At 37.4% G+C, this 144,179-nt stretch overlaps 1 pseudogene; it reads right to left on the reverse strand.

The window, feature by feature from the left end:
* Positions 1 to 105,416: 105,416 nt before the first annotated feature.
* LOC142454547 (zinc finger CCCH domain-containing protein 15 pseudogene) lies at positions 105,417 to 106,736 on the reverse strand (annotated as a pseudogene).
* Positions 106,737 to 144,179: the final 37,443 nt, after the last annotated feature.

Consider the following 144,179-nt stretch of genomic DNA (forward strand, 5'->3'; position numbering starts at 1 on the left):
TCCAGTTCCAGGGCTCTGGCTCCATCAGTATAGTTCTATGTGTATTGTCAGCAGGAAGACAAAGCAGAGAGTGTGTCTGGCCTCCAGGGAGCTATTTATGTGCCTCCACATGAGGTCATCATGCTGAGGCCTGATTGACAGGCTAGACTCCACCCCTTCCTCAAGTTGACAGGAGATTATGTAACTTCCACAGTGTCATTAATTGCAATCCCCACAATGTCAAACCACTCATCTCAGTTTCTCCCTGCCTTTTCTGCTTCCATTCCTTCTCCTCCTACTTTCTGAACTTTGTCCTTGGGCAAATGATGCCCTTTTGATCTTAAATGGTTGCTTATTCTAAGGTGTTTGTACCTTCCATGCATATATTTCCCCTCATCGACTTTTCTATTGTTTAGTTAGAAATTAAGCCACGGGAGTGAATTTAGTACCAGGCATAAAGGAACACCAAGGACCATAGTCTCTGATGCTCCAATCATTTCTATCTGGCCATTAAGCCAGATAATATTTTATGATTTTGAGTTGTGTTCCACCTTTTTCTCATACTTAATTGAGAACCTATTAATGTGATCCCATTCAGAGAAGCTCTTAGAGAAAGCTGGGCACCATCTATTTTGTCTGATTTCAATTTGGTAGAGCTTGAGACTCCCATGATCTATTAATTCAGATCATTTCTAAGCATTGTCTTCACTTTTCTTTACCCCAAATGCCAAGGGGCCAATAGTAGTACCACAGATGACTCATTTTAGACTCCAAATACTGTTTACACAAGTTGTGCATCACAGTCTTTGTGGGCTGTCATGCTGACTGAACTTATAGTCCCCTGAGACTATGGTGCTAATTCTTTAGACCAGGGACCTCATTACATCAAAGTGTTTAGTTACAAAGTTAGTTAAAAATTTTTATGAATTATACTATACCCATGGAGGTATTTGAATTATAGATAAATACTTATATATAAAAATATCCTGTCAAATTTATGGGGGTAGCCCCAGTTTTATGCTGATACCTTTTCAGCTTTCCTATGCATACTTCAATTCATAGATTATCATTGCAGAATGGTATATGAAATAGAATTCAATTTTTTCTTTTGCTGACTTCCCTCTTGATATACAAACTGGCTTCCAAAAGTTCATGGAAATAGAATTGACAGGTAATGATATATTTCCATGAACTTTCAAAGCCCCCTTTGTTATGTCCTCTTTCTCCCTTGAATGTTTCTTTTTCCGTGAGACTCTTTTCTTGATGTTTTATATAATATTTGCCAATTGGAGATTGATGCAATGTTCTTGAAATTCATTCATGCTCTGAGGTGTTTTACTTTGTATTATAACTATGTTCTGAGCACTGGGTTAGCAGAAGTCTGGTTTATGTTAAGGACACTAAATTCATTTAAATCTGGATATAAATTCAGTATCCATTGAGTTCTTTAAGATCACAAAACATAAATTCAAAAAGCTTTATCTTAAGGCAGAATGTGTTTGAAAGTGGATTGTTAGCATTCCCATAGCCAGCCCAGCAAAGGTCAGTCTCACCCTCAGAGACATGACTGGGCTTTGAATCAATGTCAATTTGGGTACCAGGATCAAATGGCCCTGAGTCATACATTAACAAAGGTAGTCAGAGGGTCCCAGAGAAATCATGTAATATTTTCTGACCTACAATAGAGTACATGTTATAATCATGTAGTCTGCCTGCTTCCATAGCCTGGCCTTTGGTCAGTCATAAATTCATGAACATTTTCTTTGTTTCACATGTCCCATATCAGTCATGCTCTATATAATTAGATTGTAAATCCTTTAGAGACTAGGTTTATCATCTTCTTTTTTCAGACATTTCATTTTTATCTTTGTCTCGTCTTTGTCCTGTTTAACAAAAAGAAACCTCAATAAAATACATTTGAACTTATGTTTTTTGTTCCATAGAACAACATATTCAACATTATTCTTTAACATTACATAGGACACCATTGTGTGTGTACCATAGTTTCAATAACTCTTTAGCTGGAACTTAGATTGTTTCTATCTTTTTTGCTATTATGAATAATGTTGCTATAATTTGAATGTGTTTGTATCTATTCATATTGTAATTTTTAGTCTCAAGTATATATGCCTCATAGAGGTATTACTGGGTCATATGGTACTTCTATTTCTTTCTCTTCAAGGAAGCTCCATGCCATTTCCACATTGGTCGCAGGTTGACAGCTCCACGTACTATCTATGGGAGTTTCAGTCCCCATGCTCTCACCGCTAGTACGTTATCATTAATGCTGGGGAGGGTTGTGTCTGTTTAATGGCTAATTATAACAAGCATTCTTACATATGTTTATTGACTACATGAAAGTCCTAGAAGTTCAGTGTCTGTTCATATCCTCCTGCCCAATTTTCATTCATGTTATTCATATTTTAATTGTTGAGGTTAAAATGAAAGTTTTAGAGATTAAAAACCTATTATTTCTAAGTGACAAGCCCCATACAATACCAATGGATTCATTGAAATGAGAGTAAAGCAAACAAAAATAAAATCTTGATGAATTTTCTATTTGTCATATTTTCTCCCATTTAATGATATCATACTTTCTTACTTCCCATAGTTTGAGAAGATTAAGAGAAACATTTTTTTGCAAGTATAACCATTTTCCTTTCTTAATAGTTATGTTGACTTTTTCAGTTTTATCCTTTGATGCTGGCGGAGTGAGCACCTTCTGGGTTTTGCTCTTGTTCTAAGATCTGAGGACACATCAGTGAATGAAATTAACAAAACTCTTCCAACATATTGGGTTCACACTTAATTGTAGTCCTAATCTGAGAACAATTCTTTCTGATGACATGGCCCTGCTCAATCCCTGGCTCCATGAAGTGGTCACTGAAGATCTGGGTGCCATGGCAAAGTGTGGTGAAGAAAGCAGTCTCATAGGAAAAATAGTATCTGGGATATTAAGGCTTATCTTAAAAAAAGAAAAAAAAATTAGAAAGTCTTCACAGAAGAAGCACACCAGCCTATGTGAACCAAGAATAGCAAATAAGAAAACACCAAAGTGGAAAATGGAATAATATTAGAGCTTAAATTCTGAATACCCAGCTTGCAGAAGACTCCAGATGAAAGTGAAAGCCCAAACCCAGGGTCCCAGGAGGATGAGCCACAGGTGAATCTCCTCTATGAACCAGAGATGCGAAAGGCCTTTCTATCAGAGAGAGCACATGGTGCAATGGGCCAAATGTAGCTCCTTGGCATTGGCTGTAGTTAGGCCAAAGTGTGGCCCTCATTATTGATCTCACTATTGACTCAATTGTTCCAGATTTAATTTTTTCTGCTTGGTTTTCTAATGATGTTTTTTTCCCTGTTTCATTCTTTCACTGTTGTTTTTTATCTCTTTGTATTTAGTTTTAATTCTGTATGCTGTTCTGTATGTGGAATCAAGGATAGGTAAGATGATAGGGACAATAACTAGATGAATAGATTCATAAGGCATGGCAGGAGAGGCTGGCAGAAAGTGGAGAGCTGGCAAACACAATTACATGGAAGTAGCATGTTCTGGAATTGAGTGTGATGGTTGCACAACTTATGTGACTGTGATTAAACTCTCGCAATGTATGATATGTGAAACTGTTAAAAATAAAGCAACCAATTAAAAAATGCTTCCTACATGTAGTCCACTGCATGGTTAAAAAAAGGAAAAATGTGTGCATCATAATCGTATGCTGTCACCATACACATTCAGTCAGTATGCTAACGAATCATCAGAGAAGATGGATTATATCAAGAATGTGGCATCAGGAATGGAGGAAGGCTTATTGACAACTTCATTATGCAGATGACGCAACCTTGCTTGCTGAATTTGAAGAGAATTTGGAGAATGTACTGATGAAGGTTAAGGACTACAGCCTTCAGTGCAGATTTGAACTCCATGTAAAGAAGATCAAAGCCTTCCCAACAGGACCAACAGCTAAAAACATGATAAATGAAGAAAAAAATGAAGAATTCAAGCAAGACAGTATTTTTGGCATATCCGCTGCACAAGATCACTTTAAAGTTTTGAAAAACAGAGGGCCTCTTTGAAGGAGTAAGGTGCACCAGACCATGGAATTTTCAGTTGTCTCATATGCATGTGAGAGCTGGGATTGCATAAGGATGACTGAAGGAGAATCTATGAATTTGAAATGTAGTGCTAGCAAAAATACTGAAAGTAACAAGATGGCAAAAGGAAAAACAAATTTGGGTTGGAAGAAATACTACCAGAGTGCTCCTTCGAGGCAAGGATGAGAAGACTTCATTTTTACATACTTTGAACAAGTGGGGCATCATGCTTGGTGAAGCAGAGAGACAGCGAAAAAGAGAAAGACCTATATGGAGATGGACAGACACAGTGGCTACAACAATGGGCTTAAGCAGAGGAACAAGCGAGAGGATGGTGCAGACAAGGCAGGGTTTCCGATGTGCATAGGGTCACTATGGGTCATGACCAATCCAAGGGCACTTAACAACATGTCCTTAAAATCTCGATGTAGGCATCTTCCCATCGTCTTAGTATGTTTCTCATGCCTCTTTACCAGATCATACTAGAGATCCTCAATTAACCACCTTTACTAATGAAAAGTAGAGCCTGGGTGACACAGTGGTTAAGCACTCAGCTTCTAACTGAGAGTTCAAGAGATTCAATTCACCAGCTGCTCCACAGGAAAAAATGATGTGTCAGCCTGCTCAGGTTTCACACCCTTAGAAAGCCTATGAATTAGGTTGTGCTGTGCTGTATAAGATGACTCTTCAAAGCACCTAACAACATTATAGATAAGAATAATGGAAATTCTTATAATTGAGATATGTAATTGTTTATCCATAGGTGAGTGTTAGCAAACCAAAATATTAGAATAAATGGTTTGTAATAGGCTCTTTTTTAGGCCAGGATAAGGGAGGCATTTTTAAACTTTGATAATAACGTCAGACATGATATCACTTATTAAGCATTAACTGAAGCCAGGTTAACACTAAAGAGATTGCATTATTTCTGCATTAGCTTCATAGATGAATATTCCTCAGATAATTGTCTCTCACTCTAATCCTTGATTTGAAGTATAGCCAGATTCCTTCTCTCTTGAGTAGTTGACCCTCAAGCTAATGAAATAAAGAATTGATCAATTAATCATGTAGATTGCTCTCTGGTAGGTAAGGTTACCGATAGACAATAAAATATGTAATTTTAAGTATAATATTTAAAAAATCACTGAGTCACTGCTATGAGGTCATTACAAACTCATAATGACTATATAGGATAGGGCAGAATTGCCCCAGTGAGTTTCCAAAATAAACTCATTACTAGAATAAAAAGCTCCACCTTTCATAAAATACAAAGGGAAATTGAAACTAAGCTACTTATTTAAAGATATTTTATGGATTTTTTATATTCCACCTTCTTTTAATCATAATCATTTTTTACAAGAATTTATTCTGTAGTTGATTTCATAAGGTGAGATTTGCTGATTGTGAAATGTGAACTGGGTGATAAAGAAGATATGAAAGAATGGTTTCTGGATAGGATTAAAGAAATCCATGGATTAAAACAGTGATATATTGCAATTAATTACTTAATACAGAAACATTATTTTGATCCAAAACATTTCAAAATTGTTTGTATTATGAAAATTATTTTATGACCTTCGAACCATTACTGTTTTAACTAATAATATAGCAAATATTGCTATCATCATTGTCACCTAATATTTTGAGGTTTATATAACCATGTAAGCCTGTTATATTCATTGCATAAATTAATTTTCACTTAACATTTTGCAGGTAAGGAGACAGAATCAGAAAGAGGATGAATAGCAAGCCTTATTCACATAGCTAGCCATTGGCCTGCTTCTCCCTTTCTTCTACCACTTTTATCTATTACTATTATTAAGACAAGAACTGTGTCTTACACATTTCATTCACCCCTTAATAAATTATTCTTTCAGTTAATGTTCTTAATGTTCATGATGAACACTTGCACTGAGCTTTAAGAAAACCTGAAAAGCATGTTATATTTAAAGTAACATGTAACTTCTAGAAACTTTAAAGAATAGCTATATCTGTCCTTCTGATTTAGGCAACTAGGAATTGAATCTCAGATTAATTTTTTTAAGCTGCTGAGATACCTTACGGTGGTGACAATTTGAACCTAGGTACTTGTCATTTTCACCTTCACTTTCCTTTCACTGTAACTTTTCAACATTCATTGAACCTACTGAGAAATCTAGCCAAAGCGTTCCACTTGTCCATCTTCATCTACACCTCCTGATGTGAACAATTATTACAGTTTTAAGTTTATTTTTCAAAAATTATTAAATGCAGGAAACTGGCTAAACTATGAAGAAATTTATGATGGAAGTGGTCACATTCGTGAGAAGCTTACATTGTAGACCACATTTGTTTTTTTTTTGTGTTGCTTTCAGTTGACAATCTAGAATGCATTGATCCATCTTCTACAAAAGTAAACCTAATAGTATCAAGGCAAATATTTATTTAGACACAATATTCCAGTTGCTAATCCAATGATTTGACCCAGTATAATGTATTGTGTAAAATATATGTTCTCAAAGTGATATCAAGAAATGTTACCACTTTGGATTTAGCTAATTGAAGGTGACTACCACACTAACTATAGCAAAATACAAATTTAAATACAATGTTATTGTTATTTATAAGTGTTGTTGAGTGGTTTCTCCTGACAGCAACACTGTGAAAAACAGAAGAAAACGTTGCCTGGTCCTGCGCAACGTGACGTTTGCTATTTTCCGCCCACCAGGGCAGGGGCTGTGTCAGTCCATCTCCTTGATGGTCTTCCTCCTGCTCACTGCCCTTCAAGTTCACCAAGTGTGACGCATTATTCAAGGATGGATCGCCTCTGAGTATATGTCCAATGTGACTGAGACAAAGAGGCAACACCTTGCTATTCTTGTTTCTAAAGAGAATTATGGCTCTTTTGCCCTTTAAAATTAAACAATACATGTAATTTTGAATTTGGTGAAGAGTCCCAGAGCATGCTATCAGTTTTACATTCAAGATTTCAGAGTTAGTGTCGTTCATCTCATTCAGTGCAAAACTTCCCATGCTTTCCCCCATTTCTTTGACTTTCAATGTTATTGTCTAAAGGACTGATGTAACTGAAAATATTCTTTAAAATATTTTGTAGTTGATTAAAGGGGGGGTGTTAGACTGGAGTCTGTAGAAAAGCAAAAAGAAAGTGATATAGATGAAAAATGTGGCAGATTTACACATCTCTTTAAATCATATATAATCTCCAAACACAGAAAAGAATAAAGTTATAGTGGTACCTAATAAGACATAATTTAAACACAAGTGAAGAAACAAATCCCATTCCTCATGATGTATTTTATAAGTGAATAATCTAAAAATATTTGTTGCATACAAATAAAGAGAGCATATTCATAACAATCACCATCTTACTTTGTGCTGAGGTATAAACATAAGTGTGCACATATGTAATTACATTAATTCTGAAAAACAGAGGCATTGGCCTATGTAAATCTATTTATATGGCAACGCAGTGAGGTAGTGAATGGACTTTGGCCTCTACTCAAGCCGTGCCTCAATGCAAGAACACTTTGTTCTAACAGCCTGGAGTTCCGTGATGCTCACCCTCTGGGCATGATCATTGAAGACAAAATGGCTACACAAGCAAATGTTGTGAAGAAAGAAGATTGTGACTGGCTATCAAAAGATACAGCGCCTGGGGTCTTAAAGGCTTGAAGTTAAGCAAGTGGCCATCAAGTGGAGAAGCAAAAAGCCCAAAACAGCCTGTGTGATACAGGCACCAGAAGACCTCGAACAAATAAACATTGTTGAGAACAAGTGGGGTTGGAGCAGAGACTGAACACCCATTGGTAGACAAGGGGACATTCCCTCTAAGAAGGGGCACAAGTAAGGGATGAGTCAACGAGGGCACAGTAAAGCACCAATGAAACACACAATAATCCTCTGATTCCTTTAAGTTTCCCACTCCTCACTATCATGACCACAGGCCTTCCTTTCACTGTGGGCTGGAACAAATCACGTGCACAGCTACAGATAAGAATTATGAGCTCATGACCCATATAATCCAGGAACAGACATGGGAGTAGTGATATGAGGAAGGTAGGGGGAAGGTGGGGAAAGGAAGGGAGGAACAGGGAACTGATTTCAATGACCAACACATAACCATCATCACCACTTTCCCCAGGGAGATGACCAACATAAACCATGGGAGAAGGGAGACAATGGTTGGTGTAAGATATGAAAATAATTATAATTTATAATTTATCAAGGGGACAGAGGGTGGGAGGGGGGAGGGATTGAAAAAAGAAGAGAGGATATGAAGGGCTCAATTAAAAATTTCATAGTTACATAATCTGGTGTCAATTTGAGGATTAAGAGTGTAGGGGTGGAGTCTAGCTTGTCAATCAGGATATAGCCAATGAGGCCTCTGTGTGGGCATGGCCTTCTCCTGAACTCCAGTATTCCTTTCTGGAGGCAGGAGACACACACACTCTTTCTTTCTCTCTGCTCAGTCCCTGGGAGACATTTCTGTTGAGAAGCCACTTGGAGACAGGATGATGGAAGTCAGAACCTCAGAGCTGAAGGAACCAGGTGGAGACCATTGCCAGTGCTGAGATGTCTCTGCCACCACTGGATCCACAAGACTTTCTACTGACTGTCCTGTGATCTTCCTGCATTTGGCATCATTGCATGTGTTATGTGCATCTGAAGAAGAATTTATAGACTGGTGATGGACATATGGGCTAATAAAAATTTATGGACTTGATCTGGACTTGGCTGGATGTTTTCTCAATATTCAATTGCTCTTGTATATAAACCTCTTATATACATATGGGTCTTGCTGGATTTGTTTCTTTAATCTACCCGGACTAAAACAGAAAATAAATGTTTAGAAAATAATGCTTATAAGATATATACAAATATGTTTCATACAATTGATGTGTGGATTGTTATAAGAACTGTAAGAGTCCCCTCAAACACGAAATTTTAAGTAAAAAAAAAAAGAAAGAAAGCCACCAGAAGAATGTGTGAGAGATACTTCCCTATAGTTACAGAGGCAGCAGAGGTATCAGAGATTGAAACACTGAGACCATAAAATGGAGCAGAAAAGAAACGCTGAGAACCTGAGACAGAGAGAGAAGAAGCATGGAGTCTGTGATCTGCTTGAGGATGCGGGTGTTGGGGGGTGGGATAGGTAGCAGTTGAGCTTACTGAACCATGGAGGCAGGGACCAAAGGACCATGGGACTGAAAGATCAAGGACTAGTGTTCCATGCCTACCAGATTGGCTAAAAAGATATACTTTGCACCAAAGAACTGTATCTTTTCCATTTCATAACCTGTTAGCTAACCTAATAAATCCCATTGATCCCGAGTATTGCCTGTGATTTCTGTGAGGCCATTATGATGGATTATCAGACCCAGCAGAGAAGCAGAGCACCTTCAAGTCAACAGGTTGTGTCAAAATCAGGCAAAGATGGATGGAGGATGAAGGCAGATCCCACCCTGCTCCACTTGGCTTTGCGGTAGTGTTGAGGTGAATTCCCCTTCTCCCTATTGAAGCTGGTGGTCAGATGAAGACTCTATGTATTCCCTCACTTCATCAACCCCATAAATCAAATGCACCAATTCTGTTCTGCTGTTACTGTTTCTATTCATAAATAATTATGACTCTGGAACAATGATCCTATAGGGGAACAAGAGCTATTATTAACATGAGTCATGTTCTTTCACATTGCCAATAGCTTGGTTTCTCCTTGTACTTATAGAATCAGAAAGTCTTGACAGCACACCATGTAAGATTGCCAACGTGTTCGTGAATATAAATAGGGATCCCCAAATTCTTTGATCAAGATATCTGAAGTTGTTCTGTCCAAGGTCCTCCCTCTAATCAGCTGCAGTGCGTGGCATCCCCAATTCAATGCTCACTCATCACTGCACCAGACACAAGCAAGGTCATGAGAGCCCAAGGCTATTTCCTGGCCCCATTTTGTCTCTCCACAGCCACAGGGTAGGTCACTGTATCAATCAATTCTTCAAATAAAAAGGTAATTATTTCTTGATTTCTTCTGGGTTGATGCAATGAGAGCAAAATTGCTTTCATGTGGAGTCTACTTTGTGGCTGGATGGCAGCAGTGATCTCAAAAGACAAGAGAAATTACTGACAAGATATTCATATCCTTCGAAGGAGGGCTGAGTGGTAGGCATTAAGATTCACCAGGTATAATTCAGGATATTCTCATGTATATGAAATTATTTCACGGCATTAGAATTTGATACATAGGTGCATGGGCATAGATATGCCATGAACTATTACCACTCTGAAGGAAACATCATCTTGAAATTACAGTGAAGAACAGGTTCTGTAAATAAAGGACACGCTCATCACAGAATTCATCTCTGGCACAAGAGTATTTCAAACTTCTACTTCCATTCCATGACGTCTCCACTACACATTGGGTAGTGGTAGCTGGCAAAGCTTATTTCTAAGGCATGTCGCACATATTTATCCATGCACGATGACACTTCATATTTCCATTGGAAATACTTATAATGGCAGTTTAAACCTTCTCTTTGTCTTAAGATGAATCATTGTTTGAAGGTGGGAGAGAAACTCTAGATTTCAGCCTAAAGAAAGCTCGAAAGAATGTTAAGAATGGTGAAATTGCCTATATTCTCCTTTCAAATTTAATTTAACTCTCAGTTTCCCATGCTGAAAAGTTATAGAACAGTAAGGGAAATCTAGAGACTCATCAAATCTACAATTCTTTTACTTGATATCATTTTGGGGGAAAAATACATTATATACAACATTTAAGCATTAGATTAGTGATGGGGATATTCTACCAAAATATTTAAATAAATAACTACTTAAATAAACTATGCATAATCTTGTAAAAAAGGACCAAGAAAAAATGAAGGCCTGTACAAATACAGTTATTTTCTGAGTTAATATAAACCATTTTGTTCAGAAATATTGTATATCTTCTGCTTAAAGAGAAATGGTCTTAGAAGACTCCTTTTGCAATTAACAACTTAATAAGGAAGATACAATGCACATCCACAAGTTTGTACCAGGGATTCTAAACCTTGTAATTCCTTTTATATAGCATAATTCTTTGTATTTGGTGGTGTATTATGCATTATAAACTCTTAACAGCATCCTTACATTCCACACAACTGGTGTCATTATCACCCCAATCCTCAAGCTGGGAAGAGAAATATGCTTCTAGGGAAGAATGTCTTTGAATGGCACACACTTTCTGAACTCAGTTGGCTCTAAATGGGTGTCTCTTAGGCCCAGAAACAGACATTGGCAACTAGAATGTGAAATTACTCAGTGCTTTATTTGCACGTATAGGAATAGTGTTAATAAGGTTAAGAAGTGTGTTGCAATAGTAGATGTTATAATAAGGTGTACTGGTATTCAGGACTGAGGGATTTTTGTTTCCTTGCCAGGTACAGGACATATTGCTAGCAGAGTGCTGGCTCACCTCTCAGCCATCTTGAGGATTCTTCCTCTAGAGGAAGTCAGCCTGCCCAACGTTACTTTCTCTTGGAAATGTCATCATGTGTCCATTGGCTGGTGGGTACATGGTAATAAATGTGCAGATCTTTGCTCCAATCCTGGATGCAGCTGAATCCCCAGAATCTGGATGAAATGTTCCTAGAGATGAAAGAAGGGGTGAAGTACAGTGAATATTCTGTGCAAGACTGGGAAAATGAGTATGTCATTGGCATGAGAATGTAGGGATCATTTACCAGAATAATTAGGGACCTGCTACTAGGATGGGTTTCAGAGTCAAGAGGAAATCCAGTGGTAGCACACTTTTGAAGGTAAGAGCTGAGATTATACTCTTCTTTTGTTGAACCGGGATGACTAGTGCATACTGTGACCTCAAGAGCACAAAGGCAACATGTAGTCACAGAAGCTCGGGGGCTGCATTTATCTTCATGGGAACCAAGGATGGCCTCGCAGTCAAAGAGTTAACTGGCTAAGAGCTGTTGGAGAGGGTTCATGGAACATGACCTTTTTAGGTGTAAATTAATAGGCAACCAGCAAGAATATTGGTCAATCTTTACAACCAAAAATAGCAATAATGAATGACTAGGTTCTGTGAATAATAATCCCAATACCGGTCACAATTTGTTCTAAGGTTTTAAACCTAAGATGATTATGCATTCTGAACCCAATGATTGAAGAAGAAGCTGGGTTAAGGAGAAATGATTCTAGGTAATACTGAAAATAATTATACCAACAAGCACTCCCTTTTAGGAACTAATTATATCTTGGTTTACATTTTGGTCGATATCACTTGTTTTCATTATTGGGAGGTACACAGAATCAAGCACCTTTTCTGATATTTTAAAATGAAATATGATTTTTTACATATATTATGTGGGACATATCTGTTCCTCCAGACATGATGGATAGGAGTAATGGATACATGTGTTCATTTGTACCTTTGCTCAGTTATACATGCCCCATCCTGAGAACTGCATGAAGTGACTATGGAAAGGTAGACAGGTGTTCTATACCCCACCAGTCATGAAACAGTTAAGGAACAGATTAAAGAGGAATGAATATCCAATATTTCAACATCTGTTATGCATGGGATCTGAGATGGCAATGATACCCAACAGCTCCAAGCATCGTGCGAAGAGTCTTAGAACCAGTTGGTAAACAGAGTCAAGGGACTCCAGTCATAGGTCAACCCACTGATGGCCCACTTTTCCAAGGACATCTTCAACCACATTCACATGTTCACGTCTCTGATTCTTGAAGGTTATACTTGGTAGCTGGAACAAATTCTACATTAGTTGTTACAACTGCTAAATAAGAGCTGTAATGGTGGATATGTCCAAATGAAGCCGCTGAGCCTTCCCTTTACTCTGGCTTAGAGAAACCGCGGGCAATAGCGCACTTCAATAGCTGATGATCTCCATTGGAACTATGTTTAATTCAGCAGACAGGTTCCTCCAGCTTTCCGACTGGAAATGAAGTATGGAAAATGTAAACAAGTAGCTGTCCCAATGGTCCCTTCAGTGCCACATACAGTGTGTTTTGGAGCAGCATAAATTGGATGACAGTGTCAAACACACAGTGTCAAGTACACGTGAGGTGGCCTTGTGCTGATGAATAAATTATTCACTCTTCTTATCAGAAGAGAATATTATAAACACTTGTCAATCAGAGGGAACTGAGGAGAGAATCTATTTTGTGTTCAGCTCCATGCATATGTTATCTTTCTTTCACTCTATCTTAAAATAGCGTGACAAATATTAGGTTATAATCTTGTACCGAGGCACTATGTCAGTGAAATAAACAATAGGAGAATAGATGAGCCAGAAGTCACACACATGTTGTGGGTTATTATTGGGTGTATATTGTCAAGTAGGAAGAAGATACATTTTATGGAGAGTCTGAGTTGGGTTACAGTACTAAATTTGTTTGGAATCCAGACCAGAAATTCACTCCAATGTTAAATTCTAAAAATTATTTCCGTCTCGTCTTTTCATTAAGAAGGAATCACATGTTTTTTAAGATGTTTTAGATTTTGAAGCTACTGCTCTATCTTTTACTGTGTGTCAAAATGCTGTCAGCTTGAGTAAGACTCAGAATATGAAATGATTGTAGAACAGAATTTGGTTGAAGTATACATGCCTTTCCACTTTTGAAATATTTATGATATTAAGGTTATACATGGAAGGATATGATACTGTTTAGAGTTTGTTCATTTGTTTTGGCAAGATATAATGGAAATTTTGCAGTAATTAATTATATGTCTTTTGAAAAATACCTCCTGATGTGTGAGGAGCTGTGATCAAGTGTGTATGTGAATCAAACTTCTCATCCAAATCTGGGTTTTGTTGTATCCATTCTGTAATGTCGGGTGGACCAAGCAACAATATATCATATGTTGGCAAAGCTAAGATTGAGTGAAAACAGTGCTGGTGAGTACAGGCAAGCAGCAGGAACAGGTGGCCTAGATTCACAGATAACATTGATTAATGAGTGCTGAGCTATCAGCGCACAATTATTCTTACATAAAGCCCTAGCTTTGCTTATAAATTGATGTCTTTAGTATTTGGAACATAGCTGCCTTCCAACACAGATGCACCCGGGAAGGAGAACAATGAGGTAACATCCACCCAATAAGAACTTGGCGGAATGAGCCTGACCATTCACTTTAGGTAGACAGGAGCCAAGGCTGGAGGATATCTTGACTTGTGACAATTGGTAATGTGGTTCAGTGAACTCATAAAGTTCCCGAGAGAAGAAAAATTGGAAGCTCAAGGACAAGGAAATATGGTGTGGAATTATGTGGATAGATATACAGTATGTATTACATAGTGCAATATGTGTAGTATAGATTAACTCACAAAAGAGCCTCCATAACCAATGACATATTAAATAAACATGTAGATATCACAGGTTGGACAGAATGGCACATGAATGAAGTCATTACAGTGGCACATGAATACTGTGCATAGATCCCAAAATGTGTGTCTCAACTGGTAAGAAGCATATAGCTATTGTAATTATTGAATATTGTGATAGGGAAAATAAGGATCCACTATAGCCCATGTCTTTTCAAATCCTGCAAATATGTTATTTTGTAAAAGAGCAAAGTAAATTCTGCAAACATGACAAATGACTTAAGTCATTATTTTGTTTACTGGTTAGCTCAATAAAATTGTACAAGAGTTCTTAAAAGAATCAGAAGAAATACTCTTAGAGAGAGAGAGAGAGAGGAGGAGGATATTAAATAGCTAGTTTTGAATATGGTGGAAGAAGTCTTGCATCAAGAAACGCAGTTACCTCTAGATGCTGAAAAAGTCCAGAAAATTTCCCATAGAGAGTACAAAAGGAATACAGGATCTTGATATCTTCATTTAGCTCAGTGAAATTTATTCAGGAGTCCCACATTAATATATATTGTTAGCCACTTAGTTGGTGGTGCTTTGTTATCCCAGCAATACATCAACACAATGTCCAAAGAGCTGGCAGCAAAGACCAATGCTTAGTATCTAATATGGGAATATTTCTCAGATAAACCAATTTGTCACTTTATTCTGGAGTGATGTGAGGTTTATTTCCATAGGGATTCATGTCCCTTCAAGGGTGGCAGTTGCTTCTTTTCCCCCCGCAAGTTTACCATAAGCAGCATCAACCAAGGATTTCATATTTTATCAACAATTTGAGATCTCCTGTAACATCATGTTCAACAAAATAACACTCTACAGAATGAAAGAGTGCAATGCTGAAACTTGAACTTATGAAATCATGAAACTTGCTGATGAGTATCAAGGATTGTAGCATTCAGTATAGATTAGAACTCAATGTAAACATTTCCCAGATCCTCACAACTTGACCAATAGATAACATCATGATAAATGAAGTGAGAATTGAAGTTGTCAAGAATTTGGTCTTGCTTGAATCTACCATCAAGGCTCAAGAAAGTTTCATAATTTGCCTACAAATTTAAAAATCTAGCATTTTTATATTGTCCCTCCAAGAGAATACACACATAATAGAGTGTCTGAAGAGGCTGCTCACCTAACAGCTGAAGCCCAGGCTCAGCAGCATGCTTAATACCATGTAAACCATCCTCCAACGGCATGATGCTCCTTGAATCAAAGACCCTTTCAACAACAAATGTTGATTTATGGGAAAGATTAGAAGCAGGATTGGACCAATTTACAACAATTCTCAGAAACCCAGTTGGGGAAAAAAAATACCAGCAACTGTATTAGTTCTCTGTAAGTTTAGATACCAGCTTTCCAAAAAGAATATGCATCTACTAGGAAACCTAGCAACTACTGCTCCTCATATAAAGGAAACTATAGACAAGACAATGCAATGCATCAAGTACTATTTTGGCAGGTTTAAATAGTTCAGAACATCAGAAGAGAGGTCTGCTGTTAAACAATATTGTTGTTAGGTACCAGGGAATTGGTTCCAACCCATAGCGAACTAATGCACAACAGAAAGAGACACTGTCTTGTCCGCACCATCTCCCCAGTGGTTCTTCAGTCGGAGCCCCTTGTTGCAGCCACTGTGTCAATTCCTCTAGGTGAGGGCTTTCCACTTGTCACTGCCTCTACTTTACCAAGTGTGTTGTCCTCCCACAAGGACTGGTCTCTCCTGAGAACATATACAAAGTATGTCAGACGGAACTTAGCCATCATTACCTTTGAGGATGACGCTGTCCTTTTCCCAGATCGGATTTGTTGGCCAGTCTATGGACTTTAACTATTCTTCTCCAATGCCACAATTCACGTACTGATTATCCTGCAGTCTTCGGTTGTCAATTTCCACCTTTCACATGCACATGAGCCAATCGAAAACAGCATGGCTTGGTCTGGCACATTTTAGTCCTCAAAGAAACGTTTCTTCTTTTGACATTCCACAGAGGGCCTGTGCAGTGAATTTGCCCAAGGCAACACTTCTTTTGTTCTCTTGACTGCTGCTTCCATGAGCCATGATGATGTATTCAAGCAAGATAAAATTTCCTTGATAACTTCAATCCTCACTTTATTTATCGTGATGTCATCTATTAGTAAAGTTGTGAGGATTTTGGCAATCATTACATTGAGTTCAATACTATGCTGAAGGCTGCAATCCTTGGTTCTCATCAGCAAATGCTTCAAGTCCTAACTTTCAACAAGCAAAGTTGTGTCATCTGCATATTTTGATTTTTAGTAAGTTCTCCTTTAATCACGAAGTCACATTTTTTAAATAATATTATCCACCTTTTCTGATGATTTTCTCAGCGTATAAATTCAATAAGGATGGTGAGAAGATATAACCCTGATGCATACCTTTCCTGATTCTAAACCATGAGTATTCCCTTGTTCTGTTGACAACACTGAATCTTGATCTATGTACAAGTTCCACATAAACACAATGAATTATTGTGGGATTTCCATTCTTATCAATGCTATGTATAGTTTGTTTTGATCTACATTTTTTAATTCCTTGGCACAGTTATTAAAACACAAGTTAATAGTTTTCTGATATCCTCTGCTTTCACGCAAGGCCAATAATATGCAACACTAAATATTAAACAATGTTAAATCATAAACAATTAAAAATATTGTAAATATTTTTGAAACATTCATCGATAGGAGCAGGGAATGACAATTTTGCACCCAAGTGGTTCACTTATGCAAACCTCGTGTTCTATAGTATAATCTTGGTGGGAAATGGACAAGTGTTGGGGTTATGGCCCAAGAACCGCATGCTGAGTATTGGCTCTGGTTTCTCCAAAGTGAAGGTTTTGCTCATTTCAGTGGGTCTAACTGAAAGTCTAGATGTTGAGAAATCTAGAATGAATGATCATATTGCGGCCTCAAATGTAAAGGTGGTAGTTTGGAAGCTTCCCTCATAAGAAACCCAGACAATCTTCTCCAGTAACATGTATTTACAGAAGTAGATCTTCATGGTGGAAGACAAGGACAGAACATTAGTTGATGTCATAATCAAACACGTGGACCCTTCTTCAGAACTGAAATGCTTATCTCATAGCTTTTGTCAGTGTTGTGGTCAGAGGACTCATATATCAGCAGTCATTGGATATGATCACTTAATTCAAAGTAAATTCCATATGCTGGGCAGTTTCCAAGCAATGATTATAGTAATTTTCATGTATAAGGTACCCACATAAATATCAGACAAACACATATAATGGGCATAACTACATGGCAATCTAATAAACTACATAACAATCTAATATGTAGAAAGATTGTGAGGTATATATCTATATTTTTATATAATATTTACATTGTAAAAGTGTATGAGTCAACACCCAGATTAAGACACAGCCATTTTCTTAAACATGAGACAACTCTCACGGGCCATCAGAGATTAAGAACTCACCTGCCCTGGGAAAGCAAATGTTTTCTGGGAGACTTCACGGTACCCCGGCATTTCTATGCTTATTTTGTTCCCAGGTAATGTTCACAAACTGCATGCTGCATTACATGTTTTGGATGAAAATCTTTTCCTCAATAGTGTTTCCTATGGAGTTTAATCTATTTAAATATCATATTTCAAATCTCTCTACTCTAAAAATTAACCCAGAACCCATCGTTTAGTCTTAACATGTATAGCATATTATACATGATGAATATATATCGAAAAAAATGTTTGCAACATATTTTTACTTCACAAATTAAATTTAATGTTTATTCAGTTCAAAGAGATTTGTTGAGATCTACCTGTCTATAGGACGTCTTTCTCACTATGTCACTTTGCACTACTGCCAAATAGTAACACATGCATTATTCTTTGGGACAATAATACATTGTACTATTTGTTAAGTCATTCAAGAAATTCCACTGGACACTAAGCTTGAGTCCAGAAATAAGGGAAACTGAGGTGTCGTCACTATGCATGTACTAGTGGTGGTAAATTGTACGTCAACTTGTACCTGGGTGAGAGTGGAGGGGTGGAATCCAACAGATCAGTGTGGTCTTAGCCTGAGGATGCCTTCCTGCGTATGTGGCCATTTTATTGGACAAACCTTGGGGGCCTCTCTTGCTCTGGCTGTCACATTCCTGCTTGCTTCTGTGTCTGCTCACATGGCGCTGCTAACAGTGGGAGATTTTAGCACCCTTCCACTGACCTTGAATCCCTCAGGCTCTGCTCCCACTGGCGTGTGAGCTCCCTACATCCTACTTCACCTTCATGCTTCATCAGCCGGCACTACTGGCCTCTGAAGAGGAACCCGGCTATCATAACACACACGGACTTGAGACGCCCTCATGATATGATACTGATTCTTGACATTTGGTGCTTTCTTATACATATTTGATGTCACCATTTGTGTTTCTCATTGTATATGATGCGGTCTAACACAATGTGGGTTCAGTAGACAGACCATAATATGGATTGTTAAACAAACCCATGCCCATTGAGAAAACTCTAATTTATGGTGATCCAAGGATCACAGTGTATAACTGAGGTCCTTATGGATTTTCAGGCTAATTGCTTCCACCTGGCAACATTTAATTAAGCTAACAGTTAGTCACAAACTGGGTGTGTCGCCTAGAGACTGAAAATATCAATGGGAAACTGTAGGTGAATGCACAATTGCTGAGTCGATGTCAACTCATAGCAACCCTAAGGGACCGGGTGGAAATGTCTCACAGGGTCTGTAAAGCTAGACGTAATCTTCATCTTTCTGGCCCGGCACCTCTCATCCCAGACCTTTTGGTTAACAGCACAAAACTTAACCCTGTGTCCTACCAGGACTCCTTGAAATATGAGTAACACAAGAAACCGAGATGAGTGCTACAGTACAGAGCTGGACAATGTACTAAGAGGAAGCAGAAGAGACTATTAAATGCACCTTCGATAGTGCTTCTTAAGAGCTGGACACAGACAGAGTTATAGCTAAATTGAATGTAGAAGGATGTATGAGGGTAGGGCCAAAAGCACTGTTGCAACGTTAGAAATATTTCCTAAAAAAAAATTTCAAAATGTGAAGTTGTTGTTTTTCAACATATTCTCCATGTAGGTCTGTACATTTCTTAAGATCGCGTTTCCATTTCGCTCACTCTTCCCTGGATGCATCTTTACTCGTCCACTGACATCATGTCAAGGGAGCAGTTTTAGCATCCTCGGAATCACTCGGGTTCTGTTCCTCTGACGTGTTCCTTCAGTTTGGAAATCTGAAGAGACCAGATCGGCGCTGTAGGTTATCTGATGTTTCCCAAGGGAATTCTTGCAGACCAATGCTTTCTACTTATGTTGGAAAGCAAATCTTCAAGGCAACTTTCCCATCTTTATTTTTTTCCGTTCTGAAAACTTCTTTAAAAGTCCTCATGATTACCTTTAAGAAACCTCCCAAAATAGTCTCCATAAGTTTCAGAGCTGACCTTTCTGCTTGGAAAGTAACTGGCTCTGTAAATTCCTGTTCACAGCCGCTGTTAGATTAGACCTTATATTTTATTATTTTTAAGTTCCCCAATGAGACTAAGTCAAGTATATTACCGAGAGACTTGTCTCCAGGCATCCACTGTTCATAGAAGTGCATTTAAACATGCTTAATTTGGAATAAACCCTTGTATGTATGAACCAAGACCTTGGTAGGAATACTTCACTATTTACCCTGCTATAAATGTCAGATACAAAAGAAGAAGAATGAAAATTAGCTAAGTAATCAATAAATCTAGACTAGAAGTCAGTGTATACCAACATCTAGGGAGTAGCCAGTGAGAAAGCAGGGGGTGGGATGTGGCTTAAGAAGAAATATTCAAAGAGGTGGAAGGAAAACAAGAGCACAGTGATGTGGATTGGAATTCTAGAGGAACATTTGGAGAAGAAAGGACAAAGAAAAACATGTCAGCAACTTTCAACAGATAAGCCTAGATTGAAACAGAAAGGTGTCACTTAAGTATCAATCATGTTGAGAGTATTTTCAGTACCAATGGAAAAAAAGAGGGATGTGAAATTAAGATGCGTCTTTTTTTTTTTAATCAGGTACAGTGTGGTGGCTTGCCTGCTACTGTGATACAAGAATAGTGGGATTGTTGGTTTGCTTCTGCTGAAGGAAACATTTGAAAACCCTGTGAATGGAAGTAGAACATTGTCAGATCTATTGTACTACAATGAGCCTCTCAGGTAGGAAGGTATTGAGCAAACAGCCTAGGAAAGCACTATCTCCTCAAAGTGCAATTGACTCTGATGAGGAAAAGTAGTAATGTTGGAATTGACTTGATGACAGTGGATTTTGAATAGCTAACTGTGGTAGTTAGATAAGCTGGTGTCAAATTGAGAGGATTATGAGTGAAGGGGTGGAGTCTGACCTGTCAATCAAGGTATAACCAATGAGGCCTCTGTGTGGGCATGGCCTTCTCCTGAGAATTCTGGGAACTCTGGTATTTCCTCAGTGGAGGTGGGAGACACTGCTCTCTCTCTGCTCACTCCCTTGGAGACGATCTCTCTGTTAACTCCCTGTGAGACATCCCTGGGGAGTCACATGGACCTACCCTGATGCAGCCAGAACCCTGGGCCTGGAGCAGCCACTTGGAGACCCCAGTCAGTGCTGAGATGCTTACAATGCCACTGAATATACAAGACTTCCCACCCACGGGCCTGTGGTCTTCCTGCATTCGGCGTCATTGCATGTGCTTTGTGAGTCTGAAGAGGACTTTATAGTGTGGTGTCAGACATAGGGGCTAATATCGGGCTTATGGACTTGATCTGCCCTGTGCTGGGATATATTCTTTTCTTTTTTTTTGGCGGGGGGGGGGGGTGTTTTCTTAATGAACAATTACTCTTCATATAAAACTCTTCCATACACGTATGAGTTTCTATAGAGTTGTTTCTCTAGTCTACCTAGAATAAAACACTAACAATCATGCATATTTTTCATGTGTTTGTTGGATATCTATGTGCCTTCATTGGTGAGGTGTCTGTGACCTCTGCCCACTAATCATTTCCTAATTGCATTATCTGTCTTTTGCTGATGAGCTCATGATGTTTTCTATACATTTTAGAGTTTCTTCTAATAGGACAGATACTCATAGATAATCACTCCCTTCAATCATTTTAACTATCCTTTGAGATACATATAATTATTATTTGAAAAAGTGAAAGCTGAAATACAGATAACCTAGCAACTCACGCAAATTTCCTCTCATGGTAAGCACTTCTGCCTGGATTAAGAGAAAAATCCTCTAAATTCAAACTCTGAGTTCCCATCTGCTACACTGCACTATCTCTAATTGGCTAGCTGTACTTTTCCATTAGGAGAGGGTTTAAACAAATGACACATGTTTGGCATACAACAAATAATTAGCTCACTAATTTTGTGGGGGGAGCGGGACTACAGTGGCACTTCATTCTCTAGGACATGGGGAAAGCGGTTTCCTTTTATCCAGCTTGCCTGGAAAATTCCAAGCCTGGCAGACGAAATGAAGCAAAGTCCTCAATTCACAAGAAGCGGTTTTGTTCCAAAGCTGAGGTAGCCCGGTGTGATTTCTGTGCCTTTGAAAGAGATGACCAACACGGAGCACAACCGCGATGCCAATTTTGGCCAAATTATCCCTGCCTTTTTGCAAGTTCTGCGCCGCTCTAATTCAGCGTGTGAAATCAAGCTGTTTTAACACTAAAGGTTTTCAGGTTTGTTTGTTCAACTATAAGAGAAGTTTTATTTTTAAATATCCATGCCAGACATTTAACTTTTTTTTTTTTTGCCCAAAAGTATATGCATTTTGAAATCCCAAATGGTATAGAGAAGTACAGAATCCAACAGGGCAAGGTGAGGAGCAAATAAAACATTTTATGTGAAAGCTATTTACTTAACCTATCTATCATTCAACACAGAGATGACACAGTGCTAGGGACTGAAAGTATGGAAGAAATCACAAAAATAGGAAATCCTATATGGGGAATAAATCATAACCCGAAGGATGACATGTTTGTCAATGGCTTTCACTTGCCTTTGTGTGGACAGTAAGGTCGTCCTTACTGTAATTATAAGGTCTTTGTGATGTGCTCTCTGGAGCCTATCTCCAGCGTCATTACAAGTTACCCTCCCAGGCAAACCATATGTGCTAACTACGACATATCATCTGGACCATTGAAAATTGCCTTATGGTTTGTGCTTCTGGGAATCTTCACACTCTGTTTCCTAGTTTTATGATGGTCTCTCAACCTAATTTACCACCTTGTTTATTTTTATAAACAAAATTCTTGTGACATAATTACCTCTGATCATTGGTCCCAGAAGCGACATCAGTGGAGCCTTCACCAGTTTCCCTAAAACTGAAAAAATTAGTTGTTTGATCTACTGAGAACTATTAGCTCCCTTTTTCATTTCTTATCCAATTGTCCTCTGACCCGAAATTGCCTGAGATTAGAAGGCTTTTATGATCTGAGACTATATGATTTGTTGCTCTTTATTTTTAAACTTTATACCCCTTCCTTAAGGATTATAAATACCGATAACCTGGATTATATTTTGTTGATTAGAACGAAAAGATGATACTTGAAGTTCAAAGCATTTGGGACACATGTATTGTTCGTGTGGAAATTACAGGAAATTAGCAGCTCTGGACAGGAGACAGACAGAACAAACAGGTGAGTACTACGTGGGGAGAGCTAGAAAAGGGATATAAAGCAAGATGCCTGGAAGAGGGACACAAACAGAAATGCGCCGGTTGATGACATAGATGACTGTGTCTCTGCCCATCTGCACATGTTTATGGAGTAGGGGAGGGAAAGCTACTAAACACAATAGCATTTAGAAAAAATAAGAAATAATAATATTCTTGGTTTAATTTTAATTTTTGTGAAAGTCAGTGAAGAAGGCAAATTTTACATCAGATTTGACATAAATGAGATTAGTTGTATTTTAATGATAAGAGAGAACCAATGTGTCATTTGCTAATATATCTATAAAAATACAGCATAAGACAGTAATGCTTAGGGAGATTGATCAAAATAAAGAAATGAATTAATTGGGAAAATTGTAAACACTTTCAGAATTCCCCAATTTTAAATAAGTCTTTTTAATAGATCATGGAATATGAAGATAGTTTTAAGAGCTATAGAAATTTGTTTTATGCATTTATAATCAAGGTCTCTCGACAGTTTAACTATAACTTAATTCTCTTCACAATTATGTATGATTGTGATGGCGATTAGGGTGCTACCCAGCAGAATAACACGGTCTAGTTTACTTATAATCCCTAGGTGGCTGCACAGTGAAAGACACACAGATGGAAATTGAAGATGCTCCGGAAAGAATTGATTCATGATTCCACATTTATTTAAGTAATACTAGTGTACCAATTAAATAATTGAACTACACATTCATTCAACAGCTTTTTGTTTACCACCTTCCTGGCAGTCAGTTGACATAATAGTAAAAATCTTGCTTTTTATAGATGTCACATTGAAAGGATTGCAAATACAACAGCCCGACTTTGGTAAGTTAGTCTGAATTGGAGGTTTTTTGTTTTTTTTTTTTAATAGAGAGCGAGCAAGAGAGCAGTACTTGAGGAAGAAAATTTACTAGAATGTAGCTTGGCTTCAGGAAGTTCCTGAACGACAAATTACTCACCATTTCCTTCTTTAGCTATCTTCTGTTTAATGGTCTGACATCTTTTGTCTGCACCCACTTTCTGTGGAGATAAACATTCCACCTCCTATTGCTGACCACTCACTTGATCCAGTCATACAAATATATCTGAATATCTTCTTTCTCCCCAGTTTTAAGAGATGGGTCTTCACTTGCTTTTGACTCCTAGTTTCGGAACAAGGCAAACGTTGACTGGCAATTTTGGGATGGGAGGAGTTATCAAATTTTTATAAAATTGGCCTATCAAGGAACAGCTATTAAAAACTCATGAATGGGAGAATAAGCAAATAAATAAACAAGTCAAGTGATGAAATTTCAGAAATCCAAGTGAGTATCTACAATGCTATTTTTTCTCAATACTATTCTTAAACTTTGGAATCTCTCACTTGGCAGGATTTTTTTTCTCAGATACAGTTTTTATTTATAGTGCACTTTCTTTGTGCTTGCTCACTAAGTAAAGTCGATTTGTCTTCTGAACAACTCCTTTTGAGATCCATTTGACTACCCATATCTTTTAACGCTTGAAGGCAACATAGGTGAATATTTATCTATTTCTAGCTAGAAAATGACTTTATAACATTTAAAGCAATAAAAGAGATTACAGAAAGACAAAGAAGGAGCAGGTGGTTTAACTATTAGGATATATAAATCACCCATACTATCTCTATAAACATGAAGTAAAATAAAAGTTAAAGGATGGGTATTCACCAGAAGTGAGGAAAATCATCTAACCACTTTGAGTTCCCCTTTCTTTATCTATAAAATATCAAATTGTGCAATAAATTCTTCACACTTTCTATATGTAATTGGCTAGATGCCGATAGATAGATACTTATATAGACATACAGATACAAATATATACTTATAAAATACATGAAAATAGAAGTGATTAATATTAAACAAAATAATTCTTCTAAAGCAGTCTGTTTATAATATATCTGTCAAGCATTCAGGGGACCACTCAAAGGAGTCTTAATAAAGTAACCACTGGCCTTTGTGAAGTCTAAAGTTATTAGAGAACCATTTTGGACTTCTGTCTTCCCAAACTGTTAAGAAAATAAAATTAAAGATCTATAAGATAACATATTCCTGTTTTTTTACCCTGATGTTTGATATAGTAGTGATATGAAATTAATACATAAACTATAAATGAAGGCAGGCTTTTGTCTCCCTCTTCCTTTGGGTTATGAATAACTCGTCTTGTCTTGATAGGATCTTTCCATTTTAGAGGACGCATAAGAGTGTGGAAATAATCAATCTTAGAAAATAGATGAATCTAGAAGTTTAGGCCTGTGTTCCTCTGTGCAAATCATTAAACTGTATTTTTTCTGTTTAATGGAGATAAGAATGTTCACTACATAGAGATACTAAGAACCTTATTAAAAATAATATATCAGGAACCCTGTTAAAATAAATTATTCCATCATCTGCCACTGGGAAAGCACATACTAGTGGTGAAATGAGGAGCTCTGTTGGCATAGTGGGTTACTCAATGCTAACCAGTAAACCACAGTTCAAAATCATCGGCCACTCTACTGGCGAAAGATGAGGCTGTGTATTCCTATAAAGATTGAAATTCTTAGAAACCAAAAGAGGAAATATTATTCTATCTTATAGGGTTGCTATGTGTTGAAATTGAGTTCATAGTAATGAGCTTTCTATTTGTATTGTTTTTAGTTTGAGAGTTATATGGACATTCTACAGCAGAGATAATAATACTGCAAAATTAACAGTAAGTTTAAAAACATGAGTGTCCTGGTGATATAAAAATGATCTTGGTTTACATGTGTGACTGTAAGGGAAGGTGTTTGCCCCAAAATGGCGTTAATCAAAATGTAATGGGAGGAGCCTGTAACAGTGATCACTTATACTTCATGGTTAGATATGCACTTTGGAGCTAGATTGGTTTGGTTTGAATCTTAAATCCACAACTTGCGCATCTTGGCATTTTAGGGGTATTTACACTGCTATTAAAAAAAAAGGTGTCTGTGGAGATGTAAAGTTTAAATGTCTCTCAAACTCCCAGAGTAGAACATGTATATGTGGACAACAAAATATTAGCTTCTGTCATATTTTAAGTAGTTCTGATGTCATAGTAAGTTATGAATTAAGTTGCTAACTACAAGTTTAGCAGTTCAAACTCAAGAGCAACTCCACACGAGAAAGATGAGACTGTCTGCTCTTGTAATGATTTACAATGTCCGAAATCCTAAAAATCAGTGTACTCTTGTATAGGTAGAGAACTTATGTGTTGGAATTAACTTAAAGGCAGTCTTTTGGGTCTTGGCTTGATTAGTGTAATTTACAGAATATATAGTGGGCTGTGGATGTGGGAAGGTATGATGGGATGTTTTTCAGCCAGGTTAGCTGAAGCAGAAGCATCTGTTAGCCTGCTGGTAAATACTTGCAGTGGAGGGATGTGCTGCCTTCCTATTGGAGTGTGCTGGACTACTGAACACGAGTGTCAGCTCAATGAGGAGAGGAACTAGATTTGTTCTTCAATCACTAGGACCAATGGGATTTTATAAATATCTGCTGATTGAATGTATTTGTCTAACACCTAATTATAGCATCCAGTAGTTTTTCCATCTTAGTTTTGCATAGTGTAAGAATAAAATATGGAGGCCTCCCAATCAAACCAGACACGGGAGTCCTGGCATCTCTATCTCCTGGATATGTACATTTAAATTTACTAAGTATCAGTTTCTATCTTCATAATAAAAGTAAGACAACAAAAAATCCAGGACTATTGTTGCATTTTATTTTGCTTGATTTTCTACAATATTCATATTGTACATGGTCATAATTATGTAGACCCCTATTTAAGTTCTGTCTGCGTGTCTTTGGTATGTCTGACTAACCTACCATATTTTGTGGGTGTGTAAAAGCTATAACATATAAATAAAGTGTATATGTTATATACTTTGTATAGAATGTGTATGTATACACTATGTATACAGTGTATACATTATGTAAATAGTATACATAGGCCCTGGCTTATTAATGTTCAATGAAGTCTTTCTCAGCTGGGGTAATATCCATGCATGCTATGTTAGGCTGAAGCAAAACCAGTGAGAAGTCACACCAGTGAGACTCATATAGATATATGTGTAATGTATGTGAGAAGCAAAACTAAGGGCACTTCTATATATACACATACCTACAAATGTGTATGTAGTCTGTAGGTGAGATATTAAGCTGGAAACTACTCTTGACTAGTGCAGCTGTGAGATCTCAAGAACCAGGAGGGAGAAAGGTAACTAGAACGTAGGCAGATGAAGCAGGAAGACCAACAGCTGCCAGAAGCAGAGGCCAATGGTCCCCAAGTCTGCAGGTTGGACGGCAATCCACTCATGGCTGCCAGTGTCGGAGCGAGGACTGTTGGCTCATGTACAAGGAGGTTGATGTACAAAAAAGGACAAAAACGGGTAATGACTGAAATGTAGGATCTAGATCCAGCAAGAAGACAGCCAGTTTCCTTACAGCATGAACTTAATATGAAGAAGGCAACAATGCTTTCCAATAGCATCAATATTGGAACCTGGGGAAAGAGATTGAAATCCACCATTACCTGCACACAGCTTCTTGGCTATTCACAGGTGATCCCATCATGAAGTTGATTGCATTATGTTATACCTCATGATGGAACATTAACTGACACACTGCAAAAAACTGTTCAGCTAATTTGGCATAAAACCTAACACATGCTTATTATAAACTAACGGGTACAAGGGGAGGCATATGTAGAACTGAGTAGATTGAGTTGTTGGTTTTTTTTCCCGTGACTCTCTCTTCAGCACTATTTCTCTAAAATGGAATTATCATGTGTCTCACACTGACATTTTCCAGACAGAATCTGTCATTATCATGCCACACAGAGAAGTATATCATCACTCAAATACCATTTTTCTTGGGGGAATAATATCAGTATCAAGGTGCATGGAAAGAGAAATAAATCATGCTTCCAATGGGCTTAGTAAGAATTAAAACAAGAGTAATGATGCTGCATGATTAGAGCATAAGAAAAATGACGCCGGATATTTAGGTAGTGTTGATGAGGAAGTAGAAAGCCATCATTTGTTGCAGTTACTGATTTATGGATTCCTCTTAGTGTAGGTATTGGGGTTATTTGTTATAGAAGGAAACCATAGGCAAATTCATAATTCATAATATTTAGAAATATGCATGTGATGAAGTAGCTAGTGTGAACAGGTCACCAGAGAATCAAATATGCCAGGGGTCGCTGTGTTGTTTTCAACATGTTGATGGTACTATTTTCATTTCATTAGAAATGTAATGCTTAGGTTTTTTTCATAATAATACTTGTATAAAATACATTAAGTATAGTAAGTAAGCAAAAATAATTAGGGGAACATGATTGGGGACAAAAGCCTTTACTTTGTCACAATGGTATTAAACCTCGTCATTCTACAGATGCTGCTCTCCATAACTCTAGAGCATGTATAATATAGTTGATAATGTATGAAATCAAATTAAAGTTGCTTCAAACTTCAGTTAGTCCCGCATAAGACTGATACTAAGTCTCTAAATCTTGCCCAACTAAAGTGTATGGTTTTAATATCGAGGAAACAAAACTGGCAAAGGTTGAACTGAGCACTTTTTGTTTTGTGCACAGCTAGGAAAAAGGATGCGCTGTAGTTGAATAAAGTCTTTGGGAGCACAAGAGAGCAAAGGAACCACCTGATACAAGTGAGCGCCTGCCCCTTTAAAAGCAGGTTAGCGCTTTGGAAAAATCCAATCTCGTCTTTAACCAGATGCAGAAGTTACTCAGATGGTTTAGGATCTGATAGGTTTAAGGAGTCAATCTTTAACTTTTGCGTTAGGTTATCAATTCTTTGTGATTACCATACACAAGTAGATATTGTTAGCATCAGATGTCTTGCAAGTAGGGATGATCAAGAGCTAAACTTTGAACTCCTCTGCAAGATTGCTTTCATGGTGTTATTTGTAATATGGTTTGTGAGAGTCCTTGGAATTAAATTGTTCATTTATCAATTGTTTGAAATGTAATAATACACAAAGGCATTTTAAGGCAAATAAAGTAGGATTCTCTAACACGGTTGAATTATACTATTGTGTGTTGCAGTTCCTGTTATTGTTATGGTTAGGGACCATCCAGTCAGACTCATCGTGTCCCTTTGTTCAATAACACACAACACTGCCAGCCTCACGATGGTTATTATGTTTGAGGCCTCATTGCAGCCACTGTGTCAATCCATCTCCTGGAAGACCCTCCTTTTTTTGCTGCTAGGCCACTCTACCAAGCCTGGTGTTGTTTTCCTGCACTGCTTCTTCTTTGGGCCCCTTAATCAGTGCCCAAATGTACTATACTCAAGTCCTTCTGACACATATGAAAAAAATGCATTTTGTTATCTACAAATAATGATATCTTATTAGCCACAAGAATAAAATTGGATGATTGGCATTTTGTGTAAGTCTTCTAGAAAAATCCATCCTTTTTACCTGCTGCTAAAATTCATCTGAAAAGTCTCAGGGTACAGTTCTTGCGTCAGGACTGTCTCAAAGGTGTGGCAGTCGGCAGGCCTCTCTTTGGCCCTCAGACACTTGGATTGGTCTCTGCCCTGCTTGGGCAATATTACAAATTTAAGGTTGACAATAAATGCCCAAAAGGCATGCCACTCTGCTATAAACCTCATCCCAAAGTGACTCCACGTCAGCTCTATGGATCAGGAAAAACTGTGTTCCCCAGTGTCCAGACACACCCCACTCTACAAACAACTACCTGCCCCCATGCACTGATTGGCTGGGTGGACTGTGAGGTCCATCACTCACTCTCATGCTCTGGCTGCTTGTTCTCCTGTGGCTGACCCTTTGCCCCTCCTGTGGCATCACAGCTATGACCCAGACCAAAGAGTGTCAATGCCCAGTGATCTAAGTGTTCGCCACCGCTGGCTCTTCTCTTGTCCTGCTAGTTAAATACCCAACCCTGTTTCTGAGGTGGATGAGCCTTCATAATGAACTAGGAGAGCAATCATAATGAACTCTTCTTGCAATCATTCCCACCTGAATCATTTCATCAAGTAAGCATTTTCCTCTACTTTTTTACCTCAATTCATCAGGGAAAAAAATGTTGTTTGAGGAAAGTAACAAAGGCTGTGGCTAAAAGAGCAACATCAAATAATTCGTGGAATCGCGTATAGTCAATCTATTAAAATCACCATAATGGGATACAATTAGGATGGAGTGTAATCCTCATATTCAGAACACAACCCCGATGAAGGTAATTGCCTCGCTGGCGTGGCATGCTTCTTATGTACGTGCACACTGAGGGGAAGCTTTTGTCTTTCTGGCTGTGGATCTTGCATCTGGCTCCTGGTTATCTTGTTCTTCAGATTTGACCATCTTTCCTGCCAATTTTGGGAGTCCATCTGATATATTGAACTAGGTTTCTTTCAACTCTGTAGTTACAAACTGGACCCGTGGGTCTTGGATTCACCCTGGTCTACACCCATCGGCCTGTGGCTTTCATGCTTAGCTGTGCGAGTGAGGAGAAACCTTCAGTTTAACATCTGACTCAGATATGGAATCTGCCCACCCTGGAACTTGCGCATGTCTGCAACTCTGTGAGTCATTTTCTTGATACACATTCCTCTTTTTACATGCATCTGTAAGCATCACTGATACTGTTTTTAAAGTAGTGAAATCGGGAGAGGATATTTGGTAGTAAGAATGGTCGTATGCCATGTGTGGAGAAACAATTTTTTTTATGCCAAGGGCCATTTGGATATGCATAACCTCATTCATGGACCATTGAAATTGACCAAAGTAAAAATCAGCCTGCTATATCTGGTCGAACATTTAAGTAACTCACCCAGTGTGATGACTGGGACCACGTTTCTTTGGGGTCCTGGGGATGTTTCCTTGTACTGGTGATTCTGTGGCCCTAGTGCATCTCAGGTTAGCTATTCCCCACCCCTGTTTTAGAGGAACAAAATTGTAAGGATGAAATTTATAAATTTGTTCTAAATTATTATTAGTTTTCAAGGCTATGATAACACTACCTCCATTTGCACCAATAACTCTGTCTGCATTAGTACTAACAATGCTGTCTCTATTAGTAAAGAGCTCATTGTTAATCCATGGCATAAGAGCTCATTTTGATACAAAAAAACAATACCATCGATAAATTATGTTTTGGTGAATATAAGGTTCTAGGTGATGATAGTTTTGATATTTTTCAGCAATTTTGTCAGGATTTGAACTACAGGGCAGCTGGTTGTTTGATACTATTTATAGTAGACAAAGTGGTAAAGGAAAAAGTTGAACTCTGGGCTTCAGTATCACAAGTCATGCACTGCATGAACGATCTCACAGTATCCACTTGTGCCCTGAACAAAATCTTCATTTCTTGTAGTAACAAAATGGATACCGCCAAAAACAAAACCCAAAATCTTGTCATAAGAAGGGCTGAATTACAACACCAATGAATTCCTAATCTCACGTGGGGACTAATCTTAATCTGAAGGTAACAATTAGAAATAAATGGAACCCAGAAACATGGGATGGGCTAGATGATGGAGACATTGGGTCTCTAAATTCCATGGAATCATATAGTCAACAGCATTATCCTTAAACTCTGAATAGATTATGCCACCATCCTTGTTGATTAACAATTATCTCACCTATTTCAGATGATTAGCTCAACTGTGCATGCTGTTAGAACATCTGAGATTTCTCTGGATCATTCCCAAGGCAGACGACTCATAAGACATTTTTTACTGTTCCCAGTAAACACTTCATTGCCCATTACTGCATCTAGACCTATAACAAGACCCTGGAGTTAAAGTACAAATGGTAACACAGGAAGAGGTGTGTTTAATTCCTAAATAACTGCTAGAGTTTTCTAATGTGAATAAACAGAAAACTGGGGACTATATGTGGGATTGATCATTAAAGGTATGGGATAATAGTGCAGGAAACATAATATTGGATCCATTTGTTTTTGTTGATTTGGCCTAATAAGCACAGATTCTTCATTCAGGACTTCAGCTTGAGAGGCTACCAGAGGATCTAATAGTTTGGTCAGTTCACTGTAGCATGGATGGCATGATGACCTAGAAAAGGTCAACTTGAAATATGAAACCTAGCTTGCTATGTTGTAGAAGATTTCTAAATGCTTAGGGAAATTGGTATGTTATAATGGACACATGAGGGTATATCCACAGACTCACACATAGAGTGCCTAGAGAATGCAACTTTTACCACAGCAAAGAGGAGCAAAATTGTTAAGGGGAACCTAGCATCTTTTAAGACTGCTATCCGTACTATTTTATGTAAGTCAGATTTGACATTGAGAACGACCCAAACTGAATTGACACCAACTATTGAGAAGTTAATTGTGTCCTATAGTGTTAGTGGTCCAGTGACAGCATTTAATACACAGAAGCAAGATAGGTGTGGTTACTGTAATGGACAGTGGATTCAAAGTAGTCTTCAAAATTGCATGACACATATGGCTTTATGACATTGGCTATTTAGGAAGGGTGTCCCTAGGAGTGAAACAGATGGGAAACTTACTATTTAACTTATCTATACACAGAAAATAATCCAATGCAAGGGGAGTGAAAGTCTAACTCTAATCCCAGGAATATTAGAATTCAAGATATTTCAATAAAGTTCAAGACCAGCCAATTAACAGACTCACTTTAATGAAGTAAAGTTCGGACCGCTTTGGGGCAGACACCACTTACAACTGAGTCAATTGTGACTCATGGTAGCCCTGCACGACAGGGTAGCACTTCGTGTGTTGGTTTTAGAGACTGTAACACATCACGGGAGTAGACAGCCTCATCTTTCTTTCCATCACCAAAAATACGTACTATTGGTCTTTCTCCTGGACATCCCTAAAGCGGCCTTTCTAGGCATTTCAGAATAATGTCTGTTCATTGGCAAAAAGGAAATAATCATTTTTTTAGAGAATGAATGGACATGGGACCTTATTTGACACTAATTCCAGGAGATTTAAAATTATTTGAAGGTCTACCACTTGGGATGGGGAACTACAGAGATGATGACCTTGTTGAGCTTCTTCTCACAGGAATTCCAATGTGTTTCTTAAGACATCTGTAGTGATTACAGAACGCGTAATTGAAATAAACATACTCTGCCATTGTTAAAAACACCTATGTTAGATATCTGGCACATCTACAGGGTCTATTACAGTGGAAGTTTTAATAGAAAGCCAATGGAAGTCCTAATAACTGCGTCTGCCTAAGAAAATAGTAAGGCAAAAAGGATTCCTGGAGGGAATGAAAAGATGAGGGTCTCCCTCAAGACCTTGATTGAATGATGCATGAGGAGTAGTCCCCACCACACCTCTGCTCAACCAATCCATTTGTTCCGTTGCAGAATCGATGGATCTTGGAGAAGGAGAGGGGATTATCTCTCTCATTGTGATATATATTTCACATTAACCAGGTGGTGACTTGAAGTGCACTTGCTGTTCCAGATGTGGTTTCATTGTTTGAGAAAAATTAATGTTTCTCCTGGTACCTGGTAAGCCACGATTTTTATGGTGAAATGCTTTTTTTAAAATAACATTTCTAATTTTGAATGATCATCAGAAGCATTTTGTCCTCAGTTGTGAAGGATAACAATACACTTTCACGCTGCTTCTACCGTCCTCAGATTTTCATGAACTCTAAAGCACTATCTCATAATTCAGTCTGCAGGGAACTTGGTCTCAATTATTTTCTGCAGAATGTCACATTCATCCATTACATTGATAATATTATGCTGATTGTATCATGTAAGGACAAAGTATCAATGACTTTATACTTGTAAAATATCTGTGTGTTAGGGAATGAGAAATAAACCCAGCAAAATGCAGGCACCTTCCTTCTCAGTGAAATTTCTATGGGCCCACTGCTGTGGAGAATGCTGAGATATTTCTAATAAAGTAAAGGAAAAGTTATTGCTTCTGGTCTCTCCCATAACTAACAAAAGAAGTACAACGAATGAGGGGTTGAGGGCCTCTCTTTGAAGACAACACATCCCTCATTTGAGTGGGTTGCTCTAGTCTATTTATGAGACTAAAAAAGCTGCGATTTTGAGTGGGTTCTGAATAAGAGAAAACACTACAAAATGTTCAGGCTACTTGACCGCTTGGATCATATGATACATCTGATCCAATCATGTTTGAAGTGACAGTGACAGCTATATAAGCAGTCTGGAGGCTTTGACAGACCTCTATTTGTGAATCACGGTGTGGATATTAAGATTTTAGAGCAAATCCCTCCTAAAGAATTACTTCTCTTTTGAGAATCAGCCTTTAACTTCTAACTGACCCGTAGTAGAAAGTAAACAACATACCATAGGCCACCAAATCCCCATGCAGTCTGAGCTGCCTATCATGACCTGAGTTTTGTCTGACCTACAGATTCATAAATTGGACATGTAAACAACACTCCATCATTAAGATTAATCTTAAGCAGGACCTGAAGGTACAAGTAAGATGCAGGAAGAAGTGACTCAAATGTAAAAAGCCTCCACTCCTATGACTTTACTGCTCTTTCTCCCAGTCTGTTCCTATGTCCTCATGGGTAATTTCTTATGCTCAGTTGACTGAGAATGAGAAAACTACAGCTTGGATTTCAGATAGTTCTATATGTCTTTCAAGTAGCATTTGAAAGCAGACAGCAATAGCGATACAGCCCATTTCAGGGACCTCTATGACGGACAATGGTGAAGAAGAAAACCTGCCCAGTGGGTAGAATTTTGAGAACTACACTTGATTGTGCATTTTGCTTTAAATATAAAAGGACAGATGTGTTACTGTATATTGATTCATGCAACCAATGGTTTGGCTACATGGTTAAAGACTTGAAAGGAGCTTATCTAGAAAATTGGTGATCAGAAGGTATGGGGAAGAAGTATATGCCTATATTTCTCTGAGCAGGACCCAAAAAATGAAGGTATTTGTGTTTCATGTGAATGCTCACCAAAGGTTTACCTCTGCAGAGGAGAATTTTAATAAACAAGTGAATAGGAGGACATGTTCTGTATAAATCAGTCATCTTTCCACACCACTTCCATTATTGTTCAGAGGGCTTGTAGGAAAAAAGGGGCCACGGACTGGACTAGTCCACTGATTCATTCCCAATACAGCAGCAACGGAGACCAGTACGTGGTCTTGATCTTCCTGTGGGAGATGAGCGAGCCACTGGGGGCAGGTTGATTACATAGGACCCTTTCCATCATGAAGAGGGTAGTGTTTTGTTGTTAGTAGAATAGAATCTAGGAGCCTTATTGCACAGTGGTTATGCATTTACTTGTGATTGTTAAGGGTACAGTTTGCAGTAAGTCACCAGCTACTCTTTGGGAGAAGGATGAGGCTTTCTAGTCTCCTAAAAATCCAGTCTCAGAAATTCACAGGGGCAATTCCACCCTGTCCAATTGGGACACTGTGAGTCAGAATTGACTCACGGACCGTGACTTTGTTTGTTAGTTTGTTTTGGTGTAACAGTAAATTATCCAGCTGCTAACCAAAGACAGGCAATCTGCACCCACCCAAGTACTCTGCATGAGAAAACTGGGAATCTGTCCCTAAGGATTTCAACCTGGAAAACCCTATGGGGTACTTCTACTTGAGCACATCGAGTTGGTATGAACTAAACGACTGAATTTATGACATCAACAACAGGATTGTCTGAATTTGGGGATGGGTTATAAAAATGTACCTCACTTTAGAACTGATAACCAAAGTTTAAGAAAATAATATTTATATACTATAAAGACTATGATTTCAAAATGAATGGTCCAGCCCTTTTCAAAAATTATTGACAATAAATATAAGACTTAGTTCAGGATCCTGAATTGTGTTCTATTAGTATCTAAGCATAGCATTATGGCAAATACCACAACTTCTCAAATGATATAAACTTATGTAAAACTTTGGCACCATGTTATACAATTTTTTTACTTTTTTTATCTTAAGCTTCTTATTTTCTCCAACAGTTTTATTGGCTATAATTGACCCATCATGCAGCTCAATAGTTCAATCCCTTAAGGAAGAGTTGTACATTCATCAACATAATCAGTTCTACAACTTTTTCTTCCTTCATTTTGCAAAACCATTTTATTTGGGAGTTAATTTTACTTTTTGTCTTGCTGAAATTGTTTTGGCTATTCATATTGCTTAAGTCACTTGAATGTTTATATGCATTTTAGGCAAAATTCTGAAAACCAGTCAAAGTCTACTCTAATTTTGACAGAGATCATATTGAGTCTATAGACTAAATATGGGGGCAGGGGAAATATTCATTTTAAGAAAGTTTACTTTTCTAACATATAAAAGAAATATTCTTCTATTTATTTGAGTCTACATTAAATTAATTAAACAATATTATGGAGATTTTATTGAACATGTCTTGAACATTTTTTCTGGTGTTAAACACAATTGCTTCTTTAATTATATTGTTACATTTAGTTATTGGAATCAACATAAGAGTAATGGTTTAACACAAATAAATGCAATAGATTATATCCTGTGACTGCTATGCATACTGACTATGCATCATGGATTATGTATGCTTTCCTATAGGATCATGTCAGGGGACAAATTTTTTTTACTTCCGTAGTAGAATAATTTAAATTTCTGTCTGACTGATGATGTTGCCTTATTATAATGAATAATGAATCCAGTAAAAATTAAATATAGAATGAAAGCATCTTTGCATTGTTCCTGATTTAAAAAACAAGACAAAAAAACCACCCCTATTGAGTTGAATAAAACTCATAGTGACTCTAAATGGAATTTTTGAAATTGTAAATCTTTACAGGACCAGATAACCTCAACTTTCTCACTCAAAGCACTTGGTGGCTTTGAACAGTGGTTTATAGTTCAACACTGACCCAACAATTTCACCATAATGCTTTCCTATTTCATTATTAATTTTGATATGAAATGTTAGTCGGGAAAATACCCTTTATTGAAATTTAAAAATTCATAAATAAAATACAAATTTGTATTATGAATTTGTATCATGAATCTGTTAGATTTGCTTTTATTCTAAATGTGTGTTGTGTTTTTCATTTGGTTTATTTTTCTGTTTTAAAGGAGATGATCATGTGGTACTATCCTGTATTATTAACAAAATAGTGTATTCATTTACTTTTTTGAGGAATTAAAATAATCTCATATTTCTAAAATAAACCCCACTTATTATTGGTGCTAAATAAAGGTGTAAGAGCAAGGAAAACAAACAATCAGTCCATCAGGAAATCTGTTGCATAAGGCCTCCTTAAAATGTTGAAGAGCCAGGAAAGGACTAAGGTGCAGCTGGAATAAGCCAAGACATGTCATGTGAACGTTGGACAATGATAAGAAGCTACAGAAGAAATGATGTGCTTGAATATTGAAATTATTATGATTGCCAGGAGAAGAAATAAATCTAGTTTGTAAGAAGTACATCTGGAATTTCTGCTTATTAGAACTGAAGATGACAAGATTTCATCATACATACTTTGGACATCTGGCAAAACCTGGCTCTGGAAAAGGACGTTACATGTGGGAAAGCACAGGATGAAAACAGGAGGAGGATTCTCAAGGACAGGGGTCAACTCAACGTTGCCACACTGGGAGTAAGCCTAGCCGCGTTTGTGAAGATGATGCAGAGGCTCCCAGTGTTTTGTTCGGTTGTACGTCAATCGCTCTGGGTTGGAACAAATGCAAACACACCTCTTAGCAATAACAACTGTATGTGTAAGTGTGTATATTTTTTTAGATTCAGCTTAATAGTATGTTTTCTGTTCTTGGAATATTTTGTGTAGCTGTAAATCAAGAGTAATATTGACATAAAAAGATTTGGAAACTACTCATTTTCTATTTTCTTAAATGGTGTGTGAAAAATTAGAGTGCTTATTTTTTACAAATGTTTTAAAGAATTCACAACGTTGTCAGATGGATCAGGATTTCCATTTTAAGAAACTTTCCCATTCCTAATTTTAGCTCCTTACTTTTAATAGTTGCATCAGATTTTCCCTTAAAATTCACTAATCTAGCTTCCATTGTTTGTTCTTGCTTAGAGATGGTTCCATTGTATATAACTTGTGTAGTTATTTGGAATATGATTGTTCAAAACATTCTTTAGTGGTTTTAATTTATCTTGTTTTAGTAGAGATTTCTCCTATTTCAACTTGATTTTGGCAATTTGCATTTTCTCTCATTATTTGTGGTAAATCTACTTGATGGTATACAAATTTTGCTTTGCTTTTCAAAAGCCAAATATCAATTTCAATAATCTCCACTCCTGGTTTTTTGTTTCATTCATTGTGATTATCCTCCAACCCCACCATCACACACACCTTTCTGCGTGCATGTGCCTAATTTGTTTTTCAGACTAGAACTGACGAAGCATTTTCTATAGTGACCATGTGAAATAGAATGAAACACCACACTGTCCTGGGCCACACACATAATTGTTCAACTATTTGAGTGCATTGTTACAGCCACTGTGTCAGCTTTGCTGTATGGGTCTTCCTTCTTGTTACTAAGTGCATAAGTAAGTAAATAAACTCCCTGTCGTGTAGTCTGTTCTAATCGCAGTCTGAACTCTGCATAGGGTTTTCTAAGCTATAACGTGTTACTGCAGCAGACTGCAAGGAGCCAGTCAGCACTTACCTGGCAGGACCACCGAGACCATCTGTCTATTCCTGAAGATGCCAAATCCACTCTTCTGTCCTTTTAACATTTAACCACGATGACAAGTTAAAGTGTTATGGAATTTCATGAGGCAAGTTTATAAGATTCTGTAAAATAAATTATTCAGCTTGTGGAGGAGAACTTATTTTAGGAAGAGGCCATGCTCTTGACACTTCTGTGAAGGTGATAACAGCATATCTCCTCCTCTGGTAATGAGCACTAGAGGTTGGCTTTAAGATCACTTCGAAAAAAAATAATTAAATTAGGGTTAAACAGGGAAGTGTTCTTGTCACTCCTGTCAAGGATCAGTAGCCGGTTTGCTAAATAAAAACATGAGAGACCATATCTATGTCATGGGATAGCGATAGGAGAGTGGCAGCGTTTCAAGTGCCCCTTGTGTACAATTAAATGTTAGAGGCCTTAAGAACGGGGATGTTGTCTGAGGTTGTTTTACTATCTGTACAATGCTGAGGTCTTTATTTGATATTCAAGTTTGAAAACATTTAAAAATTAATGTTTTAACTATAGCAAGATAGACACAACTTTTACTACATCAAAGTTTTTTAAACTTTTAAAATTTATCTTTCATATGACTTTCTGAGATACAATAATGATCGAATTTTACAGTACAATTATGTGATAGTTACATAATCTGGTTCAATTTAGGACTTGAGAGGAATAAGAGTGAAGGGGTGGAGGCTTATCTGTCCATCAGATCATAGCCAATGAGACAACTCGATGGGCATGGCCTTCTCCTGAGAATTCTGGGAACTCCTAGATTTTCCTCCTTGGTGACAAGAGACACACTCTCTCTCTACTCACTCCCTGAGAGACATTCTACTGACAAGATAGGTCATCACGCCTTTGGAGCTGGAGAAGTCACAAGGACCTACCCTGATACAAATAGACCCTGGAGGCAGAGAAGCCACATACAGACCCGTGCCAATGCTGAGATGCTTACAACGTCACTAGAGCCACAGACTTCCAACTCATTGGCCTATGATCTTCCCGCATTCAGCATCAATGCATGTGTTTCATGAGTTTGAGGAGGACTTTATAGATTGGTATTAGACATATGGACTAATATCAGACTATGGGCTTGATCTGGACTGGGCTGTTTTCTCAGTATTCAATTGCTCTTGTATATAAACCTCTTTCTCATACACATATGAGTCTATATGAATTTTTTCTCTAGTTTATCTGTCCTAACATAATTTAAATGTACTCTTTTGTGGTATGAATGTAAAAAAATTAAATTTAAATTAAGGGTATATTAACTTTACTTAATATTAGTCAGACAGATCTCAGAAATCATCATAACTATTGTTGACATAAAGTTTAGTTATATTTTCTAATTTTTAACTTTATACTATTTTATTCAGTTTAACTCTGACCCTTTAAAATGCTATTAATTGTTTTTCAAAATTATGAATTATTGTAAGAGATCAATTTTTTTATGGATATGACTTTAAATCTTGGCATTATAGAGTTGATTTTATAATAGGGTAATTTGTTCTTTGACCATTCAAATGATTTAATTTTTTAATAACTATAGTTAGGAAGCAGTTTATTCATTATTGTTTTTCCACACTATTTTATTAGGAGCAAATCCAGACATCATGCCATTCTATAGTTCAGACATATCAACTAGTTTACAATTGCTACCAAATCAGTTTCAAAACATTTTCTTCCTTCTCGAACTCCTTGATATCAGCTTCCTCTTACCATCTCCTCATCAGCACCAGGGAACCCATAATACTAGTTATTGTCTCTTACTCATTCATATGGGTTTATATACTAAAAAACCCTTGAAAAATACATAACAGAGGGTCAAGAGTCTACCAACAATGGAAAACACAACAGAGACCAACCCCAATGTGAAACACACAGCCACAGAAAATATTAGAAAACAGATCAAACACAAAAGGCACTTATTCAATTAGGGTGATATTTTTAACAAAGGTAATCTGGAGCTACATAACCTTTGAGATTAGCATTATGGCATTCTCATTCTATTTTATCATTTCTTTTTTGGCTCTAGGATACAGAAAAATCAGCACTCTATTTTTTTGTCTCCTTTTCCTTTACCTCAGAAGAACCAGTTTCTCTTACTTTAAGACAAAATTATGATCTTTTATTTAAAAAAATACATTTTATGTTATAGTTAGTACATTATTACAAAAATTGGAAATTTCTTTTAGGTGATATACCATCAAACATAGAAAAGCTTATGTACAAAAACATTTTCTTTATTAATTATTTGGAATTTATAATTATATATTATATAAGGGCTTAGTATTAAAACAGAGTAAAACCCTTGAATGAACACAATCATTTAATTTAAGAATACCATATTTTTCTGTTAATTTTAGAATGCTTAATAAGACTTATAAGAGAAACAATTTAGTACAAAATTTTCACTTTTAGAATATTAAAAATATTAACTTAGATTAGAGTTTCTTAAAGTAGTTATTAAAACTCTGAGCATACCAAACTAACTTAAAAGATTGTCTTATGAGAGGGAAAAAATAAAAGTCATTAGTCACGGCTTTTTGAGTCAAGATACACACAATTTTACATGTAGTTTAAATAGTTGAGACTTATAGCAGAGTGATATACCCTTTGGGAAATTATTAGCAGCTTTGACAACATATTTTGAAATATGTCCTCATAAATAAGTCCTGACATTGCGCCTTGTTAACTTCCTTGACAAATACTTTCTTCATGAAATTTATCTCTTAGTGCTGACTACAGAGAAATGCATATTCGAATCTAGAAATAAGTTATAGCATATTAACTGTGTGTTACATAAGAATAGTAACGTGAAGCTTAATGCTGTCCTAAGAGAAACAAAAGAAGAAAAACGGACAGCTCTGCTGCTTCTGATAAAATAAGGCTGACTCTCAGGACATTCCAAAAGTGAACAGAATAATGAAAGCAGAGACTGACTAACTCCTTATAAAAACCGCTCCACAAGGAGACTGTAGTTTCTTTCAGAGAAGTGCTTACCTCCAATGTGTGGGATCCAAGACCAGGAGGAAATGCAAAGTAAGTGCAAAAGGGCTTTCAATTAGGGACCCTGAAATCTTGGTACATGAACTTTGTATCAACCATGGAGGTGCTGTTTTGGGAATCCCAGTTAAGCCTCCAAAATACCCTGATGGAAAACACCACTTAGCCCTGACCCGAATCAGCACTAAGGAGACATTTACAGGGGGAACCACCAACTCCCGTAATGAAAGCAACATGGTTCAAGAGAGTAGGTCCCAAGCAGGGTGCCCTGCAGGACAGGAAACCAAGAGATCGCCATAAACTCATTGATTTAGTTACGCCTTGATTGAGGCCCCCAAAATAGTGGGCTTGGGCACAGGAATACACTTCCATTGAATAATTAACTACAGAGGTTTACAATGATCGGTTTCAGGAACTTACTGCAGAGGCTTTTAATTATAGTCACATACTCTGCAGGTGGGATCATAAAAATCACTGGTTGGTTTATATTTCTTTAAGACCTTTTCAAAAATAATTCTTTTGATTGCACACATGCCATAGGAAATATTCCTTAGCCTCACTGTATATAAAAAAGTAAAACAAAATAAAACTCATCTATTTGAAAAGACCCTTCTTTGGAGTGAACTTCTGTCAAATACTGGCTTGGCCATCAGGGAAACATTTGCTAAGAACCAACTGCTTATGAGGACAGGTAGGAGCCCCCGTGTAGGTGTAGTGGTTTCCTCATGTGTGGCACTCAGCAAGGCCTGTACAGTAGTCAGGCACAACCAACTGGCCTGCGGAAGAAAGACCAGGCTTTCACTCCATGTCAGAAGTCCAGAAAGGCAGTTCTATCCTTCCCTACAGGGTCACCATGATTCAGAACTGATGGAGAGCACTGAGCTTGGTTTTTCAGGACGGGCAGGTTAGCACAGCTTGGTTTTGTATTCAATAATTCAGTCCCTCAGGATGTCTATTTAAGTGATAGAAAACTTTTTCTTTCTTTTTTTTTTAATTCTCAGAAATTCTGTGAGCTATTCACGTGGTCCCCCTCATTTTCATGAAAAGAAAAAAATCACATATGTAATTACAGGACTTTCTATTCTATGTTGTTTTATGTGCAATATCAAACTGTTTTATTTATATGTGCAATGTAATGTCAGGTAGGAAAAGTACACCCTTTTTCTTCCAGTACTCATTTTTTCTTCTATTTAAGAGTTCTCAATATTACATGCTCTTCCAAACATATTAGATGATCAAATTTTCCATAAATTGTGTCCAATTTGTATATATATATTATATAAAGTAGTGGTACATTTATTAAACTTCATCAACATTTTAAAATTAATTAAAATGAGTATATTTATGATATTGAGTTTTCTTATTTAACAACATAATAGTCCTTATCTGTATCCATGACCACTGGTATAGATTGAAATTTGTCCTCAAATATATGTGCTGGAAGCCTATACCTATGAGTATAATCTCCTGGGTAAACAGAGCTTCCATTTCTATGTCACTGGCGCTATAAATTAAACCTAGTGCTAATGTACTGCTACCTACTCCCTTCTGAGTTACAAACAGAGCAGAATGAAGCGAGTCAGGTAAGATTGCTGCCCCCTGTTGTTCAAGCAGGACCAAGGAATGCCAGAGGCAGAGGCAGAAAGAAGATCTGTAGCAAAGTCAGAGATCTTTCCCCTTGAACTGGGGCCTTGAGAGCTGGTGCCTGGAACTTAGACTACCAATCTCCTGCACTATCAGAACATTAAAAAACAAAAAACTTTTCAATGTACTGACTGAGCTGATACCAAGGGCTCAAGTAGAAATAAATGTGTTGAAAATGATGATGGCGACATATGTACAGCTGTGCTTGACACAGTAGATGGATGTATGGATTGTGATAAGAGCTGTAAGAGCCCCCAATAAAATGATTTTTTTTAAAAAGTACCTACTTTCAGTATGTCTGTCATGATAGCACTAGAGAAGTGACAATGTTTCTTTTAGGTTGTTTTGTGCTTCTCCTTTGCTTATTTCTGGTTATAATTATAATTTAGCTATTTTCTTTATTATGTTACAATTGGTATGTTTTATTCCTTCACAGCTTTTTAACTAGATTTTCACTCTGCATTAAAAATTATAAGTCATTTGAATACTATGTTCTACTAATGTTTTGAATATAGCTTTATTGTTTGCTATAGATTTTCTCATTTATCTCCAGTTTTAAAAGTACATCTAGATAACGATACATCGTAAATGTAATTTCACAATGTAGATGGCTGTAATTTATCCTTCCCAATTCTTGCCTCTCTTCTGTTGGTAAGAATCACGTTAGGTCACATTTCTCCAGCAACACGAAATAGTTGTGGACATGGAGACTAACTTTGTCTTGTCTCCCACAAAGGAAAAAGTGAAAATGACTATTGATGCTTACTAATTAAATAAGAATTGATCTTGTATGGAGATATATGCACATACTGATCATGCCAAAAATATATTATGTTTGTAATATGTGTAATTGGCAAGCATTATCAAAGCTTTTCCAGTATCTATTGAGAGGATGATAGAATATCTTACTAACTTCTTTTTCTGACAGAGTAAATGAATGCATACGTTAATGGTGAACCACCTTTGCATGGATGGTTAAAACATGCTTGACTTTGCTGCAAATATCCATTCTACCTTTGGATTCTGTTGTTACTATTTTATTAATATTTAAGTAATCCTAGCTTTGTGGGTTCATACATCTTTAAATAATCAGGGAACTGTGCAAATTGAGAACACCATTCCAACATGCGCTAGTTTTTAGTTAACAATGTAATAATACTATGCAAAGAGAGGAATGCATATAATGTAATTAAGATGTATCAATATACTGGGGAACAAAATGGCCTAATTTTTATATTGTACAACCTCTGCTTTGCTTTTTATTTTGTACAAGCTTTACTTTGCTTTGGAAACAATTGTATTCCTCTCACCTGAATATTTTGTTTTAGTTTGTCTTCTATTGAAATGCTATTGTAATTGGCTTATTGAAGGTTTCTTTTTCCCTTACCATATTAAACTGAAAACATACACATACTTAATATATGCTTAAAGAACTTTTATATATTAGAGGACTTCAACAAGTTAGTGGAGAAATATGCTATCTTTGAATTTCGTTTGTGAATGAATATTTTAGCTCAAGCCAGGTACGTGTGTAAATTAGCATCTTATGATTTAACTAATATCAACCAAATCGTAAGATGCTAATTTACATGCCTGAGGCATTTTACTAGTTATCTCCACTTTGTTATTTCTAATTTTGTTGTTTCAGCTGTTGGGGGAGCATACTGCAAGGGCACCCATTAGACTCCACTAGACCCTCTGAAGAAGAAGACTGAGACTTAGTACAGCCTCAGACACCCTACGCTGAGTCATTGTGGATGAGAACCAACTTGATGACAGTAACTTCGACTTTCGGGAGTAGGGTCTTTCTTCTCCTTAGATGGGTCGTTTTGTGATAGTGGTGGTTTTCATTTACTTATTTTATTTTGGCAATAAAGTTTCTAAATTTATTTGTAATTTCTTTTATGGTTTCAAACATAATCACTTCTAATTTGATCTTTATTATCCTATACATCTCTTGTTTTTTAATTATTCTTTATAGATAGCTGTGTTTGAAATATAAGTACTATTTATGCATATCTTATGCTTATTGATATAGTATAGTCTTTAATGTTATAAATCTAGTGTATAGTTCCAAATATATTATTTTTCATTTTTAAAGTTGGGCAGTGTAAGATATGACAAAGTAATAATAATGTATAAGTTATCAAGGGTTTGTGAGAGAGGGGGTTAGAGGGAGGGAGGGGAAAATTAGGAGCTGATAACAAGGGCTCAAGTAGAAAACAAATGTTTTGAAAATGATGATGGCAACAAATGTGCAAATGTGCTGGACACAATGGATGGATGTATGGAGCATGAGAAGCACTGTATGAGCCCCAAATAAAATGATTTTAAAATGCAATTTGTAATTTTGAATTTATCAACAGTGAAATTCTTTATTGACTTTTATCACTTTATCATTTCATTTAATTGTTCTGAAACATATGTTTTTGTTATTTATTTCCTTTGAAATGTGTTGAGATTTTTCTTGTAGCCAATATGTAATAAATTTAAGAATATTTTATTTCTATTTGTAAACAATATTCATGCTTGTGTTTTCTTTTTTGTATATTCTATCCATATTATATTGTTTTTTTGTCTTGCACCTTTATTAATTTATATTCACTTTATTTCTCCTGAATAGAGAAGGGTATCTTTCGGTTATCGTTTTAGAGAACATCTCTATTTCCTCCCATTGTATTTCTCTATTTTTCTCTTCAAGAATGTTTACTATACTCTTGGAAGAGTATACTTCAATGACTCATATAATTTGATTGTAAATTACATTGTCTGAGGTCAATTTCCAAAGAACTATAAATTTATAAATTATCTAATGCCAAAGTCCCAATGTCGATGGGTACTATACCGAAATTAAATTTATTAATTAGAAGAGTTAATTAAAATTTAAGTATTCATATAAAAAGTAGGAAATGTATTTTTATGAGAGAGATTTACTTCATGTCTATCTCTAAAGGAAAATGTTTTATCTTAACCTAACTATATTAGAGGGGACCTAGAGGAATATCCTTATTAGGTGCCATTGAATCGGCACCGACCCAGAGCCAACAAGTGCATAATAGAGGGAAACACTGCATCGCCTGTACCATCTTCACTATTGTACATGTGCCTGAGTCCGTTGAAGCAACCACTGTGTGAATCCATCTTGTCAAGTGATTTCTTATTTGCACTGCCCCTCCACTTTACCAAGGAAGATGTTCTAACTGAGGGTTTGCTCTCCTGCCAATACGTCCAATGTATGTAAAACAAATCTTGCCATCCTAGCCTCTTAGGAGCACTTGGGCTATATTACTCTGGGTTGACTAGAGAATCAAATTCATAGACATTTATATGTGTGTAAGAGAGAACATTATATCAAAGGGCAATTGTACATAAAGAAAACATCCCAGTCCATAAGTCCGATATTACCTTATATGTTGATACGAGTCCATAAATTCCTCTTTAGACCTACGCAGCCATGCAATGACACCAAGTGCAGGAAGACAGATCACAGGCAAATGGGTGGAAAGTCTTGTGGATCCAGTGGTGGTAGAAGAGTCTCAGGGCTGGCGTGTGTCTCTATGTAGTTCCTCCAGTTCCAGGGCATTGACTCTCACCAGCTTTCTTTGCTCCATGTGGCTTGTCAACAGGAATGCTTCCCAGGGAGTGAGTGTATCTGGTCTCCAGTGAGCTATTTATCTCTGTTGTACCTCAGGCTAGACTTCACTCCTTTCCATGTTGAAAAGAGATTATGCAATTACCACACTGGCTTTAAGTCTTCTAAGACTGATTGCTTTGTCCTTTTAGCAATACATGGCACTTTCAATATTTGTCTCCAGCAACACAAGTCAAATGCATCAATTGTGATATGGTCTTTCTCATTCACTGTCTAACTTTCATGTGCATATGATGCAATGGAGACTACCATGGCTGTGTCAGGCTCACATTAGTCCTCAAATTAACATCTTTAAAGAGATTTTACCCAACAGATTTACCTAATGCAATACATCTTTTGATCTCGTGACCATTGCTTCCATGAGCATTGATTGTGGATCCAGGCAAGACAAATTCCTTGACAACTTCCACCTTTTCTCCAGTTATCATGATGATACATATTTGGTCCAATTGTGAGGATTCTTCTTTTCCTTATATGGAGAATGAAGAGGAACTTGGTCCCCAACTTCAGAGGAAGAAGCAGCCGAAACCTCATGCATAGCTTTGAAGTACTGTCAAGTTCTCAAGTCTCACCCATGGAGGCAGAATTGTTTCATAGATTCTGTCAAAGGCTGGGTGGGTCCCCCACATTCCAGCACACTCAAAATGTTAGGAAAGAGGAGCTGATTTCTTGGAGGGTAGTAGAGCATGGTGATATGAGTCTGGTGAACACTCTGAGAGTGGAGATACAGGATCTTCATTTACAGATGGGGTATGAAGCAAGGTAAAGAGAAATAGTGCCCAAACTTTCTAATGATTGGAACTTTGAGCATGAAGTATGAATTTAGGAAAACTGTATATCATCAAAAACTAAATGGAACACATGAAAATTGATTACCTAGGCATTAGAAACCTGACATGGACTGGTATGGGCCATTTTGAATCCGAAAATCATGTGGTTTACTATGATGGAAATAAAAAAATCAAGAGGAAGGGTGTAGCATTCATTGTCAGACAGTATCTTGCTAAATCCATTATGAAGTACAGGGCCATCTGTGATCAGATAACATATACATACCTTGAAGGAAATTCAATCAATACAACTATAATCCAACTGTATGCACAAAAGCGAGTGATGAAGAAATTGATGAATTCTACCAAGACTTCAGAGAGAAATTGATGAAACATGCGATCAAAATACATGGATAGTTATTAGTGGTTGGAATGCAAAAGTTGGCAATAAAGAGGAAGAGTAATTGGAAAACATGGACTTTCTGATAGAAATGAAGCTGTAGATCTCATGATACAATTTTGCAAAACCAATGAGCTTGTTAATAGAAAGAGCCTTTTTTTCAACAGCCCAATAGGCAACTATACCCATGCACTTCCCCATATGGAATACATCCCGAAATCAAGTTGACTCAGGTACAGGAGCACACAACGAAGAAGCTCAGTATCAGCAGCTACAACTAGACAAGGGGCCAGCCATGGAAAAAATCAATTGTTTGTGTGCAAATTTAGTATAAAGATGAATAAAATTAAAACAAATCCACAAGAATAAAAATAAAAATACAACCTTGAGTCTCTCATGTGAATTTCAAGAACAGATTTGACGCATTGAACACTAATGAAGGAAAACCAGATGAGCTATGGGAGGACATCAAGACCATCATTCATGAACAAACAAACGGTTGTTTAAATAAAGGATAGAAAGACAAGATCAAAGTGGATTCTAGAAGAGATTCTTAAACTTGATCTTAATCATGCAGTGACTAAATCAAATAGAAGAAAGGATGAAGTCAAGGGGCTGGATAGAAATTCCAAAGAGCAGCTTGAAAAGAGAAAGTCAAATATCTCAAAAAATAGATGCCAGGACCTAGAATTAGAAAACCAAAAGGAAGAATGTGCTCAGATTGTGCTGAGCAAATGACCAGCAACTAGGTTATATGAAGAAGAGTATGGCCTTCAGATTGGAGGAAGGTTTATTAACAACCTGTGAAATGCTGATGACACAACCTTGCTTGCTGAAAGTGAAGAGGAAGCGTGTGCTTATTAAGATAAAGGATTTCATTCTTCATTGAACTTACAGCTCAATGTTAGGAAGCCCTAGTGGTATAGTGGTTATGCATCTGGCAACAAATCTCATGTTCAGCAGTTCAATACCATCAACTACCAACCTTGGGAAATACAAGAATTTCTACTCCAAAAAAGAGTTATACTCTCAGAAGGGTGTCATTTTACCCTGTCAGATCAACTCAAGGATTTTGAAAAGAGTTATAATCACAGAAGGGCGTCATTTTACCCTGTCAGATCAACCCAAGGATTTTGAATTTTAAATTTCATCAGTAATTTGTGCTACACACCATGGTTCAGCAGATAATTTTCTGATAGTATCTTTCTTAGGTACAATAATATATGTATACACATCCCACCAAACAAATATAGATGGAATTTATAAAGATACTGATAATATATGATAATAAAAATAATGAAAATTTAAAAATAATTAAAAATGAAGTATACAACTTCCTTCAAAATCAATTAATACATCTAGTGCTACTCTAAAAGGAATCAAGGAAAACCTGCAATTCACTGAGATTAATCTCATGAATTTTTAAATTTTAGCTTTTAAATCCAACTTTTGAGGACATGGATAAAAAATAGTCTTCTATATAAAGACCATTACCACTCACAATTAAATCTTAAAGAACAAAAATTATCATGAAGATCTCTTTACTGGTAGCATGTGTTTATGTAATAAGCATACATATTGACAAATATGCTCTCAAACAATATTGATACACTGTTTTACATATGATAAAAGAGGTTCAGAATGATTTGTTTAATTTCCCTGATTGATAGAGCCCATATATGGCAGCAATAATACCCAAATGATTGTATATTGTATATAGTATATTGTACATAGTATATTGTATATAGTCCTAACCCTTTCTTCTGATCCCCTACATGTATGAACCTCAAAAGAGATTTAAAACAAACTCTCCTTCCCATTGACACAGTTCTACCTCACCCTAGGTGACCCTAGGGCAACCTAGAACTGCCCGTGGGTGTCCAGTAATGCCACTCTTTTTTTTATTATTATTATTATTTTTTTTTTAATGCCACTCTTTATGGGGAAGAAACACGCATCTTTCTCCTGCAGAGAGCCTGGTGGCTCAAACTGCTACATCGCAGTTAGTAGGCTAACATGTAGCCTCATGCAGATGTTCACAGTATACAAAAAAAGAACCTGAGTTAATAAAATTATCTGTAAATTCCCATTATAATATCTGCAGTCCTTAGAAATTGTTATTAATTTCTGCTCATATATATTTACTTATAATACTTATATTATAATTTTCAATTATATATCATCTAATACATCCAATTGTCTGATACATATCTACATTGTACATACCCAAAATCAATTTAATAATATGTGTGTTCACATATCAATTTAATAATTAGATATGGTAAATTTGTGGAAATGAGCTCTTCATTAATTTGTCTCTCTAGGACAGTTAAAAATACAGCAGTAGGTATATAAAAAAGGCCCTTTCCATAGTCATACTGGTTTTAAACTTGAATGTTCTTAAGTAGGAAATGACATCAAATGTCATATCAAAAAAGAAAAGTTAGGTAATAATTAGTCTCATTATATACAAGTTTCTAAACTATTTCATCAATTTATTTATTTACCTGTAAAACTTATGTAGTATTTATTTATTTTTAGATAAAAATGTTATTTCATAATATATATTGATATATTAATCATATTCTCTTCGGTTTCCTTCACAATCTGACTCCTCAAAGGAAATATATACGTTCATTAGCTTCACCTTACACATTACATTCACTTGTCAGCAGACTGCAATTTGAAATGCAACATCCCTACTATTGTCTTGAAGTTACCAGCCACTTCCACCTGTTCATCTTATCTGACACCCTCTGCTCGGTCACTGAAGTTCCATTCCCCTTCTTTTATAGTGCCCACTCCAATCTGAATCACAACCCAACTACGCCGCTGCCTTTACAGAATGAAGAAGCTAGTTCAACCATCAACTCTGACAGTTTTTGATGTGTCATCTGGGGTAAACACAACTTTATTAAATTTCAAGAAGTTATTTGCTTAGAGGATATTTACTCTCTGTTGTCCCCCAAAAACTGAATTCAAATTAGTTTTCTCTTTTAGTCTTAACTCAAACTATACCCCTGTTGATATTTAGATTGGTTCTCATCCTCAGTTGAGCTGAAATATCAGGAATAACAAATACAAATCATAGACAAATCAAGATATGAAATTATTCTCAAATAACAGGTCAAATGTTGCAAAGTAAGAAAACCCATATTTTGCATCAAAGTAGAGCAATTATACTAAATTGGATATGCAGATGAAATAGGTTTAGGGACCTCAAGTGCTAGATCTGCTAAAAGTTCATGGTTTCTGGCTTAATATTGTGAGACCTAGCATCCACCTACGTCTATCTGAAACATATAACATTCAGAATCCACAACCTCAAAGCTAATAATATCTTTAAATTATCTTTCTTTCTATACATGTATCTTGTAAAGTGAACTTCAATCTACCAAATCACTAAACTGAGAAACTTGTACATTACCTCTGGAATTCTTCTTCTTTCTTAGCCTATTTATTCAATTCTTCAACATTGGCCCACATAGAGGATACATTATTATACTATATTGTATTTTATACAGGGACTATTATAATAAACATTTTAATGCTTATTAAAATTTCCTATTAGTGTAGCATATATACATATTATGTGTAATAAAGAACTTTATATCAAAAAATAATTATATATTAATAAAACATCCCAGCCCAGTCCAGATCAAGTCTATAAGTCTGATATTAGCCTATATGTCCAACACCAATCTATCAATTCCTCTTCAGACTCACGCAACAGGTACAATAAAGTCAAATGCAGGAAGATCACAGGCCAGTGAGTGGAAAGTCTTATGGATCCAGTGGTGATGGAGGAATCTCAGCACTGGCAGGTGTTTCAATGTGGCTCCTCCAACTCTAATGGTCTGACTCCATGAGCATAGCTTCATGTGGCTTGTCAACAGGAATGTGTCGCAGAGAGAGTGTTATCTGGTCTCCAGTGACCTATTTATCTCGATTGTTCATCCAAAATACGTCATCAAGCTGTGACCTGATTGACAGACTAAACTCTACCCCTTCACTCTTAATAGTCTCAAGTTGACATCAGGTTATGTAACTACCACAGCAACTCTAATAATCAGGCATCATTGGTTTTCTTCACCACATTTGCTTTTTCACCCATTTTGTCTTCAGAGATCTTGTTGGGAAGGTATCACAGAGTTCAAGGTTGTTAAAACAAAGTGTTCTTGTGTTGAGGAAAGACTTAAGTAGAGGCCCAAAGTTAGTTAGCTACCTTAATAATTTAACATATAAATATATGTACAGAGATCAATACCCCTATCCTTATATATTAATATATTTGCATATGAACATGTATATATTTATATCTCTAATGCTTTTTTCTTTGTTTCATAGAGTCCATATATTAATAATAATACATTTCCTATTTTAATAACCAGAACTATACACAATTTCTCATTGGGATTATTACTACTTTAATACTAATATATGTTTTAAGTCTGGGCAAGAGCAAAAGCTTGAGATTATAATTTATGATTAATGGAGTCAGAAAATAAATATAGCATGTGACTTTACACTAAATTATTCAATAGTTCTCCCATTTTAGAAGTACAGAGACTATTGCATTCATTTTGACTCATTTTCACAGTTACAATACAGTGAGGATCTCTGTGCATATTATTTGCCTTTGTATAATTTTTCATTAGGCAGGACTACTATTTGAGAAATAATTGAGTCAAAATGTATAGTGAAGTTTCTCCACACAGCCAAACTACTATTCAAAATTGTCACATCAGTTCACAATCCTAGTTGTTTTTTAGTTAATAGAAGAAAATTTAATACATCCACAACCTTGCCAGCTATTTCTACTTCCATCCCAACCACTTTAATTGTGCAAAAATTGATCTCTTTTGTTATTTGCTGTAAAGATAAAGAAATTTGTACATACTGACACTGGTTCTAAGATAATAAAAGCATTTCTTGATAGGATTTATTTTCATAAACATTAGTGTTTATCCAAGGAATAGGATACGATCCTTGACTTTTAAGTTAAACCCCAGGGAATACTTGGTGTAACTGAGTAAAGTTAGTATAACTATTATAACAAGTGCATCATAGTCCTGGTTCAGATGAGGGAGAGATTTACTGGAATATTTGGGCCTTTCATCATACCCATAACCTTCAACTATTTGTTAGTAACATCATAGCTCCTTTTCATTGTATAAAGATATTTGGAAATAAGCTTTAGTTTAGACTCGCAATTAGTTGAGTCTAACATCATGACTCATGCTAGCGTGTGGTTCTATGTGGCATGCTTGAAGCTATGTTAAAGGTATTTTGAATGTCAAAAGAGTGGCCCATTTTAGTTATATTTCAAAGGAGTTTTCAGATAAAGTAGATGAAGAAGAAGGCAGAGAGAGTCCCGTTTTGTAAACTGAAAATCTCTTAAAACCAGTAGTAGAGTGCCTGGCACAGTGCCAGGAAAGAGAGGAGACGGGTAGGCTGCAAAGGCGCACGGATACTCCCGTGGAATAGCTGCCTCCTTTGAGCCCACACCATTTATCCAGGTGGATCAAAGTTTGCAGAACCTTTATTTGCTGACGTGACTCAACTTAAATTTAGAAGAAACAGTTACATATAGCACCAATAATAGGAATATGGACTGCATGATGTACAAATCTGAAAAACCAAGTTGCCATCAAATTCTAGAATGCATAAAGATCAACATAGGCATTATTGAGCTAAACTGGGAAGACCTTTAAAGAGACAGACTAACACAATGACTGTTAGCAATGAACTCCAGCATAACAACTCCAAAGGGAGGGCGGGAGGGTGAGTGAATACGAGACATGGTTTGGTCTGTCCCCCCAGGATTGCTGTAGGTGTTGGCAAAATCAAGGCAAACAGATTTAGAGCTAGAGGTGCCTTCTTGTTTATGCCAAGAAATTTCAAAGACAGCCACCTGACTGACTGGAAGAGAACTGAACCCATGTCCATTCCATTGAAGGTTACCCAATAGAATGTGTGAATGTTTGAACAGCATTGTAATATCACAACAAATAAAATTTTGCTGAATATAATTTTTTTTCAAAGTTGTTGCCGTATATCCAACCAGGATCAATTTGGATCCAGAAGAGGATGTTGAATGATGATATCATTGATAGGGTCATATAAATATTGGCTGAAAGAAAAGATAGCTGAAAGATGTTTACATGTCTTTTATTGACTGTACAAAGGCATTTGACAATACTGCAAAAGATGAGTATTCTAAAGCACTTAATTATGTTCATGTGAAAACATAGTAAGAAACAACTATTTAAATAGAATAAGAGAATAATGCATGTTTGAAAATTAGTAAATTTTTATCAGGGATTGATGCCTTCACTATTTATTTAATCTGAATATTGAGAAAATAACCTGAGAAGTTGGGCTATGTAAAAGAGAATGCTGCCGAAAGATTGGAGAAAAGTTCACAAACAACCTGTGCTATGGAGATGACATAACCAGGCTCACTGAAAGTAAAGAAGACTTGAAGCATTTACTGATGAAAACCAGAGTACATCCATCAATGTGGAAACACTGCAATGGAAAGAACACATACACCCTCACAATAGGACCAATAAGGAAGATCAGGATAAAGAAGAAAATATTGACAGTGTCAAGAATTATATTTTACTTGGACACACAATCAATTTCTATGGAAATAATAGTCAGGAAATCAAATGATAAACTTCATGGTGGAAATCTTGCCCAAGATCTCCTTAAGACATTCAAAAGCAAACCTGACGTGTAGAGTCCATCAGAGTGGATTGCTGCCATTCCCTTAGCCAGTCCACGGATAAGCAGCACAGCCCCTTGTGCACTTGCCTGGAGGTGCCCTTAAGGAAATCAGGGTGTTAGGTTAGTTGGTCTTGAGTTCCATCCTGACTGCCTGGTTTGGAGGGCCCTGAATCAACCTCGCAAGCTTTTATCATCCCAATTGTGGTCTTATTGCTGCTTCTACATTCTCACCTGTAGCTTTGATGTGTTGATCCACCATCAATCATACTTCTATGGCAGTTTATTTCACCTGTAGGCCCCCATGTCCCTTTTAAGTCTTACAATGTCAGCAAACCCTTGGCTGTCATTAGGACCTCTTGCTGTTAGCCTCCCTCACCCTGATGCTATGCCTTTGTCTGTCATTCTCCTGTTTAAAACTTCATGAATGCTCTCCTTACATTCGATTTGACATGGTTTGGGGTCTCTTGTACCTTAAAACAATGTTGATCAAAGGCATGATTGTCTACAGATGTGATTTGGGTCTCTTCTCCAAGCCCCATCATTCTCAATGATATGCTTTTGTTCGTTTGTTATGTGTCTTGAGATGCCTATTACCAGTCCCAATGAGTACTCATGATCACTCCAGAGGTGTTCTTCTTCCATGTGGACTTGTTGTCTCTCTGCTGAATGGGCTCTGCTTAACCTCAAGCTTTTAAGACCCCAGATACCCTATTTTTTAATAGCTGGATACTATCTGTCTCTTCACCATATTTGCTTATGCAATCCCCCCACAGCGGGGCCACAGGGAAGAGATGAGTCAACCAGGGTCAAGTAAAGCATCGATGAAACACACAATATTCCTCCGGTTCCCAGAGGCTTCCTCACCCCCAACTACCATGAATCCAGTGCTGCTTCTCAATTCAGACTAGACCAGAGCATGTACACAGGCATAAATAAGAGATGTGGGCTCATGACACACATAATCTAGGAGCAGGAATGGGAATAGTGCTACCAGAAGGGTATTGGGGAGAAGAAGGGTTAAAGGGGGAACGAATCGCGATGTTTGACACATAACCAAATACTTCTCTCCAGTGGAAAGAGCAATAGAAAACATGGGAGAATTAACACAGCAGTTGGTACAAGACTAAACATAATAATCTATAATCTATCAAGGGGCTACTGGGGTGGGGGAGGCAGAAAACAAGAGGAGCTAATACCAAGGGCTCAATAGAGAGAAAATGTCTAAAAAAGAATGAAGGCAGCATATGTACAAACGTAACTGATGCAATCGATGTAAGGATTGTAACAAGAGTTGTAAGAGTCCCCCAATAAATTGATCTTTTAATTAAAAAAAGGCATGTCAATCATGTTTCCATTAATTATTATAATCATTGTGTACTACTGGACATAGTCTTTCTTTTGAAACTAAGATTAGCAGAGCTAAGACTGTGGGGGCAAGAAGCAAAAGTTTTGATAGTAGATTCCTAGAAGTTATGGTGAATGATGTCACTCCGTGGATCCTGGCTGTGGGAGAAGCATCACTAACTACTGCATGCTGATTTAGAGTATACACCGCTTCCTAGGGAACATTGCTCCAGTCTTGTGAAATAACGTCACCTATTAGTGCAGTAATTGAATTTTCAAAAGGCTATTTCAGTGTTCTGGCAGAGCAGCTGCTTCAGGGTAATGGAGAACTTGTTAAAGCCAAAGAATTCCATGTGCCTATCGATACATTTAATTGTGAAGGTATGTTTGCGAAGTGCTATGGTAAAGCATTGTGTGATTCTGCAGATGGTGATTTTGTTAATATTGTGTTCTGGGAAGGCAAATCCATATCCAGCGTCTATTTCAGAAAGAGCAAAATTCTTCCCCTTCTGTGGTTCAACATGACTTCAGGTAGCAGGCTCATCCCTCTGTGGAGTGCTGACCTATTGAAGATTTTATATTTTCTTCTACTGGTGGTGGATTAAGGACCCTGCAGTGGATGTCTTATTGAGTGGAAGTAAAAAATGTTGCTGAGCCTTTGGTTAACTTTCATTTTTGCCAATACGACCACTCTGACGATGAAAGTAACCACCGAGCGACTAAGGAAAGAGACTGATTGGTAAATGTAGATGTCGTTCTATTTACCTGATTGTTAAAATCCTCCTAGGAGGATTTGGTGACCTTTGGTCCTTCACTTGAAACAGACAAATATACATGATTTACATGTTTATGGCAGTCTGAATATGCCACTTTTAGAAGATTTCCTTACGACAAAATCCCACCAATCATACCCCATCCAAGTTCCTGGTCATTCAGTTATTCCCTGGCAACAGCTCATAATTCAGTGTACAATCCTACATCTAGCCTTTTCTCCTTTGATCAAAGTGAACACTGTTAAAAGTTCTGACTAAGAAAGGATTACTATTCACCCCTGTCTTTAAGGGCCACCCCAGATAGAGAGAGTAATGCCCACAATGCCTACATTTGTGTGGTGCCTGAACACTGCATAGAAATATCTGTAAAGTAAGGTTTAGTCTTCTTTTTCTTAGTCAAACCAGGGGATGTTCCCCTTGAAACCATGTACCATAATAGAACCAGGAATAGGGATCATGGGCATTTGGGCCATTGTCTTAGGTAATGTATGTCTGCTGGAGTCTGAACTCATTTATACTACTTTACTTTGGAGGTTGTTGTACTACTGTTCAAGTCAACTTTATGGGTTTATGGTCAAGTGTTCAGTCTCTACTAATGTCCCATCTGTTTCTCAAAAAAAAAGTAGTTGCTAGAGTAGATGACGCATCTTTTCTTCAAAATTCAAAGGCTTTGTGCTGTGATTCACCTGTAGAGGTCTGCCAAAGTGTCCAAATAATACCACTACCTACCATTGTCTATTCCAGTATCACTGGATGTGATAGGTTGTGTTAACTAAGCGACAGACGGGCTGGCATGGTGTCCTAGTCCTGTGGTGCATCCTTCTCTTTTTCTAAGCCCCACTCAAAGCTAGAAGCTGCTTTTAGATAGCTCAGCATATTGAATTCTACGGGGAACCTCAGCAAATACCACAGGTGGGGTTGTTAAAAGCACAGAAACGTATTATTGTCTAACAGCTAAAAGCTCAAAATCAGTGTCCTATCGAGTCAGGTTCTACCTGAAGGCTATAAGCAAACACTGTCCATTCTCCATTTCTAGTAGTTCTGCTGGTTTTTGTGGTTCCTTGCACTCAATGGTGTTCTTGAACTTGCAAATATATTACTCCAATTTTTAACTTCATTAGCTTGTAATAATTTTTCATCTACGTCTATTTTTTACTTTAATAAATCTTTTCAACCAGGGCTCATACAGTTCTTATCACAATCCTTACTTACATCAATTGAGCAAAACACCCTTATACATTTGTTGCCCTCGTCATTCTCAAAATTCGCCTTCCACTTGGGTTCCTGGAATCAGCTCGTTTTCCTTTTTTTCCCTCCCACTCCCTCCCTGCTCCCCCTTCCCTCTTAATAGTTTATAAATAATTATTTATTTTATCTTATCTTACTCTACCTGGCGTCTCCCCTCACCCACCTTCCCATTGCCCACCCCCAGAAAGGAGGTTACACATAGATCCCCAAGTTCGGTTTTCCCTTTCTACACCCCCTTCCCTCCCGGTGTTGCCACTCCCACCGCCACTCCTGAGGAGTTCGTCCGTCCTAGATTCCCTGTGTTTCCAGATCCCTACTGCACCGTTGTGCATCCTCTGGTCTAACCAGGTCCACAAGGTAGAATTGGGGTCATGATAATTGGGAGGGAAGGAAGTGTTCAAGAACTCGAGGCAGGTTTTGAGTTTCATTGTTGCTACACTGAACCCTGAGTGACTCATCTCCTCCCCACTACCCCTCTGCAAGGGATGTCCAGCTGTCTACAGATGGGTGTTGGGTCCCCATCATGCACACACCCTCATTCTCGGTGATGTGATCCTCTCCCCCCACCCCCCGCCCCTGCCTTTGTTGTTTGAGACATGGTCCCCTCTGCCCTTCATGGTTTTTTAAAAGAATTCTACTCATATTGGATTAGCATCTCCACCCTATTTAAGGATGATCTCAGGTTGATTTAATTAATAAAATCTTCCTAGACCCTATTTGTAAGTAAAGTCTCATACAAAGGAACTTTGGATTAGAATTTCTAATGAACACTTTGGGAACACAATTCAACCATAACATCTGATAAATATGCCAGTGTAATACACTGAAATAAAAGTAACTTAAAAACAAGGAGATAAATTAGTTTTATGTCTCATTTTTTATTATAGGAGGGACCAAATATAACCTCTTATTTTTCATCTTAAATGTGCTAAATCAGGAGATACTACTGGATTCTTAGAAATTTCAATACATCTTTGTCAAATTTATGTCTCACCTTCTGACATGTGCATATATTACAATAAATCTATTTAGTATTCCCTGCATATTAGATCATCATGTATAATGCCATTCACATATGTCTTGTTGAGAAGAATTTTCATTAAGATTCTGGGAAATAAGTTATGGAATATGGATAGAGTAGTAATATATTATTAAGGCATAACAGTAATGTTATATCATTGGAGTTAGCCGACAAAAGAAAACTGTTTTGATGGTGTTCACAATCAGGGATCAGAAAAAGAAAGATCCACCTTTCCAGTTGTATTTAATATACTGGGAGATATCTTAATTTGCCCAAACAATGAAACCATATCTGGAACAGTAGCTGCAATTGTTGTCACCATCTGATGAAACACATGAGAACCCACTGTAATATTTCTGTTTTTTTCCCTTTTTTCCCCTTAGTACAAACTAAATAAGTGAGTTGAATGTGGATGTGGGGGAATAACCAGTCTCAATAATCCATCCACAAATGCCTATTGCTTTTGTTGTATTATTTTCCTATAAAGAAGGTTGTATTGACTTCTACCTGAGCCTTTCTTGCCATAACAACTCTCACTCTAAGCAACAGGGAAGTAAAGTAACGATCTGTCCATCTCAGAGTATGGCTGAAATAAGGAAATGATTAGAGCCTGGCATACTGGACACACTGAGATGCACCTGATCTAAAACTCCATTGGCTCCCTGACCTCCATTAGTCCATAGTCTCACTGCTGAACTACAATGATGTGTTCAGTCTCCTGAAATTAGTGGGAGTTTAGACCCTATGTTCAGTCATTTCTGAAAATTATGATTATTTAATTTTCCAAAAGTGCTGTTATCTTAGTTAAGGCTGGAAAATCCCCTTGGGGATGGATGGTTAAATGATTAACATTGCACATGTTTGGAAGTGCAATGGAGTCATTCCTCAAGGGGACCAGCATTCTCTTCATGCTAGGGATTGTTTGCGTTAATACTGGCTCAAGTGTAGAAATTGATTGATTAGTCTTTGTGTTTTAATGACTGTGTCAGTTAGGGTTTACTAGAGAAAAAAAAATCTATAGACGCTCAAGTGTATAAGATAGATCTTTATATAAAAGAGCGATTGAATACTGAGGAAACAACCCAGCCTAGTCCATAACTCTGATATTAGCCCATATGTCTCATACTAGTCCATAAATTCTTCTTTAGATTCATGCAGCACATGCAATGATGTCAAATGCTGGAAGATCACAAGCCATTGGGTAGAAGGTCTTGTGGATCCAGTGGCAGCGGAAGCATCTCAAGGCTTACATCGGACTCCATGTGTCACCTCCAGCTCTCTGAATGTATCACAGGAGAAGCGCGAAGGCAGAGAGACTGGGTTTGGCCTCCAGTGAACTATTTATCTCCCTTGTCCCTCTAAATGAGGTCAGCAAGCTGCAACCTAATTGACAGGCTAGACTCCACCCCTTCCCTTAAGTTGACAGAATATTATGTAACTGCCACAGTGACTAAAGTTGATTTCTGTTCACTTGACCTAAAAGTCTTTCACTTATATCGATTGGGAAATATTTAATATGCTTTCAGATTCAACTCTATGACCAAGTACCCTGCACTGTAGGTCTCCCTGTGTAAACTGTTCTGAGTGCTAGTTTTAGTCTCACCATTGGGATGATGATGCTCTCCTTTGGATATAAGCCATTTCCACTTGGTGTCTGTAATCCCAGGATGTGATGGGCCCCAGTGCTCTTAGGGATTTCAGTCCTGTCCCAAAACTTTCACTATAATACTTTCCAAATGGAAAAGAGTTACCACATGCCCTTCATTGATGCGTAGGCTTTCTTCACACATGTATTTCTCACAATCATGGTGAAAGTTTATCGTCTAGACTCACATAGAGGTAGAGTGCCAAGTAATCTGTGGTAAGTTCTCTCTAGCATATATATTTTATTGATCCTTTATATACTTTTTTATACTTTTCATCAAAAAATTATGGCAGGTACATTTCATTTTTTGTTGGATATCTTTACATCTAATTTTCCGCCAATATATCAAACAAATAATTAGATATTTTCCTAACTTGTTAAATTGAAACATGTATCCTGAATTTCTGTTCTGAGCGGACTCGTGTCAGTAAATAAGGTTTGATTCAACCTTATGTTCCTTCCACGACCACCCACAAAAGTATATTAATTTACACATATCTATTTTATAGATTTCTATCTGTTTACATTGGGAAAATCATGCATTTATTTTAAGATGCATCACTCTTAATGTATCACATCTGGTGATGTAAGGGTAAGGAGTAGGGCTGATTACTGAAAGTTTAATAACTGGCAAACACCAAGTTCTTTGTGAGAGAAGTACTAAGATTTCTACTCCTATAAAGAGGTACCAGCTCAGAGACCCACAGTGGTGATTCTATCCTGTCCTGTTGGGTTGTATCGCGTCACACTGATTCTGTGGCATTGAGTTCATTTTATTTGGTTTTCCATAGATTGTTCCTGAGAATGGTTTCAATATTTTCAGAAAGCTACTACCATAGGGAGGGAGTGATTGTTAAAGGTATGTGTCAACTTGCAAGGCCAGGATTCTAAGCCATTTTCTTGATAAAAGCCTTTCTAAGCTTTAATGGTATCCCTTCTATAGAGAATTCAGTTCAAGAAAAAAGAATATTATATAAAAATTTCACCCAATAAAGATTCATTTCAGTTTTATTCTATAAATATCATGGAAGTTTTTCTAGAATATACCACATTTTAGGTTATAAATCAAGCATCAAAATAAAGAAAACCATTGAGGTAACAATAGACAGGTTTTCAGATCAAAATGCTATGAAATTGGAAATCAATCATAGAATGGGCACCTCCAAAATATCAAATATATGGAAAGCGAATAACACTTTTCTCAATAATCACTGGAAACATAAAGAAATAAAAAACACAATCAAGAATTTTCTTGAAACAAATTATATAAATAAAAACCAACACATCAAAAGCTGTACCCTAAAGGCAGTTTACAACAATATCTGCACATATCAATAGGGCAAAAAGAATTCAAACAAACATCTTAACACATAAACTATAATAATTGGGAGGGGGGAAGGAGGAGCAAAACCACCCATCAGATATGAGAAGAAAATAAAGAAAGCTTAGGAAAGGACTAAATGAATACAAAAATCTACAGAAAAACCAATAAGACAAGAAGTTGGTTCTTTGAAAAGATGAACAAAATTGATAAATCAATGGAAAACTTAGCAAAGAAAAGAATGAGAAAAAATAAATTCTACAAATATGAAATAAAAGAGTTGCTATTATAACAGACACAAATGACATAAAATATACTCATTCAGTATTAGGAATACCATATTTGTATTGCTACAATTATGAAAATCTAGAAGAAATGGATAAATTTCTAGAAGTATATTATTTACCTAAATTGCCACAGAATGATGCAGAAAATCTAAACAAGCAATAACATAAGAAAGAAGAGATATTACTGTAGAAACTACTCCCAACATCCAAAAGTCCAGGGCCTGATGGTTTCACTGAGGGATTTCATCAAATATTTAGAGAACACTTAACATCAATTTTATGTAAGCTATTTTCAAAGTATAAATGGAAAATATACTATCAAACTCATTTTACGAAACAGCTTTATCTCTGATACCTAAACCAGGCAAAGACATCACCAGATTTGGAAATTACAAACTAGTGAGGGTTAGGGTTAGTGTAAAAACCAAAACAAAACTAGTATCGCTAATTAATATAGATGTAAAGACCTCAATAAAATACTAGCCAACAGAGTTCAAGGAAGCATTAATTATAACAACAACAGGAAAATATCACAATCAAGTTGGATTCATAGCAAACATGCCAGGATGGTTTAGAAAAACAATCATTATAATTCACTAGATAAACAAAATAAAGGAGAACCATATGATTATATCCATCCATGCAGAAAAGGTATTTTACAAAATCCAACATCCATGACTGATAAAAACACTCAATGAAATAGAAAGGACACTTCTCAATGTAATAAAAGCCATATGTGTGAAACCAATGGCTTGCAATGGAGAGAAATTGAAATTATTTTATTTTAGAATGGGAACTAGACCAGGTTGCCTTTTCTCACCACTTTTATTTGCGTAATATGGTTCTGGAAATTTTAGCTAAAATAACAAGATACCAAATAGAATTTAAAGGCATTCGCATGGGCAAAAACGAAATAAAAATCTTCTTATTTGCAGACAACATAATCCTATAAATAGAAAACCCCAAAGATTCAACTAAACAATTGCTCAAGCTAATTGAAAAATTTGGCTGCAAACTAGGCTTCAGAACAACAAAGAGAAATCGGTTAATTTTTTATATTAAAGATGATAATAATACCAAAACAATATCATGTACAATGACTTCACAAAAGATAAAATATTTAGGAGTAATTTTTTCCAGTGAAACAAAAGACTTATGCAAAGAAAACTACAAAATACTCCTTCAAGAAACCCGACAGCAACTTGACAAATGGAACAAATTGCCACGTACCTGGATAGGTATAGTAAATATTGTGAAAATGTCAATATTACCAAATTACTTTACACATTCAATGTAATTCTGACCCAAAACCCACCATAATTTTTCAAAGAAATTGAAAATCTAGTGACTAACTTTATATAGAAAGGAAGAAACCTAAGATAAATAAAACACTATTAAAAATTAAAACACAAAGTAGGAAGCCTTTCACTCCAGGCCTCAAAACCTACTATATAGACATGGTAATCAAAACCGCTGGTACTGGAACAATGATAGAAATGATGATCAATTGAAAACCTTGACATACAACCAAGTATCTATAGACAACTAATTTTTTTATTTTAAAAATGACTAAAACACACAAAAAGGCCATAGATAGCCTTTTCAACAACTGGTGCTTGAAAAACTGTCATCACCTGCAAAAGAATTGAACAAGACCCATCCCTCACACCATGTACAAAAACAAACTCAAGCTGGATCAAAGACCGAAATCCCACACTTATTATAAACATAAATGTAAACAATAGGGATAGGCTTAAGAACCCTAATATAAGGTATGAACAGTCTACTGAGCATAAAGAAAATTATCCACACAAGAGAAGACAAAATAATATCTGTAATGTACTAAAAATAACGCATGTAGGCATTTCAAAATACTTCATCAAGAAAGTCAACAAGGAACCCAGAGATTTGGAAACAATATTTGGTTATAATAAATCAGATAAAGAGCTAATCTCCAAAGTTTATGGAAAATTACATTTTAATAAGAAAAAACAAATAATCCAACAAAAAATAGACACAAGACATGAATAGATCAATTTGCCAAAGATGACATACAGGAAGCCAACAGCCATATGAAGAAATGTTCTCAATCATTAGCAATAATAAAAAAATAAATAAAGGTGAAAAAAATGAGCCCTCACCTCACACTGACACTTTTGGCAAAATTCAATAAAACAAACAAAAAAAACAATACTGGAGAGAATGGAGAGGGGTCAGAATGCTTTTTCATTGCTGATGGGACTGTAGAATTGTACAAACACTTTAGAAATCGGTATGGAATTTCCTTAAACAAATGCAAATACAAGCACTTTATTGTAGAGCAATCTGTCTACTGGGTATATGCTCTGAAGAAATTAAGAATATAACTGGAAGAAATATATGCCCACCTATGTTTGCTGCAATATTTTCCACACCAGCAAAAATATGGAAACAACCAAATACCCTTGCAATAGAGTGATGGATAAACAAACTCTGTTTGGAATGTTATGCATCAATAAAACAAAAAGATAACTCTCTTAAACACGGCAAAACATGGACAAAACTAGAAAACATGCTTGGTAAACTCAGTCCCACTTACAAAGATAAATATTTAATATCACCATTGTAAGGAAACAAAGTAGAAATGTGTTTTATTCACCAAGAGATAAAGCACTGATGACTTGAGGTGGCCAGGGATCTGGGTGGGAACAAGAAAAGTAGAATGGAGGCAAAAAAATAGGGGGGGGGTTAAAAAGGCTATTACAAGTTGCTCAAACAGAGTAGAAAAACTGTTCCTATGGGGGGGGGGGGTGAAGTGAGCGGGTTTAGTGTTTCAATATTTCATTTTCATTAGAATCTGCCATTCACAATGTTCAAATCCCCCTCCTGTCCAATCAATGTCATCACTTTAGCAGCACATGGCCTGCGAGTCTGAGAATTCAACTTGCATTGCAATTCAGCCACTTGAAGTCTGAGACCTGGAAGTGGGTTTCTGGAATCTCATTATTGTTGCTGGAAGAGATAAGGGTGACCTTGAGGGAAGACCAGAGCTTTTCAGTGGTCCTGGACCTGGGAATATGATACTCAGAGTTTATCCTTTTCTTTTCGGATTTTATTCAGCAAAATTATGGGCAACCCACCAATCTGATTATGATGTTTAGTTTGACAAAAAATATTCTAAGGTGTCCAGTGCGTAGGTATTCAATCTCTTCTCTTATGATACTCTCATTAACAATACCCAATGATGCTTTGGGGTGTCTCTGTTACTATACCATGTCTTGTGATATCAGTGTTCTCCTCACTACTTTCTTTTAATGAGTGCCTTTAAATGTAATCAGATTAGAGCACCAACTCAAAAATTCATGTTTCAGATTCTTAAAACTATCCCTGATATTAAAATATGTATTTATCGGGGGGTTACTCAAAGAAACAGTCTACATTACATGGTGTTATTTTTTACTTTTTCTCTTTGTTTAAATTCTATTGATTTTCTTATATTAGTGTCTTTTGAGTTGCCTGAATTCTTCCCTCCCAATTCGAAGATTCAAACAATTACAAATTCTATAAAATTTGCAACTTTCATGCCTCTAAAAGATATGTGATCATTTAAAATGCATTTTTTTTTCATTTTTTTAAATTATTTTTTATTTTTTAACAAATTATTGGGGCTGATACAATTCTTTTCACAGTTCATACATATACATACATCAATTGTATAAAGCACATCTGTACAGTCTTTGCCCTAATCATTTTTTTCTCCTCTTTTCTTCTTTTACATTTTATTAGGGACTCCAACAACTCTGACCACAATCCATACATATACATACATCAGTTGTATAAAGCACACCCATACATTCCCTGTCCCAATCATTCTCAAGGCATTTGCTCTTCACTTAAGCCCCTTGCATCAGGTCCTCTTTTTTTTCCCCCCCTCCCTCCCTTTTCCCCCCTCCCTCATATGCCCTTGGTAATTTATACCTCGTTATTTTGTCATATCTTGCCCTATTCGGGGTCTCCCTTCCCCCCTTCTCTGCTGTCCCTCTCCCAGGGAAGAGGTCACATGTGGCTCCTTGTAATCAGTTCCCCCTTTCCAACCCACTCACCCTCCACTCTCCCAGCATCGTCCCTGCATTTTTATGAAATTAATCTACTTTCATAATCTGTTAACAATCAGTTAGCTTTATGTTCTCTTTCTCACAGTGGTAGGATGGTAGTTACATTAGCAGTGCCTAAGAAATCGAGCTTCAGTATTTCCATTTACTGTTCTCATTATTCCTTTGTGTTTGACAATTAGTTGGTTCCACATGACCTTTCATCCCAGTGTCTGATAATTCTCACTGTATTTAGGGATCCCATTTCAATCAGTTGTATTTTCCATGGCAATTACTGATTTACAGGGAAGGGTAGTTCAAAGTTTGCTTTCCTCTAGAATCTGAACCTGCAAATGTATGCAGTCTCACTTTCTGAGTTCTGCAGAGCTCTGCATTCATTTATCAGAAGTCCCCATGAAACTGCTTCAGCTGGCTCTAGGCCACTACTGCCACACCATTGGCGACTTCGAAAAGAACACTGCCATCAAGTGGATACTGACACATGATGACCCTATTGGATAGGGTTGAACGGCCACTGTGGGTTTCTCAGGCAGTCATTCTCTAGGGGAGTGAACAGCAACTTCTCCTGCCAGACAACTTGTGGTTTCGGATTGCTAACCTTCTCATCGTAGCCCAATACATACCCAATGAGTACACGACCAGGGTTCCTTACTCCTAACAAATTCTAAGCGGAGCATGATCAAACATTCCCCTGTTCTCTGTGAAAATTCCCAACACAGTTATTAAAATAAATGATAATCTCATTATTGTTTTTAGCCACTGCTCAGTGTTGAGGCTAATTTGTTAGATGGAAGGTGGTTTTAAGGCAGAAATTGGTACAAAGAAGAAGGATATTGCTGCAGGGTGTCAAACCCTGTGACATACTCCTTAGAACCACTAAGTAGGCATCTATGAGACTGAAGAGCCTCAAGGCAAATGTTTGCAGAGATTGAAGAAAAGGGGGGTTTAATGATGTATAGGGAGAAATATTACTGAAGCTTGGGCCTATAATTATGGAAGATAGAAATTATTCCTCATAAGTGTGTGGATATAGCTAAGGAAATTTCTGAGCAGAGTAGTGAATGTGCCGATTGACTTCTTTAGTTTGCCTGTGGTAATAAATGTGAAAAGTGAAATGAGCTATAAGAATAACTTTTAGCTTGTTTATTTTTCTCTCACGAGTATTGCCGTCCATTCTACATTAAAGGCTTCATTCATGGATCTTTGGTTTGTTTTTAAAAAATGAAAATGATGAACGATATGTCCAGGGATGAATTTTTCCACAAAATTAAAGGTATTCCAAAAGTCATACATTTACTAGCATCATTAAAGCTTACACCCAAACAATCAACAAAGCCCATCAGTAGACAATTGGACATCCCCTCACAGAAAGGTCACAAGGAAGAAATGAGTCAGCCAGTGTGTAATATAGAACCTATGAAGCACACATCTTTCTTCTCGTTCTTTAATGCTACCCCTACTCCCGCCCCCCGCTAGACCAGGTCATGGACACTGGTACAGACAAGAGCTCCCCACACAGAGAATCCAGGGCCAATAAACCCCTCAGGAGTAATAACAGGAGGAGTGATACCTGGAGGGCAGGGGAAAGGAGGGAAGAAAAGGGAAAATGATTGCAACGATCTAAGTATAAAACCCCCCACCCCCACCTACCAACAACAGAACTGTGAGTGAAGGGAGCCAGCGGATGGTGTGCGATAGAAAATGAATAACAATTTATAAATTATCCGGGGTCTCCACGGTGAGAGGTTGTGGGATGGAGGGAAAAAGAACTAATAGCAATAGTTCAAGTAGAAGTCATTTAGCTTATTTTTTTGTAAACAGGTTCATTTTCCACATATTTACTACATTGAAATATAGTCCAGAGATCAGTATCACTCAAGCCGGGAAGTAGCAGAGCTGAAAATAATATCTAGTTCTCCTGATACATTTTCTGCTGCCCAGCATAGAAGCTCTCTTTCCTTGGCAAAATGAGACAGACTTGTGGCAGACATCTGAAGGTTGAACTGTCAAACTAAATCTAGCCTGCTTGGCCATGTCATGCGGATAACTAAGGCCTGGGGTGAAACGAAGAGAGGAACATAGTTCTCTGCAAATAGCATAAATTTATTAGGTCTTTGCCCGTTTCTTTATTGTTACAGACATGTTAACATGTTAGCATGGTGTGTGTTAATCAAGTAAGCTTCATGATTGCTGAGAAAGCTCATTAGCAATTTATGAAGAGCAGAAAAATTCTTCTTCCCTTAATGTGAAATCACTTCTGCCTGTCACTGGGGAAGACTAGTGGAAAAATGAATTGATGACATACAGATTCAGCCTTTCCTAAAAATTTAAAATTATTATAATCTACAGGAAAAAGAACTCTTGGAATAATGAGGTATGTGTTACACTCAGTCAGAGATGAAGCCTTGATTAATACCGTTTTCTGAACTGAGCTACGTTTCTCACTTACCCTCGGTGAGAACAATTCAGGTAGACTTTCTGAAGGTGGGTTATTTATCACAAAGAAGCAGTGAGTCTTTTCCTGAGTATGTCATGAGAACAACAAAAGGATTTGGTAAGAATGGTTGAATTCACACTCAGACATGCATGGGATTACAAACATAATGGAACAAGCACATGAAAGAAGGGACATTGAGTAGACTGACCCATGGTGACACCAGGTGTGCGGAGTGGCACTGTATACTGAATGCTCAGGAGTAGACTGCCAACTCCTTTCCCGAGGTTCCCTTGTGAGGAATCAAACCTCTCACCTTTTTGTGAGCAGCAGACTAACTATATCTATCACCTATGGACCCTACTTGGACTCTGCTATATTCATTCTGTTGTGTATCCACAATCTTTGCATGCATTGAATGACTTGGAGGACAGGAGAGAATTCTCCAGAAATGTGCTGCCTTCTCTGTAAGAAAACCTTTTCAGCTTGAAAAATAGCTGAGCATTTCGTGTAATAATTTTCCTGTGTTCTAGGCATGGTATTGTAGGCTTATCTCATGTTCTTTCATATATATATATATATATATATATATATATATATATATATATATATATATATATATATATATATATGCTGGTCCAGAGTCTTTTAGATGCTTCTTTTGCACCTATGTATTTGGTCAAAGTTTAGCTTTAGCCTTTGAACATGAACCGTCTTTATAGATGTTTTCCATCATTTTACCTTTTAATTTGTATTTCAAAATTTAGGTAATCTATACAGTGTTCCTTAACTCCCCCAGTGGAGATGAGATAACATTGCTGCTTTCTGATTTTTCTAACCATGTAATAACCTGTATTTTCTCTGCCATGATCATTATTGTTCTGACCACTGGTTTCCTAATAAATGAATACATGTATAATCAGACAAGAGGCTGTGTGGCGGCAACAAAACAAATCAATTCCATATTTATGAAGGAAGAAAAGCATCATGTGATGTTTAAATTAATGTAGATTCATTTTTATTAATTACTATGGGATATAATGTAAAATGCTAATAAGAAGGGATGAAAATGTAACAAAAGTGTTCCACAAAACTTGGAAGCCTATATAAATACTTCTAAAGTTTGTGTGAAAAATATATAGGCATAAATGTATATGTATGTGTATATGTGTGTGTATATGTATATGAACCAAATTCACTGCCATCAAGCCGATCCATGCTCACAGTGGCCCCACAGGGCGGGGTAGAACTGCCCTGTGGGTTTCCATGACTGAACCTCTTTATAGGAGTAAAGCCTTTCTCTCTCCAGAGGAGCAGCTGGTGGCTTCAATCTACTGGGTTAAATTTTAGCTCCCCAATCATTTCCATAGAAAATTACCTATAAGCTCCATGAATCCTTTGCATATCGGTATTCTAAATAGTAAAAGAAAAAACAACCCTAGTTTCAGAAGTGCTTATAACTATGAAGAAACCTGCCTGTGCCTACCAGCAGCCTGTCTGTTAGAGTAGAATTGTGCTCCGTGAAGGTTTCTGTGAAGCAGGTTTCTGTGAAGTGATGTCTCGTCCTTTCTACAGAGATGTATTTGTTGCAAGTCAAACCTTGAACCTTTGATTAGCAGTTGAGCACATTTACTGTGCTCACCATCCAGGGACTCCTTGTGCAGACAAAATGAATTGACGCTGCAAAGATCTGTATCTCCGTGTCTAATCTTTATGCTCTCTGAAATTTTAAGATTCACGTTCACTCCCTTAATACTCCTCCTACTAAATTACACTATTTTATGATTTTATCAGTCTTTTTTGCCAAAGTTCAATTCCATATTAAAAACTATAAACCTTGCTAGCCGTGCTCTTCAGTAAGACAGAGATAGTGTAGTGGTCATTACCTGCTCATTCATCTCTGACTAACATGAAAACAGAATTTCCAAATAAAACGCTAATCTTTCCTTGGAGTATTTGCTTTTTACTATGCAAGCATTTGAATTTGAATCATAAAAATCATTACTAGCTAAGGCTGCTATGAAGAATAAAATGTAAAGGTTGGGGGGGGGATAATAGGATTTTCATCTTTACAGCTCATCAAACTCACAGGCAGTGAAGCAGAATTCTACATCCCCCTTTGGACTAATTTGAATTCTCTGTGCTGAGTTAATATATCTGCAGTATCTGATATGCAGACTGGAGCAATCAATGGAGGGAAAATAAGAAGGGATTCTACTCTTGAATAAGTGCCAGGAGAAGTGGTGATTGCATAGGATGTCTCAATGTACACAAAGGGTTATGCTGTTAATGCCCTACAATAGCCCCTGCTGAGCCAGTGAACATGCCTGAGAGAGGGATTGGAAGTGGTTCATCTGTGTGGTCTGTGGTTTTGCAAACCAAACTAGCCAGAGAACTGAAAAAGGGTTTTATATTCCTAAAGGATTTTGAGGAAAATTGAAAGACAAAATATGCAATAAAAGCCATATGTGGCTTGCAACACATAATGTATTATCAGATGATGAGCAAAAAAGATAGTTGCCAACTCAGATGACAAGCCTAACAACAGCACTGCAGCATTAAAATAACAAAGAAACCTGTTCCCAATAAGATTATGATCATATATATAGGGGATATGATTGGCAACACATATTTTTCAGGGACAAAATTCACTCCATAAAAGTGCTGAAGCCATTAAGGTAGCAGATGAACATTGGGCCTCCACTCAAGTACTCCCTAAATGCAAGAATACATTGTTCTATTAAACTGGCATTCCATGATGCTTACCTTCCCAACAAGATTGCTGAAGACAAAGTGGGTGCATAATCAAATGTGGTGAAGAAAGCTGATGGAGCCTGCCTATCAAATGATATAGCATCTAGGGTCTTAAAGACTTGAAGGTAAACAAGTGGCCATCTCTATCAGAAGTTACAAAGCCCACATGGAAGAAGCACACCAACCTGTGTGATCATGAAGTGTTGAAGGGATGAGGTGCCAAAGGGGTGAGGTATCAGTCATCAAAGAACAAGCCATCATATCATTGTGAATCAGGGGATTGTGGAGTGAGGGCCCAAAGCCCATCTGTAGGCAACTGGACAACACCTTAGGCAACTGGACATTCCCTTATAGAAGGGTTGCGGGGAGGAGAAGAGTCAGTCAGGGTGTAGTGTAGCAATGATGAAGTATACAACTTTCCTCTAGTTCCTAAATGCTTCCTCCACCCCTCCCCTTCCCAACTATCATGATCCTAATTCTACCTTGAAAATCTAGCTAGACCAGAAGATGTACACTGGTACAGATAAGAGCTGGAAACACAGAGAATCCAGGATGATGATCCCATCAGGACCAGTGGTGAGAGTGGTGATACTGGGAGGGTACAAGGAGGGTAGGGTGGAAAGGGGGAAATGATTACAACGATATACATATAACCTCCTCCCTTGGGGACGGACAGCAGAAAAGAGGGTGAAGGGAGATGTCGGACAGTGTAAGATAAGACAAAATAATAATTTATAAATTATCAAGGGTCAGGAGTGTGGGGGGAGCAGGGAGGGTGGGGGAAATGAGGAGCTGAAGCCAGGGGCTTACATGGAGAGCAAGTGTTTTGAGAATGATGAGGGTAACGAATGTACAAATGTGCTTTATATAATTGATGTTTGTATGGATTATAATAAGAGTTGTATGAAACCCAATGAAATGATTAAAAACAAAAGTGCTGAAACCTGTTAAAAACATACTTTATTCTCTAAATATATATGTCATTTCAATTTTGACATTCGGAATAGAAATTCAATAGTAAACTTGAACTTTAGCGTTATTCATTATGGCTTTCTCATTCTTTTCTTTCTTGTTATTTCCTTGCAGTCACTTTTCAATTTCCCTTTAGTATGGGTTCGAGAACAAGTAGTCGTGATTTTTCTCTTTCTTCCAACTCTTATAAACAGCACTTATTTTTGTAGCTAAGAACTGCTTCTATAGATATTTGACGCTGTTTCTGTCTTCTTTCAAGCTCTCTCATTTAACTCGATCTTGAGGAATTTGATTTTGTGCCATATATTTCTAAGTATTCTCCTGTGTTTTCTTCACCTGGATTTAATATTTTTATGAGCTTGTTAATATTTCCTTTTTATTCCAGATAGAGAATATTTCCTCTTTTTCGTTCTTTCAGGTCTTTTAGGTAGGCTTTATAAATGGGAAATTTTACTCTGTCATCTCTAAATGTTATTTAGTTATGAAATGCCAATGTATTCTAACAATATTTTCTAACTAGAAAATTGAAAGTAAAAACATCACAATTCTTCCAAAACATTATGTTTTCTATTCCCACTCATTGAGCTGATTTTATGATATTCTCCCTCACCCAGCTTTGTAAATCTGAATCATATTTCACCTCCCTCTCTCTCTTAATCCACAGACTATTATGTTAGATTAGGTGTGACACACTGCTGTGACCTGAACTTGCACTCGGGCTCATTTGATAACCTTCTATTTGAATATCTATTTGCATATATTTCTATCTAATAGCATCTAAAAACAATATATGGCGTGGTCGCTATTGGGTGCCATCAAGTGGACTCCAAAGCAGAGTGTGCTATGTACGACAGAGCAAAACAGTGCTCAGACCTAAGGCTGCTTCACATTCAGTGCTACAGTTGAGCCAATTGTTGCAGCCACTGTGTCAATTCAACTCTTTCAAAGTCTTTTTATTCTGACTTTGACCCTCTACCAAGCATGACAGCCTTGGACAGAGATGGGTCTCTCCTGATAATATGTGAGACTAAATGTCTCCATTCTTGAATTTAAGAAGCCTTCTGTTTGAATTCCGTTCAAGAAAGATTCATTATGTGTCATCAACACTATACCAAGATCATCTCGTCTTTCTTATTCATTCTCTTTATTTCACATGAGTAACAAGTGACTAAAAATGCCATGGCCTTTTCAGAAACATCTTAGTCCTCAAAGTAACAAGTTGAAGGAGAGCTTAAAAGGGTTAAATGACAAAACTTTGTCTACTACGATAAGTTGCTTGATTTCTCAACTGTTGCTTCCATGAGCATTTTTTGGAGTGATTCTAGTATTTATTTATTCATTTAATAAAACGTTATACTTTTGAAGAATAGTATATTTTTATTTACTTACCTTTGTTACTTCAGTAAACAAACATATAATGTAAAGCTCAAAAGTTCCAAACAACTAGATGGTGACAGGCTGTCATATGTTTTAGCTTTCTGTTATGCCCCAAATTCCCAGGAGATGTTATGAGTGAATTAAACAATTCCTGAAAGTGTTCAATGAGCTAAAAATATTGTCAAAAAAATCGCTGTAAGTTCGGCAGGAGCAGAAGGGGCATTTTCAAAGATGAAGGTAACACATTCAGAGAAGCCACCTGTTTCTAAGATATCAAGCTCCGTGGCTGCTGTCTACCTGGCCTACCTCTAAAGGAAAGGGATCCTGCTTCCACGGTGAAAAGATGGCTTCACATCCTTCCTGCAGCCAGTTATGCTTAGATAAACCTGAAAAAATATTGCAAATTAGAATGCCAATCAAGAAGCAATATGGGAATATCATAAACAACAGTTTTAATTATCCATGAGCATTTGATGTGGATCCAAACAAGTGAAATCCTTAGCAAAGTGAATGTTTTCTCCATTTATCACAAGGTTGCCTATTTACCAATAGACAGTTGTTAAGATTTTTGGTTTTCTTCCAATTGTACTGAGTTGCAATCCATATGGAAAGCAGCAGTGTTTGATTTTTAAGTCATCCTCACTTCCAAGGTTGTGTTCCCTTTACATTGCAAGTGTGTTATATATCACAAATTGTTAATAAGCCTGCTTCTGATCCTGATACCTTGTTCTTCATATAACTCTGATCTGTGGGCTATTTGGAAACATACAGATTGAATAGGTATCAGGAAAGGATACAATCCTGAGAAATGGCTTTTCATGCCCTTGTTCTGTGCAAATGAGTGCTCTTGATCCCTGTATGCGCTCCACATGAGCACACTGAGATGCTCTGACTTCCCCTTGTCAACAATGCTGTCAATCATCTGTTATGAGACTCAGTCAAATGCCTTTGCTCAGTCTATAAAACACAAGGAAACATCCTCCTGGTAGTCTCTCCTTTCAGCCAGCGTTTGCATGTGCCAGTTATAAGCAATTCAGAAATTAACTAGAACAGAGAGCATTTCACCATTGGTCAATGAGAATTTACAATACAGCCTGTGAATGTAAGACTATGGGAATAACTGAGTCATGCAAATAGCTACACATACGGTGGCTAATCAAAAGGTTTACGTTTGGAGTGTTCCCAGAGGCGCCTTGAAATAAAAGTTTTGCTCTACTTTCCCATAACAAGTAGTTTGATTTCGCTTATTTGTGAGGCTGTAGGAGTTTGAGTGTGCCAAAAATAAAAAAAGTTAAAGTAGAAGGCAGAAAAAGTTAAAACAATAAAATGAATTTAACAAAGAGTTTGATAGAAGTATTTTACTTACACTTGGCTACAAAATATTTCAGACTATCATGTCCTCCATTGATAAAAAGAAAGAGAGCAAAAACTAATTATATAGTATATAATGTAAACCAGAAAATTCCGGGTACTTTATTAATATTAATTCATCTATCCTAACAATTACCACAGAAAGTTATAAAAAACAGCAAAGTGAAATTTCGCTGTCGTTCGGTGGATTCCAGTTCACTGTGACTCTAAGGCAGTGGTTCTCAGCTTTCAGTTGCTGCGACCCTAGAATACAGTTCCTCATGTGTGGTGACCCCCAACCATAAAATTATTTTCGTTGCTACGTCATAGCTGTCATTTTGCTACTGTAATGAATCGGACGATTCCTGCGAAAGGGTTGTTCAACCCCCACAGGGGTCGCGACCTTAAGGTTGAGAACCACTGCTTCATAGGGTTTCCAGGACTGTAAGTCTTTAAGGGGATAGTTTGAACTACACAGATTGCAGTTAGCAGCCCAGCATATCCCATCCCATCACCAAGGCTACTTATTATAAAAGTACATGAATATAATTGTTTCTTAATTTATTAAATGATGAAAATGATGCATAATTTCCCAAGTTCATACAGTTAGTAAACGCAAGAGCAGGGATGCAAATGCAGTCCAAATTCTTAACTACAAGAAGGAATGGGAACTGCACAGCCAAATATGTATAGTTAAAGAAAATTGCAAAAAAACTTGTATTTTAAAACATTTGAACAAATATATAACTTCTGAAACTAGTATATTCTTTTTTAATAAATGCACTGAAGAGAACACTGTTTTTGGTTCTTTTAAGGTACCATTTTTGCCTCTGTCCAAAATGATAGATGTTGTTTTGCTGTTTTATATAAATTTTCAGACTTCCTTTAGATGTATTTTAACACAAAATTATTTAGAAACTGGTATAATTCCATATATGTTTGGATATTTTTATTGTTATTGATTCCATGCTCTAATTTTATTTTTGATGGCCACTGAATGTGTACTTCTAGAGTTGTCTTTAAAAGCTCACGCATATCAATTTTCTGTAAGGCATCGAAGGAGTATGGATTCTAGAGTACATTATTCTCATATCTCTGCATCTTCAGTGATTCATACATTTAGTAACTACTAAGTATTTATTATCTTACTTTTATAATATCTTTTCTGTCAATTTTTCTGGAGTTTCAGTGAGAAATTGACACACCCATTAGGGTTCAGTTTATCACCAAGAAAGCAGATATTAAGAACATTGCTTAAGACTCGTTGCTCCCACGCATGTGAATGATGGGTTGGTAGGACTTATAACTCTTGGAACACACACTTTTTCTTTAAAATCTCTGTATATGTTGCTCAGTTCTAGCATCTAATTTCCTGGGGGGAAAATCTCATCTTTTACAAATAAGCCCTGTATTGCTGCCATCATGCTTCCAGTTTATTTTTCTTGATTGCAATGCCATTCTTGGTCCCTACATGTAATGGATTTCTCATTTCTTTTTACTCTTTGCAATGCTGTTTTCTGCTTGAAATGTAAAAAAATAAATAAATAAGAAACATAACTTAATGTTTTTAAACCCTCTGAGATTTGAACATTTCTCCTTATACTACATTTTTGGAAAATAAAACCCATGAATATTGTTTAAATTTTGAGTACTAGATACGTATCTAATACAATATCAATCAAAGAGCTTCGTGTTATTTTATATTTTTAACACCACTTTTATATAAATATTGCTAAAAACTATTTTATACAATAACATTGTGCTGTAATTTTAATTTAATTTTGTGAATATATTATTTTAACAGAATTATTTAAATCAGCAGAGAACTGAAGAATTCCTTTTTTATCAGCTTTATGTAATGGTCCTTGGATACCTGGATAGGAACCAGTGAATGTAACAGAATGTCAGTGTAACCGGAATCCTTAGAAAACATCAGATGAAGGTTTGCTACATTAGTAGCTGCTTTTTACCAGCTGATATTATGGTTTGCTAATGCTGTGATTCACCATTTACAGGCATTTCCTTAAAAAGAAAAATAAATGCATGGTTAGTATGCACCAGTTCTTCCTGAATCATGACTTTAAATCTTAAACAAATAAATTATTATGGGACAGGACAAGTTTTAAGCATCTTGGAATCATCAAGGGTATCCCTGCCTGTACTGTGATATCGTTAGTCACACATCTCCATCAGGGACACTAGATAGTATGGGGAAACTGACCCGGGTCATGGTACATTACACAGAATTGTCCTCCCATCTTCTGCATGTGTAGCTTTTCAATTTTTTTTCTTATGCTCCACTCTTCTCAATATATATTCTGGAATTGCAATAACCAACGTGCAGTCCTAATATATTGGACTGTCCCCCATAAAAAATAAAAATAAATAAATAAAAACACTGTCAGTCAATTCTAAGTCATATTGACCCTATAAGACAGAGGAAACTGCTCTGTTGGTTTCCAAACCTTTAAATCTTTTCAAGGATGCAGAGCACTGGTGAGTTCAAACCCCTGATCTTATGATTAGCAGGTGAATTTGAAACTAAGTGGCCACCATGGGCCATATACATCTCCCTTGGGGGTGCATAAATGCCTAACTTTTCAATCACTTGTTTTTGTCTTTTACTGTAATATATGCCTTATGTATAACTTTTCATATATAAAACTAGGATGTTAAAATTAGTATAACTTAATAGCTGAAAATACAGTGGAAAAATATACCCCCCCCCAAAATTAGAATTGAGGCAGTCTAGCCAATGCAACCGTCTTTTTTTTTTGTTTTGCTTTGTTTTTTTTGCAACCGTCTTAATTAGCACCCCAAGTAACCCCAGAAGCAAACCTAAAAACCAAAGTATCAAGATAAAATCTTGCTGGACCATGTGATAGATTACAACATTGTCAGCTTGTGTGCCATTCAAACCATTCGTTCAGACCATTGTTACTGCCAATGTGTTAATAGACTTACTAAAAGACTTCTTTGGATTCAACAACTTTCCACATCCCAAACCATAATAATATATTTGGTGATCTGTCTTTTCCGATTACTGGTCCTATGAGAAAAGTGCTTACTTCTAAGGAGCGCTCTCCCTTTATTTTCTCTAATTGGATTTGTTCATTCTTCTTGTATTCAATGGTATGTTCAATATCACAGTTCAAATGTATCAGTCCTCCTTTGCTTTTCCACTTTCATTGTTCAGACTTCACATGAACGAGACGCCATTAAATCACATATCAGGCCAGGCATAACTTAGCCATCAAGTGACAAATTTCATACTTAAAAGAGGTTAGTTGCAGCAGATTTGTCCAATACAATGCATGTGGTTGTTTTTCTAAGCATCAATTAATTGATTCAAGAATTTGATATCTTTCATTTTTCAGTCATTCATTTATCATCATGATATTCATTGGTCCAGTTGTAAGATTTGATTTATTTTTAGAGTCAGGTTTAATACATATTGAAGTCTAGTCTTTGACCTGAATTTCTAAGTGCTTCAAATGGTCTTCATTTTTGCAGTCACAGTGTGTCACATTCACATTTCATATTGTTAATGTTTTCTCCTATACTGATCTATTAATATAGTCAAGGCTCTAAAGTTGATAATTTATATGTTAATATAATTTTTCATGTTTTAACACTGACAAATGTCTCCCTTCACCCATTTTTCTGTTGTCTGTCCTTCCTCCTGGGAGGGGGTTATAGGTAGATCATTGTGATAAGTTCCCCTTTCTCCCCCCAACATTCCCTTACCCTCCTGGTATCACTATTCTCATTATTGCTCCTGAGATGTTTATCTTTCCTGGATTCCTCTGTTTCCAGCTCTTATCTGTACTACTGTGTATGCTCTGGACTAGCCAGATTGGTGAGGTATACTTGGGTTAATGATAGTAGATGGGAGGAAGTATTAAAGAACTCGATGAATGCTGTATGTTTCACCAGTGCTATACAGCACACTGGATGGCTTGTCTCTTCCTTGTGACCTTTCTGTAAGGGGATGTCCAATTGTCTAAAGACAGGCTTGAATCTCCACTTTTCACTCCCCCGCATTCACATTGATATGATTTTTTATGGGTCTTTGATGCCCACAATACCTGATCCCATTGACACCTCATGATCACAAAGACTGGTGTGCTTCTTTCTGGTGGACTTGGTTGCTTCTCAGCTAAATGACCAATTGTTTATCCTCAAGCCATTAAGACCCCAAACACTATATCTTTTGATAGCCGGACACCATCAGCTTTCTTCACCACATTTGCTCATACACCCTTTTTGTCTTCAGCAATTGTGTCAGGAAGCTGATCATCACCGAAACCAGGTTATTAGAACAGAGTGTTCTTGAATTGAGGGAGTACTTGAATAGAGGCCCAATGTCTATCTGCTACCTTAATATTTAACATATAAATATATGTTCATAGATATATATCCCTACCAGTATATAAAATATATTTACATATATACATCTGTATTTTGACCTCTGTAAATATCCTTTGCCTCCAAGTTCTTTTCTCTATTTCCTTTTACTTTCCTCTCATCCCACTATGATGTCTGGCCTTCTTTTGGGTTTCAGTAATTCCTCTCAAGTTCACTGCCTTTCATCAAGTCCCACCAGGAATCCTATATGCTCCCTGCCATTGATTTTAGATCACTAGTTGCTTTCTTGTCCCTTGATTGATTGAAAACCCTCTTACTTTCCCCTGACTCTTTCTCTCCCATGTCTCCCTGGAATCATCAGTCCCGTTATTTCTCCGCTGATTATTTATCCTACCTAACTTATCTAGATAAACATGCAGACACAAGGAAGTAGTTAGTTTATGGTGCCAACCTGGCCAAAAAACACACGTGGGATTAACCTAAGGGCAGAGAGATAAATGGCTCCCTGAACCTTGCCTTTCTTGTCTCTCGCTGTTTGATCATTGAACCACTGTGTGGCTGCCTTGCTTGTTGTGTGCCTCAATTTGAAGCTACACTACCTGTGGGACACCTAACCCATGGACTGTGTCACTGTAATTTCAAGTTCCTTCAAGACATGTTGTGCCACACAATTGGAATTTATATCTCTTGAGCTGGGGACTGCCGGGCCCTGTCATCTAGCTGATGTTGCTAACCTGCCTTGCTGTTTGCTGCCAGTGCCCAGATATCTTGAATTGCTCTACAAAGGACTACCTGGTGGCCCGCAAGACTTCAAGGACTGCCAGTGTCTTACAACTGTCTCACAGGAGTGAGTTGCACTGAGCCATTTGTGCTGCTTTATAATTTAATTAACTGTCTATTTCTTGTGTTATTTATCTATCTGTATAAATATATATATAATAATTAGCATTCTGGTTTTGTTTCTCTAGTGAACCCTGTCCAACACAGACAATAATAAGCATAAAGACAAGACAGAGAAAAACAAATAACCAAAACAACAACAACAACAACAACCACAAAACCAACAACAAAGAAAGAAAACACTTTAAATAGTTCCAGGTCTGTTTGTTGACCTTTAGGAATGTTTTCTGGCTAAATCTGATGGGATGCCATGCCCTAGTCCCAAAGTCTATTTTTGGTTTTCCCTGGGACTTCATTGTTTTGCCCCTTTTGCTGTTCTGTGACATGCCCTGAGATTTTCGCCCCAGTGTGGTGGGGTCAGATTAAGCACAATTCCCATACTGTACCTCCAGTGTTGTCCCCAGCAGGGCTATAGGTCAGGGAGGGACATCCTGTCTCCTGATGGGGTGGGCCCTATGGTCTTCTCTATGCATTGGCTGCTCTGAACAGTAATATCATCCTTGGGGCTTGGTGGACCAGGATGTGTTCCATGCTCTCTCCTTCCCTCTTTATTTGCTCCTAAGTGATCTGTGCCCCTGCCCTTGAGCTGTATCTTCAGTGTTGTTCTCTGAGGTGCATTCTTTTGGGGGGAGCAGAGGGAGTGTCCATATTGTTGAGATTGGGGCCAGCCCACAGACGTCTCTGTTGTTCCCTGATTCATGCTGGTATGTTGCATTCAGGTCTTGGCACACCAGGGTTGAAGTCTGGTCCCTCGCTCCCTCTCCTGTGGAGATACAAACACCCTCCCCTTGAGTGGGTTAGTGCCCTGCTCCCCCACCCATGTTTTTTTTCTTTCTTTCCTTTCCCCCTCCTTTTTATTGAGCTGCCATTTGTATCCCTGGATTTAGTCTGGCCCCTGCCATACTACCAGGACCGCACCCAGGAATGAATAGCTCTTCTCTTGTGTCCCCTTTTGCATTTTGTTGCTTCCCTCAGCAGATTCATGTTGTATTTGTCCTTTTGTGCTTGGTTTACTTCACTTAGCATAAATTTCCTCCAATTCTTTCCATGCAGAGATGTGCTTCCTGTGTTCAGCACTGCTTTTTAGTGATGCATAGTACTCCATTGTATGTATGTATGACAGCTTTTTAATCCATTCCTCTTTGATGGAAATGTGGGTTGTTTCCAACTCCTTGCAATTGTGAACTATGCCACAATGAACATTGGAGCACAGATGTCTGGCAATGGTTTGTTTCTTGCCTCTTCTGGGTATATGCCCACTAGGGGGATTTTACTGGGTGATATGGTAGCTCAATTTACATCTGTTTTAGATATGACCAAATCAATTTCCATAGTGTCTCTACATACCTATAGGTCCACCAGCAGTGGGCGTGCATTCCTATCTCACCACAGCCCATTCAACACTTGCTACTTTCTGATTTTTGAATTGGGCTCTCTTCGAGGGTGTTAGCTGGTATGTAATAGTTGTTTTAATTTGCATTTCTCTTATGGCTAATGAGCGTGAATATTTTTTCGTGTATTGGCCATTCAGATTTCTGCTCTGTGAAACTTCTGTTCAGGTCCTTTGCCTACCTCCTCAGTGAGCAATTTTTTTTTTGTAAGCTAGTAGAGTAATAGAAATTTTAGAAATAAGGCCTTTGTCTGATGTGTCATTGATAAAGATGCTTTCCCAGTCCATGGGCGCTCTTATTACTCTCTTGGAGAATTCTTTTGATGTACACTGGTGTTTTAGCTTCAGTATTTCCCATTTGTCAATCCGTGCCTCTTCTGTGTTTGTGTCCTTCCCTATTTCTGATAGCAGATGTATTCCCTGCGCCAAAGTTCTCGCGTTTGTCCCAATTCTCTTATTGGTGGCCCTCATAGTTTAGGCTTTTACCTCAAAGTCTGTGATTCACATTTTCCTTTTGTCTCAGTGTCTGTCATTATACCAATATCACACTGTTTTGACTACTGTGGCTGTGTAATAGGTGATAAAGTCAGGTAAAGCGAGCTCACCCACTCTGTCTTTCTTCTTGAGGAGGTTTTTGCTACTTCTAGGCTTCTTCCCTCTCCATGTGAAGTTGGTAATCATTTTTTCCCAATTCTTTGAAGAAGGATGATGGTATTTCTATCAGGATAGCATTAAACTTATATAGTGCCTTGGGCAGAACCGACATGTTTACTATATTGTATCTTCTGATCCATGAACATGGGATATTCTTCCATTTGTTAAGGTCACTCTTGGTTTCTTATATGTATTATTTTATTAAGTTTAAGAAAATTGTGTCACAAACATCATTTATTCCATAATATATCTAACAAAATCAAGAAGAATTACGGTTAAATTACTTGTTCAAGATAATATAAAACTTCAAAAATGCACTACCATCATGTTCACTTTTTGACTCATAATGACCCTATAGGGACATCCGAGAACTGCACATTTGGATTTCCAAGACTTTAAATCTTTACAGGAGCAGACAGCCTCAACTCTCTTCTGAATATTGGCTGGTTGGTTTTGAACCACTGACAGTTTGTTGTTGTTGTTATCAGCCTCCTATTGCTATGTTTCTACAGTCCAAGATTGTGATGAGCAAAACTGAATCAAGGACATAATTCATATGAAGAGAACCACTGAAATATTTTGATGTTTTAAACATTAGTCTTGATTGCCCTAATCCAGTTGATTAAGAAATCCCACCCTTGATGTAGAATGTTTTAAAATTAAGTCAGCCTTTAACAAAAAGGAAACAATCATTTTCAAGGGAACTTATTTCTAATCCTATGACATTTTCCTATACAGTGCTATAATTTGTCATATCCCTTTTTTTTTACTCTAGCCATTATCTTTTACATCTACATTTCCTAGAATTATATTGCCTAGAATAATTATTATGTCACTTGTTTAACCCAACTCTCTACTATGGTTATGACTGTTGCTTTTACATTAAATTATTAAAATTATAACCAACAGTGAGTTAATAGTTATAAATTAATTTCTAAAGGAAAGGCATATTAAACTGTTTCAGCTATTGTGTTAGGCTGGGTTGTTTAGAGAAACAGAACCAGAGGCTCTCAAACATATGTCATAAAGACATTTATATCAAGAAGTAATTTTATATCAAGAGGGCAGCCCAGCTGAGTCCAACTCAGGTCCTTAAGTCTGATGCTAGATGTGCCCTCTTCAAACTCACATAGCTGTGGGCTGATGATGGAGATGGTAAAATGGGATACAAAGCAATCACAGGCCTACAGGTGCACAGTCATGTGAACCCAAGACAAGGGGGAACATGGCAGGATGCCCATAGCGCCAAAACTGTCTCCCAGATTCAACAGCCCAAATGGAGCCACCTCTAGAGGCTGCCATGTCCAGCCACAAGGAATCTAAAGTGGCAAAGAGAGAGTAAGGATTTGCTCCGCTGTCTTTCTTACAGAATAGATCGCACCCCTAAGGAGGCATCGCCAGGCTCTGGCTGATTGATAGATTGGACTCCACCTACATTTTCTACAACTTTAATGTGACATAAAAATCTAACTGCCACAGAAGTTATACATAGCAGCTTAGTTTTTATATTTCCATTACGTTTCTGTGTGTATGCTGATATTATGTATAAAACTCTATATTTGTTTGTGGAAGTTCACACATGTGAGTGGTCCAAGGCATATCAAACACATGCAAATAAAAACAAATAATCCATGACAACAATTATATCAGAAAGAATAGAATCCTAGCATAATGTCCTTAGTGATATACACGTATTATATGAATCAATTTATATATTTCAATATATAAATATTGAAATACCACTTACTGGACAAGGGCTATTTTTCTATTTTATACATATGAATCTCAAAGGTTACTGAACTTAGCTTTTTCCCACAGACAAAAATTAATTCCAGATGCCCTAAATCTTTCCTAAATTTTTTAGATCCTGCAGTTCTAGTTTTATATCATTCTAAGGGCATGGGGTAATGGTGATTGTATCTTCACTAAATATATAAAGCATACTGATAATTCTGAAGGCATAAGAATGTTTTGAGACCCAATTTTCTTAAGCCCAGAGCCATTTCCTCACCTGGTGCATGCTCGAAGCAAATTGCACCATCTCAGCTTAGCAGGAGCATCACTTTCTCCACAGCTGTTACAGCATTATTTTTCTGCTTCTCTATGTTCACTGTAGCCAATGCATTAGATTTAAAAGATGGGCCCATTTAGAGAAAAGCATATAGTTTTGCTTCTGAAATTACCTTCCTTGAATAACTATATCTGTGTTTGCACATATTGTCAAAACAAACACAAGAATAATGTGTGTTATCATGAATAGCAGTCTTAGTGATTTAATCTTAGGCATGGTTGAGATATAAAATTATATAAAAGCAAGCCCACTGAAATTCGGCAAGTCAATGAGTACAATTGTGAAGAGATGGGGAAATTCATCTAGAAGTAAATTTGAGTATCCAGCAGTGCAGCTGGGCATAGGCTGAAGAGCAACATTACACTTTCTGATCTCTGTCTGACTCATTTGGATTAAAAAATACCTGTGAATTTCATCTCGTAAATCTAATATGAAACAACAGTGCAAGCTTATGTGAAGTAAACATTGATTAAATATTTTTAAAATCTACTTCTCATGGGCCCTGTTTGATAATAAAACATAGGTGGGATAAAAAATAATCAGGGTTATGCATTTAATATTCTATAACTTAAAGAGAGCTGAATTTATGAGCTTGAATTTCTTTACAGAAGAATTTTCATTTTAAAATTTGGAGGTGTTTTTATTTTTATTCCCCTTCCATACTCACAATTGTTAAATAAGATCTATTTCTAATTATGAAAGTCAGATTAGACTGAAAGCTAATCTTTAAAAATTCAGTTCTTAGGATTCTTCAAAATATTTGTAAAATGAGAATACTGGTTCAATACTATTAGGAAGTAGCTTCTACTACTTTGGTCCAGCCAAAGACACATGTATTTGAGAATTCTGAACAAATGTAAGAAAGAGAATTATGTGTGCAGAAATATGAGCATAATTGTAATTCATAGGCTTAACTTTGAACAGATTAGAAATAGATGATCAGCTAAATTAATTTTGAGGGACCTTGACTTGTGTGGAAATAGCTGTCTCCCAGTGCCTGCTTTGATTTCCCTATTCACATCTATTTCACATTCCTACAGTGCCCCATCTTTCCAATATCATTCCTTCTTCAGAATGGTTTTATTATCTCTCATAGTTTGAGTGTTTATATTTTGCATTTTAGAGGATGTTTTTAATGTACATGATTAAATTCACATTGCTTAAGGAATTCTGCCAAAATATCAAACTTATGTTCTTATGTTTTTGCCCATTCATGTAATGTTTTTCCCATTGAGTTCCATTGATTGAGACACTAATATTCACAAAACGGATTAGATTCTAACCTCTATATAAAAATGAGTAGAGAATATACATTAATTTAAGAATGAATAAATAAAATGCTTGAACATTGAATGCATATCTGGCATTAGTTTAAGTGGTATATGTCTTGATGGGGACTTGGGACGTAAGTCTGTGATTATAATAAAATTTCTGATTGATATATAAATTGGTAGATAAATTTTTAAAATAAAAGTGAACGGAAGAAAAACATGTTTCTTATGAAGCTGGAATAAAAAACCTAGAAGTTATATAATTAGGATTTTGAGTAACAATGAGTACTGTTTTCTGTCACATGGCTTGATGCAAAGTAGACATTCAATTCATTTGATTGTGTCACATACGCATATGGAAATATAAGTATCAAGCAACATTATACAACCAAACAACAACAAGCCAATGACAAAAAAAAAAAAAACCCAAAAAACAGAACAAGAAAGAAAAGCTTGTAGTTAGTTCAAGGATCACTTGTTGGCCTTTAGGAGTGTTTTCCAGTCCAGTCTGTTGGGGCACCACGCTCTGGACCCAAAGTCCACCTTCAGCATTCCCTGGGGATCTCGCCGCTCCATTCCCTTGCTGTTCTGTTGTAACCCCTTAGTGTTTTGCCTCAGTGTGGCTGGATCAGATTGGGTGCAATTCCCACACTGTGTCTCGGTGTTGTCCTCTGTAGAGCTATGGGTCTGTGAGGGGTGTCATGTCTGATAGAGGGGCTGGCCATGCGGTCTTCTGTGGACTGGCTGCTCTAATTGGGGTCATTGCCCCTAAGGCCTGGTTGGCCAGGCTGTACTCCACTCTCTTATCCTCTCCCTTCATCAACACGTGTGTGTTCTGATCAGGCATGCCCCTCTCCCAGAGCTGCAGATTCAATGCCATCTTTTGAAATAAATTCTTCTGTAGGGAGGGGCACGTGTCCACTTAGTAGTTGGGATTGGAACTGGCCCCCCAGACCTCTCCACAGGTTCCCTACTCCACGCTGGCATGTTGCATTCAGATCTTGGAGCACTGGGTTGAAGGCTGGTCCCTCTTTTCCCATGGAGATATAGACAATACCCTCCCCTTGGGTGGGTGAGTGCCCTGTGCCCCCGCTACCCATTTTAAAAATTTTTTTTCCTTCCCCCACCTCCTTTTTAGTTGTCTATGATGTGTATCCATGTATTTGATCTGGTCCCTGCATATTACCTGGTCCTCACCCCAGGAATGTTTGTGTATAGTAGCTTTTCCCCTATGCCCCTTTTCCTTTTTCTTTTTAAAGCTTACCTCAGTGGACTCAGCTTGTGCTTGTCCTTTTGTGCTTGACTTACTTCGCTTAGCACGAGTTCTTCCAGTTCTTCCCATGAAGCGATGTGCTTTATACTTTCATCACTGCTTTTTAGTGATGTGTAGTACTCCATTGTGTGTGTGTATATATATATATGAATGACAGTTTTTTAATCCAATCGTCAGTTGATGGAAATTTGTGTTGCTTCCAACTCCTTGCAATTGTGAACTGTACCTCAATGAACATTGGAGCACCGATGTCTGGCCTTGATTTTTTTTCCTGCCTCTTCTGGGTATATGCCCAGTAGGGGGTTGCTGAGTCGTATGGTAACTCGATTTCCATCTGTTTTAGATATCACCAGATCAATTTCCATAGTGGCTGTACATACCTACAGGTCCACCAGCAGTGGATGAGTGTTCCTGTCTCCCCACAGCCACTCCAACACTTGTTGCTTTCTGATTTTTTGAATTGGGCTACCTTTGAAGGTGTTTGGTGGTATCTCATTGTTGTTTTAATTTGCATTTCTTGTTTGACTAAAGATCAGGAACATTTTCTCATATGTTGTTGGCCATTCGGATTTCTGCCCCTATGAAACTTCTGATCAGGATCATTTACCCACCTCTCAAGTGAGCAATTAGTTAGTTTTTTTTTTCTTTTTCTTTTTGGACGCTAGCAAAATATTATAGATTTTAGTAATAAGGCCTTTGTCTAATGTGTCATTGCTAAAGATGTTTTCCCAGTCCATTGACTCTTTTATTACTCTCTTGGTGAATTCTTTTTGTGTACGCAGTTGTTTTATCTTCAGTATATCTCATTTGTCCATCTGTGCCTCCTCTGTCTTTGTGTACTTCTCTATTTCTGATAGCCTATGTATCCCCTGTGCCAAGTTCTCAAGTTGGTTCAATTCCCTCATTATTGGCCCTAATAGTTTGGGGTTTAACTTCAAGATCTGTGATCCACCTTGAGTTTATTCTTGTGCATGGAGTGAGATAAAGGTCTTGCTTTACTTTTCTGCAGGTAAATATCCATTTTTTCCAGCACCACTTGTTAAAGAGGGCATCTGCTTCCCATTTGATATAATTGGGGCCCTTATCAAACATTAGTTGATTTTATTTCTGGGTTTTCAGTTCTTTTCCATTGGTCTGAGTATCTGTCATTGTACCAATACCATGCAGTTTTGACAACTGTGGCTGTATTGTATGTGTTAAAGTCAGGTACAACAAGGTCTCCCACTGTGTCCTTCTTCTTGAGAAGTTCTCTGCTAATTCTGGGATTCTTCCCTCTCCATATGAAGTTGGCAATCATTTTTTCCATTTCTGTGAAAAAATATGGGGGTAATTGTATTGGAATTGCATTAAAATTATATAATACCTTTGGAAGAACTGACATCTTAATTATATTGAGTCTTCCAATCCACAAGCCTGGGATAACCTTCCATTTGTTGAGGTAACTCTTGGTTTCTTGTAATAGTGTTCTATAGTTTTCCCTGTACAGAACTTTTGTTCTTTTCATCAGATATATCCCTACATATTTCAATTTGTGTTTGCCTATTGGGAAGGGTACCAGCATTTTGATCTCCTCTTCTGTGGTCTTATCTGATGTGCGTAACAGACTGATGGACTTCTGTTTGTTGATAGACATGGTGTTAACAAACCCAGGGACAAGGGAACAACAAGTGACCAAATTGGTGGTGAGGAGGATATGGGCGGCCTGGTAGGGCATGATCAAGGGTAATGTAACAAGGAGGAATTCCTGAAACCCAGTGGGGACTGATCATGTAAGTGGGACAGAAGGAAAGTCAAGGGAAATAGAGGAAAGAGCTGGGAGGCAGAGGGCATCTATAGAGGGTCTAGATAAAGACATGTATATATGCAAATATATTTATATATGAGGATGTGGAAATAGATCTATGTGCACATATTTATTGGTTTAGTATTAAGGTAGAAAAGGACATTGGGCCTCCACTCAGTACTCCCTCAATGCAAGAATACTTTCTTCTATTAAATTGGCATTCTATAATGCTCACCTTCCAGACACAACCACTGAAGACAAAGTGGGTGAATAAGCAAATGTGTTGAAGAAAGCTGATGGTGCTCTGCTATCAAAAGACAGAGCGTCTGGGATCTTAAAGGCTTGTTGGTAAACTATCAGCCTTCTAGCTCAGAAGCAACAAAGTCCACATGAAAGAAGCACACCAGCCTGTGGGATAATGAGGTGTTAAGGGATCAGGTATCAGACATCATCAGAACAAAAACTCTTACCATAATGAATGAGGGGGGAGGGTGGGAGTGCAGAGTAGAGACCCAAAGCTCATTTTCAGGCCACTGGAAATCCCCCTTGCAGAGGGTTCTAGGGGAGGTGATAAGCCAGCCAGACAGGTGTGATGTAGCAACTATGAAAAATGCAACTTTCCTCTAGTTCTTAAATCCCACCCCACCCCCATTATCATGTTCCCAATTCTACCTTGCAAGTCTGGCTAGACCAGAGGATGTACACTGGTACAGATAGGAATGGGAAACACAGGGAATTCAGGTTGGATGATCCCTTCAGGACCAGTGGTTTGAGTGGTGATACTGGGTAGAGGGAGGATGGGTTGGAAAGGAGGAACCGATTACATGGATCTGCATGTGCCCTCATTCCTCCCTGGGGGATGAACAACAGAAAAGTGGGTGAAAAGAGACATTGGACAGGGCAAGATATGACAAAATAATAATTTATAAATTATGAAGGGTTCTTGAGGGGAAGGGAAGCGGGGATGGAGGGGACAAATGAAGACCTGCTGCCAGGGGCTTAAGTGGAGAGCTAATGTTTTGAGAATGATGAGGGATATTAATGTACAAATGTGCTTTTATTTTTTTTTACACAATTGATGTATGTATGGATGGTGATAAGAGTTGCATGAGCCCCCAATAAAATTATTTAAAAAATAAATAGAACAAAAATAAATATAAGTATCATAACTTCTATGCAGAAAGAACACACAGAGATGTGTAAAGAATATCAGAGATGCAAGATGCCAGGAGTGGATTTGTAGTATTAAATATGAACGTTTGTGTGAGACTATTCCTAACGGATGAAATAACTATGAGAAATCTTGAGGCAGAAGTGTAGAATGTGTTAACCAGAGACTGAAGGGGGAAAGGGGAGGAGCAGAGAGACTTCTTTAAAGGTTAATTGTAATGTAGATGTTACAATCAAGATGATAATAAATATTTTTAACTTAAAGCCTATATAGTTTTCAGGTAGCTTGTATAGGATGATCCCTCAGGTAGAAGACCTAGTGACACAGTGGATTATTCAGTGGACTACTGACTCTGAGATCAATCGTTCAAAACCACCAGTCACTCCACAAGATAGTAAAAGTCACAATTGACTAGATGGCAGTGATTGATTCCCTAGGTGAAGTAAAATTGACGGATCCTTAAAAAAATACAAACAAAACTGTGTACAGATGGATTGAAAAAAATAAAACTTACCATGGACTTTTTGAAGTTACATCATACAATAATGAAAATGTCCGTGTATTTATTTAACCCATATAAATTAAAGTAGTTGTAATGCAATTAAATAAGACACGCACACACACAAATTGAATCTTGCCTGCATTTGCTTGTCAAATGTTCTACGTCTAGACTTTGCCTTTGTTTTTTCTCCCCCTTGGGCTATCTTTCCATATACATTCAAGCCACGTTCCATAATCATCGAGGTCTTTAACAATCCAGCACAAAGACCTTTTTAATCTCTCTCCTATGTATGATCTCCATTTCAGTCTATGAAAATTACCACAAAGTATTGACACCACACTCTATTTAAGGTAGGATATCTATAGTTTCAAGGTTTTCTTAAAATGTTTAAATGTTTATTTTAATTACTATTTAATTTTGAATCCGAATTTAGATGTTCATGAAAATATGTATGTTAAGTGTGTCCTGTACTGGATTATCTCTCCCAAAAGGAAAGTACTTGTTCTCCATTGAGTTCACTGTTGTTTTCCCCAGGGCACAGTGCTTCCACAGGGCAAGCTGCTTGAGTGAATGCACGCAGTTGTATTCTTTAATAGTAATTTTACAAATTCTACATTAATGCCAATGAGATGAGTTTTAAAAGAAATATCACCAGAATTCTCCTGAAAGGCAAGGGTGGTGAGACTTGGTCTCACTTCCTCTGGCATGTTGTAAGGCAAGAGAAGACCCTGGAGAAGGCGATCATGCTTGGTGAAGTAGCTGGGCATTGAAAATGAGGAATAACTCCTAGAAAAATGATCAACAAGGTGGGTTCACCGATACCACAGAATAGGTGCAACCTGAATTTCCACAAATGGACAATGGATTAAAAAATTCAGGTACATACATACAATAGAGTACTACACATCCCCAAATAGCAGTGATGAATGCATGCAGCACATCTTCGCATGGAGAATTTGGAGGTAATTATGCTAAGCAAAGTGAGCCAAACACAAAAAGACAAGTGCAGTCTGAGTCTACTGAGGTAAGCTTAGAAAGCATAAAGGGCATAGGGGAGGTGGCACTAAATGCATAAATCCTTGGGGCGTGGTCTAGACAAACTGACATCTTTCGGAGCCAACCCAGGGATGCATGTGGCAGCCAACCAAAAATGAGGGGGAAAGAAAAAAAAAAAGAAAAGACAAGGGTAGTGAGGGAACATGGTACTAAGCCATCCACAGGAAAGGGAGAGAGGGACCAGACTTACACCTGGTGCTCCAAGCTAAGAGGACAAGATAATCGGTATGAAGCAGCAAAATAATGCAGAGGTCTGCAGGGTCAGCCCCAATCCAAGCTATGTCTACTCCCCCTACCCCCACACACACCCGCAGAAGAATGTACTACAGTGGACAGCACTGAAGATACAGCCTGGGGAGAGTGGCAGGTCTTCCCAGACCACATGGGAGCAAAGTAAGAGGGAAAAAGAGGGGGGGGGGTGGACTTCACCCTGATTCACCTGAGGATGACATTCCTGCTCTGAGTAGCTAATTCACAGAAAGGACTTCAAGGCCTGCCCCATCATGAGACATGGTGTCCCCTCACTGATCCACAGAGCTATGGGATAGCACTGGAGACACAGAGAGGAAATACTGCCCTGTCTGACACCCACCTACCCACCTTGACAAAATATGAAGGGAGCAAACAGAGCAGCAAGGGGAGCAGAGCAACAAAGTCCCCACAGAATCCCCAAAAAAGAGTTCAGACTCAGTTAGTAGGGTTTACCCCTCAGCAGACCCAATCGGAAAACATTCATAAGGGTCAGCAGACAGGTCTGGAACTACTTATAGGCTTTTATGTACATTTTCTATATATAAGATAGGCAAGGTAAATAATCCCAAGGAGAAAACAACAGAACCTACAGTTCTGCGGGGGACATGGGAGAAGAGAAGCATGGGGGTTGGGGAGGGGTGAAGCCAACAAACTCAGGGACAAGGAACAGCAAGAGATCTAAAATTGATGGTGAGGAGGGCAGAGAACGCCTGGTGGGGGTTGAGTAAGTGCCTTGTAGCTGAGAGGAAGTACGTAGAGCAGAATAAAGGCAGAACATTGTTGAGGTGAGGGAGTCCCCAACACTTGACATGGTTCTCAAGACGACTTTGCAATTGCAGAAATATTAAAGACTGGCAGACAGACAGCAGGACACCGGGGACCCTCATCCTATGTCAGCGCTGAGAGAATGTATTTTCCAGTGGGTAAATGTAGTGGGGCTTGTAGAGCTTTCCTAAGGCATGAACACCATACAGTTAGCACATCACATAGTGAATGGGTAATAGCATCTGTAGGTAAAATAATAGACAAACAATGAGGTGAGTAAGCATCTTGACCTACTGCTAGTTGACCTTGAACCCCCCTGAACCATCCCCAGGGGTTTGATACAGTTTAGGGTGGTATGGCTACAGAACTTGATTGTTTTTATCTACAGTAAACCTCAGGTATGGTGAAGTAGCCAGACACAAATATGATTCATCTCATATGGCAGCTCCTTTATGACAGTTCCATGATGGGGGGTTATTGGAGGTACCATGACCAGTCACCAGAATGTATAATAAGATTTATTTACATCTCATGACTGTGAGAGTCTTCCCCTACCAGAGCTGGCTTTCCAGACCTGTAATTATGAGCATGGATGGTTGAGCCGCACTGCATTTTCATCCATTCCCTCAGTTTACCACCGAGCATCATAGTGGATCAGGAGGAAAGTAAAAGGAAATAGACTTAGGAGGCAAAGGCATTTATAGAAGTATGAATATAGGCATGCAGCTACATAAATATGTTAATATGTAATGATAGGGAGATAGTATAAGTACATATATTTATATGATATTTATTAAGGTAGAAGATGGACATTGGGCTTCTACACAAACCCTTTCTCAATGCAAACACCCTTTTTTCTAATAACCTGGCATTCTGTGACGCTCACCTGCCTGACAGAATCACTGAAGACAAAATGGATGCATTAGCAAATGTGGTGAAGAAAACTGATGGTGCCTAGCTATTAGAAGACATAGCATCTGCAGCTTTAAAGCCTTTAAATGAAACAAGCAGCAATCATGCAACAAACCCTACACGGTTGAAGCGCACCAGCCTGTGTGATCATGAGGTGTCTATGGGATCAGGTATCGGGCATAATAAAACCTACAACAATCATATTGATGTCAACAAGGGGATTCAGAGTGGAGACCCACAGCCCATCTGTAGACAATTGGACATCCACTTACAAAGGGTCAAAGGAAGGGATGAGGCAGCCAGAGTGCCGTGTAGTACTGACTAAACACACGATATTCCTCTCGTTCTTTAATGCCCCCCCCCCAACCTCACTACCATGACACAGTTCTAACTTACAGATCTGGCTAAACCTTAGCATGTACATTGGTACAGATAAGAGCTCTCGACACATGGAATCCAAGACAGACAAACCCCTAAGGAATAGTAATGGGAGTAGCTATACTATGAGGGTAGGGTGAAGGTGGGAGAAGAAGGGGGAGAAATCACAATGATCAGCATATACCAGCCCCCCACCTCCTAACACCACTGGGATGAACAACATAAATGTGGGTGACAGGAGACAGCAGATGTTAAGATATGAAAATAACAATTATGTATGATTTATCAGTGGGTCACAAGGATAGAAGTTGGTGGAGGGAGGGGAAAAGGGATGTGCTAATACTAAGGGCTCAAATAGGAATCAAATGCTTTGAAAAGGCACATATGTGATTGATACAACTGATGTATGGATTATTATAAGAACTGTTAGAACTCACAAAAAATGATTTAAAAAACATTCAGTGTTCACTTTAAATACATATCTATATGTTTTGTGTATATATTTGTCTATTTGTACATATATGTATATCTAGATAGATAGATAGATAGAGAGATAGATAGAGAGATGGCATAGGACCGGATAGTGTTTCCTGATCCTATACCTGATGTAAAAAAGATGAAGAGGGAAGCAGGCACATCAGAGGCTTGGATTTGGCTCACTGTAGAATACAATACAATACAGTTTATTGATGAGATGATTCAGTTCTACTGGACTGTACTTGAATGAGGAATATTTGAGGGAAGACAATTAAAAAGTAGGATCTAGTGATATGATTAAACTGAAAGCTTGATGATTATTTTGAAGATATGAATGGATAGCTGAAGAAACTAAAATATTACTTAACTTAAAAAATGAGTAGTTTTAACACCAAGTAAAAGACCACTTTTATTCAAAGTTTTTTATAAATTGAGGTAGCAAGTACCATAGACCCAAACAGAGGCACCAAAATATTGGTAGAGCCACATGATGATCAAGATAAGAAAGATACACCATGAAGAAGTATCAGAAAGTTCATAAATAAAATAGATTAAAATATATGAAAATCCCCACATAAATTTTTAAACTCCAACACACAAACACACACACACACACACACACACACACACACTTTTTACTTATTACTGAGTTGTTTCTTGAGACTTTACTATTTTTCCAGAGTTAAAAATAAGCTACAACCTAAATACGTTAGCAGGATGCAAGGAATCAGGGGAAAGTTAAGCTCAAATTTAAAACCAGTAAACCATACACTAATGCGCAAATACATGAAAGTGTAGGATGGTGTGTTCTTCCTCCATTGATTCTTTTGATTTCAGAATAAAGTTTTATAGTATATTTTTAGAACAGAAATTCATTCTTTATAAATTTTATAAATCAGACTCAGAAAAAGGAGAGGCAAATAACTTTTTTTAGTTGTCTCTATCTTAAGACTAAAATTTTTATTAATCTATTTAACATCCTTCTTAACAGTAGCACTATTACTACCCAGCTCACAGAGTTTCTGCGAAATAAATGAAATATAGATAATTGTAGTAGGTGACTAAAAATGTTACAATGAGTATATTTCTGGGCCTGATTTTGACAGGGACAATAAAAGCCCACAGCATATTACAGATTGCCCTCAGTTGGTAAAGTGAGCTGCTCGATCACCCATGTCTGATTTCTAAGAATGACTTCTATGTCATGATTTAAAAATCTATTTTTCCTTATTTCTCATCTAGAACTTCTGTTGAGTTATATAGTTATTGATTGATTGAATTTGTACTCCCTCCCTAATCAATGAATTGTCCTCAAAAACAAAGGAAGAACATTTTGAGGCAAAGAGCATAGACTTTGTAACTTGGATTCCATGGACTCACGGTGTTAATGGACTATATCTTCCCTGCATTGAAAATTTTAGAGATTACATGAGAAGGGGAAATTCAAAACAGAACCTTAATTGATGACATGATAAGGGATATCAGCTATTAGAAGGCATTATGAGGAAGATTACACATTGACATTTTAAGAGATTTTTACTAATGCAATTAATTGTCGTTAGCTCTGCTCTTTAAAAAATATAATACAGGATATGGAAAGAAAAAACATTTTGAATTCAAAATAATCTGAATTTGACACCAGGTTTCATCACATGACAGCGGTTTAAATTTTGACAAAAAATTCGCCTATTTAATTTTCAAATTTCTTGCATTTAGAAAGGCAACGATGAATTCTAGTTTTGAGGTCGTTAGAAAGATGATTAATATACTAATTGTATCTGTCCTTAGCACAATGACAGACTTTAGCTTTTCTTATTGATATTGAAGTCTGAGTTGGTTGGTCTTCACACACACTTAATAATACATAATATTTTATTGTCTAAAGATCTATATTTACACATACTTTTGTGTTACAAAAATATACAAAGGATATAAAAATGATAAGTAACTTTTCGGGACTATTAGCTAGATGACAGGCACTGTGATAATTATTTATATCCACTATCTTATTTTAATCTAAATATAGGCTTTTGATATAACATTAACATTAGCCCTGGTCTAGAGATAAGAAAACAGTGTTACAGAGATTAATTTACTTTTACTGTCATGGAAGTGGTGATTCAGAGCTAAAAATTGTAAAACTGACATGAACACTGTGTCTCATAACCCCTACACAATGATATCTTCTGAACAACCAGCCAGAATGAAGCCAGGATATTAGTCTCACATCATTGACAATGAGTTAATGTAACCTGAGTGATATTTTTGCTATCGATGCCAGTAAAAGGTTTTGTAAGACTCAGAAATGTGTTAAAAAGGGTGTGATACTTTGCAATTTAGGTCTGCAAAATAATTGGTAGAACATTTGTCCAATCAAATTTTAAGATCCCCACCATAGCCATGAACACATTTAGGAAGACACATATATTGAAGGAAAACAGTTTTCCTAAGACTAAATATACTTTAAGAAATTATATAAGAAATTATATTGACACAAAACTTAAGTGCTAATATTCAGTTAAACAATTCTATAAGGGATCAGGTAGCAGACATCAAAGAACAAAAACCATCATTTGTGATCACCTTCCCCACATAAACGCTGAAGACATTGATATATCGAGAAATATAGCGTCTGGGGTCTTAAAGTCTTGAAAGTAAGCAAGCAGCCATCTAGCTCAGAAGCAACAAAGCCCACATGGAAGCAGGACACCAACATATGTGATCAGAAGGGCTGGGGGGACCAGGTTTCAAGCACCAAAGGCGAGGGGAGGGAATCATATCATCATGAATGAGGGGAGCACGTGATGGGGGCCCAATGCCCATATGTAGACAACTGAACATCCCTTGCAGAGGGGTAATGGGTAGGAAATGAGTCACTCAGGGTTCAGTGTAGCAACAATGAAACTCACAACCTTCCTCTAGTTCTTAAACGCTTCCTCCCCCAACTATCATGATCCCAATTCTACCTTGCAAACCTGGTTAGACCAGAGGATGCACAGCGGTACAGATGGGAATTGGAAACACAGGGAACCCAGCCGTGAGAGTGGCAATACTGGGAGGGAAAAGGAGGTAGAAAGGGGAAACTGATCACAAGGATCTACATATAACCTCCTCTCTGGAGGATGGGCAACAGAAAGGAGGGTGAAGGGAGACGCCGGGCAGTGTAAGATGAGATAAAATAATAATTTATAAATTATTAAGGGTTTATGAGGGTGGGAAGACCAGGAAAGGAGGGGGAGGGAAAAAAGGAAAATGAGTAGCTGATTCCAGGAACCCAAGTGGAAAGCAAACTTGGAGAATGACTAAGGCAATGAATGTGAATCAGTACCTACTGGACTGCAACCAACAACAACAACAACAACATGAAGCATTCCAACTTTCATTCTTCCAAGACAGATTTGTTTGTTTTTGAGGACCCTGGTATATTCAATATTCTGGGTCAATATCATAATCCAAACACATTCATTCTTCTTCCACCTTCAATACTCACTGTCCTGGTTTCAAATGCACTTGATGCCACTGAAAATGACCATGGAAAAGGCCCCCTTCATCCTCAAAGTTATATCTTTGCTTTTTAATACTTTAAAGAGACCTTATGCAGTAGTCTTAACCAATGTAACATGTTTAATGTATTGCCTGCTGCTTGCATACGTGTTAATAATGTATCCAAGTAAAATGAAATCTTTAACCACTTCAGAAAAATATACATAAGATTTTAGATAAAAATGAACTTAATTTGAATTTCATAATTTAAGCTTTAACTTAACTGATTTGCAATTCATCAATTTTGCATTTTCAAACAAAACTTGCTTATTCGTAGAAATATTATATTCCCTAAATGCTACCATTTTGTAATGCATAATTAATAGTGATTGCAGATGTATATTTGTGTCATGTTGGTATTCTGTTAAATGTCCTCGAATGTTGCATTCACTTTTTAGCTATTATTATTGTAGCTTGTTATGTGATTTCTTGATAAAGCATACATAACTCTAAAGATATAAAAAGAATATTCCTATGCTTTAAAATTCTTCCATTTATAAAACAGTAATGTACTAATATCCCGAGACAAGGTAGGTCCTACAGGGAATAATCTCTGATATGTTGATTAGAGTACAGGACATTTGTTGGCAGTGCTCTATCAATATTTTCAAGAAGGACATATGGGTATAAGTAGGATTAGCAGAGACATAAATTTTAAATGAAATATTGGGAAGAAGTTTTCAGAAAATCTTACAGGAATTTCTGGAACTGAATTATCTGGAACATAGAAGAGGCCCTCCAATGTGAATAGAGATATCCAGTTAAGTCTCCTTAGAATACTAAAATCTTGGTTTCTCTTGGACAATTTGTGAAAGGAGAAATGACACCCTTCTTTTGCTGGAGAAAAATGCCAACACTTCTTCCCCACAAGACATTTCTGTAGCGATAAGAACTACAGAATTACTATGGTTTCCAGTGTTAAAAATGATTACATGGTGTGCAGAAGTGACCCAGTAGAATAGACCAGGCTATCAGTCTGGAAAATTCTTTAAGGTCGCCTTTTCTTAAAGGTCATAAAGGATACAATAATTACCAGATCAACATATAATTCACTGAGAGATATGAAAGCTTTACTTGCATGTTCACTGGTGGCGCTGTTGTGTAAGTCTGGGCTAAAGGTGAGAGATGATGTCATAAAACGCCAGTACTAACACTCAAGGCTATAACAGGACCCGGGTAATCATAGAACTCAAAAGACGGCCCTCAAAGCCAGGAGAATCATGAATCACAATTACTGTCTTGACTGACAGAATGTGAGGCATGTCTAGTGGTCTGTACCTTTAAAGATTTATGAAGATGGTTTATAAATTATGGTGTCTCTTGATGCAAAATATATGGATACTTAAAAAATTACTTCTCAGTATATACAATCAAAATAAATAATGATGGGTCATCTGGAGAGAGAAAATAGACACCCCCCCATATGAAAGATAAAACAACTGAACAGGTGGCAAAATCTGAGCTAGTGTTCAGGCTCAAAACCCATTGACATACAAGTCCAGCATTGAATCACCAGGGGAAAGACCTTAACACATGCAACTCCACATAAGATTGCTTCCTAGTCCTTTGCTGGATTAAATATATGCTGGGGAGGATATGAATATGCTAATCATTTTAGACCTTTTGAACAAAAGAGCACCATGACCTCATTAGCATATCAACATTCTATGGGCTAGGTTATAAATGTATCCCATTTTGTTTCTGACTTGTGCTGTGATCATTGGATTCTGGCCCTGTCCTCTGATTACTTTTTCAGTACCTAAATTCAAGAGTAAGTAAAATAGCTTTGTTAATAGTGTTTTGGTTCACATAGATGCTTATTCCAAACAAAACACAGTTAAACATGTCTTGCCAACCCGTGAAGAGCCGTATCTGAGCAATATATCCGTCTCAAGCTCATGCCAGTGCCATCATTAAAAGGGTCAGTCAAACCTGGGCTTTCTCGTGAGATCTGCTGGACAGTTCATTTAAGGCAGAGAGCTAAGATCAGAAGGTTGTGTTTTTCTTTTTTTCGTAAAATTGCCATGGAGTCAGTTAAAATTCATAGGAAAACTATGTACAACATAATGTAGATAGAATGTACAGAATGACACATTGATCAGTCCCGCACCATCTTCCAAATTACTCTGCTTGAGCCCGTTGTAAGAGCCACCGTGTCAACCATTCTTCTGGATGTTTTCCCACTTTTTATATGATCCTCTACTAAATACGATGTCTCTTTCCAGAGACTGGTCTCTCTTAATAACATGTCCAAAGTCTGTGATTCTGTTAGTCTGGGTAGACTAGAGAAATAAATCCAGAGACACTCCGATGTGTGTAATAGACAATTTTATATCCAAAAGTACTTGCATATTAAGAAAGCATCCCAGCCCAGTCCAGATCAAGTCCATAAGTCTGAAATTAGCCCATATATCCAATACCAGTCTCAAATTTCCTCTTCAGATGCACGCAGCACATGCAATGACACTGAATGCAGGAAGATCACAAGCCAGTGGGTGGTAAGTCTTGTGGATGAAGTGGTGGTGGAAATATCTCAGAGCTGACGTGGTTCTTCATGCATCAGCATAACCACATCAAGCTTGTCTTCAGAAACGTCTCACAGCAAGCATGTGTCCCTTCTCCAGGGAGGAAGAAAGGAGGTTGCAAAATCCTCAGGAGGAGGCCAGGATCACACAGAGGCCTCATTGGTTGTGACCTGATTGATAGGCTAGACCCCACCGCCACCCAAGTTAACAGGAGATTATGTAACGGTCAAAGGATACAGGACTATCTTAATAATGAAGAAGCTTAAAGGACAATAAAAACTGCACCAGTGAGCAAAAGGCCAGGACCCTTGCACTGAGGATTTGTTTTGCTCTCGTGAGAGTGCACCTTTTCGTTCTCTGGGGAAAGCAGGGGCTGCGCTTTGAGAACTTCATTGAAAAATCTTACGCCATCCACCCTGCATCCTTGATCTTACCCATTCGCAGATTTTTCGTTGTTTGTTTCTCAAATTGAGAGAACATTTGAGGATCACTAGTTTAGTCCCTTAAAGATGCCTAGCTTCTGGTAATGACATGATGAATTCAAAGAATATAGAATTATTCTGGGAAGGATTAGAGATAATGGAAATGCCACCTTCAAAGTGTATAGACCTAGATGGAGAATATGTCCAGAAACTATGAATTCATCTATTGATACTTTTATTATATAAAGTGTCCTATGATCTCATATCCAGCAATTGTTTGTTAGAATAATCTCACAATAGATTTAATTATTTAGCTTACCATTGTCATGGGGTCAATTCCAACTCTTAGTGATCCTTTGGATAAAGTAGAACTGCTTCTCAGGGTTGCTAGGATTATACATATTTAGGAGACCAGGCAGTCTAATCCTTTTCTCAAGGAACTGGTGGTCAGTTTGAAGCCCCAGAGGTGCAGTTAGCAGCTAACAGTTTAACCTACAGCACCATCAGGGCATCACATCTTTGGGAATGGAGTTATGCTACTGAAAAAGTCCAAGTTGAAGTCTCTCAATTTGATACTCCTCATCTTAGTATCCAAAAACAAACAAATGAAACATACAGAATATGGAAGGCGAGCAGATTTCTACAAATTTAAAACAAGTAATTCAAATTGTAGCTGCTTAGCCAGATGTACCATCCCTGTTAGAAATGAGTCACACGCCTTTAGGGTCATGAATTCAGTCATTGTAGTTTTCACAAGATGAAAGAGGCAATTGGCTGGTAGCTTCCTTGAATTCTGAAACAGCATTTTTACTCCTTAGACATTATGTTGACCTGTAAATGGGGTGATGCGCATGTTTCCAGTATGAAAGCAGCCTGCAGGGGTGCCAATTGCAATGGTTGCTGGCTCTGACACGAGCAGCCCTGAGACTTGGCCATATGGTGCCTCAGGACCTATGGCATTAGGAGCATCTTTGACGGCAGTATGAGCTGGGGGAGTTTGAAATAACCACAAATATAATAATGATGGTGTATATTTTAGGACAGTGAAGAAAGAGCTAAGTGAAACAAAAATGTATGCATATTTGACAAACAGCTCTAGCCATACTACCAGATCCTTGTAGACACAAGAAACCTGACCATCAATCTTCAAAAGACCACGAAATCACAAGTCATATTTCATGAAACCCAGTCTGCCTTAAGTTGACTAGATCCCATAAATCAAGTAAATAAAAGTATACAGCCCCTAACTTCAGCCCATCCCTGTCTGGCAACCCAGCGTCCCCATGAATTAACAAGCTATGGCAACTTGAGTGGAGATTTAGTAGGGGTCTAAGAGAATGGCATTGCATGGAACAAGCCTTACCTATCTGTGTATGCCACCCAGTATCTAGCCTTGCTATCATAGAAACCCATCTTCATTTCCCAATATCACATCATCTCTCAAGGATATCAGTTGGTCTCTTAGCAAATTTACCATATTACTACAGTTTTGTCTTAAAAGAATCAATGTTTAATTTTAAAATGAAAAGGCTCATAGTCAGGGTATACTTTTGTATTTCTGATTCTTGACCCTCTGTTAGCACCATTAACTTGCTGTTAATAGAATGTTCTAGTGTGATGTGTTCCACATCAGACAGAAACAAATTTGGGAGCAATGGAGTTATAGAAGTGATCCATTATGAAATTCACTGAAGATTCATACATAAAAGTAATCAAAAACTTCCAGTCATATAGAAAATTGGTTTAGCCCATTTAAGGTTTAAGTGAAATACTGATTTAAAAACAATTTTATGAGTAGGGGTAAGAAAATGTATTCTAAAATACACTCTAACAACAACAAAAAGTATATTTTTTTGCGCTCAATAAGTCAATGCAGAGACTCGGGAGCAATAAGATTGAAGAAGCAGTGCCCAGAGAAAAATGCTTTGACCTCCTTCTTTCTGTGATGCTAGTCAGTGCAAGTATAAAGTCCCGGCTACCAAAAACAAACTCTGTCTCTGAGGAACATTGGAAATTATATCTAACCAATATCTATAATTCTCCTTATTTGAAATCTAGTCAGCCTTTCTGATCCATGAGAAAAAAATACCCAGGGTACTATGATAAAACCCTCTTCCAAACCCCCTTCTCCTCATATCAAAGAGATGAGTCAGATATCCCTGGGCTGGGGGCTGGGGGGGGAATTCATTTTTGGAAGGAAACTATCTTTTTTCCTCCACTTAATATTACTTTGAGACCTACTACCTCAATCATGCACAAGTAACTGAGCCTCTCTGAAATTTAATTTTCTCATCATTATGAATGTGCTTAATTTTGTCTAGCTTACCATGGGAATTCAATTATGACAGTGAGAAGTAGATATTTCCTAGTACAGCACTTACTTTTTAAAAATTGTCGGTTTTATTCTTAATCCCCTCTCAAGAGTTTTTGGCTTGTGCTCAATTCTAATACTGTTTTAAGTTTTTGTTTTTCAACAATTATGTAGGTAATTATCTATAAAAAGTCTCTGTAACCACCATTGCCTCTTGGCTTTATCCCCATCTGCCAAAAATGTAGCAATAGATGTGTCAAGGACACTGAATTTTCACACTGAACACTTTCCGAGTAGGCCAAGAATACAGAAGTCAGAAGCTATGCCATGGGACGCAACAAAATCAACTCAATGAAAATGTTCTCCTATTATTTTAAGTTGGAGAAAATGGCATACAGCCCTTCTCGTGAAACGACTGTTGATGAAAAACAACCTTTGAGATTTTAATTATTAATTGATGATATAATTTAATTGTCCGTTATGTAGTCCATGTTGTACACACATGGTCTCAAGCTCAACATAAAGAAAGCAAAAGTCGCACTTCTGAGCCAATACAGCAATATCATAATAAATGTAGAAAATAGTAACATTGACAAAGAATTCATTTTATTTTGGACCACAATCAAGGTATGTGGAGAAAGCAGTCAACAAGTAAAATAAAGCATTGTGTTAGGAAAATCCACTGCAAACCGCTCTTTTTATGTGTTCAAAAGCAAAGATTTCACATTGAGACCTATGGTGAGTCCTGACCCAAGTCAGGACATTTCACATCACCACATATGAATATAAAAACGTGAAATTAATAAGAATGGTCTATGAAGTATTGATACATTTACATTACAGTGTTGGTGGAGAATATTAAAAATACCATGGTTTGCCAGGGAAACAAATAAATCTGTGTGGCAAGATACTCAACCAGAATTGTCCTTAGAAGTAAAAACGGTTTCTCAAATTTTGAATATGTTATCAATGAAGGATTTTTTCCTTATGTTCTTCGGTATAAGATGAGCTGAAATGGATGAATATTGGTCATTTTGAGGCTGAAAATCATATGGTTTACTCTGCTGGGAATGGTGGATTCAAGGGATAAGCGGTTGCCATTATCATCAACAAGGCTACTCCAAGATCTATCTTGAAATGCAATGCTGTATGTGATAAGATTACATCAGCCACATGAGGAAACAAGGAAAAACCATCAATATAACTATTAGTCAAATGTATGTACCAACCAATAAAGTTAGTGATGTAGAAATTGAAGAATTCTACTGAGGCCATAATCTCAAATTGATCAATTATTCAATCAAGATGAATTGTTAATTTATTGGTGATTGGAGTGAAAAAGTTGGAAACAAGGAGCATTAGTTGGAAAAAATGGCCTTGGTGATAGAAACCAACATGGATATGAAAAATTAGAATGTTTTTTAAGGAAAGATGTTTTATATTTAGATTTATCTTGTTCGTGGATATAAAACATGCCCAATGAAAAACAAATTTGGAAAATTAGTTACACTTCCTACTTGAGTGGACAGTTATAACCATCAATCATTTTATGAAATGACCTTTAAATTTCATTTTATCTTGAACTGCTCTAAACTTGCTATGAAATATAGCCAAAGTCAAGAGAGAACACATAAGGAGAACATTCCTGCTTTGGGAGAGGGCTAGCCCTCCACAATCAGCAAGGTAAACAACCATATTCTATTGAAGAATTCTAGGTGAGCAGACTTCATTTGTTCATGAACTTGTTTGCTGTCATTAATCTAAATCAAGCATGTTTAATTCTTCTTCTTGTTCATCCAAAAATTCCCCAATGAAAAGATTTTCATCAACAGGAGCAGCATCAATGGTTCCATTTTTCTGTGCTTCTCCTTCCTTATCCTCTCCCAAGTCACTTCTTTCCCCATTTTCTGCCCTGCCTCCAGAAGCTTCACTTACGTTGCTTTCATCCTTTTCTGATGCATACGTTCTGAGTTTTTCAAGACTGGCTGTGGTAATACCTGTTTCATCCACATCTTTTGGAATGTACAGGCTTACACCTATGTCATTTACCTTCACAGAATCTTCAATCTCACCACCTATTCCCTGGGTGTCATGAGTCTCATCTGCTTCATCATCATCACCATCATCACCACCACCACCATCATCATCATCATCATCATCATCAACAGCAACAACAAGTTCAGGACGAAATTCAAACACCTCACAACCACAGATCACTAGTGCTTTTCCTGCTTTGAAGTCAGCTTTCTTCTTTCCAGATCTTGCTCAAGTTTATGAATCTTTTCTTATCTTTTCCATTTTTGCCAAGCAAGAGAAGAGTCTAGCTTGATTTTGGTAAAATTTGGACGTAGGGCAGAATGCTGTCTTTCAATGAGATCTGCTAATGAAATTTCATCTTCTTTCACTTCTTTCTTTTTATCTTTTTTCAACCCAAATCCAGGGGCCAGTGTGTGACAATGCATACACATATCACCCTCCCCAGGGAATACCTCCCAACCAGCCATACTTGTTGGTCTCAATAGCTTCAAGGAAATGCTTGCACACTATTTGAGTGTTTGGCTTTTTCTTTTCCGCCTCACCGTGCTTCTTGTTCACTACTTCTTCCAGTTTTTTCTCATGCCAATTATCCATGGTATATTTTTCTAGTTCTTCATCTCTCCCATCAATGTAAACACTTCACTTTCCACATTTTCTCTCTAGAGTCAAGTCATGAGAGAACATACACTTATCCCCTTTAGTGCACTGTGCTTGTTTGAAGAATGCACATTCCACAGATTTGGGATCTGTGCCTTTACTTATGTTTTGAGCAGTAACTACGGGTTTGAATAGTTCAATTAGCTCCATTAATTATTTCTTCTTGTCATCTTCAATTTTTTTTTTCGCTTCATTTTGTGCCGCCTGAAGTGGATTTTGTTCACGAAATTTAGCTTGATGAGTCACAGCCTTGATCAACTTCTGTTGATTTGCTCCTTTCTTATTTTTCAGGAAAAAAAGTTGGTCTTTGATGATCTTTTCTTTCCTTTTCTGCTCTGCTTTATTGCTGCCCCTTGCCTGAGCCTGTTTCTTGGGCGGCATTGCAGAGGCAAGTGTCAAAGGTCAGAGTTAAGCACAGCTGGACACCATCAAGGCCTCTGGCAGGAATAGTAGGAAGACTTGGGCCACATTAGGATTTTACACGACCAATGACTTCATAGAAAGTTCCTTTTCAACAAAACAAAGTACAACTATATACTGGGACTTCCAGATGGAATAAACAGAAATCAAATTGATCATATCTCTAAGAAGAGACAATGGAGGTGTTCAATACAAGCAGCTAAAATAAATCCAGGGTCCAACTATGGAACAGATCACCAATTTCTCATATTTACATTCAAATTGAAGCCGAAGATATTAAAACATTAGAGAGCTGAAATAGCACCATGAGTATATTCCACCTGAATTTCCAGAACATCAAAAGAGCAGATTTGAGACATAGAACACTAATAACAGAAGTCCTGATAGGAACTGTGATACCATCAATGCCACCATACATGAAGAAAGCAACAATTCATTAGATGAGGAAAGAAAGAAAAGATCAATGTGGGTGTCAGAAGAGACGTTGACACTTGCTCTTAACATCCACACAAGGAAACAATGAAAAACAATCAATATATCATAGAGTAGCTAAGACAAAGGAATAAATGATGATAGAGCTTAATAGCCCATTTCAAGGGGCAGCTGGAAAAGACATAGCTATATATTATAAAAAAGGGCAAAAACCTAGTTAGAAAACAAAAATGGAAGGACATACTCAGCATATCCTAATCAGAGAATTGGAAAACAAAATAAATAGAGAATAAATAATCAGAAAATAACTAGATTAAAGAATTGGAGAGAAAATCCAAGCCTTGAACGGCATTATTGAAAGATTCTATGGGTTATATGTTGAAGAATTCAGCAATTATGAAAATAAGATTGTAATAATACACAGGTCGAATACTCAACCATTTCTAGAAGTGCCATCTGAGCAGGCACCAATGGTACTGAGGAAGAACCCTGAGCGACACTAGCCAAAAACAAGGCTCAAGCAATTGAGATACCAACTGAAATATTTCAACAAGCTGATAAAGCATGAGAAGCACTCCTCTATGCCAAGAAGAGACAATGTTGTGAAAGAAAAAGTGCATGCTGCATGGTGTAAAATCAGTAAAGGCATTCATCAGGGTCATAGCCTCTGATCAGATTTACTCAGTCTGTTGGTCAGCAAATAATCAGAGCCTATCAAGAATATGTAGAAGAATGCAGCATCAGGGGTAGAGGAAGATTTATTAACAACCTGCGATATGCAGATGACGCAACTTTACTTGTTGACCATGGGAAAGTGCTTGCTGATGCCGCTCAAGGTTACTGCAGCCTTCAGTATGAATTACAATCCAATGTAAAGAAAACAAAAGTCCTCACATTGGGCCAATAGGTAACACTGTGATAAATGGAGTAAAGATTGAAGTATCAATGATTTCGTCTTGCTTGGATCCACTATTAATACTCTTGCAGGCAGCAGTTAAGAGATCAAATGACAAATTGAACTGGGTAAATCTGCTGCACAAGATTCACTGTAGTTTCGAAAGCAAGAATATTACATGCCCAAGACAAGCCATGTTATCTTCAATCAGCTCTTCTGCATGTGAACGTTGGCTATTGAATAAGGAAAACCAAAAAGAAGAATGAGTGTGTTTGGATTGTTGTGCTAGCAAAGACTACTCAAAGTACTGTGAACTACAAAATAACAACAACAAAATTATCTTGGAAGAAGCACAAGTAGAATGCTCCTCAGCAGCAAGGAAGACTAGCTTTAATGGCATGTACTTTGGACATCCTGTTTGTACATGCAATGCTTCCTTGAAGAAGGTCAGCATGCTGCACCTAGCATAGTGGCAGGGGCAAAGCGACAGTCCGCAACAAGATGCACTGACACAGTGGCAGCAACAATTAGCTCCAACATAAGAACAAGCATGCCTTCGGCACAGGGCATGGCAGCGTTCTGTTCTGTTGCCCATTGTGTGCCTGTAAGAACCAACTCAATGGCACCTAACAACAGCAATGTGATCCATCATGGTGCAAGGAAAATTTCATTAGATAAAGGTAGTGTTTGACCGGTACAAAGTTTAATGGATTTGTCTACTAACCAATGTTTGGAGATTGAAAGTCACCCAGAATTGCCTGAAAAGAAAATATCTGGAAAAAAATATCTGGAAGTTAACTATTATAAACTCTACAATCTTGACCTTTCTCTAACACTGTGTCCTAAATGAGTCACTTGAGCATTTGTTTGTTTGACTATGACATTGTACATTTAAAATTTCTTTTTAAAATATGCTTTATTCACATTTCACTTGTTTTTCTAAAGACTTCCTCGGACCTGCTAAGCTAACATTAAATGAGCTGGCGCTACATGGCAGACACTGTATTGTTTAAAAATTAGTTAGACAGGATGCAACTACTTCAATCAGCACAAGTCCCTTCCCTTTTACAAATATTTAACAAGTATGTTCTTGCTTGTGGTAGCTTTGAAAAGAAAAGGAATCTAGAACTAGTTATTAATGAATTATTATTTTCTTTGTAAAATATGCCTTCTATGTTAAATCCGGGTGAATGGTAGTTCAGTGGTACTATTTTTGCCTTCCATGTGAGAAACATGGCTAGATGGCCAATGCACTTCACACGCTGCTACTACCCAACTGCCAACAGAGGCTTGTTTATTGTTCTGATGTTAATGTAAGAGCTTCCAAACTAAGACAGACTAGGAAAAAATGTATAGTGATCTGCTTTGGAAAACTAGCTAATAAAAACTCTGTGGTTTACAAGAGTATAATTAATTCTCATCCCCAAATGAGTCTGGCACAGAACAAGGAGGCATTTATCCGAAAGTGTTCAGGGTCCGCATGAGTGAAACTTGACATTAGAACAGTATAACAAAGCTTAAGTCTATTAAGTGGATGGATGGCTTCTTAGTCAAGTGCACAAATTTATCATTGGATTTACACATAATATGTATAGAGTTACAACATGGGAAATGGGATACAGATAATTAATCCTGTTTCTGACCTTCAGGAATTTATGATTCCTGTTGGGATGTAGAGAAATAAACAGATAACTAGGAAGTGGTATTAACATCTGATAAGATGAACATTGCTCAGAATTGGATAAGAGTGTAGAGAGAAGACTAGGCAGTAAGTTCAAGAATAACAATTAAATACAAAGAAATGTTGCTTTCCCAGGTCTCTTGTTCGCTGAAGCTTTAGGGAGCTTTCTGAGGTCTTTTTAATTAGACATAATTTCTTCCAAACTAAGTAAAAACATGTTAACCATTATGTTCTCAATAATGCGTAGGTTTTTAAACTAGAATATTTACTTTAACTCAATTCAACATTAATTATATAACCTGAGTCCTTCTCTTCACAAAGTAATTTGAAAATTCTAATTTCCTATCTTCAAAAAAAAAAGCTCAATTTTCTTCTGGGAAAATTTTACTTTACAAAAATATGGGACATTTCTTGCATGAACAGATTTAAACTGCATTTAGTGTACTATCCATCAAAGAAGAGCATGTTGGAAAACTTAATGTATATTTAATTAAAATATAGGATAAATGACTCCCATATCCAGTTAATTGGTAAAAGTATAATTTAGGAGCTTTGCATCTGGCCATTCATATTAAAGTATTTCTTAATCCTTGATATTAATTGAAACACAAGTCTGTGTAATTGAATTCCTTAAGGATGAAGATTTCCAAGATAATAATATTAAATTTACACATCATTGTTACATGCCATCAAGCTAGAGCTGACCCATAGCAACACTACAGCAGAACAAAATGCCATCCTTACCTTGCTCACCATTGTGCCCATGCTTGGGCCCATTGATGCAGCCACTGGATCAGGCTCTGTTCTTGAGGGCCATCCTCTTTACTCTGCCCCTCTACTTTCTCTATTTTCCCAAGCATGGTATCCTCCTCCAGGGACTGGTCTCCCTTAAAAACATGTCCAAAGTATGCAAGAAGCATTCTTAGCATCCTTGCCTCTAAAAAGCATTCTGGCTCTACTTCCAAGATATATTTTAGCAGTACATGGTACTTCCAATATTTTTCCCCAGCACAAAATTCAAATGCATTGATTCTTTTTTAGTTTTCCTTATTCAATGTCCCACTTTCACACGCATATGAGGCAATTGATAATAGCATGGCTTGGGTCAGGTACATCTTAGTCCTCATATTACCTCCTTGCTTTTAAATATTCAAGAGGTTTTGTATGGCAGATTTACCTAATGTAACATGTCTTTTTATATTGACTGCTGGAAGGGGTAAATTGAAGTAACAGAGTTATATGGTCTCAGAGCTTTTAGAGATTTTGGAATGATATGACACAATATTAATTTTACATTTAAGGAGACAGATATGGAAAGCCTCTAAGAAATCATAGAGCCAATTTCCTTATTCCCAGAAGCCATTTCCCCCTGTTAGATCCCTGGAACCATAGGAAGATATATAATGAAGAACTCATTATGCTAAGATTTTATTATTTTTTTCCTTAAATTTGAATTTGGATCTACTCAATCTGAATTTATGAAGGTTGCATAATTGTGTGTGTGTGCGTGTGTGTTTGACTTGATCAAAAAAACATATAAACAAAAAATGGACTGCACTATTACCTCAGCATCAGCAATCTTATTTCCATCTCCTGGTTCTCTATATACAATAGTCTTTCCAGATTGCACCATAAAGCAAGCCACTTTTTATAAGAAAAGCTGATGGAAACTAAATAATATTTTACAGTCTTTATTATAGAATGAGACTGGTTCCTCAGCAAACTTTTTTTCCATGTAAAATTGGCTGGTTTTAATAAAGTACCAGTTGTTATATTTAAGAATAATGTATTCCCTTCCTAATCAACTTCACTCCAGTTAATCAATGTGTCTCTGAAACTGAATGTGTCCAGTGCTGTGCAGCTCTCGGTTGTGAATAAAGTAATTGTGAAAACTTAATAGTCACAGCTATGCATTTAATCTATGTAAACACAATAGAAACAAACAAACAAATCTCCCTGCTGTCAAGTCAAGTCTGGCTCATAACAACATTTAGGGCAGAGTAGAAACCCGCCTTCCTCTCTCACTGAGTAGCTGGTGGTTTCAAACTCTTGGCCTTTAGGTTAGCAGCCCAAAGTGTAAACATTATGTGACGTGGGCTCCTGTATACAAGCAGTATGTTTCACCTAAATCCCATAATTGGTATTTCATTGTAGTCTTGAAAGAATGGAAACAAGCTGGACAATTGTACAGGGGAAGACCCTAACATTCAGAGAGTTTAAGAAAGTTGTAAATAACAGGTGTATATCATAGACTTTCTACCTGAAATCAGAACTAGATGGTATATGGTTCCCACAACTGACTACTTTGCCCAGGGAAGATCCCAGATAGAATGTGACAAAAACATAGAACAAGAGTAAAATTTCTACAAAATGCAAGATTTATTGGGCAAATAAAGATCAGAAGGTCACCCAAGAATATTGTCTTAAGAATCCTTTGAACTTGGAACTGAAGCTAACTTTCAGCTAAATAGTAGATTAGCTTCCACAATAGACAATCTAAACCATGGGTATGTGGTTCCTTAATAAACTGTGTAAGACCATATGGCCAATATTTACTTAAAAGCAAAGATCAAAAAGCAAGAAAGGAAAGAGACATTAGATCAAGGAGATAGGTAAAGAAAAATGAATTTAATGAGAGTTATGACACATTGTAAAAACTGGAACCAATATCACACGGAAATAAAATAAATGTGTTAAGTAGGAAACTGATTGAATGTTCACCTAGATTACACACACACACACACACACACACACGAAAAAGACTGGCTTCTTGTACCCAGTGAGATATTGAATTATTTACCAACTCATCTATTCAATAGACCTTTATTTGACACAATATATTATGGTACCATGGTGCAGCAGTGGATTAAGCAATTAAGCAGTGGATTAAGCATTGAGTTAGTTAACCTCACAATTACAATTCAAACCCACCAGCCTCCCTTCAGGTGAAAGATGGAGTTGTCTGTTTCTCTGGAGATTGTCGGTCTCGGAAACCCTATGCAGCAATTTTCCTCCATCCAATATGATCGCTGTGAGTCTGAATTACCTAACTATCTGGGCATAGATGTTACTATTCTTCCAAATACTTAGTCTGCTAGTGATTAGCTATAAAATACAGCCTATGCAATATCCCTTATGGAAAAGCTACTGAGTACTATTTGGTATCGCTAGGTTCCATCAGATCAGTTGTGATCCATAGCACTACCTGGCTTTGTGTGATACTTATGATTGTTATATTGAGATTATTGTTGCAACTATTGTGTCTGTCTGTCTCCTTGAGGGTGTTCCTCTTTTTTTGTTACTATCTAATTACCCAAGCATGATGACACTTTTTTCAGGGCCTGCTTTCTCTCCATAACATACACAAAAGAGGTTAAAGTCTTACCATCCAGACTTCTAAGGAAAAGTCTGGCTATACTTCTCACAAGTAAAATGTATTTGTTCTCCTGGTAGTCCATGATAATTTCTATATTCTCTGCCAACACCATAATTCAAATGTATAAGTTGTTCTCTTTAATCATTTCCCATCACCCATATGCCTATGAACTGATTGAAAATAGCTTCTGTCGGGTCAGGGGCATCTTAGACCTGAAAGTGACATCTTTGGGCTTTAATACTCTGAACAGGTCTTGTACCCAAAGTAATACATTTTTAAAAATTTCTTGATCACAATCTATTATTGTCCTTGACACTTAAAATGCATAAAACATCACAGTAATATATGAAAGAAATGGCAGGTAGAGAAAAATGACAAGAGCAGGGATAGCATTCAGAGAATATAAATTTCAATAGGACGGGCTGGTATGGATTATATAACAAGATTTGAAATGCAAAGATCATTTCATATTGGCATCATGGGAGCCAAAATGAATGTGTTAGGAATGATAGTGAAATATCAGTGATGGGAAATATGATAGACACTTGAAATCAAGGACTTTATTAATGATGATTATTTTATGATAATTAGCTGAATGCATGAGTCAAGCATAAACGCATGCACAAACACAAGTGCGATGCTAATCATTTAGTTAATTCAATAATTAAACTCAAGTTTCAAATCATTAGGCATTTATTGAGTTGTCTGAGGGAAATACTAATATTTGAGTGTGTATGTTGGTATATTTGTATATTTGATTTTTATTCTTTTTTTTTAGAAAAAAGTGTCCTCTTTAAATGATTGTAGAAAGAAATACATGGAAATTGAGAAGTGGAAGACAATTACCAACACAGGGGATAAAGAAGATAAAGGATAAGGTAACCTTCTTCTGGAAGTGAGATAAAATGTGACTCACAGAAAAAATTATTAGTGAGAAAAGTGAATCTCTCTCAAATTCCTAAGATAAGGGAGATTGTGGAGGGAAACCACAGCTTGAGGTAACAAAATCATAGACAAAACCATTTTGCAACGAGAAGTATGTTAGGATAATCCCCCATTTCGGCAATCAAGGTACATGTTTAGGTACAAATGGGAAGGATAGAGAGAAAGTCCATCCAGAGGTACTTCAGAAATAAGGCATGACATTCTACAGCCAAACACACAGCCTATGGAGCACAATTCTATTCTTACACCTGTGTTGTCTCCATGAGTCAGGATCAACCAGATGACAACTGGTGGTTCTGGTTTCCAAATGGTAGGAGGCTTCCAAAAATTGAGAGATCTGAAGATCACAGTTGTTAGAATACAACAACAACAATAAAACATTTGTCCAAGATACTTGAGGGTCAATTTAAGGGTAAACGTTTTAGGGAATAAGGAAAACCAGCAGTGTTATTATAAGATTTTATTTTTTCATAACTTCCAGCAAGATGATGACCAAGAAACACATACTAGAGAAACTTCATAGAAATCAATGCAGGAGAGTAACTGAGAAATTCCATGCTGCCAGGTCACAGAAGGAACATCATAAAGATAAGTAGCACAGATCCACTAGGTTTTGAGGAGCTATGAGCTTTTGCCTTGACACTGTGGAGGCCTACTGATGTTTAACCTTAGCCCTGCCAGGGTCTCAGCCAAAGCTGGGCTTCTTTGGCTGACCCAAGGGCTTTAATTCAACAGATCCACAACATACTGCCACCTCAGGGCAGGGTTTAAATCCCTCCAGCCCCATGGTCAGGCAATCAGGAATCAGCCATCTTTCTTTTTGTTTCTCTCTCTTCTCTCTGCTCCCCCCACACCCCTACACACACACACAGTCTCAGAGGGCTCAACTGGTTTGGTTTATTTTTTCCTCTTTCCTCTCACATGCCACTGCTGGCCTCCAGGCCAGTCCACTTCACCTACCCTCCACCCATCTGGGGGAGCTCCACCCTCTTCAGCATAACACATGACTGGGGAAATACCACCCACCTTCTGCAGCAAGGGAACTCATGCCTACCCTCCAAGGCCTTTTAGGCAGCTGAGGGAAGTCCCACCCACCTTTTGGGGTTCTCCAGTTGGCTTGGGAAACCTCTGCCCCCTTTCCAAAATTCTTCACATGGCTGGGGGAGGCCATGCCCATCCTCCACTCTACCACATGGCTGAATGAACTTCCTCTTGCCAACCATAGTGCTTTATATGGCCTAAGGTCACTCTGCCAACACTCTCCAGGTATCCATTTTGCTGCAGGAACCTATGTCCAACCTATGCAGTGATCTAACCAACTAGGGAAATTCTGCCGACTATTTGCAGTGCTTTACACCAAAGCGGGCACACCACATACCTTCTGTGACACTAATATTGTAGAATGCATCCCCAAACACCCTCTGAGGTTCCCCAAGCTTCCGTGGGCTACACCACTACAGCTTACTGTGAGATAATCCAATGCAATGCCATCCTCTTGGGTCCACAACCACCCAACCGGCATCCCCTGAGAAGACCATCCAGCTTGCTCTACAAATGACAGAATACTATTTGCCTAGTAAAAGAGTAAAACCACAGGAGGATAGAGCTGTAGCCTGGACCCAGAGTGCAATAAGCTGCAGGGAGTTCAAAAAAGAATTTCTATGAATCTCGCAGAGAGAGAGCCCAGAGTTCTACGACTTTCTGGAGAATGATGTCGGGGTCCTCTAAAACAACACGATGGAAACAGAAATCAGCTCCAACAACCTCAATGAAAAAACGGGAAAAACAAAAGGCAAAGTCGGAAGAAGTACTGAACCTAAGAACATGCATAGAAGAAGCAGACATTGGTCTCCCACAGAAAGAAATCTTCAGAATGTTGCTTGGAGTCATACAGGTTATGAGGGAAATAATACAGAAAAGGGATGAGATGTTAGAGGAGATAAAGGCCCCAAGCCAAAGGGAAATACAAGATGTAAGGGACAAGATAACAAAAACCAGTAGCAAATTCACTGACATAGCTAACAGACTTGAGGAGGGAGAGAATCAACCCCAGTGCCTTATGGGATAACCAGAAAGATTTTAACAAACAGAAAGACAGTCAGATAAGATAATCAGAGACGCTGAAGAAACCTGAGAGCAACATCTGATGTTATGAAGAGGAACAACATTAGCATAATAGGACTACCAAAACAAGACACAAAAAGAAGTCAACAGCAAGAGAGGAAATTCGTAGAGGAAAACTTCCCCAGCCTACTAAGTGAAAACCAAAACATTCGGGAGGATGAAAGAACAACAGAGAGATAGAATCCCAAGAAGTAGTCACTAAGGCATATAATAGTTAAATTATCCAAATTTGAGGAAAATGAGAAAATCATGAGAACTGTTAGGGAAAAAAACAAGGAAGGTACTCAAATAAGAATATGCTCAGACCTATCAGCAGACACTATGAAGAAGAGAGAGTGGAGTAATATATTCCAAACATTGAAGAAAAACAACACAAACCTAACAATACTCTATTCAGCTAATTTATCAATCAAGATAGATGGAGAATTATGAGTCTTCCAGACAAGGAAAATATCAAAGAACAAGTTAAAAGAAACCCAGCCCAACATAAGATCCTTGCTGAAGAACAATACCCACCGAGCACAAATAAGATATTGCCACATAGAATAACCCCACCTAAAGGGAAACGAAGAGAAACAGGCCCCAAGATAGCATTGGCTCAATGGTGGAAAGAGTGAAAAAATGAACTGCCCCTTCCCCCTGTCACACACACACACACACACACACACACACACACACACAAACACACAGCACAAAACACTGTTAAAAAGGGAGATGGAAAACACCCAACACAAAAGGTACAAGATAACATCACAGAATCTACAGATAGAGTAGTAACCCAGAATATCAATGGCTAAAGTCTGGCATTAAAAGTCAGAGGTGAGCAGACTGGTTTGCAAAACACAACCCATCCATCTTCTGCCTACAGGAGACACATGTCAAGATTACAGACAAAAATAGGCTGAGAATCAAAAGCTGGAGAAAAATATACCAAGCAAATAACAATGCAAGAAAAGCAAGAGTTGGGATCCTAATCTTGGACAAAATTAATCTCAAGGTGCAAACCACAGCAAGTGATAAGGAGAGTCACTATAATGCTAACAGGAACAGTAGACCAAGAACCAGTGAGCATAATTAATAAATACCCACCCAACGAGAGACCTGCAAAATCCATCAAACACTCCAAAAGCTGAAAAAAGGAATACAAGCTCAATATTTACAGTAGGCAACTTTATATACATCACTCTCAGTGAGCTATAGATCACAGGGAAAGAAGTTTAACAAGGAAGCTGCAGATCTAAATGTTATGATTAGACAATTTATCCTGATAGATATTTTCAGATAGATATTTGGAGACCACCCAAATGCGAAAAAGATCACATTCTTTTCAGTGGACATGGCACATACTCAAAGACAGACCACATGCTGGGACACAAGTCAAATCTGTGTAAATTCAAGCAAACAGAGATTATACAGAATTCTGCCTCCAACTACTGTACCATAAGGTTGGAAATCAATATAAGTACAAAAAAGAAAATAAGAGCAAACACTTGGAGAATCAATAACACTATACTGCAAAGGAGTGGGTAGTGCCCCAGATCAGAGATGAAATTAGGAAGTTTCTGGAAACCGGCAAGAATGAGAATATGACATGTCAAAATTTTGGGGGCACAGCAAAGGCAAATTTGATAGCAATTCATGCACACATGAAAAATCAAGAGAGGCTTATGACTGATATGCTGACACAAAATTTAGAGCAATTAGAGCAAAGTCAACAGGATAACACTACTAAAGCAAAAGAGAAGAAATAATAAAAATCAGGACTGAGATTCAGAAGAATTAATAAAAAATCAGGACTGAGATTCAGGAGAGGGAAAACAAAAAATAAAACAAGAGGGAAATAATGAATGCAGTTAAAATATGGTTCTTTGAAAGGATTAACGGACCAATGGCAAACATAACCAGTGATAGGAAGGAACAAATTTCAATAGGAAGGATGAGGGATAAAACAGGGGACATTACAGCGAACCATAATTAAATTAAAAGGATAATTAAACCGTGCTATATAGGCCTGTACTCCAATGAACTCAGCAAATTGGAACACATGGACAAATACTTAGAAAAATAAGCTCTCCCTAGACTAGCCCAGAAAGATGTCCAGAATCTCAACAGATCCTAGCAACAGAAGAAATAGACAAGTTTCTCATGGGATTACCAACAAAATCATCCCCTGGGCCAGATGGCTTCACAGGAGAATTCTACCAAACATTCCAGGAAGAACTGACACCAATCCTACACAAACTCTTCCAGAACATAGAAAAGGATGGCAAACTCCTGAGACCTTTCGATGAAATCAGTATAACTCTGATACCTAATCCTGGCAAGGATCCCACTGGAATCTAGAACTGCAGACCAATATTCCTAATGAACCTCAATGCAAAAATCTTTAACAAAAATACTGGCCAGTAGAATACAATAGTATTTAAAACAAAAAATTCACTGTGACCAACTTGGATTCATACCAGGGATGCAGGGATTGTTCAAGATACCAAAGACCATTAGTATTATTCACCACATTGACATGAAAAATTATAAATACTGCATGATAATATCGATAGATGTGGAAAATCATTTGACAACTTCAAACACCAATTCCTGTTTAAGACACTGAAGAAGATAGGAACATAGGAAAATTCCTTAATATAATACAATCTATACATGAAAAACCAGCAACCTACGTGCTAGTCAATGGATAAAATGACAAGAACCACATGGTAATATCGATAGAGGGATGCAGGCAAAGCACTCGGCAACATCAACAGGCATTCCTGTTTAAGACACTCCCCTTGAAGTCCAGTCCCTCTCCTGTGGAGATTACGCCCCTTGGGTGGGTTAGTGCCCTGTTCCCGCCCTACCCATGATTTTATTTTTTCTTTCTTTTCCCTTCTTTTTTAGTTGAGATTGCCATATGGACAGGGTCTGCCCCCTGCCAGAGTAGCTGGACCTCACACTACGAATGTATGTATATAGTCGCTTGTCCCCTATGCCCCTTTGGCATTTATAAACATACCTCAGGGGACTCATATTGTACTTTGTGTTTTGTGCTTGGCTTACATCATGTAGCAACATATCAGCATGAAGCAGCAACAAATAAAGAGGTCTGAGGGGATGGCCCCAAACCCAAATACGTGGACACCCCCGTACCCCCCCTCCCACTCGAGAAGAATGCACTTCAGAGGACAGCACTGAAGCTACAGCTCAGGGAGAGGGGTAGAACTGAGATAATGATAGTGGGAGGGTGGGGCGAACTGGTGTACTTCTTCCATGAGGACTTTATTGCTTCTGAGCCTCTCATTATCTTGACCCCAATTCTACCTCACAAATCTGGCTAGACCAGAGCATGTACACTGGTACAAATAAGAGCTCACAACATAGGGAATCCAGTACAGAAAACCCCTCAAAACCAATAATGAGAGTAGTGATACCAGAGGATAAGGGTAAGGTGGGGAGCCAAAGGGTGAACTGATCACAATGATCTAAATATAACCCTCTCCCAGGGGAACAGACAACACAAAAGTGGGTGAAAGGAGATAGAGGTAGGTGTAACACATGATAAAAACATTTTTTTTAGTTATCAAGTATTTATGAGAGAGGGAGTGTGGGAGAGGGGGAAAACAAGCTGATACTAAGGTCTTAAGTAAAAAGAAAATGTTTTGAAAATGATGATGGAAACATGTACAAATGGGTTTGACAAAATGGATATATGTATGAATTGTGATGAGAGCTGTAGGAGCCCCCAATACAAGGATTAAAAAAAACTTTAAAACTATGCATACATGATATTTCTCAAGACTGATTTTTTTAGCTCCAACAAATCTGGTACCCACTGTTTTTTTTAATTTTATTTTAGAGATTACTAAAATCTTATTGCTAACATCCAATTACATCTTATATCAACACTTATTTTTTTATGTATTTTATTTGATTCTCAGCAGTTCCAATAGCAGTAAGTAGAGAGTTAGCACAAAAGAAGACCTCAATGTGATGGACTGATGTGATTGTGATGACACAAAGGCACACACAGTGCTTTATCCCTTTGCATATGGCCTCTCTGAGGTCGAGCCGACTTGATGGCCTCTAAGAACAACATTCCAACCTGCAGACCACTGTATCAAAAGGTAGCATATGAGCAAGAACCTTTGGGGCTGATGAAGAACTTCAAAGTTCCCTGAAATTATTAGCTGAAAATAAGGCTCTAGGCCAGAGGATCTCAACCTGTGGGTTTTGACCCCTTTGGGGGTCGAACGATCCTTTCACAGGGGTCGCCCAATTCATAAAGGAGCAAAATGACAGTGATGCAGTAGCAACTGAAATCATTTTATGGTTGGGGGTCGCCACCACATGAGGTGTTAAAGGGTCGCGGCATTAAGACAGTTGAGAAACACTACTCTATGTGCTTGTCGACCACTAACTGCAGTGTTTCCAAGCTAGTGAAGCACTGGAAGCATGCACTCTTCGATATCAGGCAGATTTGTAAGACTGCTACTCGGCCCACTGCTAGGAAGAGATCCACATCCGTACCAATTTCTGAGAAAGATGACCTGCCAGAAGGCAAAAATGATAGAAAATACCATCACTATCATGCCCAAGTGAAATTTGCTGAAGATCATCCAAATATGGTTGTAGCAGTAGACTGGCAGGCAGCTAGCAGAGCTTCTGGCCAGATTCAGAAGAAAGAATGGAACTAGAGATGTCATTGCTGGCATTTCATGCATCTTGACTAAAAGTAGAGGACACCAGAAAGAGGTTTATTTGTGTGTTATTGACTAGGTCAAGGTATTCAACTGTGTGGACCGTACGACACTGTGGACAGGGATTGGCTTGAGAAGAACGAGAATCCAAGAACACTACCTTGTACTCATGAGTGACCTGTACACGGAACATGAGGCAGTTTGTGAACAGAATGAGGGGATACTACATGTTTTATAATCAGGAATGTTGTGTTTCAGGGTTGAATTCTCTACCATACTTATTCAATTTGTGTGAGTAAATAATCAGGGAAGCTGGATTATTTAAAGAAAAATGTGACATCAGGATTGGAGAAATGCTTATCAACAACACGAGATACAAAGATGATACAACCTTGCTTGCTGATAGTGAAGAATGCTTGAAACACTGGTTAATGAAGATCAAAAGCTACAGCCTCCAGTATGAATCACAATTCAGTGTGAAGAAAACCATTGTCTTACAACTGGACCAGTAGGTAACGTCTAGTTAAAGGTGAACAGATTGACATTGTCAAGGTTTTTGTTTTGGTTGGATCCACAACCAATGCTCATGGTACCATCAGTATACAGGTCAGAAGATGCATGGGCAAACCTGCTGAGCAAGAGCTATTTAAAGTGTTGAAAAGCTGAGATATCACTTTAAGATCTAACGTACACCTGACCGAAGCCATGGTATTATCAATTGCCATAGATGCATGTGAAAGTTGGACATTGAATAAAGAAGAATTATTAAATTTGAATTCTGCGTGCTGGTGAAGAATACTGAGTACCATGGATTGCAAAAGAACAAACAAATCTGCCTCAGAACAAATGCAGCCAGAATGTTTCTTAGATGTATGGATGGTGAAACTTCTCATGGATTTTGGACATGTCAGGAGAGACCAGTCCCTGGAGAAGGGCAGTATGTCTGGTGAAGTAGTGGGGCTGTGTAAAGGGAGACGACCTTTGGCAAAATAGATGGACACAGTGGATTCATTGATTGGATGGAATATTAACACAATGGTGAAAATGTTGCAGGACCAGGCAGTGGTTCATTCTATTGTGCAAAGGCTCCTTATGAGTTGGAACAACATCACAGAAGTAAGTACAATTTTTAACACTTTTTCTTTAAATATTTAAAGGAATTTTTTTCCTGAGGTTTTAAAAATTTTCGTTTAGTGCCTTAACTAGCGATTGTTGTTGTTAGTTGCCGTCAAGTTGTTGCCTACTTTGCTTGATAAGATTGGCTCATCTGATCCTAGGGTTTTGACTAAGTGATACCTGGAAGTAGGTCACGGAGTGTTTTAGTTCATCATAAGCTGGAACGCCACTGAAACTTGCTCGGTATCATAGCAACACACACTCCCAATGAAGGAGGAGAATTTTATTACTGAATGATCCACCCATGCCTCCTTGATTAAAGATATTTACTTTTATTCTCTTAAGTAAAACAAATTTTAAAAAACCAAAAATATTTAAAGTGGTTCTTAGATATTGTGAATTCTCATATCAGTTATTCTTAAACCTTAATCCATTAATAATTTTTGAGGGTAAGGAAATAAAAACTTCAGCTCCATAAAATAAAAAGATGACTCCAGCCCCATATGCACCACTGCACAACCTCTTCCCTATCCAGTCCTGCAAGGTAGAATTTGGATCATGGTAGTTGGGGGGAGGAAGCATCCAGGACCTGGGGGAAAACTGTATTCTTCATCAGTACTACCTCGCACCCTGACTGACCCATCTCCTCTCCTAAACCCCTCTATCAGGGGATCTCCAGTGGCCAACACTTGAGCCTTGGGTCTCCACTCTGCTCTTCCCCCTTCATTCAATATGATATATATATATATATATACATACACACACACACATATATATACATATATACATATATATATATATTTTTTTTTTGCATGATGCCTTATACCTGGTCCCTTTGGCACCTCGTGATCGCATGGCTGGTGTGCTTCTTCCATGTGGGCTTTTTTGCTTCTGAGCTAGATGGCCGCTTGTTCACCTTCAAGCCTTTAAGACCCCAGACACTATCTCTTTCAATAGCCGGGCACCATCAGCTTTCTTCGCCACATTTGCTTATGCACCCATTTGTCTTCAGCGATTCTATCATGGAGGTGTGCAGCCAATGATATGATTTTTTGTTCTTTGATGTCTGATAACTGATCCCTTCGGGACCAATCGATCACACAGGCTGGTGTGTTCTTCCATGTGGGCTTTGTTGCTTCTGAGCTACATGGCCGCTTGTTTATCTTCAAGCCTTTAAGACCCCAGTCACTATCTCTTTTGATAGCTGGGCACCATCAGCTTTCTTCACCACATTTACTTGTTCACCCGCTTTGGCTTCAGCAGTTATGGGGGCTGGAGGCATAGGGAATTCAGGGTGGATGATACCTTCAGGACCAAGGGTGATAGGGGCGATGCTGGGAGAGTGGAGGGTGAGTGGGTTGGAAAGGGGGAACTGATTACAAGGATCCACATGTGACCTCCTCCTTTGGAGTTGGGCGGCAGAGAAGGAGTGGGGGAGGGAGACTCCGGATAGGGCAAGATATGACAAAATAACAGTGTATAAATTGCCAGGGGCACATGAGGGAGGGGGGAGCAGGGAGGGAGGAGGGAAAAAAAGAGGACCTGATGCAAAGGGCTTAAGTGGAGAGCAAATGCTTTGAGAATGATTGGGGCAGGGAATGTGTGGATGTGCTTTATACAATTGATGTATGTATATGTATGGATCGTGATAAGAGTTGTATGAGCCCCTAATAAAATGTTAAATAAATAAATAAATAAGATGACATATTAATAATATTTGTGTATGTGTATTAAAGTGGGTTAAATAGACTTGATTATACTGTATGTTTATCTTTTTCTAAAACCAAAATTGTCATCCTTCTGTATAAAGAAGTTCTGTATAAAGAGGTTCAAAAAGTTTCTTTTTAAATGTGTATTTTACCAAAATTCTTCAGCTAATTCATCTCAATGTGTAATTATGTGCCATTAAAAATTAAATACTTTATGATTAATCAAGGCAAGAGTTGTCTGATTTACCCACTGTCGATTTTAGGACTCTATTAAGTGTCCTTTTTAAAGGTCAGTGACAGAAGTGAGTGCCCTTGTCTTTTCTACAATCTTATGGTTGTAAGAGCCAGAATGACAGTTTTACCCTGGGATCAGGTGGGAATTAATTTCTACTGATTGCTTTTCATCCCTACAGGATATTTGACGGACACACACGAGTGTCAACGTGCATTTTGAAGCCTGAGTTTCTCTCCCAGCCATGTCTGATAACTGTGATCCCCACTCTACATTCTTTGTCCCACTGATTCTATTTACTAAACTGCCAATTGTTCCTCAGAACATTTTATTTCAAGGTAAGACAATTATAACCACAAAACTGAGAGATAAGTAAAATTATATTATTTTATTAAGAAGCTTGCTATTTTTGGTAATTCTAAGAAGTCTGCTTGCTATTCAAGAATTCTACAATTTCTTACTCTAATTTTATATAACAACCATATAAAATAAAATACGTTTTATTTTGCAGTCATTTTAGCTGAATTTTACATACTTATTTCATTGGGAAATTATACTGAAAACTTTTTAAAAACATGCTTAATGTACACAAGCTTTTAAATATCAGAGTGAATTATCCATTTCTATTTACTAGATGAGGAGTGTTGATGACCTAATCCATCAAACACTGTGCTACTGATGGTGGTTCAAACCCACCAGCTACTCATATAGGAGAGAGATTAGCTTATTTGGTCCTATAAAATTTTAAAAAACCTTAAGGAGCAGACTTCTTGAGTCTGATCAATCAGCATCTACTCAATAGCAGTGGTTTTGGTTGAATAATGAATTCAACATAAATCCTTCACATTTGTACTCTTTTCTCCTTTTTTCATTTATGTATATGTTCGAATTATAAATACCCTGTTTCCAATTGTGTCTGGAGTGTCCATCAACTATTATTCTGGTGAATAGCAGGAATCATTTTGCTATTCATTTAGTCAGCATTAAGAAGATTCAAGAAATCACTCATAAGAAAATGAGGATCAGTGAAGCTATGTTGTTAAACCCTTCTGTTCATTTCCACTTTTAAAATGCTCCGTAATGAGTTAGTCATCTCTGATCTCCAAGACGGTAGCCTGTAATTTGCAAGCCTATCTCTTTGGTCACAGGACATTGCCATGTGAAAATAAGCTGCGAGTGTTGTCCCTTTGCTGCGGGCTGTGTGCACACGGGTGTCTTTTATATGCATATTGGCTTTGGGGGGGGGAAATATTAATCCTCAGTGATTAAAAGTATTAGTTTCAGACAAAATGACATTACCTATCCTCTTTGTTAAAAAAAAAATTGATTGCTTGTTTTCTTCCCTTCTATTGGAAAAGAGAAATAAAAAGACAAAATCATTTCAAGCTCGAGATCCAGGGAACAGTTCCAGATACATAGGGGAGTGCAGAAGGGGTGTTCTGGGTGTGTATGGTCATTAGAGTGAATGGGGCTTTAATCCAGCCCATGGTATTCTTGTCAAATGTTAAACACTAGCATTGGCGGCCGGGTTTTCTGAGTGTCTGAAAATGTTCACCACAAACATTTAAATAGACACCTTTAAAACCCCTATTATACCTAATTAGTGCACTAAATACTTCATGGACTGACTGTAGCCCTCAGCGAGGGTCTAACATAAAATTATTAGATGCAGAAAGTTAAATTATTTCACTTCCCCAATTGAAGTTGTATAATGATTCATATAGTCCCTTCTTGTAACCCATAGATAATATTCCTTCACGTGATTTCTCACTCATAGCTATTTTATAGAACAGGGTAAAACCGCCCTTGTAGGTTTCTGAGACCATATATTATATATTATGGTCTTTCTCCTGAGGAACAATGCTACCAATAGCCCATTTTTTTCTTTGATGGGAATAACATTTTTAAAAGTATATGTTAATAACCTCACATGAATATTTTCATTTTATTTGCATTACTAGTTTGTATTTATTGCTTTTAGCTACTGTTGGGTGAACCCTCACTGACCAGCAGCAAACTTCTATACAACAAATGAAATATTGTCTGGGCCTAAATCAGCTTCATAATCAATGCTACGTTTGAGTCCATTATCTTGGCTATTGTTTAGTGCCTGCCAACTTAGGTTGCTCATCGTCTAGATATACATCTGAAAATATTCTGTTGTGACCCATAGGCTTTCTATTGGCTAATAATCAGAAGCCATTCTCTCGGCCTTTCTTCCCAGTGTGTCTTAGTCCAGAAACTCAACAAAACATTTCCAATAATGGTAAAATTGCTGGAGTTTAAAATGCTGGTGGTATAGCTTTCAACAGCATAGCAACATATAAGTCACCATAATGTATTCAATAGGCTGTTGGTAAATATTATTTATACATTTCTAAGTAAACAATGGGCCTTAGTACATAAATCCCATTGGTCACAAGAAACAAACTACTCTATCAGTACGATGGCTTCAAGTCACCTCAGTTCTTCAACAACTGCACATGCCAGTTCTTGTGTTGGCCTCAAAGTGGTTAAGTTTGAAGCTATGCCTGCAACCCCTGGTTAATCTCGTTTATTGAGGTCTTCCTCTTTGCTGTCCTTCTACTTAGCAAGCAGGCTGTCCTTTCTCAGGAACTGATTCCCTGAGACTTGAGATTGGTAGGAAGGCCCCTGAGTCTCCTCCTTCTGCCAGCACTTCCTCGGGAGCAGACTTGTTTCTGTGACATGCAACGGGACTCTCAGCATTGGCTGCCAACACCATAACTTAAATGCATCATTTCTTCTCCAGAAATCTTCATTCATTGTCTAGCTTTCCCATGCAGATGAGGAGCTGGAAAATGCCACCATTTGAATCTGGTACCCCCAAGTCCTCAAGGCGATAAATTTGCTTCTTAGTACTCTAAAGAGATCCTTTGCAATAGATTTGCCCAATGTAATATATCATTCAATTTCTTGACCAATTCTTCCATGATTATTGATTGTGGATCTAAGTAAAATAAATTCCTTGACAACTCAGTCTTTTCTCCATTTAGCCAAGTGCTGAACACTTGTCCACTTGTAAAGATTTCTGTTTTCTCTTTGTTGAAGTGTAGGCTGTAGTGTTTGACAGTCCTCAGTAAGTGCTTCACGTCCTCTTCACATTCAGTAAGAAAGATTGTGTAATCTGCATACAGTAAGCCTTTCCAAAATTCTTATGCTACATGCTTCTTCACACAGTTCCGCTTTCCAGATGGTTTGCTCAGCATACATGCTATGCGGAAAGGATACAGCTCTGACACTCACCTTCCTGCGTTTGTAAGATGAATAATACGTTTCTGCTGTTTGAGAAGCTGTCTCTTGGTCTACACACAAGTGCCATATGAACACAATGAACTGTTGTGCCATTCCCATTTCTTGCAGTGTTACCTGCAATTGGTTCTGACCCACAAGGGTGAATGCCTTTGCCGGGCCAACAATACGTTAGTCATCTTTTGGGTATTGCCTGCCTTCTGCCAAGATCCCACTAGCATCGAAACATGAGCACCTTGTTTCAGTGGGAATTTTGGGAGCTTCCCTGTTTATTGCTTCTTCTGAAACTGGTTTTAAATTATCTTCAGCAAGATTTTAGTTGCATTGTATATTCATGATAGTTTTTTTCTATTATTTCTGTAATCAGTTGAGTTTCCTTTCTCTGGTGCTTCATTAGTTTTTTGAAGCATTTCTACTGGAATTATTTTAATTCCAGGAAATTAAAAAAATTTCTAATACCTTAAGTGCATTATTCTCTCTATATTATCACTTCTTGATTGTATGCTATCTGTTGAAGTGGTTGAAGATTGATTATTTTGGGGGTAGGGTATATTATCTATGCATTCCTTCCAGATTCTGAGAAGGCTCTCCATCTTGCAATATTTTCCCATTGTTATTTTTCTTAGATGCTGTTGCTGAGTCTCTGTTCTCACAGCGACCCTATGCACATCATAACAATCCACAACCCAGTCCTGTGCCACTTCATCCTTGTGATCTTAGAGCCTAAATAGCCGCTATTATTCACATCAGTTACCTCTGTTAAAAATATGTACTCAAACTGTTCTTCTAAGTAAAAGCAGCGAAAATACTTGGAATTTTATATGATATAGTTTATAAATTCACAGTTAAAAAAATAAGTACAGCCAGGAGTTACATAACTTCCATTCAAAGAATGATCAATCCCACAACGTTCAAGTGCAGCATGCATCAACACATATTTTTTGCTGTATTATGTTAAAGGTGCTTTAGTATTTACATAGTAAACTATCTATATACTGCAAGCAGAATTGTAGTAAACCATCTTTATGTTTTTATTTACTTACAAATTTTACTTAAAAACAGATTGAGAAATGAATCATTCATAATATGTGAACTGCCCAAAGTTCAATCATGTTTAGAAGAAAATATATGAAGATGGCTTGAGTGATTTCTCTTAATCTGATACATTTCAGTTTAATTTCATCCAGCACTATTTCCTGAGAGAATGAACTATTTCTCACCAATACTTGGCTCACAGCAATTTTTTCTTTAGTTATTTGGAAATAAGAAATCACACCTTAGAAGCTCACAGTGTAGGAAGAAATATAACTAGTCACACATCTAGAAACAAATAATAAGCTTCACAATTTTGAATAATAAAACTCTTGTAAGAGAAGCAGACATGATAGGAGTTAAAGGCATAGATCTTAGACATAACCTCTCTAGGCTCAAATCCGGGCTCTTTTTCCTAACAGATGTAACCCTGGTGAAGTCATTTAAGCTGCTGAAGTCTCAGTTTTATTATCTTTAAAATGAGGATACTTACATTAATATTAATCTCATTGGGCTAGAAATGCTGGCACATAGTTCTCATTACATACATATTTGCTCCTGTGGAGGGTAGCTCTGATGTGTTGGTGGGAACAGACATCTGTGATTTGCTGTTATTGTTTTCCTTTCTCTCTTTTTATATATAGTTTTTATATTGAAAAAGAAAGAAAACCATCAACCATCTTCTCCAAATATTCTCATCTCTGATCTCAAAAGGGTCACCCAAAGAAAAACTAGTACATATCAATACGTGAATTGTTTGAATGCAGGACTGTATCTCCAAGCTCTGAGCCCAATCCAGACTTATCTTGATATTGTATATCTGCTGCACTCTCCTACTTATTTTTTTTGTATAGGTATCCACAGTGACCTCAGAGATAGGATATACATAGCTTAAGGATTGGGAATCAGAGGATCCAAGTTCTATATTTGCTGTATATTTTTCATTTGTAATTTGAATTCTATTAGCATGTTTCCTTAAATCCTACCCTACTTATTTTAGTGAGTTTTTAAAATTTAAATTTATTATTATTATTTGGGAGTCAATTTATAGATCATATCATTCTATAGTTGAAGCGTGCCAAGCAGTAGTGTACAATTGCTACCATAATTAGCCTCCAAAATTTCTTTTTCTTCTTGTACTTCTATAGCTTGTCTCCCTTTTACAGGACCACACCCATTGTACCACTGTAGCTTGTACCCCCCGCCCCCCCAACACACACAAACACCTCAAACCTTTATTCTACTTGCTGTCCCTCTACATTCATCAACCAGTCCTGGGTTTCAAACACTCAAGCAGAAAAACATACAACGCAACTTCAAGAGGCTGACCCCCAGTGGCATAACACTTCTGAGATAAACCCTAATAAGAAGGAAAAAAAAAACCATAAATACAGAAAACCATGTGAGGTCCACCATGTGTCAGAGGGGGAAATCAATTGACAAATTTGTAACTGTTCAAATCAGATATATGCCTTTGACCTGCTATATTCATCTCTCCAATGCACCCTGTTTGCTAAGCAATTTCTTCCCATCCCTCAATTGTGGATGGAGAGCTTTCACCAGAGGCTTATTTCCTATGCAGTTCCTGCAAACGAATCTGGGGCCCCCACCCTCATGCGTAGCTTCCTGCAAACAGACGCTCACAAGTTAGGTTCCGATACGAATCCTTCCTTTGACTTCAGATTAAATGATTGATAATCCTTTGGTGACGGATATTGGTGTGCTTCTTCCAGGTGGACTTAGCTGCCATGTTACATGGCTGCTTGTTGGGAAACAAGCATTCACGACCCCAGCTGGGACCATGTAATCTCTTCACCACATCTTGCTGTAGCACCCATATCTTCTCTGTTCCCTTCCTGAAGGAGAGGATCTAGCAGGGCCATGATGTAAGAACTAATTGTACTTAAATTGGAGCTAGGATTTAGCAAGAGCCCCCAAAGCACTATGTCTCTTTGTTTGTTCTATTAATTTATTTTAATTGGGAGTTAATACATATATCACATCATTCCATACTTCAATCACATCCAGAAGAATTGTACAATTGCTTAGACGATGAGTTTCTAAACATACTTTTTCTTCCAAGATTCATTGACCTCATCTCCCTTTTACCCAACCACCACCTCGTACTGACCCCGGCTCCAGGGCCTTATTCTACTTGCTGTCCCTATTACTTCATCAATCCTGGGTTTGGTTTACCAAAAAACACGAAAATATATAACACAACTTCCAGAGGGTGACCCCCCAGTGACATAAAACCACTGGATATACCCTAATAGGAAGAAACAAAAACAAATAAAACAGACTGTCCATCACAGGCTTGCAAGAATTTAGTGAGTTTTTAAGATGTCTGCAACCCAAAAGCCAAAGTCACTGTCATTGAATTAGTTCCAGTTCATGGTTGCACAGCAGGTTATTCAATGAACTGCTAACTTCAAGGTCTGCACTTAGAAATCATGTGCCACTCCAAGGAAGACAGGTGAGGCTTTCTACACTTGTGAAAATTAGACTCGGATACCTAGAAGAAACATTCTACCCTGTCCTATAGGATCACAATGAGTTTATGAAGACAACTGTAAAAAATACTTTAGAAAAATAGTTAATAATACATAAAATCAACTCACATAAATTGTTCATTTAATTACAAAGATCAAAATAATGTACTTTTGCTGTGAATAATATGGTATATACAGAAATGTGCAATATAAGAAAATTAGTAGAAAGTTGAAATGTGTTTTAAAAGATGCATAATACAGTATAAGGAGGAAGTTTACACTATTGTGATAAAATCTGACAAAATTACGCAAAACAAAAAATATCAAAATGTAAAACTATTATTCCTCCAAATATTCTCCATCTAGTTCTACATTTCTGTGTGCACTGGTTCCATCTGTCCACAGCCGCCCAAAGAATACTACACTCTAATTTCTTCCAAATCAAACACTGGTCTACATATATCCTGTGGGGACTCAAATTGTAGTCCTCTGAAATATTAATTGAATTTGGTAATGAAAAAGGAGGTAAATTTGGAGATGTAGGATAGTAATTTTCCCAATGAAACTCTCATGAAAGAGAACTTTCTATCTTCAAAGAATGAACAGATGCATTGCTGTGCTAGGGAATAAAATATTTGGCTCAAGATCACTTACCGTTATTTCACAGAATGCAAGTTTTAATTTTCTTAAAACTTATTCGTGATAAATAAGTCCTTGTGATTTACCTGTGTTTTAGGGAGAATTTATCATGGCTAACCGTTGACATATCAAAAAGCACATCATACTCTTCTGAGGTGATTTTTTATCCTTGATTTTATCGTGGCCACCCACTTCCTTCGGAAGTCATTGCTTTGAGTGGGTTTTTCTTTTGAAAGCAACTCAAGACTAAATCAAGTCTTGTTAAGGAGATAAGTTATCTACAGCCATCCACAGAACACAGGCCATCTCCAACAAGAAGCCAAACTCACTGCCAATGATGGCAACCCATAGCAACCCTCTAGGACAGGTAGAACTACCCCTGTAGGCTTCCTGGAATGTAACTCTTTACTTGAGTAGAAAGCCTCATCTTTCTCCCTCAGCACATTTGATGGTTTTGAACTGCTGATCTTCTGGTTAGTAGTCCAATGATTAAAACCACTATGGTACCAGAGCTCCTCTGAACACAGAGACATGTTTAAACAACTTAAAAAAAACCCAACCACTGCGCATATATAAACTAGTTCTTCTATATAATCTTGAATACCATACTGAAATTTTTCTACTAAATCACTTATTATTTACATTATATTTTAAGTCATGTGAATAGTATGGAATTTTTAATAAAAGTAATTGTTGGTGATAATCAACATGGATATAATTAATGGCCAAATTTTTAACATCAATTCTCTGTAAGATAGCCCAAGGAAATGCATACAAGAAATGCAAAACATGTAGGGTGAGAAAGAATAACATAGGACTATGCTTTCAGATTTGGCTATCTTACATATCTGTAATATAACTATCAGCCACATGTAAAACTTGGTCATAGCCCTTTTCCAAGGGGTCTGGATTCAAATCCTAGACTGTGGAAATGAACTCTGGACCCTGCTCCAATAGGAGGCTGAGGCTTCAAGGAGTCTTCCTGTTTGCTGAAGAGAAGTCGATATTTATATAAAATGACAGCCATAGAGCGAGTGATTGCAAACTGACAGTGTACTTGGAAGTCTTAAAGTTTTCGTAAATAGAAAAAAAAACAATAGAATGTATGAGATGTTAATCATAATAAGAGAAAGGATATCATACACCAACATACAACCATGCTCAGAGGATTGACCAGTCATGACATAAGCAAGGAGAGGTGTTTTGAAGTACATCCTGTAAGCTGGAAAGGATAATAAAAGATCAGAGTACGACTCAAGCCTTTCCTAATAGACATGGCCACAGGGAAGTGAGAAAGTACAGTGATGGCTCATTTGATGACATATTATTTGAGATTTAATTAGAAATGACAATCAAAGCGATAGAAATTTTGTTTTATGCTTTTCCTTAGCACAGATCCCCATAGTCAGCAAAACTCAGGAACCTTACATTTGTTATCAACATATTAGAGTTTTCCCATCTAGAAATCTTGTTTTTCCACCTCAGTGAGTAAGCAGTTGGAGCCTGAAATGGAAAAGGTGCCCTTATTTCTCAGGAAGCAAACTGTAATGGCGAGGTGCTTATAAGAGACGAATCAGAAAGGTCACTGGAGTTATGCAAGTACTCTTATCAGGATTTTAAGGAGGAAACACTGCATTCAAATTTAGAAGTCTAGATTCAAGTTTTAGCCATTGTGAATATACTATTTGTTTGACCTGAGGAAGGCACTTATCCTCTCTGAGCCTACTATTTTCTCTGTTAATAAAAAGAGAATAGAAACGGCAGTGAAAGTAACTAATGCTTATTCAGCACATACACTGTATGGCTTGGCATAATTACATGTGCAGGCCAGATGTGACCCACCACCTGTTTTGTTTATAAAGTTTTACTGCAACACTGATACACTCATTAATTTATACATTTAGTTTGGTTTTAATAACAGAATTATTCATTACATGCTATTGTAACTGAGTTGAGCAACTAATCTAGAGAGGTTATGACCCGCTAATTCTAACTATTTATTACCTGATTTTTTAGAGGAGGTTTGTGTCACCCTCCAGTCTAGAGAGTGCGTAGCTAATTTATGCCTTTTAACTACTCTGTGAGGGAGTTACTATTGTTATTGTTATTAGGCATCATCCAATCAGTTCCAGCTCATAGTACGCACATGTAAAACAGAATGATCTGCCACCTGGTCTGCACCAACTGCACAATTGTTCTTTTAATTGAGTCAATCAATTCAGTCACTCTGTCAGTCTATCTTGTCTAGGACTTTCTTCTTTTTCACACACCTCAACTTTACCGAGCATGAAGTCCTTCTCCAGGGGCTGGTCTCTCCTGACAACACGTACAGTTTATGAGATAAAGGCTCCACATCTTGACTCCCCAGAGCATTATGCCTGAGCTTCTCCTAAGACAGGTTTGTTTGTTCTTTAGGCAGTCCATGACACTTTCAATATTCATCGCCAGCACTATAAATCCATATGCATAAATTCTTCTACAGTCTTCCTTGTCTAATGTACAACTCTCACATGCAGTCGAGGCAATTGAGAATCCCACACCTTTGGTAAAGAGCACACAGCTTAGTCCTCAATGTAACTTCCTTAATTTTCAGAAAATCAAGAGGGGGTCTTGTGCACCAGATTAACCGAATGCAATGAGTTCTTTGACCTATTGGGTGCTGCTTCCATGAGCACTTATTGCAGAGCCAAAGGAAACAAAATCATCGACAACTTCAGTCTTTCCTCTGATTATCATGTTGTTACCTGTTGGTCCAGTTGTGAGGATTTTGGTTGTTCTTACAATGAATTATGTTCCACACTGAAGACTGCAATCCTTTATCTTCATCAGTAAGTGCAGCAAGTCCTTCTTCCTGGTAAGGTTGTAGCATCAGCATTCCCAGGTTGTTGATACGGCTTCCTCCAATCCAGATGCCACATTCCTGGTCTTAGAATCCACCTTCTCTGATAATTTGCCAAGGATACAGGTTGGATAAGTACGGTGAAAGGATGCAAACATGGTCCAACCATGAAGTATGTGCTTGCCCTGCTTTCACAACTGCTTCTTGATCCATGTACACGTTCTACAAGAACACAAAGCGATGTTTTGGAAATCACATTCTTTGTAAGGCTGTCAATAGTGTGTTATGGTCCCCACAGTTGAATTCCTTGGAATTTTCCATAGAAAACAAGTAAACAACTTGCTGGTATTCTCTGCTTTGGGTCAAGATGCATCTGATGTCAATTGTGATATCCTTTGGCTTTCTATTCTGAATTTGGCCTGAACTTCTGGCAGCTCTTTGTCACTCTCCCGACGCTACCATTGTAGGAAGATCTTCAGAACGACTTTGCTTGTGTGCGGTGTCAATGATATTGTTCTGTGATCTGAGCATTCAATTTGGTTACCTTGATTTGGACTATGTTCAGTTATTGATCTCTACCAGTGACTTAGTAAGTGATTGTCACCTACATTTTTTGTGCTGAAGAATGGGTGCTCCAGTGCTTCATACTTGTTGAAATGTTTTAATTGATATTCTATTTCTGGGGCATTATTTTTGGCTAATTATTTCAGCCTAAACTTCTTCCTTCAGTACCATCGTTTCTTAATCAGATGCCACCTCTGAACATGGTTGAATGCCCAATAATTGTTGTTTGTTTGTTTTTGGTATGCCGATTGCATATTCTTTTCACGCTCTTTTAATTCTTCTTGAATCACTCAATATTTTACCTATAGCATCTTCCAATATTGCAGTTTGAGGCTTGTATTTTTGTTCTCCTTTGTGACAAGGTCCTGCTTCTTTTCATGAGGTTATCAATACCTGACAATGTTTTCATGTTATTCCTAAAGTTGTATGTGTCCTCTGCAGTAGACCCTCTGTTACTTCTTCGCAGTCTGTTCTTAGTCTGAAATCTCTGCTGGAAAAAGGTTCTGTTGGGTGAACCTGATGGGATTTTAAATACTGGTAACATTGATTCCGGAATCACAGCAACACACAAGCCACCACAGTATGACCCATTGACAAGTGAAATACAGAGATGCGGAGTAAGATGTTCAAGGTCACAGAAGTATGGAACTGAGGAGCTGGATTTAAAATTAATACTTCAATATTAAAGAACAGTGTAATTATATGTGTAAAAGTATTAAAGGTCATGAATGAGCTCCTGAATGGCATTGCGTTTGTAAATGTACTTCTTAACATTAAGTAGAGTTGCTTTCATAAGCTAACTTTTCCAGGTCTCTGTGACCTTGTGCAAACGAACCCATCTGTCTGAGTTCCAATTTATTTAAGTGTAAATTGGGATAATGATACCTATCTTGCTTAATTACTGTAAGAAATGAGTGCAAACCACCCAATAATGTCTGCTACCTGGTGTGTGATAAGTGAGGGAATTGTTATCATGGATTCAACTAATTTTAGTTTTCACAGTATTTTTACCTCCAGCCCTGACAATCTTTAACACTGCTTTTTATTTCCTTGGGCACAAATAGGAGTCACTAAGTATTCATCACTGGTGTCCTAGTGGTTAGGAGTTGGAGTTGGGATGCTAACCAAAAGGTACACAGGTTGATGCCACCTGCTGCTCTAGGGAGGATACCAGGGACTGTCTACTCCTGTAAAGAGTTACAGTTTCAGAACACACCGGCAGTTCTACCCTGTCCAATAATGTCACCCTGGATCAGAACTGACTCAATGACAGTGAATTTTTTTAAGTATCCATACACTAAATGATTCTTTTTAAATCACAGAAGCAGTAGACATTTTCTATTTATTCCTCAGTAAGCAGAGACTGAGAGGAAGAGGATTTATTTTGTATATACTAATATTTTAAGATAAAAGGAATGCTGTTTTATTTATTCATTTACTTATTTTTTGATTCTGCATTGTGACTAAGTCTTGAATTTATTGCTGCATTGGATAGTCAGAATATCATAGCCATTTTTATTGGTTTTTATTATCAATTAGTAATCAATATAAAACACCAAAATATCACATTACTCTTCGAGACACTTCCGAATCCTGCAGGAGTGTGCACCCAATCAGAATGCTTAATTTGCGGAACTCTGATTCTTCTCACTGGGCAAGAAATGGAGTCATTGGTAAGGATTGTCAGATGATTATGCAATACTTGCCCACTGAACATTTTTAACATGGTTTCTTTTCTATACCTTTAGTCTACTTGATTAATTTAAGAATAACTTACATCCCAAGGCCTTAGATCAGCATAGTTTTTCTGGTCTAGAAAATGCATGTCAATTCTAGCTAGACACGCTTAACTAGGTTCTCAGTCATGCTTTCATCTATGAATTTGCAGTGGTAATTAATCTCTCACAGATTTATGAGGAATATTAATTGAAATTATAAACACTATGCATGTAGTAGAGTGTCTGGAAAAATCACAACTCATAGTCCCTGAAAATACCTTCTGTCCTTTCCTTTTATTTCATCCAGGTTTACTTAGTAATTTTTATATATTAAAGCTTTCAAAGAAAGAAGACATATAACAAAACTCAGCAAGAGATTCGATGAAGTAAAGATGTGCTTTGGGCTTTGTCTTAAGACACAGAGAAATAGATAGATTCCTGTGTGGATCCAGGGAGATGTAACTGAATACAGAGATCTAGCTATGTTTACCTCTTTCCATTATTCAGATCTTTTTCCTCTCAGCAGTGTGGTGGGTTATACTCAAATCATGTCTTCAATAATGATAAATCCTATGATATTGGTTGCTAATGGGGAATTAATGCATGATATAAAATTAGAATTCATTAGTTTTTATATCTTAGTTAATTTTTTTAAATATTACTGATTCTATAAGCCTTGGCACTTTTTCCTGTTCCTTTTTAATTTTATTTTTTCTCAATTTTTGTATCCTTTTAAAAAGTAATCTATTTTCAGTGCATATCTAAAACACTGTGTTTGGAATATAAGATATTAAAAATTAGTCTAGAGTTATTGAAATTAAGAAATGTCGGTATTATTCATTTCAACTAAAGTGTGGAGAATAGCAGAAATAAGTGTTGAACAGAAGTGATTACTCAAAATTATGTTGGATAGTTATTAGATAGACAATCATCTTTAACGTAGAAAAGACAGTGATATTAAAGAAAAATCACTACAACAAGGTTCCTGGAAGAATATAGAGAGGCTTCAAATATAATGATTCTTGATCTAAGTATTGAGAACTGGACATTTTTTTCAGTTACCGTATATACTTGAATATAGGCCAACCTGAGTATAAGCTGCAGTGCCTAATTATTACCTGGGAAACCAGAAAAACTGATTGACTCGAGTATAAGACTATGATGGGAAATGCAGGATGTGAATTAACACAGAGACCAGAGGGGAAAGACAGAGCGCAACCACAGACACATCCTTACCAGTTCAGCTGGCTACGTAAGTGAATCACTACGGGTGCTTCTGTGAATTGGAGCCATCCATGTCACGGGACGGCTCTGACTGGTTAGATGTGAGTAAACAAACATTCAAAGCCCTGCAGTGTCAGTGGGGCTTTGAATGAACAGTGGAGGAATGGCAATCACCTGGGAGATGTTACACCTCACTGGGGTACAACTGACCCTTGTATAAGCCGAACCCCAGTTTTTCAACACATCTTTTGTGCTGAAAAACTCGGCTTATACACAAGTATATATTGTATATATGAAACTACCTTAAGATGGAATTCTGAGTAGAAGAAAAAGATTTTCCTAAATAAGAGAGATATCAGCTATCATTTTTTTTCATTTTGAAAATCTAGTAGCTTGATATTTCTGCAAAATAAGAGGGGTGAAATGGGAAGAATTAGTACTTATTTAGCAATCAATATTTATTTTGTGTAAGGAATTTAACACATTTTTCTGTCAATGGAAAGGTATTGAATAATTTTAGACAATGTTGAGTGTCAAATGTGATAATATAATATTATGTACCTTATGGAAAAATAGTTTCAACAACAAAAATATTTTTGGAGAATTTAACAAAAAAACAGGGTGATGCATTTTGAGGTTTTTAGTAGTAACTTAAGAGTTAATGGAGACTTGAAGGAAGAAATGGGAAAAGATGTGGAAATGGATAGCTGAACTATGCAAAGTTTTATGTGATAAAATGTATGAATATAATTTGTCAATTTATTAGATGATGTGGGTGATTTGCGTTGAAGTGACATTACTTTAAAATTTTATAAATCAAAGCTGTCACTTAGAGGACTAAGGGATGCCTGACTCCAGCAATGGTGCTTCAGCGACCTCGTGTGCAGGAGAAACTGGAGAGGACATGAGCATGTCAGATGAATGATAATGCCACGGTCTGGGTGAGACCCCTCTTCATGCTCAGTTTCTTTTTCGCTCTTTGATTCTGTAAATGCAACTCATGAAGTGCTCTCACTGTTATCAGGTCAATTCTGACTCAGAGACCCTAAAGGATAGGCTAGACCTCCCTCTGTGGGTTTCCAAGACATTAACTCTATCGGAGTCGAGAGCCTCATCTTTCCCTGGGAGAGTGACTAATGGTTTTGAACTGCTAACGTTATGGTGAGCACTCCAATGAGAAATCTGCTATGCTACCAGGGTTCCTCATGAAGTTCATTGGCCAGGAATAAACCCTGTTTTCCTGAATTAAAGATTAGAGTTATTCTACTGAGCCATCACCATCCTAAGAAAAACTACAGTTTCTAGATATTTAACCAAATGTTAATGTAGGCACCAACTCAAATGCACTGCAATTGAGTGAATTCCAGTTCATGCGACCACACAGGAAAGGGCAGATCCACCTGAGGGTCTCTGAGATGGTAGCTTTTTCTCCCAACAGTTTTATTGCTAGTTACTGTATGTACTTGAGTATAAGCCAACCAGAATATCAGCTGAAGCACCTAATATTACCAAAAAAACTGCATAAAAATTGTGCTGAAAAACTCAGCTTATACACAAGTATACACAGTAATTCACATATCATATGATTCAATAGTTCAATCACATCAAGAAGAGTTGGACAATCATCATTACAGCCAATTTTAGAACATTTCTTCATTTGTGTAACTCATAGTTATTATTTCCCCATTTTCCCCAACTCTTGCTGCCACACCCCCAAGGAATCATTAATCAAGTTGCTGTCCCTGGAGTTATATTTAGCCTAGATTTCATATAACAAGAAAATTGTTTAACCAAAAATTTAAAAATAAGCAACAGTAACAAAATAAAAAAATACAATTACATTTTTGTGTTAACATCATATCTAATTAAGAGCACAATTATAACCTTATGCCATCACTTGTAATAATGTGTTGTGGTCAAAAACTAAAAATAATCGATTAATTCTTTTATTGCTTTAAGAGAACATTAATTGTATTCATCATTTAACTTCATGAAAATTTAATATTATATATAATTTTTAAAAATCAATAATGATTCCGTTCTAACTAAGCCAACTAGAAATCCCACCTCCCAGTTGAAATGCACCTTTTTTTTTAATTAAACACTTTGATTGGGGCTCTTATATCTCTCATCACAATCCATACATTCATCCTTTGTGTTGAGCACATTTGTACATATGCTGCCACTTGAGCCCCTGATATCAGGTCCCCATTTCTTCCCCCTCCCTCCCCTGCCTGCCCTCCCTTCTGAACCCTTGATATGTTAAATATTATTATTTTCAAATGTCACATTGTCCTCCATCACCTCTCGCTCACCTTTCTGTAGTTTGTCCCCCTGGGAAAGGGTTACAGGTTGTTCCTTGTGATGATCTCCTTTCTCTTTGTGCACAGCAAGCACCATTATGAATCAAGGCAAGCATATTGGAATATTTAAAATAATCATAAACAATTTGGATTTACATAGTATCCAAACCATTTGGTCATGTTGATTTTAAAAATGTAAAATAACACACTGAGCACTATGGAAATAAAATACAACTTTTTCTGGAAGTAAGTTTAGGAATCTAATAATGTATTTGTCCAATTCAGGTACTTGGTCAATTGTGTCATAAACGTAGACAGTCCGAAGTTCGGAATTCCAATCCCTGTATTCACCATTCGGGCTGCACAAAGAGCACATCCGTGTGCTTTGGAAAAGCTGCTAAGTATTATTAACTGGAAATGCTATCTGGCCTCTCTGATATTATTTATCACAAATTTAAATTCATGAGTTACTTTTGCTCTGTTGATATTTTTAAACTTTTGATGAATGTGCCTAACCTTATTGCATTGATTTAATTTGACATGAAGTGCAAACTGGAGTTCTAAACTCATCAAAGTATAGCAGCATTTCAGTGAGAAACCGAAGTCTACAGGGAAGTGCCATGAATATGTACTATTAAGCAATGTTGGATAAAAAGTAATAAGAAAAAAGGAGACTCACTGGGTTGCCCTAAATATATGATAATTTCTGTAGATATATGTCTTAGTTTTAAAGAAAAATACTAAGGAACTCCGAGGAGACTTTAGGATTCTATTGCTTCATTATTTCCCTATTCATTCAGACTCAAAATATTGATTTCAAAAATAATTTTTAAAAGTTGACTGAGTCATAAAAATTCCCACTGAAAGCTACTTTGTGAAAAACTTGGCTTTAAGTAAATAGTTGTATATTCAATGTGTAGATTATTTAATTTAATATCATAAAATCATATGTTTTTATATCACCCAAAGCACCCAAGCATGTGACAATAGTTGTTATGTTGTTTGTTTTTAGGTTTTTTGAGTAAGTTGCAATGCATAGTGATCTTCTGTACAGCAGAATGAAACACAGCCTTCTATTGGGCCATCCCCACAAGTGTTTCTACGTTTGAGTCCATTTTTGCAGCTTGAGTGAATACATGTCCTTAAGGATCTTCCTTTTTACCTGACCTTTACCAAGTATAGTGTAAGTCTCCGTGGACTGGTCTCTCTATAAATTGTTGCTAGCTGAACCTGTATAATAAGTAATTTACCTTTGCATTCAGGAGGGTCTGGATTTTACCCTCTTTAGGCTCTTGCAAAGCAGTTGTAGTTTACCAGAGGCCTTAGACTAGCTACGTAGTGACCATGTGTGGGGAAGGGATTGCAAGGCACAAAATACCTACTACTGACTTTGTTTAGTCAGAAAGTGAACACGGGATGGTGGTTTTAATGTTGCTCTCTTCCACTTTGTAGGGTTGCATTTTAGACCCCTCCAGTCAGTACAACGTTTTCTTATCTATAACTAAATGTGTGCATATTTGTGTGTACACACACATTAATGCATGATGTTGTTAAGTGCATGAAGTGAATTCTGATGCATAACCAGCCTATATACAACACTGCTATCAATGCCCAGTCCTCTGCAAACCTCACCATTGTTTTTACTTTGGAGTTAATTGTTGAAGTCACTGTTTCATTCCATCTTCTTTAGAGCCTTCCTGTTTTATGATGGCCCTTTACTGTACCAAGCATAATGCTTTTCTTCAGGGATAGGTGTCGGCAGAAAACTGTATTGGAGATGCATTGTGGCCATGTTGCAGCCAAGGAGTGTTTAGGATGCTCTTCCAAGACACATTTGTTGGTTCTGTGGTCGACCATGGTCAATGTTGTTTTCCAGCAGCGTAATCCAAATGCAGGGATTCTTCTTCCATCTTCCTTATTCCATGTTCACATTTCACATGCAGGTGGGTAATTAACAATACGGTGCCTTCTGTACAGAGTATCTGAGTCAAAGTAATCTTGCTTTGCAACACTTTAAATAGTTTCATGAGCATCTTTACTGAATGCAATGCACCTTTTGTCTCTTGATTGCTGTTCCAGGCACTTTGATTGTGGACCCAAGCAAGACAGAATCATTGGAAACTTTCATCTTTTCTACATTTGATACTTACATGGTACTTTCAATAATTTGTTATACCAGGACCACACAGTTTTCACCATGGAGGCAGTAAAATAGGTGTTAAAGTCAGGTAAAGCAAGCCCTCAGACATTGCCCTTCTTCTTGAGTTCTCTGCTGATTCTGGGCTTTTTCCCTCTCCATCTGAAATTGGTAGTCAGTTTTTCCAATTCCTTGAATAAAGATGTTGGTATTTGGATCAGGATAGCATTAAAATTATATAGTACCTTGGGTAGGATTGACACGTTTACTAAATTGAGTCTTCTGATGCATGAGCTTGAGATATTCTTCCATTTGTGGAGGTCACTTTGGTTTCTTGTTATAGTGCTTCATAATTTTCCTCATGCAACTCATACAAATCCTTTTCTTTTTTGGGGGGGATGGGTGTAGGTATATCCCTATATATTTCAATAATTTTCAATAATTTTCATTCAAATGTGTCTGTCCTTCTGCAGTCTGCCTTATTCAATATTCACATGCATATGAGGTGATTGAGAATACAATAGCTTGGGACTAGCACACATCAGTCCTCAGAGTACTCGCCAACATTCTAAAGACCTCTTATGCAGTAGTGTCACCTAATATCTTGCTGTTTCTTTCATGAGTGCTGATTGAGTATCCAATACAGAGGCAATTCTTTGTCATTTCAGTCTTTTCTATGTTTAACAAATTGTCTCATCTATTAGTCCAATTGTGAGGATTTTTAATTTTTTTTTTTTACATTGAGTTGCAATCCACACTGAAGCCAGAAGTCTTAATTTCATTTTCCAGTGCCTCACATCCTCTGGGCTTACAGGAAGCCATGTTTGTCACTGTGTAACGAAGGTTGTTAATAATCTTGCCTCCAATCCTGATGCCTCATTCTTCTTCGCATACTCCAGTTTCTCATATCCGCGCTACATACAGAGTAAGTAAGCGTGGTGAAAAGATACAGCCCTGACACACACCTTTCCTCGGTCCCTCCTTTCTAGCAGAGGTGTCTGCGTGAGGCAACTAGCACTAGGAATCACAGTGGAGAGAACAGAGAGAAAAGGACAAAGAGAGAGGAAGATGAATTCACTATGGATTTTGTACAATTTTAAAGGATAATATTAGCACTTATACATAAATCCATGTTCCATATTTTCCCCCAAAAGAATGTTTAATTTTATTTTACCCTAAATCAACATAGTATCAATCAATACACATTGAGAAAGTGTGAGCAAGTGAATTATTTATAGCATCTACTTAATTCTCTGAGCATTTTAAGGTACAGATTTTATAGAAAATAAATGCAGGACTTGGAAATGAATATGTTTTATTAAGAACTAAGCTACTTGATAAAAGTGACAAGAATTTTCCGACATAAAGTTTGTTTTCTTAATATATGATCATTAATTGCCTGGAGACAAGATTCTTGCTATACTATCTTCCCACAAAAGTTTACCTTCGGTTATGTAATTGTCACCCTTTAATTCTAAATCTCAAGATAATAAGCAAATGAAATCAGGTAGAAGATGGTCTCGATTGTATCTCTATTGCTGTCAAAATAAAAAACAACACATTTATAATAAAAATCACAATATCTTAAATATGAAATATGAGGATTCCAAAAGTTGGTGGAAAAATTCCATTATGTTTTAATTGCATTCTTCTGTGAACTTTTTAAAGTCTCTTCGTGTATATAATCCTTTGGTAGTTAGAAAATGTCACTTCTGAGGCCTAGTAACCTTTCACAAGATTTGAATGCTGCTTCATCAATTGACACGATACATTAATTTGGTCTATATTAATCAATATTATTGAGAAAACAGATCTCATGCAGTTAGGCAAATATATTAAATCAGAGAAAACTATAACAAATGTCAAAGACCTAATGGATCTCTGAACCCGAGTGAACAATGCAGTCAGGTGGAAAAGAAAAGTTAGATGCAGACAATAACTCTTCTCTTCTGAATTTCATTAGATTGAGAAATATGCAGTAGACT

The sequence above is a fragment of the Tenrec ecaudatus genome, chromosome 8, assembly GCF_050624435.1.
Source record: "Tenrec ecaudatus isolate mTenEca1 chromosome 8, mTenEca1.hap1, whole genome shotgun sequence".
Classification (NCBI taxonomy): Eukaryota; Metazoa; Chordata; class Mammalia; order Afrosoricida; family Tenrecidae; genus Tenrec; species Tenrec ecaudatus.